The sequence below is a fragment of the Numenius arquata genome, chromosome Z, assembly GCF_964106895.1.
Source record: "Numenius arquata chromosome Z, bNumArq3.hap1.1, whole genome shotgun sequence".
Taxonomy (NCBI): Eukaryota; Metazoa; Chordata; class Aves; order Charadriiformes; family Scolopacidae; genus Numenius; species Numenius arquata.
Window position 1 is genome coordinate 13,457,012 of NC_133616.1, and position 111,186 is coordinate 13,568,197.

At 36.5% G+C, this 111,186-nt stretch overlaps 1 protein-coding gene across 1 annotated transcript; it reads left to right on the top strand.

The window, feature by feature from the left end:
* Window positions 1-5,920: 5,920 nt before the first annotated feature.
* Window positions 5,921-86,149, top strand: SPEF2 (sperm flagellar 2). Its single transcript, XM_074166110.1, has 35 exons — window positions 5,921-5,978; window positions 6,742-6,844; window positions 9,031-9,283; window positions 12,597-12,737; window positions 13,830-13,909; window positions 14,791-15,007; window positions 20,160-20,348; window positions 21,421-21,608; window positions 23,352-23,520; window positions 27,039-27,258; window positions 27,729-27,859; window positions 28,043-28,115; window positions 29,430-29,503; window positions 30,328-30,431; window positions 31,315-31,562; window positions 33,339-33,444; window positions 34,240-34,397; window positions 36,618-36,754; window positions 39,018-39,145; window positions 39,249-39,387; window positions 41,585-41,722; window positions 44,176-44,336; window positions 45,181-45,364; window positions 46,138-46,291; window positions 47,785-47,797; window positions 49,483-49,571; window positions 52,498-52,636; window positions 53,925-54,154; window positions 68,510-68,616; window positions 70,189-70,371; window positions 73,508-73,600; window positions 75,941-76,114; window positions 79,355-79,543; window positions 79,675-79,797; window positions 86,069-86,149. The coding sequence occupies exons 1-35, from the start codon at window positions 5,921-5,923 to the stop codon at window positions 86,147-86,149; spliced, it is 4,974 nt and encodes a 1,657-aa protein (XP_074022211.1).
* Window positions 86,150-111,186: the final 25,037 nt, after the last annotated feature.

The window sequence follows — 111,186 nt, forward strand, 5'->3', positions numbered from 1 at the left end:
TATTCTGTGCATGAAAGAATGACTACAAAGCGAATGTTCACAACTGTATTATGACACAGATGTGTACATGGATAAGGGTAATTATTGGGATTGTCTGAAAACATCTTTTGCCAGTGTGTTTTCCTGTGGTGGAGAAACGAGTCAGAATTTCAAGGTTCTGTTCAAGCCATAGAAATAAGGCAATTTGTATCACCTTGATCCCCTTTGTTCCATCCCTAACGGAACCCTCTTCTTGGCTAGCTATCTGTACCAGTCACATTCCTTTATGAATCTTTACTCAATTCCAGTCTCTAATCTTCAGGATTTTTTACCCTTTGCCTACTGCCTTTCCCAACTATTCCTAGCATCTTGCTAAAAGATTGGTCTGCATCCCAGAATTTCTACCTTTCTAATGGAAAAAATTTACCATACAGGGATTAAAGGAAAGAAATCGAAATCAGTAATAAAAAGGAAAATAAACTATGAAGATGAATTAGATGCTCAAAAATGGGTAACAATTCAGTGGCATCAGTGACCTCTTCAAAATAAAAACGTCCTTAATTTCCCATTCCTTTGTTTCACAATCTTGCTTAAAGTTGTATCTACATGCCAGCCTCTATTTTCCCGGTAATCTACTGTGATCTTAAGACACGTATGCACTCATTATTCAGACAGGTTCTAAAGAGCTTTCTACTGCCTTTTTTTTTGCTTATGTGAATTTTCATTCTGTCAGGCAGTTTGGCTCTTTATTTCCATCACTTGCGCTCAGCTTTTACTGTTTTGATGCTTTCTGTATAAAGTGTTCCTTTGGTCTTGAAATGATTGAGAAACACTGTCTACCTTAAAGCTACAGAATCTCTGCAAGAACTTTAAACCAAAAGCAGTAAATATATACACTTTAAAAAAAAATAAATCTAAAAATCTGCTTTAATAATTCTCTAAGTATTCTTACAAATGAAACCACACAGCATCAATATTTCAAATGTTACTCAATATTAGTCCGGGCTCTGAGCAACCTGATCTAGTTTAAGATGTCTTTGCTCATTGTAGGGGAGGTTGGACCTGATGACCTTTAAAGGCCCCTTCCAACCCAAACTATTCAATGATTCTGTCCTTATATGCCAGTGATTCCTGACAAACACATCACACTGGAGGCACTTAATTCTCATTAGAAGCTGAAAAATTCTTCAGACCTTGGCTTAAATGTGGAAGTGCCACAATTGAACTAAACAGAACCATACTGTCTTAGAACAACAAGCAAGTTACAGTTCTGTGCAATAGGTTACATTATCTTCTTCATTACTTGGTTACCAGTATGGAAAATAAAACATCAGTTAGCCATAACACTGCAGTTGTTCCTTATACTGGATGCATTTCATCCTGTTTCTTCTTCATAGTGTCAGAATTTTGCTGCAGTTCTCTTGCCTTAATCTCGTCCAGTATTACTGAGATTTATTCAAGTTGAACCTACATTCTAATAATCCATTTTGCAGGGCAGAAAACAATGCATCCAGTTACAATATTTTCCTGTACACAGTGTACCTGGAATTTTCCAGACTGCATCATAGATTCTCATCAATATTTCAACACAGGTGATATACTTGTTTAAAATATAAAAAGGATCCTTAAGCAGTAACTGCAGTTCTTTGACATATATTGTATGTAGCCACACTAGCAGTGCCAAGTGTTTGTTCTACAACTATTTAAAGCAGCGGACTTTATTTACAGTATTTGTACGGCACACTCACACCTTAGCATTCTTCATGCAGATAATAAGAAGAGTAGAACACACCATAGGAACAACAGTTTCTCTCCAGAGACACAACCCCCCAAGCCCAAAACAGGGAAGGTGAAAGAAGAAAGATAGACAGTAAATGCACATATAACATGCATCTATTAGAACACAGAGTGACTGGAAGCAAGACAGCACTTGAAACGTCAGTTCAACCTGCAAGTCAGATGCCTAATGTTCTTGTTTGAAAATAAAAGAACTACTATAGCACTGAAAGCAATGAGCAAAGAATGCCACTCGAAAATACACAAAACAATGTACTTCCTCACATAGCAAAAGGTAATACAGTTCCTTCATATAAAGCCTCCTTAAGCTATGGAACTCCTTACCGCAGACAACATTTACACAGATGCAAAACTGTCTGCATGTGTTCATGGAGGTAAAGTCAATTGTACTAGCTTTTGTGGATGCAGAAAGTCCTTCACCACAACCAATGCTGGCTGGGAGAACATTCTGTAGGCAGTTTTGGTATATGCTAACAGCTCTTAGTATGTGCTTTCCCCTAATTTCTTGCCTAGAATTTGTTACTGATCATTGTCAGAGACAGAAGGCATTAATATGGCTGTTGTCTTGAAGCAACACAGAAAACCAAGGTAGGAGTCAGGACAGGATTCCAGAGTCATGGTGTTCTAAATGTCAGCATAGACAATGGAACGGAGAGATATAGCCAGCAAACAGCTGTGGAAACATGTTTTCCTCAAGATCATGGGTTTTTTTGTTTAGGGCTTGATCCTCTTCTGTCCTCAGTACAGACACTTATAAGGATCCAGAGGTGACAGGTGGAGAGTATCCATACAGGATGAGTATAGTTGAAATTAGATTTCAAAGTGGACGTGATCATTTGATCATGCCAGAGGGAACAAATAAAGTTAAGTAAAATGAATAATCAAACTAGAGAAGGAAAAGTGGAAAAAAAAGGCTTATCAGAAGTGGATTCTATTTAGCCTCTTTGTAACTTCCCAAGAAATAGACAAAACAAGGAAATAATAAAGAACACAACATTACAAAAAAACAGACTTAAGTACATTTACAAACAGTTTTGGTGACGCAGCAACAAATTCTGTTGCAAAAAAGGAAACTCCTGAACCCATACATTGTTTAATTATTCTGTATCATTTTAGGGCTACTACTGTCTGCATGGCTTCAATACAAATTTAAATTAAGAATTCAGGCACTTCTCCATTTGACTTCTCTTAATCTTTGTTGCATTAAGATGAAATCAACTCCCCTTTGAGTTTAGAGTCTTGAACCTTTAAAAGTATTTTGATTGTCCTTTTGTGATAAAAGCTTAACTTTATTGACAATAATTTAAAAAATTGAATTTTTGCCCTTTTATTCTTCACACATACCACTATTACATCCAGGTGATTCAAAACTAATATCCACAAAAGCTCTAGGCTTGATTATGTCATAAACTCTCTTTTTGTTCTTCATACATGCAGCTCCTTTCAGGTGGGCAAAAGGAACGAAATGCAAGACAGAATCCCTGGCACTTCAATTTCTGTGCTCCACAAATTGCTTTTGATGTCTTCTATTCCTTTGAGCATTATAAATACAACCTATAGATAATTCTCTCCTCTTTCAGAGCAAGCACAGAGGAAGATGTATGAAGTTTAAAATATACCGGTCTAGGTGAAAACTTCAGATGCATTCCATAAACCAGAATTAGTGTCTAAAAGCTACATTATCCAAAGTACAGTGTCCTGTGGAAAATCAGCTTGGATTTTCCAGGACATTCCCACTGTCATTCCTAGCAGAGAAGTAAGAAATTAACAGAACAGAGAATAAATAACCATATTATCTAAAAATGCTACGTGTTTTCAGCAAGAGAAGAATCAGTGAAACAGTTACCTTACTTGTTGTCTGCAAGAATTTTCCTTTAAACACTCTCTGGACTCAGCTTTCACAGTGTTGAACATAGACATCTTTTCAAGTTCTTAAATTCAGGGAAAGAATGAAGTACAAATTGATTAATACTTTATTCCATTGCTACTCAGAATTCTGTAAGAAAGCTACACTCATTTCTTAAGAGCTAAGCCATCTTAGATGAAACAGCAAACCAGTACTGAATTTAAATATTAAATTCCACATCTCACAATTCTAGCTTATTTGACTAAGGATCTTTTATGTCCTTCTCAGCAGACAGAATAACCAATGTTACTTTTAAACAAAATTAGCTGTTTAGATAACCATTGCATATGATAATGAACTGAAGGAATATACTCCATTAAAAAATTCTTAAAGATACAGGAAGTACCGGCTTTTCAAAGTCAGAGGCGATATGGAAATAAGTTCTAAACTTCATATAAATCAGTCTGGTTTGCGTTTTTAAAATCAACATAAATTTCTGTTAATGACAGCAGCATTTAACTACATATAAATATAAATACATATACATGGATTTCTGGAGCTGAGGAAAAAAACTCCATGATGAAGCTAAAATAGATTTCTTTGCATTCTGATATATCAGAAACAGATACTAATGGTCAATACCCCCACTGCAAACATTACTGTAAAAAAAAAAGAAAAATTTTTTTCTTCCCCTAAACTCTGGATATTTTTATAAATTAACATATACACGAAATTTTAATTGTTTAAAAGGATATAAGTATTAATTTAAACATTTGTCCTGAAAGTACTTCCCCTCTCTTGAAGTTTCCTGTTGCTTGATTCATTCATGTGCCACAAATTCTATAATAACATTCTGAAAACATAAAAAAGTTACAAATTTACTCTTATAAAATTCAGTAATTTATTTTGATTTAAAGCATACCCTCGGTAAAAGCAGAGAGATTTGCATCAGAAGACTTAGAACAGAATCCATAATATTCCAAGTTCTTTATGTCAACTGTTAATCGCCGTCATTTTTGAAAATTATATTTAGTTTGTTGTCTGCCTGTCATTAACTAGATCCTCTTGCTCCTGTCGTCTCGATTAAATAATCCTTTAGGATTCTGTATTGCACTGAAAGGTACTTGAAAACTTAATTAAATCAACTACAGATCTTTTCCAGAGAAACAGCCAGTTTAAATTCCCACGGCTTATACTTTATTTTCCAGATGTAGTTTTCTTCTCCATGGTCTGCATTTTTGTCACACGCTGTTCAAAACAGGGGCACCAAGACTACGCATGATATTTCAGTGGGATTCTAAAACAAAGATGACCTAATACAAGCAATGGCAGAGCAAAAAACCCTGTCAGCGAGGCTTATTTCAAACCAAGCTCGGGTCCCCAACCTGGCTCCCTGCAGCGCCCGTAGGCTGCAGCTGTACGGGCACACGAACGCTCCCGGGACTTCCAACACTACTGCTGAAAAACATCCTTGTGAATGTGCAGCGCACATTTAAACTGGTAGAGCTTTTTCCAGCAGTTTTTGCTCTCCCTCCCCCTGTCACACGGTGCCAACAGAGTAACTTCTGCCATTCTGCTAACTGGCTTGGGAAAACCACACAGATTAAGTTTTCCTTTTTTTTTTTTTTTTTTTTTTTTTTCCCTTTTTCCTGCCGGATTGTTTTTCAGCCGAGCACAAGAGCAAATTCAGCAAGGAGCAGCCGAAGGCTGGGGTGGAATGGGGAAGTGGCGATTTAAACACTCATTAAACAAGCAGCTAGACAGGCGGCCACGCAGCCAGGAGGGGGGGCGGCTGGGGCGGGCAGGCAGCGCGGCTGAGAAGGCAGCCGCCGCGCCACTGACTGATCTGATGGAAAACAGCAGAGGACCACCCGACACTGAACGACAGCCGGCTACCGACCACCTGTGACCGGCAGAACACCAGTGCTCCGCCACCGCTCCCCTCTTCCGAAGCCGCCGGGACACCCGGCGAGGGACGCTCGCTCCGCCCGGCCGGCCCGGCCCCGCCCCGCTCCGCGCCTCACGACCCCGCCGACAGTTGGGTCGGACAACAGCCCGGCGCGAGACATCCCGCCACGCGCGCCTCCTCCTCCTCCTCCTCCCCGCGCGCTCACCTTGCTCCGCGTCTCCCCGCCCCCCGTAACCATACCCGCCGCCCCGCCCTGCGGCGCATGCGCGGCCTGCTCGTGGGTGGCATCGGGGGGTGGGTTGGCCGCCTCTCCATGCGCATGCGCGCTGCCGCCGTCGTCCTGGCAACGGGACGCTGTGCCAGGCGGGCGTGAGGGGCCGCCGCCAGTCATGTCGGAGATCTTGTGCGAGTGGCTGAACGAGGAGGTGAAGCTCTCCCGGAAAGTGGGTAAGTGGGGGGATGCCCTCTGCGCTGTGAGGGGTCGGGAGGCGGCTGGCTTGCCCGTCAGCGCAGGTGGCTGCCGCAGCTGCAGGCCTTCGTCCCGCCGAGGGATTTGGGGGGTGCCCCGGGGCCCGGCTCCTGTGATCTACTGATGAACCCTCCCGCTTCCTCCCGTCCAGATACCTACTCAGGTACATTTTCAGTCTTCATGCGCAAGGCAGTGATTTTCGAGGTGAAGTTAATTTTCCTCAAGGCGCAAGTGCTCTCAGGAGATACGAGGAGCTCAAGCTTCACCTGTTAATAAGGACTCCAGAGGAAAAATATATTTTAATATGTTTGCAAAGCAGTGCTTTGTTTTGAATGGCAGGTGTTGTGCTGGCTTTGGAGAAGCATTTGTTCTGCAAGGCGGGAGCAACTTTCCATGGATGAGAAGCACATTAGATCTAGCTTTGTTTTCTTTTGAATTTTTCAGGAAAAATTTAGTAATTATCATTATAGATATTGCTACAATCTTGATGACAATTATGAAAATGTTTACTTATTAACCCTGAAAGTAAGAATTAAATTACTACCTAAAGTTTATGTTGCAAAATACCTACACTGGAAGCAGAAGTATTTGTGACTTGGAAACTAGTTACTGCTAGATCAATCTCCTAAATTTTGTTATAAAAATTATAAAATAATAACAAGTTATATTAAGATGAAAGTGTACAATCTTTTAATTATCTTTTTTTTTTTTTTTAAACAAAAAACAAAACCCCAAACTTAGTTCCAGGATCATTTTCAGAAGAATTTTCTACTGGCTACCTCCTTGGAGAACTTCTATACAAATATGGTCTTCAGGATGACTTTAATCAATTTTCACAGAGCAGGTTAGTACTATGGATAACATGTATCTTAGAGAAATTAGACAAAATATTTATTTTTCAGTTAGGATTTGATAATGCATAGTGGAAAAGACATCGAGAACTTACCAAGATTTTATACATTTATCAGTAAATCAAAAGCTGCTTGTATTTTACGCACAGAGGAGAACAAGTTGACCATAAGCCAGCTATGTGCCCTTGCAGCAAAGGAGGCCAAACAGCATTCAGGACCACAATAAGAAGAAATGGCACTGCTGAGACCATATCTGGAGTGCTGTACCCTGTTTGGGACTCCCCAGTGCAAGAACATAGATGTGTTGGAGCAGGTCCAGAGAAAGGCCCTGACAAATATTGTTCTGGGAGTAGCTGGCATGTAAGATGGAGGAAAACTGTATGTGGTGTTCTTTACCACAGTAATCCAGAACTTTGTAAAGATAATTTGATATTTCACTTTTCATCATTATTTACTTTTGAAATAATTACTGACATTGATATTTTGAGAACTATCGAGAATTGAGGCAATGTTTTCTCGGCTCCAAAGTATTTTTTCTGCACATTAAATCAATTATTACTGTGTAACAGTCATTGTATAGCCCTGGAATCCTGCAAGAACCTATATCTATATCTATAAAGTAATACCTTTAAAATTTGGAGTGTGCTATTAAGGAAAAGCATATTATTCATGGATCATTTGGTAAACTGACGTCACTTTAGTATTTAGCACAGCCCAAGGCAAGACTATACCTGTTGGGGTGGTGGTGGGAGAAATATAGATTCCTTTATTAAGGTAGGCAATGGTAATGTAGAAGGCACTAATAAAAGAATGTAGGGTCACTGTGACTAACTAGTCAAGGTCTGCTTAGCTATATTAGCTGCTTATGCTGCATAGTTTTTGGACTTATAAGTAAGGGTGTAGGAATTGGGAAAGTGATACTACTCTTTTAAAAGGAGTACTACTGGAAAATTTTTTCTAGTTTGGCTGTCCATATTTGAAAAATAATATACTGTAGTTTTCCCTGAACTCTTACAATAACCTTGAAATCAAATTTACAACATTTTTGTATTATGATACAAGGTTAAGAAATTCCATTTTATCAGATTACAGAACAAAAACTTAACAGGTGATATCACCACAGCTTCTCAATGCATGTGAAATGATTTCTGACAATAGGACTCACCTTAACCTTGACTTAATGGCAGTAAAATGTTCAATAGTTGTAAGCTGCAGTTATATGTAATTGTGTACAAAATAAACTGTGGACTATAATAGTGAGAATAATGAGCTCCTGGACTATTTAATCTAGGAATAAGGTGAATACTGTGTTATCAGAAGGTCTTCATAAAACTGGAATTTTTTGTAGAATTATGCTGTAGCTTGGCTGACCTCAAAAGCTTGTCGGTTCATGTGAAGGAACTCAAGTGCTAGAGCAGTATAGAAATTATGATAATCTGACTCAGGTTCCAGTTAAGTGGATTTGTTGGATGAAATTTCATGTGTTAATTGTGATACACTGATAATTTATTGTTATTGGGTTTTGATCTGTATAACTATTGATCTTGAGTGCTTCCACAGGAGAATCTACATATCAAGAGCAATATTAATCTGCAATCCGCTATTTCAGTTTTGAATGTAAATTGCTCATTGAGACCATAGTTTTTGTTTTCAACACTACTCCAACCCATGTGTCCATTTATTTTTATTGGAGAAGAAATATGACAAAGTATTGTGAGGGTTAATAGATTATGTAGACTTTTTTTTATAATTTCCTATATTTTGCCTGGTTAGATCTCAAGTGGATTGATACAGTTAATATAGAAACTTTATTCTCACTCTCTGTACTTTCTGTGGCTGGTATACCATTAGCTGCAATTAGGGATTAACTTTTACTGTCAGATACACTTTGTGTGTGCATGCATGTATCAAGATTTATACAACCCAATGTGTTCTCTATTTTTTCCAAAAGTTTTGCCTAGTAGACCAATCCAGTTACATGTATTGCAGTGTAAAACCTAAGCCAAAATGTGTGTCACATTACTTTAAGGAAGTCCTCTGTGGTTTTATTACCCTTCTGTCTTAGTATGAGATAAAAGTCACAACCATGCTTATTGCAGCAAGTTGGAATTGTAAATAAGTTTATTTTCTCATTTGTTATTGTTGTTATAATTGTTATATTGTTGTTTTAATCATATAGGGTTGCAAATGCAAAACTTAACAATTTTTTTCGCCTGGAGCCTACACTTCACCTCCTTGGTGTACAGTTTAATGAGAATGTGGCCCAAGACATCATGACAGGACAGCATGGGGCTGCAACAAAGCTTTTATATGAATTGTATATTGCTTTAGAAAAAAAGAGAAAGACAAAGCTTACTGGAGTAGCCATGGAAGCAATGAGACCTGCAGCAACTGCAAAGCTTAAGTCTATTGAAAGTGCTTTGTATCGAGAGGTAACTATGCCTATTTTGTGTAAATACATAGGAAAAAAAGTTAGCATATTTACCTGTACTTCTCAAGCATGTTGCATGCTTCCCCTCCCCACTTTTTAAATCTCCTGTTCAAAACTCAAAAGGAAGGAATACTCTGCTATGGCTTATACATAGACAGTGGGATTACATAGTTTATGTGTGACTCATGAGGGTATTGATTATCTGTGGGTTTTGTTCCTGTGTTTTGGCTCATTCTCTGTTACCTGCTCTGTTTTTGAGCTTTCTCCAGACTTAAAATACATATAGCAGCAAAGGCTAGTAGTTGTTCAGCAGCTGTCATTTTATTCATTTGATGAGTACAGATTGCAGAATGCAGTGCAGCATAGGTACCAATTTATACTAATTTTCCCTCCAGAACACCTATTTATAACTGCGTTGAGCTTTGTGCCACAGTAGTTTGGTTCCTTCTGTTGCTTGTCTCTCCATATATTTATACTACACTCCAGTCTACAATAACCGTATGCTGGATAATATGAAGAGGAAAAAACAAAAGGGAAAGAAAGTATCTAAGAGAAAGTCAGTGTTGATATAGTAGATTCTGTTAAAGATGTTCGTCTTGACTTCAAAAGTAATGTTAGGCATGTGCATGAATCAAATTCAGCTGGGTGAGATTTCACATCTTTTTTCTGGCACACTTCCTAAAAAATAATCTATAAGCAGAAAGTTTACCAAAGAGTGCAAGGATAGTACCAAACAGTCGAAACATCCCTTCACCTGTAAAGGGATAGCTTAAAGAAGGTAAAGCATGTAAGAGTAGCTCCTGTCAACAGTAGGTTTGGAATGGCATTTGAATCATAGAATAGATGACATTAGAAAGGGACTCTGGAGGTCACTTAATCCACCCCCCTTGCTCTAAGCAAAGTGAACTAGAGCAGGTTGCTCAGGACTTTGTTCAGTTGGGTTTTGAATATCTCAGATGATAGAGACTTCACAACCTGTCTGGGCAAATTGTTTATGACCCTTTAATTTTTTTTTCTCATGTTTAAGTTGAATTTTCTGTATTTTGGCTTGACTAGAATAGAATAGTTCCAGTTGGAAGGGACCTACAACCACATCTAGTCCAACAGCCTGGACCAAAACTTAAAGCATGTCCAAATGACTCTTAAATACCGACAGACTCGGGGCATTATCCACCCCTCTAGGAAGCCTGTTCCAGTGTTTGACCACCCTCTTGGTAAAGAAATGCTTCCTGATGCCCTGTCTAAAGCTCTCCTGGTGCGTGCCTACGTTTCCTGCCACTGGATGCCAGGAAAGAGAGCTCAGCACCTCCCTCTCCATGTCCTCTCTTCAAGAAGGTGTAGGGAGCAATGAGGTCACCCCTCAGCCTCCTTTTCTCCAAACTAAAAAAAATCTGGCATTGTTCAAATTCAAATCTGCATGCAATGGAGCTAGTCCTGTTTTTCTGAAAAATATTCGACCTTGTTTAGATGTTGTTCTGTGTACATTAACACGGGAAAACACAGTTTGAAATTACTATTGCAAAATTATCATATTTAAATATATTTCTTACTGTTTCTGACTCTTCATTGTTTGATGTTTAAATGTAGCGTTTGAAAACTTTAACACCACGTCAGACTGATTTGCAACTACAGCAGATTTCTGAGCATTTTGAAATAAAATCTAAGGCAATAGAAGATAAAATAGCTCATATACATATTGCAGAACAACTGAAAGTTCAGAAGCTCCAAGAGGAACAAAGAGCCCAAGACACTGAAAAGGTGACTACTTACTTTTTATAGACTTCTGAAGAAGTATTTTCTCAAGGTCATGAACATAATGAGTTAGTTAAAGCCAGTGTGAATGCATGTTAATTCTGTGCTACACAGTCATGTTTTACAAAAACAAATAAAAGGAGTATGCATGGCAATATAAAGCCAATATACTGTTGTAAGACCCTTAAAACCATTAGTATTTAAAAATCACTTAATGTTAAATTGAGACTATTTGCATCTTGTCATACATGGAAAATATTTATAGGTTTGAAGACAGTGTAAATTTCTCAACTGTTTTTTTTTAAGATGTCCTTGTAAAAGGTTTTCTTAATTTGTGAAGAAAAGATTCAAAAAAAAAAAAAAAAGAAAAGAAAAAGAAAAGAAATTATTCAAAAGACACAGGGAAGAGGACCAGTAGTGGGTATGGCCTCAGAACATTGTGTAGTTCTGTGTAGCTGTTCTGATAAAGTAAAAACAAGGAACTAATTTCTTAATATATGGGAACACTCACACAAAGTACAGCCTGTAATTTATATGGAGGAACTGGCCAGCTACCTAAGGGATGTTGAACGACAATGAAAGTGAAGTTGACTAATTTGAGATGCATTTAATATTGCTAATTAAAGGGAGAGAGTCTTCCTCTAGTTATTTAGCTGTTCTATTGCCACTGCATGAACAAGAATGAAAAAAAAAAAGTCCCTTCATGTAGCTAGAAAAGAAAATACAAGCAATATCCAAAATATTCAAAATAATTTTTTAAAAGAAAAATTATTAATATCTTATTTGGTGTATTATGTATTTTTTAACTGTCTGTGTGAAACCCCCTTTTTTCCACTCAATTCCACCTTTAACTGCATGTATCTGTAGTGCACATTTAACTGGTATAATTTAAATATTTGTAGTTATTACCTAATGGTAGTCTCAGTTTCTTTACCAGAAAACTGCTATTTTCACTCTCCATGCTGAATTCTGACCTGTAACAGGTACCATACTAGAGCTAAAATTTGCTACAAGCCCTTAAATGCCTGTTAGGTACTGGCCATAAACTGATTTTTCTTTACAGATGGGCTTCTATTGCACTGCAGTATTAGTTAATGCAGACATAACATATATAGATGTACCAATTTTTGATAATGGTACTTAAAATATATATTTTCATCCTCAAATATTATGAACATATACTAGCATATTGCTGTCAAATTATTCAGAATGTAGAACTATAATTTAAAATGCATTTTGCAACATCTACTTCTTGATATAAAAATGGTGATTTATAAGTACAGTGGCCGAGAATTTTCTTAAGACAAGGTTTAACTGTGGACAAAAGATAAAGAATTTTCTGCTTTCATGGCATTTTAGTGATCCGCTTTAAAAAAAAAAAAAAAAAAGAAAGAAGAGTCTTTTGCTGAAGCCTGGAGCCTGATAAGCTCTTATACTTTCTTCCTGGAAGATTTTTTTTCCTCATGGCTTAATTACTTCATAGATATATAGGTAGTGCATTAGGGCCATATGTATATTTTGTTTCAACTCAAGTATCTGAACACAAGATCTTGAATATTCAGTATCGCATAGGAAGAAGGAGACAAAATGAAATAATGGCCAAGATTCAAGCAGCCATTATACAGATTCCAAAGCCACCACCAAGCCATACCATAAAAGCTATTGAAGCAAAAAAAATCTTAAAGAAGAAAAGAGAAGCAGAGGTAACTATCATCTGTATTATTTTAATGTTAATTGTATGAACTTGCAAAACACATGATTTCTAGGAGTATTTACACTTAAAATACTGTACTTGCACCATCCAAAAGCTGCTGATATAACTGTTAAAAGGATATACTAGATTCAACTAGTGAAAATTAGACAAAATATTAATATGATTATGATTCTGCAGTTGTTACTTGGTAAAAATTTGGTTTGATGTAAGAGAAAGTTCTTGTTGAATAAATACCATACGTAGGTACTAATTTAATTGTTGGTACTTGGTAAAAATTTGGTTTGATGTAAGAGAAAGTTCTTGTTGAATAAATACCATACGTAGGTACTAATTTAATTGCTGGCAGTATTTTAACTTCTACTGAGCAGAATACGTGAAATAAAAGCATTGTTTCCTTTTTGTTTGTGCATAATGAAGTTTTGCACCATAATGTATGAAATCTTCTGTAACACACTATAAACTGCTCTATCAAAAATGTTAGTAAGAACTGAAGTTAGCTATAGTCTTAGATGAAATCAAGAGATGGCGATGCAGGCAAAAAAATAATTTTGTATTATCTAGTAAACTTACAGTTCATGGATTGTATTGTCATCGGGAATGCAAATATTATCAATTTTTGCAGCTGCACAACTGCGACAGATGCATTTAAATGTAGAGTGTAGGAACATATTTGCTTGAGTAACTATCAAGGATAAATTCAAGCTATTAAATCTAAAGCAGATCATAGCCCAGTATATCTTGGTTCAAATCCCTGAATGGTGGGAATTATATAAACATCTGTAGTCCTATGTAAAATCAGAACTATCCTGCAGAACGAACAGCTGCAAAATCATAGGATTTTCTGGCTGTTGGACATAGGTAGAGCTAGGTAAAAGGGAGGGGGGAAGGAACTCAAAGGTAGAAGAAGAAAATGATCATGCTATTTTTTCTTGATCTAGCTGATGCTTGAAATATTTTCAGTGTAAATATTTGTTACACAAACATGACATAAAAATAATTCCCTAATACTTGGTCTGTTGAACCTTCCTTCTGATGCTTTGTGCAGAGAAAAAAAACATTAGCATTTGTGTTATTTCTTCAGGATACATACAAGGAGATTAAAAAGTTTGAGAAGTCTATGGCAGGAAATGCCTCTGCAGTATACAGCCAAGTCACTGACAGGTAATATTTGGATATTAGATTGTTACGATTAGACAGGATCCTACCTCAGGTGCCTACTATCTATGTAGACAGCTACTTGAGGAAAAGGTAATGGTTTGTTTAGTTTAAACTGTGATTGTCCTTTGAATGATTGTCCCACTAGCACTGCAAATATTCCAGCTCCTGCCCCCTTAGAGTGTTTTTACCTTGTCTTTACTTGTAGTAGGGGTGGCTCAAACTTCCTTCTCTCCTTTTTGCTATGTATGCAGCAACAAAGGACACAAAGTACATTTCTTCTCTGTTCATTTCAGTCATTGAGTCTTTAAGGTCGGTTAGACTTGCAGGGAGGTAAGAATATTGAGGATGTACATGCATGGTAACACATTTCAAAGAAAATGGAGAGAAATAACCTTTCTCCTTAGACTTACTGTATGTTGAATTTTTGTGAATAATTTTTAGTAATAGCCATCCTGTCACCTTTAGTGATATGTATATCATGCTCAGAAGAGGTGGCACTGGTGCATACTGTTGTAGATACTTGTGTGTAAACAACCTATAATTAATAACTCTGCAAAACTGCACTCAAAGTGTATGGATATATTGAGGAGTAACCCATCTTTCTTTGATATTCTGTGAGACTTCCTAATTTCCTGTTTCTGCAGAATATGGCTTCATATTAACAAATGTACTAATTGACAGTTGGCTCAGGTTATCGCTGGAGCCCTCCTCTGGAGTTAGTTTTTCTTGTGGGGCACAAGAGTGTCAAGAAGTAGTAACAGTGCTATTTGTTGTGCATTTGTCAGACTTGCACATAATTATACAGAGATCTGTATAAAAACACCTCCAAGAACCATAATTCCTATAAAGTCACTGATCTTTTTCTTTTTGATTTTTTCAATCAGTGATATACAAGAATCATTGCAAACACAGAAGTTACAAGAAACAACTCTAGAAACTACAGCACAGACAGCAACTGAGCTGTTAAATGTTTATTCAGATGATGAATATATAAGCAAAATTCAAAAACGTTTAGAGGAAGATACGTTTGCTAGAGAACAACGAGAAAAAAGACGACGAAAAATGCTAATGGAACAGTTAATATCACATGAAGCTGAAGAGGTGAGAAAACGTATGCTGAAGTATATAACCCATGCAGAATTAGTAATCTAAAAATTTCCTTACACATATAAAAGAAGAGTATTTTTGGCGGGTTGAATGGAGCTTGGAGGGGGTAAAGGGAGGTATAATACACTTAGCTCTGGTTATAACTTTTATGCCAACTGTTGTCTTTCCTTGAAAAATATGGAGGGTTGTCCATTCTTTCTTGCCACCTCTGTGTCATACTTCGTCCTTATAGATCATAAACAATCAAATGAAGGCAGCAGACCTAAGATTATTAAATACCAGTTAAAGAGTGATGCTTTCCACTCTCCCTGCCAAAGTTGAACTTTAAATAATCAAATTGTATACTTGTTCTGAAGAAGATACGTATTAAAAAACAACAAACATGGTATTCCTTGATTGAAAACCTGTATTTACAAATGTGTCATGTAAAGTTTTGGATGAATTCTGACATGGTTGTGCTGGGTGATATGAAGAAGCAAAACACTTATTTTTCAGATCAGAGCTTTGATTTTTGTTGTGTTATGGAATAGAAGATGTGTCTCTGGAGGATGTCTGTGTTGTGTCTGAAAATGGATGTTGCAGGTTATTCCATTTGAATCCCATCAGTAAAGCACAATGCTTTTCAGATTCCTCCTCAGATACACCTCATTCAAAAAGCAGCTCCTAAGATTACTGACTTCACAAATTTTCTCTTTTGTAATGATTGTATCAAAACAGAACCTTGTGACTTACTGGGTTTCTGTGATTTCTAGTTATCTTTTACCTTAGTATGGTACTGTGAGTCCTTAGCCTAGATCATATGGGTTGAACCCAGTATAGCCGAGCATGTCTCCACTGCTGTTGCATAATTATAGAAGTTCAGATGTGTGGCACCTGTGAAAAGGAAAAGCATGAAGTTTATATATGCGTATATACACACACACATATATATAAAAGCATTGACATGTAATGTTTGGAGACAGTTTTGGAGTTGTTAAGAAAAAATTAAATTTGTAAAGAAATTAGATTACTTCTCAATATCCATACCTGACCTATATTCCATGAAAAACACCTGCAGGACCTTAGGCCAAGAGTCTGTCTATCTGTGTATCTTGTCTCTGAGCTCTCATTCAAAGAGATTCTATATCATGTTCTTGTTGATATGCGTAGGCCATGAAGAAGTTTTGTAACCCAGCTGTCTGAAATCACTGTAGTCCCCAGATTTGTTCTTTACCTGCTATTAGCTGTTGTAGCCCCAGCACAACCTCAGCAGCCTGGACTAGTGGTTCCTATAGCCATGGCCATGAGTTGATGGCTACGTGGCCAGTAGCAGTCACTGGGGCATTTGTTGGATACAGCAGTTCTAAGCCAGCCAAGCCAGCCAGTGCTGTAGACGAAGCCAGACAGCTGGTTCACCTATGGCTTGTAGTACCAGCTTTCTCAGTTTGACATGGAGGAATTGTTGCAATGTCCTGCCAATCAGACTGGCTCCAGTGAGGCTCTAAAGCAAGGGAAAAGTAACAATAGTGTTCCTAACTTCCCAGGAAGAAAAATGGTATTGATATAGGAACAACAGAAATCATAGACTGCAAGAATTGGAAGGAAAGACAAGTGAGCACTTGACTAGAAGAGTAGTCTGACCAGATCAGAAAATCTATTTAGTGGTAATTTGGTTCTAAATTAGCAGAGGAAGAGGTGTCTGGTTAGAACTACGTGAGATTTGAGAAATTAGATGTTGCTTGACAGAGAAGTTTGAAGCAAACTGAGATATTATCTTGAAAAAATAAGTAAATATACAAAGTAGTTGAAAATTACATTCTCCTTCCATTAGGCATTGAACCAGAGAGGATTTGCAGACTGAAATTGTAGCTTTCATATGGACATTAGGTCAGAATTTTACCTATAGAGCATAAAACTTGAACGCAGCACATGGGATCATTTAGAGTCAAATGAATTTCATCCCTTGAGAGTGCTTTCATGTGTTTCATGTCCATACGTATCAACCTCTATTAAAAGAATCATATTCAAATTCTTGAGTTCACTTGAGCACACTACAAGTTGGACCCTTGGAGAAAAAATGCTTTACAATTATGTGATACTTCTCTATGGGGAGCACAGGGTGATGCCAGTCAGATTTTCATAGGCAGGAGTTGAAACTGTTTGACAGTAACATCACTTCATCCCAAATAAGTCTTTGATCTCCACCATTTCAACAAAGTATTTTCTCTAAGTATTCATTATTTTAAAATACTCTGTTCAGTTTTTATCTCTCTGAGTTTGAAAGGTTGTCAAGAAGAAATTACTGTCAGCAATAAATTGAGAAGATAAAAATGGGAGGGGAAATTAATTGTTAATGCATTATTGCTTGTCAACCAAATAGATTTATGTATGCTAAGCTATAAGTTTTGGTCATAAATTTTATGACTACACAATAGGACAGAATTGTTTCATTTGTATGTAAACTAAACAAGGAAACAAAAAAATAGAAAAATGTGATATAGTAATTGCATGAACACGAAACAAACCCATTGATGTTTGAGCACTTAATGCCACTGTTGTCTCAAGTAGGTGAACTGAAAAACAAGTTAGTATTATACTTTCTCAGTAGCCGGTTTTCAAACTATTACTAAGATGTCCCATTTATGATATTTATGATTTCTTCAGACACTTAACAGTACTCTGTGAAGAAGTTGATGTAAAAAGTTAGGTCAAAAAATTGTACTACCATTTTTATTTTGTCTTCTGTTAAGCCCAGAAGTTTCAATGCTTTTCAACCTTACGTTTTAGTACTTCGTCCACTCCTGTTTGTATGAAAGATAGCTACGAATGCTTCATTCCCTTATCCAATAAGCACCCTTTTTGAAATTATGAGTTTGGTGTTCTGAATCTTAATTTATCCATTGTGTAGCTCTGAATTGATTGTCTTTTCATATATTCTTGTTTGGTAAAAGTTTACTGCTTGCTCTTCTTAGGCCTACTCAGCATGTCAAAATATTGTATCACTTAGAATATGAAAGTTCTCTACCCTTCAGTTAACACAGAAAAGGTCTCTTTCAGCTGCTCAGAAGTGTTCTAAAGAAGCATCTTCCCATTTTCTTTGTAAAGAGCGCATTCACCTAGATTAGGTGCTTTGATTTCTCACTGACCCAACTGTTTGCACTATCGCGTTGATGGTTTGTATCACAAATGACCACTCTGTTAGGGTGGCTCCTTCGATCCCCTGTGAATTAAGACTGAAAGATCCTCTGGTGGAGTATTTATTGCTGTGCTAGTCCATGGTTGAGGTTAAGCAGTTGCAGCTAAAGAAAACAGTAAAGGATATTGACTTGTAATAGGAAGCAAAGTCTGTGCATCATCTACTCTTCTTTGAAATTTTAATGAAATTCAAAAAAGCAGCAGATAGAACTGAGTCAGCAAAGGACATCATGTCTCCTTTTATTGCCTGGACTTCATGAATGTAAGAGACAAATAAACAGATTAACTCTTCAGTAGGCAGTGCTATTGGAAAATTTTGTGACCTGAACTGTATCAAATGACACTGCATGAATATAAAAATATAAAGGGCATATACAGGTGTTGCTATTGCATTATTTTCCATTTCAGTTGTGTGCATGATGATAACTTGCTGTGTAGATAAATAGTGTACAAACAGTACACTACAAATAGAGTACAAAACAATTTGACTAAAATATGCAAAACATTGAGAGGTTTTTATATCAACTCAGACTTTTCAAGTCACCAGTATTTAATTGGAATGTACTTTATTCCCAGCAATTGTGAAGGGAAGGGAACTTAAAAATATGGAAAGAGTTTTGTTTGAAAAATATTGGCTTCTCCCTAACATCAACATTAAAGATCTAAATTAATTAGAAAGTTGTTCTTATTATTGCAATTCAAATAGCCATGTTTTTCACCTTTGTGTTAGAGATCTATTACAGGTATAATGGTTGCATTAGGTAGTGCAGACCTAGACCTCTTTGTAGAGTTCTTTCACAAATAGTATGATAATATGTAATAAAGTTTGATTTTTCATTTATAGGTGAATTTATGTGGTGTGTTCTGGCCTCTCTGTCACAGGCAGATAATGGAAAATAAACCAGATTCAAAGAAAATAGAAGTGATACTTTATTTTGGGTTGGTTTTCCTACTACTGCTAACAGACTTTACCTGTTCCTCTGTTCTTGGGGAAATGAATTTGAAATCTTAAGAACAGTTCCTGATTTAGGTCCTTAAATTTGAATACATTTCATAGCAGTTTTGCTGCATCTGAAACAAATGTCCAGGGAATCATAATTGGCTCTAAAATTCTGCTGTAGGAGTGATATTTGACAATGGGGCTTGACAAGCAAGATGATGCTTTTGCTTAGAATTTTCACAGTCCACAGTAGTCCTGGACTGTGAAAGCAGTGAGGCAAACCTTTAGGTTAGGTTAAGCATTAATTTTGATACCAAGAACAGTCTAGAGAAGTGTAGTAGTGAGAAGATAACTATCATGTTTTGACAAGTACTTTGAAACGTAATAGTCCACAGCCTTCAAATTGTCTGTGCACACCAACCGTGCTTCAAGCAATGGTTCAAAATTATTTTCTTATAGTACCGAATAGGGAATTCTAGTTATGTCCCCCTGAGAACGCTGAAACTCTACCTAGAAGTCTTGTATTTCCCTCTGTTCTGAATGCTTCCTTGTATTCCCAGTCTCCTGAATGCAGAAGGGAGGAGATAATTACCTAAATCCCAAGACAGAAGGAAAAAGTTCAAACCTGTAGAAGAATAGACTGATCAAGGATCCAGCAGAGTATGGCTGAGAATGGGGGCTGGTGAAGAGCAGGAATGAGTTAATGATTTGAGGAAAGGGTATATCTTTACATATAGAAGCAATTATTTGAAATATGCTACAGTTTCTTTGTGCACAGGAAATTTCCAAGTTAAAATTGAGTTAATCTGAACAAATGTATTTTTTAATTACCTTTAGAATTCCACAATTCTTATATAGTTAACAAAAGTAGTACTGATAAATAGATATATATGTTGTTCTGGATTTATATGTCAAATGAGGAGGTAAATACTGTTATATGACTCCATTCATATTTCTCATATGAGACACTGATGAGTTGTCGCTAAAACAGTTTATAAACTGTCCTTAATACTATTATTTTTTATCTTTTAGGAAGCTTACCGGGAGGAGCAACTTATTTACAGACTAATGAGACAATCTCAGCAGGAGCGAAGGATTGCTGTTCAACTCATGCACGTTCGACATGAAAAAGAGGTGTTACAACAAAACAGAATTTTCAGGGAGAAACAACTTGATGAAAGGCGACTGAAAGCGTTACAGGAAGCTCTTGATAGAGAAGCGGTAAAAAATTATTTGCTCCCTGAATAGCTGCAGGACTGTTACAGTACCTTCCTGATATAAAATGGAACTTGTATTGTCAGCTCTAAGAATTTAGGACTTTTCTAGGGACAGGGTGATTTAATGATGGATATATTCTTTTATCTATGTTCAATGTTACAGCTGAGTTAATAAGGGAAAAAGTGAGCATCTTAAAGTCTAATTTTGCTCTTTTCTTCTAAACCAATTTTAACATTGTAGGAAAACATCTCAGAACACTGAGTTTAAAAGTTTTGCAGACCCAAAATGACAAAGGACAATGACATAAGATTTCAAGAATCATATTTTTCATCTCCTTTAGATGAAATCTGTTAATGTCCATTTTTGACAAATGCTGGAGGAGTTTCACTCAGGAGTGCTAATTTCTATCTTGGAGCTTGGAGTTGATTAATACATTAAAAGGACTCATAATCCTGTGACAAAGTGCCAATTGCTACGCTCATACTAGGCCATAATGTGATGGTAGAAATCTTATTTTGCTCCTGCCAAAAATGATTAGCAGTTCCAAATCCTCCAACACACCTGGAGTCTTATGTAATCAGCAGCCAAAAAAGGAACTACTGATAATTTTCTACCATGACCAGAAGTCTTTCTCAAGGATTGAACGGCATCAATAATATCAAATTATTTGCAGATCAGAATCTTGTAAGTTAAATTACTTGTCACGTACTCTAAATGAGTATTCCATTGTGGTTTTCAGTGGAACTAGGCCTTTACCAATGCATGTGCATAGTTTTTTCCATAGGAAAACTTAACATGTTTCCCAGCCCCCTAAGCACTGAATATGTTCTTAATCATTTGTCACGAAAGAAGTAATATATTTCTCATTTATTTCATTATATTTCAAGAAAACTGGAATTTATAGAGTGAACACAAGTTTTGAGATTTGTCTATGTGTTAATCAGCTCTGGTGACAATCTAGCTATTTTCATTTCTTGACTTAAATGAGCCAGTTCATATTTGTTTCCAGGACTGTGCACTTCTGCCTTTCATTTTCTTTGCAATCTCAGATTTACTCTTTAAAAAAAAATTCTAGGCTCTTGCAAAACAAGAAAAAATTGATTATGAAGAACAAATTATCAAAGAAAAAGAACATCATGAGAAAATTGCTGTTGAAAGAGCTCAGGCACGTTATAAAAAGCATTATTCTGTATGTTGGGAAGTGATCGACCAAATCATTGATTTGGCAACAAAAGTAGGAGAATATCGTCTCTTGACAAACAAGTGAGTATGATAACAGTTAGGCAAAAGTAGCATTTGTTAGGTAGCTGTTAGGCTTCACTATTCAGACTGGTTTAAGCATCATAACATTTTATGTAAATTCTCAGGTATCTCATAGGACAGCTTCAATTAGTTTGTATGGGAAAATGTTTATATTGCTTTCATGTGAGGATTCACTCATGTGTAATACAGGGTAAACTAATGCTAAAGCTTTAGCATAATTTCTTGAAAACTCATCTAAGTTAAATCCTTAGGAGACCAAGATCCGCTAGTTCTACAGATTGTGAAACTACTGGTTTCCTTTTTTATGAATAAATTCCTTAGTTTAAAAGTTAAAAACTGAGTGGTGCTTATCTCATTCTAGATTGCTCCACTAAATGAACACTTCCTCAGTGTCATATAAACAGAATTAATTTCCTAAGATTTATCAACCTGCCTGGACTGTCCTAAGAGTACCAACTCAGTCCAAAATCTTCCAAGTCCTACATGCTGTGATTTCGTCTTCTGGCATGCCCTAATTGCACAGGGTTTCTGAGAAGGTCCTAAAAAGTAGTAACCTCCAAGAGCCTGTGCTCTAGGAGTATTTCCAAAACCAGAGAATGGGGCATTGTTGCTGTTTTTCTCTCATTAGTATTCAGTGATTAGACTATGGGGTAAGGCTTAGAGCATGAGAAAATATGTAAAAATCTTCATTGCCTTTTAGTTTAATTGTATATTAAAATAATAAGACTGTAAACATATGACATACATATGATTATATTTTATAGAAATTATATAAATTTAGGCCCAGTAAGTACCTATTCAGCCTAGACACAGTTTAGTGATGATTTGATCTACACATTTGACGATTTGATCTACACATTTAGTGATGGTTCCATTGTAAGCTAGTGTCATGTTTTCGGGTAGTGGGTGGTGCACAACATGTACAGATATTTGAAATCTTTCCAAAGTATGCATATCAAGGTTGCATCTGCATATACTGTCACTGTAGGTATGCTTTGTCTGTCCTTCTGTGTACTTTGTTGTTCAGGATGCATACAATAGATATTGAATTATTTTTCAACATTGCATGCAAAGCTTATTTAAAGCTATAACACTCATCTGCAATCATTACTAAAAAAAAAGAAAGTCCAAATTGATGAAATCTTAATAAATAGTAGAAACTTTAATTTTGACCATCTGTTAAATTTTAAGTTTATATTTATATTGTTTATTTAACAGCTATAGAATTCAAATGTGACATATGTCAGCATCCTGTTTGCATTTAGCTTACTACTATATGCCGTTTGTCTTGCTGTTTCATATGAATATTATTCCTTTCTAAAAGAAAAAAAAATAGTTTTATTACTTATATAAATCTAAATTAATTTTAGCTCTCAGGAAAAATTCTATAGATTTTTGATGAGAGGAGGCCTTACCCCATGAAAAGGAGGAATATTTTGGAGCAGGAAAAAATAGCTATAGAAAAACTGTTACTACAGTGTGCTGCCAGCACCACTGCATGGTGACACATTTGTGGAAATACTGAAGCCTAGAAGTGCCTCCAGCTGTCATATAAGCAACCAAGCACTTATAAAAAGCTGTAATAATTATAGAAAGCATTATAAACTGTATCTTGTTTAGCATATGCTTGTTTCATGATTGTGATTCTTGTAAATTGGGGTACACTGTTCTCAAATATTTAATCCCTCTCATTTTTGTTTTGGAACTCATTCTTTTTTTTTTTTTTCTTTTTTTCTTCTGCAGAAGAATTCCATTAAAACTGATGCTTGATTGGAAGGAATTTTTTTTTACTGGAAAACCAATATATGAACAAGCTTCAGTTCAACCTTTGCCAAATGAACCAAGCCAAGAACAACTTGTAGAGCTGAATAAAATGAATCTATTAGATGAAAAAGATTATGGTGAATACAAGGTACATGAAACTGATAAGACATAATGGAAGATAATACACCTTGATTTTTCATAATCATAAACATTTTATTTGTTTCGTTTTGTTCTTTCACTTGTTTGTGATGTCAGATTTTGACATGCATTTTCTTTTCATTGTCTGAGTTTCTATATGAAATACATGGCTGTATTTTATGTTAGTAGCACTGAAGAACTGGTGCAATTTTAAAACACTTACTATTTCATTCTTGTATATAACGTTGATTATATTTCTCTCTTGAATTCATAGGACCAACACATTAATTGCAAAGCAATTAATTTTTAGCTAATTGAAATTTGAAAGTGTAGTTAATGCTACCATATTTGAAAAATGCAACAGAAAGTAGCCAGGAAAAGCAAGTAAAATGAAATACTGTATCTTTTACAAAAGCTGATAGTCTTAATTTCAGCAATTTTGAGTGAAAGATTTCTAACAGGATTTTTTTGGTTTGTGTGATCCATTTACTTTAAGATTGTAACGTTTGTGGAAATTTTTAGAAATGGATGACATTTTTGTTAACCTTCTGCTAGAACACAAGTAATTATTTTTAGGGTGTCTTAAAACTTTTCTTCAACTTTAGAATACATTAATGTAATTTCACAAGTGAAATATGAAGGATTAATGTTTCCATGTTAAAATGTATTGTACACCTTTTTTTTCCAAATTGCATTAATGATGCTTTTTTTAGGAAAAAAATATCCCACTACATATTTAGTCTTTTTAAATAACCTGTTCAACAATAATATGGCAAAATTAGGCAAATACGGTCTTTGACTTGTTGGGAATTTATAACTGCAATATATACGCTTTTATCCACATCCTGAAGTAATTGCTACATTTACTTTTGCAATGAGTATAAATGTTTGTTACAAGTTTCTGTGATGAATGCCTGGCAGCTCATTTTACTGTGTTTTCAATCTTAAGATATGTTTTTCTGGTTTATCTATTTGTAAGGTCCTTGTTCAGACCATATCAACTCATGTAATGAATGTCATGATTGCTTTCTTTAGGTGAAAAAAGGCACATACACAAGACCAACAGGGAGAACACACAGGACAGACAGGCAGGAAACAGTTAGTGGGGACCGCTAATGAAAAAATAAGTTTCAGTCATATTGTTGTTTATATTACAAAGTCTCAGTAGTCTTCTCTAGATGTAAGGGCTCTGAAGGTCACAAATATCTAATGACATATTTAAAGACTCTTTTTTTGCTACCTGTCTGTTTCAGTTGCAGAGTCAGATAATTGTTTTCCAGATGTCGTTAGTCTTATGCTTTTCTGAATCACTATCCATCAAAAGCTGGTATTGTATGATATGTAAAATTGTAGGCACTAATTCATACCTATGTCTTCTAAAAACCTAAGTGAGCAGCTAATACCTTCAAAGTATTGCTTCTAGGGTATTGGCAGGGCATTCTGGCAAAGTTTATGCTTTTTTAAGATTTTCTTACCCCTTGGGAAAAAGGCCCATCACAGGCAATTTGACATCTCTCAGAAATACTAAGTTTAGATTAGGAATGATGACTAAAAGTGTCAAATATATTTGATAAAATACAAGAACAAAATACAGTGCTATCAGTCTGTTACACATTCCACATTAGATTGAGCTTGAAAATATCTGGAAACTACCACATCATCAGTTGTGACTAATCACTTAATAAATTAATGGAATCACCCAAAACAAGGATAACAGTAGGCAGTGCTCAAAATATCAAATAATCTCTGGTTTCAATTGAGAGTGTTGACCAGGAGTTATGTAACTTTCACCTGAATACCTGAAAAGTTTTTTCTGCCAGGTAAGCTACTATAGCTCAAGACAGGTACAGTCTAGCAATCTTCTTTTTAAAAATCTGGAAGGTGAATACTTGGAATGGGGAGCCCATTCAATTTGGAATTCATTTTTCCTACAGGTCTGATAGAGCTTAAAACAACTTTTCCATAACTGCTTATATATTTAAGGAAGAATGGTTCAGAAAGGACAAGGATTTTGTTTTTTTAAGCATGCCTTTTCAATTACATATTAAGAAGTGTTTTTTCTGAGACACATTAGAGAGGGGACATTGTATGACACAAAAAGATTTTTTTTTGTTTGGTTTTACTGATTAAAAATAGGTGATATTTTCATTTAGAGTCATAATGAGTTACACTGTGTTGTTCTATCTACTGCACACATGTTCAAAGTCCACACTGATCAAGTTCTGTTAGTAGGATGTATGCTATGGCAACATATTGTTCATGATAGTAAGCTCAGGAAGAGATTGCATATTCTACCTGGAACATGAATTCAAAACATCATCTTTCAGCAGAAATTTGAAACTGATTGCTTCTGTTGACAGTGATTAAATATTTAATTTATCGAATGCTACAATTGTTTAGACTGAAAGGGATGTGGAGATCATTTAGTTCAACCTGTTCGCTCAAAGCAAGTCCAATGTCTGAGTCAGATAAGATGTTCAGCACTGTGTCTGGTCAGCTTTCAAGTATTTCCAAGGATGGAGATTCCACAGATTCTCTGTGCAACTGTTCCTGTGTTTAACCACTCTTATTTTGAACATTTTTTTTGCTATTTGAAATTTCTCTTGCTGAAACATTTGAGTTTGTGTCTCAACCCTTTATTGTGCACCCTCAATGAGGTGACAAGCTAGGATCTAATTGGAGTATTGTTAGTCCATGTATCTTGCAAACAGCTGTTCAGTAGCCTGCAACCAAATAATAATTGATACAGGATTAGTATTATCCTGCATACTAAAAACTGCACATCAGGACTATCCTAGTGTTTTAAGATCCAATGCTGGTAGAGTATATATTAGAGTGGCAAAAGTGCAATTCTGTGTTCAATTCTTTTGACTATATGCTTTCATTCTCATCTTTCTTCCAATGTGATTTTGAGCAAAAGAACCTTTACTAGCAAAACCTCATTAGCCTGTATGCTGATAACTCATACCACTGGTAAACTTATATTGGTCTCAGAGTAGATGAACTGGAAGCTTCTACTCAGTATTTCCTTCCCTTAAAATTGTTTGAATTATATGGTGATTTGTTTGTTTTGGGTTGATGGTTTGTGGGGTATTTTCTCTTTATTGAATGTGCGTTAGACATAAACATTTTCATAGATTTCTGTGCAATACTGGGCAATAAAGTTGCCAGTTTTTAGAATGCTGAATATTAGGACACTGGACTTCTATTCCAAAAATCTGCTACTGATTCATTCTGGGGTATTGGTGAAATGATTTATGGAATTAAAAAAAAAATTATTTTAGGAATCTGTGAAAATGGTTGTAGGAGTACATGTCTCTCTCAACTCGGTATTAGTGAATATCAATAAATGTTTAATCATTATGACATAATTATAGCTTATAGCAAGGGTCTATTCTAAAAATATTTTATTACTTCTATTCAGATTTGGTGATTGTATGTATTATGTTTATGTATTAATACATATATCTAGGAAGATGAAAGACAAGGCACATTGACAAATTATTTGGTAATTTGTCGTTTATACAGAGTATGACAGGGGAATGGTGCCCAACTGAAGAAAACAGTGAAAACAAGCCTCCTCTTAATAATAACATATTGGGTCATGTGCTTCATAGGCTGATGGAGATTTTCTATCCTCCAAAACCCAAATCTTCACTACCTGTATTTCCTCCATTTCCTATCAAGGGATGTATTTTGGGAAAACTTTTTAGTGGAAAAACTACCTGTGTAAAGTTTATTGAAAAAGGTAGAGATTATTTTTTTTCCTAAAATTCTTAAAAAATGTTTATTAGGATTAAAATCCTGCTCTTACAATGAAATTGTTTGGGCAAATCCTTGCATTACTAATCGTCAACCTCAGATGCATCTGTATTTTGCAGGGGTTGGTTGCAAGTCATTCGTCCATTATTTTCCAAAATGAGGTTAAAAACACCTGAACTTGAATATAGTGTTAATATAGTATTACTTCTGCATAGAGAATTTGAAAAAGCTTTTGGCAATCTTCTCTGGGGATGTTTGTTGTAGAAGAGACTAGCAAGATAGCTATGCTATTGTGGATATAAATCACAAGAGCAAGTGGAAGAGCGAGTGGAAATAAATCACATCAAAAGCCCAAACAAAATCATTAATTTAATTACCAGTAATAGTCTCTCTGTAGAGAGACTCTCTGTTTGCTCAACTCAAACAATAAATTTATCCTGGTTTTTTGTGTATTAGTTTGCAATATTCAGGTACTATCTGTTGATACTCTGGTTCAGGAGGCCATCCAAGCTTTTCTTAGAAATGAAATGAAAATTGAACACTATATGATTCCACAAAAAGCAGAGAGTTCTGGGGAAAAAAATGAGGTAAGAATTTTCATAAATTTTGGTTTTGTCTCCCACAGGGAGATAAGAATGAAATATATAAAGAAAAAGCATATTGTTTCAATATTTTTACTCAATTTCGAACTTAATTCTAAGTTCTGACTTACAAGACCTCAAGAGTCAACTTGAACTTTTTAATCCTTTTCCTTTCATAATTGATACAAGGTCCAGATGAATTTGTCACCACTGGAAGTTCTAAAGAAGCTCCAAACAGAAACACCTGTCAATGGAACCCAAGGTGTGTATGTATTTTATTTATATTATATATATATTTATAAAATTAAATTTTAATTCTTATCTTATTAGATTTAAATGGCAAATCCCCTTTCTGTTGTATATTTGAGGTAGTATCCATGACATCTGAGTTTTCACGGTAGTTTCCATAATGAATTTCCTGTTTCCACACAATGCTAGTGTCTGGGAGTAGCAAGTGCAAGCTGCTCCACAAAGGAAGGTGAGCTAGTTGGCAAGGGCAACTGCCTTGGGTCTGGCAGTCAGTGAGTTTTCAGTCCACCTCAGCGTCCACTTACCCAGTCTGTGCTTCATCAGTTTGTCTATGAGGATGTTAAGGAAGACAGTATCAAAAGTCAATGTAAACGGCATATGCTGATCTCCTCTCAACCACTGAGCCCACAGCCTCACTGTAGAAGGTTGTCAGGGCAGTCAGGCATGACTTCCCCTTCATAAATCCATGCTGACAACTCCCAGCCATCTTCTTGTCCTTAATATTCTTGGAAACAGTTTCCATGCTTATTTGCTCCATCCATTCCTAGGGGCTGATGTGAGACTGACTGGCTTGTACATCCCCAATTCCTCCTTGCTTTCCTTGAAGAGAGGAGTGGCAGTTGCATTCTCCTAATCCTAGGAATCTCCCGCAGTCCCCACCCAGGACTTTTCAAAGATTATTAAGAATGACAATTAGCAATGATATTGTCCAGGTCCCTCAGCATGTGTGTGTATATGCCATGAGGTGCCAAGGACTTGTGTATTTCCAGTTTATTTAAATGTCCCTGAACCTGATCCTCCTCCACCAAGGGTAAATTTTTTTTGCTGCAGACTTTCCTACTAGTCTCAGGGGCTTCAGATACCTCAGTCTTTCGTACGTCTCTTTCAGGAGGCCCACATTTTCCCTAGCCTGCCTTTTGCTGTGGAAATACCTGTAAAAGCCCTTCTTGCTTCCCTTCTGACTAGACAAAGGACACAGTCCTTTACCCATGAGAACCATCATGCATTGAAACAAGTTGCCTGGCAAAGTAGTGTAGTCTGCATCCTTAGAGGTTTTCAAGATCACGCTGGGTAAACAACTGAGCAACCTGGTCTGACCTTTTAACTGTTGCTGCTTCAAGCAAAAGGTTGAACTTGAACTAATTGACCTCCAGAAGTTGCTCTCCAACCTGAATAAATCAATGACCCTATGATTCTAACAATTGTATATACTTTCTGCATTGATTTGTTCAAAGAACAATAAGGAGGCATATACTTTTATTATTTATCTGTAGTAATAAATTTTATAGTAATAGAATTATCAAACTTTATAATGTACCTGTTTTAGGGAATTGTCCTGTGAAAAAGGATCCATCTGGGCAAGAAGTTAAATCAGATTACAGTCAGGATGACCTATCCAAGGTTTGTAATCCAATTTGAGCTTCTACTTTATAAAATACTTTATAAAGCTGCATTAGTTAAAATGGTTAAATTACTTAAATGGTGACACTCTTTGATTGTTCTAAGTTAATTTGTCAACATCACTGCAAGCATTGTCTTTATTAAAAGAGTTTATTAGGAAAACCCATTCCTTTGTTTGTTGGTTAGGATTGCTCATATTGTTAAAGTTCTGTATCTTCTTGTTAAACCTCACATTTATGTAAGATACCATACTTTCTACGTCATCTCTGAGTTAGCAAAAAGGTATTCCTGATCTTGCTGCTGCCAAGCAGATCATTCATCCCTTGACAAGGTTTCTTTTTCTTTATATTCAGAAATACTTATTTCTACAATGATCTCTTTGATCTTAATGCCCACTGTAAAATACTTAGAACGCTAACATATAAAAGAATCTTTGTAGAACTAATGAAGTTAATGCTGCTGTAGGAACCATCAGTGGATTTATGGTAGTGAAAATCAGAGTAAGCTTAGAACCAGGACACTTAATTTTTTCTTTCTTGACCTTCATATCCTTTGTTTATCAACCTTGTTTCTTTTGGCATTTTTATATGTTTAATGATGTAAATCAGTTGGAGATTTCAATTAAAGTAGGCCTTTCGTTGAAACTCTTTCTCCTTTATAGATAAAAATAAACTTATAATAATAAGTTTATAATATATAATAAAAAATAAACATTAAATATAAATTAACTAATAATTAATATATAAAGTAGAATCATACTCTTTTTAACGCTGAATGTTGTGAACATTCTGAGCATATTAGTCTTATGCTGCCCTCTTCCACAGCTATCTGTACGTGCCCAGCTTGGCGCCGCATCACAGAAATTGTTGAAGAAAGGAAAAAGTATCCCCGATGAATTACTAATTGCCATCCTATTGGAAGCCATTAAGTATGAACTTGTATAGCTCTTTTTCCTCAGTTATTTAGAACATAATTATCCAGCTTGTAGTCCAGATTCAGCTATTTCTCTTCATTAAGGTATTTTTTGAACACTAGAGTCTTCTACTTGGAAAGTGGAGTTAGTTAGTGAAATTAGTTAATGCTCATTTTATGCTAGCAGTTGAGTGCTGGCAGTATAGTCCAGCCCTAAATTATGTAGATGATATTGTGCACTGTTGAAGGTAAGTAAAAATATACACACGACTATCACACAGTCATTAAATATAACTAATGTCTCTATTTTCTTTATTGGTTGGAATATATTCTGCACCTGCTAGTTTTTTTTCTCTTAGATTTTGTGAAATGCATAATCCAAGTATTCACACTTCAGCAGTTAGGTTACTTATTTTTGTCTACTCTTGTTGACAGAAAATTGTCTCAACTACCCTGATGTGCAATTATCACATAAGTTCCCACATGAATATCTTTTTAAGTTATATTACTCCTATTAGTATATTTTAAAGGTACAAACCAGATTTTGCTATTTTTTAGTTCAGTGCAAAAGTTTGTAGAGAAAATAGTGAAGTTACATCTCTGATCATAGTCTGTATAAAGAGTATTTTTGAGAACTTTATTCATTAAGACAGCAAAATTTGTTTTGGTTTTACCTTTCACTTTTAGTTAAGCTTGATGTTATTTTTCTGATTTAAAATCCATTGCTTACAGTTTAAGTTTTAAGTTTGGGGTTTTTTTAAGTCTGTCATATTCTGTACTCATCAGGATATTTATTACACTGAATTCAGAATGAGAGACTGCTAGGGCAAGCTCTTCTTTAGGTGTTATTATTATACTAGCAATTCGCTATATAATTCTGGTTCTTCATTTACTTTTAGCCAAACACCACCAGAGAAAGGGTGGATTGTGGATGGGTTTCCAATGACAATTAATCAGGCAAAGCTATTTGAAAAAGCCTATACAGGGATTGATCCAGAAGAAGAAAATGGAAATTTTGGAAAGCTCTCACTTGTTACAGATCCCAGAGCCCCTAACAAGACTCCTGTTACCTCACCTGCATTTGATGTTTCTGTATTATTGGATATTTCAGACACTGTGGCACTGAAACGTGTGGCTAACTTGAAGTGTAAGTTTCTAACTACTTTTAACAAAGTAAAATGACAAGCAGATTCTGATGTAAAAGGGATATAAAGATTGTTACAATACTGAAATGACTGAATTGTGAGTACTTTGCAACTTAATAGCAAGTTGCATATTTTAATTAAAAATACTAAATTATATAATATCTGTATTTTCCTCTGACAATTATGAAAATAGAAATTGTTCAGATTTCTTGACAGCTTTCTTCTCTATTTGTAAGGCCCCTTTTAACTTTAGCTGTCTAAAAGTTCGTAACTAGGTATGTTACACATTAATCCTAAACATTATTTCCAGATATATCTGTAAATTGAACTCATTGGAGCAAAATAGCATTACTGCACAATTTCTCCACATCTCACAATATCACTGTCATTAGTTGCACGTTATCATCTTGAATGCCCCCAGTTATTTCAAATACTTTTATTTGTTTCAGTCAAAGGCAGATCAAAAATGTGCAAGTGCATTTGTTATGCTTGTTTGTATTTGTAGTGAATTCTCATTGGAGCTGAGATAGCACAGTGTCTGGTGTTAGATATCATATAAAGCAGCAGCTGGAAAAAAAACACAAGTTACAACAGATGCAGAAATATGCCTCATTGCAAATGAGTATGTGTACCTAGTATTTTTTCTCCAGAAGACAAATTTGAAAAGGCATGAAGGAAATTATATACAAAGGGATGTGCCAAGGTTCATTCCCTGGGACTGCCAACACTCATTCCCTATTGATTACTGTCTTTGTCTTGCCTTCAATTAGTCAGTGAACAATCAGAAATTGTTAATTTTGGCCAAAAAAGGCAAAGGCATCAAAGGCTTTTTGAGGGCTGTTTCCCTTCCAGACCACACATTTTTAATTGCCCTTACTCACCTTGGTGAAACCTAAGTTCTTTTCATTAATATGTCCCATATTGTCCAAATTACAAGGAGATTCCTCTTCATTGTTTTCACTGCAGCACTTATATGGCAAGTGGCTTAGTTTAAAGCACCATTTACCATTAGCTTTTACGTATAGGTAGTAGTGAGGATGAGGAAAAATCATTAGAGCTTCTGCTAAAAATGTGGTGAAGACAAATGTACAGACACTTGAAATTCTTGTGTTGCCAAAACACTTCGAAATTTGATAATACATTATATAATCTCAGAAATTGAAACAAAATTTATTTCATAAGATTGTGTGGTGATAGGAGGAGTCAAAAGAACAATAAAAAATCAGAAATCTGTAAAAAAAAATGGAAAAATGGAAAAAATTACTTATTTCTAATCAATTAAAGGGTTTTTTAATTTAAAGAAGACTCGGAGAGAGAGAATGCCTTGTCTTCTGATGCAGTGGACTATCTGCCCATTGTGAAAATGAGTAGTTACTTCAAGGAAGATTGAGATCCAACTGCTAAAATACCTTGTAACTGTTAGACTAGATAAGCCTGAAATAGTCTACCCACAGCAATGCTCCCTCTGTGCAACTGAGGATTTCTATGACTGCAAAGCATCTGTCAGGATATATTAGTGCTATAATTGGCTGTGCATTTAAACAGAGGAAGAGGCAAGACTCTATCTTCAGGTCCTTTCTGGCTTAATTTTATATTTCTATGATTTTCTCTGACTTTTTCTTTCTTCTAGGAAGTTTGCTATCCAATTTTTAAATTAAGAAATTTAAGATCAAGGAACACTGAAATTTTTCCCTTAACAATTATCGTACTTCAGGTGAATAACTACCTGCATATTTGCCTTTTTCAATATATGTTCTCATTTGCTATTTCCCACGCAGCAGATAAATCAAAGTCATCTGAAACCAAACAGGAGAACAATCAAAATTCAGATGCTGAAATCCTAGAAGAGAAGATTGACTTAGCCAGGGACCAGGTGCTACATAGGTATGTCACATGAAGCACAAAAACGTTGCTTCAGCCAGATGTGTAGGCATGTAATTAATCTGAATCTCATATGTGATCCATGATAGTACTGACATGCCTAATGTTAAGTATTTACTAAGGAGTTTCTCTAATTGGTGCCTAAAGAGTACTTTTTGGCACAGTATAAATAATAGTAGGAGATAAGAATTCGTGTGTTATGCTTTTTCAAGGTATTCTTCCAAGGAGAATTTATTTTTCAGATATATATTGCATGAACCATACATATACATATACATATATATATATCTATGCAAACATATATCTGAGATGTGTCATCATGTGAAGTGAAATGCACCCGATTTACAGATTTTCTAAAATGGTATCTTCCGCTTTTACATTTATATAAAACAATTAGTTTTGTATTTTTTATCAAATCATTAGGTGTCTAACTTTACATAAAGAGAAAAATCAAGAACAATAAGGGTTTTTTCTAAATATTTGATACTATTAACTCTTTCAGATTATTATATTATTGATTATAATTTTTTTAGTTGTGATGAAAGAAAGTAGGTCTGGCTTGTGACAAGAAAGAGCAAGAAATATATAACTAGTTAAAAGTAGGATTTTCTAAATTTTCCTTTGTTGAAAATTGAGAGCTTGATGTGATGGATTATTACTTCACAAAAAGTATTGCCTGGATTTGTTATAGTATTAAATTACACAGTCTGCTTTTTCTTTTTTTTTTACTAAATTGGAAAAACATTTTATTTTCCATTAGTTTGATTTTAATTTTATACATTAATGTGAATTTTGTAGAATTTCCAGCTTTCTAGACACGTGGCCAAAATTAGAGAAATGGTTTTCAGTCCGTCAAAATATTCTAGTGAAAGTCAATGCAGAGACAGAAGAAAGTCTCGTGTGTGAAACAGTGAAGGAAATTATAATGGAAGAAATTGCCAAAAAACAGAATAGAAGTAAGTTTTCCTATTCTTACTTTTTACAGTTCAGTAAGAAAAGACTTTGTTCTTTATAATTAACACTAATACTTAATATATATAACTTTATGGAAACATACACTTTCACTGGCCCTGCAAGACTTTGGGGATATGTGAGTTAGTGCACCAGAATTCTGAACTTTTCTATTGTGTTTTTTCACATAATTGTAAAGATAATTTGAGAAAAAGTTTTAAAATATTTTTTAAAAAGTGTCAATTGGATTTTTTTTAAGTTCCGTGAAGTAAATGGTTACTAAATTCAGTCCTTTTGTCCTGGTTTCAATATTACAGCTAGCATCTTCAGCATATGGGATAGTGTAATGGTGTAAGAAAGACTAATTTGCCATTATCAACACATATTCATTTAGCAGCAACAGCTTAAAAATATGGATAACTTGGATGGTTTTGACATGTGGTTTTGGTGCATCTTTGTTCCATTTTTCTCTTCTCCCAAACGGAAAGAATCATTTAAAAATAAAAAAGGAAAAGGATGAAGCATCCAGGGGAAAAGATGTATGAAATAAATGAGGATTAGTAGACTTCTGAATAGCCAGTTTTTTTGTTCATAATTATTACAGGAAAGTCTTGATGTGTCTTCTACCACCCCCCCCCCAAAAAAAAAAAAAGTAGTATTAGCTTGAAAAGCACTCTTAACAGTAAAAGTTTAGACCACTACTCCTGCACAAGGTTTCCAGTTCATGAAAAATTCTTGTGAATATCACACCTGACAGAAAACTGGATGAAGCAGTTTCAAAGAACTACCTGGTTGGAACTGGGTTGGGGTTTTTTTGTGCTTGATATAACTCATAGCCCTGCCGGTGTCAATGGCAAAATTCCTATTGATGGAGTTGAGATTTTCTGATTAGAATCCAGCTATTTTATAGAAGTACTGCAAGGATTATTTACTCCCTATGGAGAAGTAATCCCTGTGATCAGTTAATAATGTCTAGTTCCATATTTGTGTTGAGAGACTCCAAGCTATCCTTTGGTATTAGGTTTATATAAGCACAACAGTGGTATGAGTATGTATATTAATTAATCAGACATTAGTAGCATTCTGGGAGTGACATGGTAAAGATAAATCCAGAGATTGGTTCTCAAAATATTTAGCAGAAGCTGAAGTAGTTGGAATATTTTATGTGGCCAACAGTTTTGTTTTGTTCTTTATATAAACTTAAATCAGGAGAATGAAAGCAGTTTTTCCGTTGAAGCACTCAGAAAGACACTGTTCTTCAGTAGCAGATTTGTCACACAAAGTAAAACAAAACACATCTATTATTTAAATGTTAAGCTTATTTCAAACAAAAAGACAAGATTGTTACAACAGTGGTTTAATACAAGCCTATTTATTTTCTTTGAGTATTTTCAAATCCATAGCAAAACTGGGCAGAATTCATGCACATGATTCTGAGCAGTTAATTAATGTTAATTTAAAAATATAGCTGCTGTAGGATCCTTCTGTGGTCACTGATGAGATGCTGATATCTTTCCAGAGGTCAGTTCAGATCCTAGGGTTGAGTCGTGCTCTGAAGCTGCTCTGAACTACGTTCAGTATTATTTTGCTATGCTACAGGTTAGCAGGGTTAGTTTTTCACTTATTTCTTTCTCTACTACATGATCTTTTCTGTCCCTTTTTTCCCTTCCATCATCTTTCATGCTTCTCAGCTTCTCCTCAGAGGAAGGTGTATTTTTCGTATTTGGCCAGATTTAGCTTAATTTATCTGTTTGTTTCTTCTTCAATATTTGTTTCTCTCGGTTCACTCTTTCCTGAGTCTAGCATGGAAGCTATAATTCTTTACAACTGTTCTTTAATTAAGCAGGGAGTCCTTGAAATCATGACAGTTATAATGAATCTCAGAATTGTATCAACACCACTGGTCTTGATTTACTTGGTAAAGAATTTTTTTCATGTATATGCATACATACTAATTCATTATCTTCCTGTTTCTTTTACAGTTACCATTTTAGAAAAGTATCAGTCCCACATAATATAAGCTTAAATGGCAAGTGAGTTTATAATGGTGGCATCACTGATTTAATCACTAATTAATATACTAACCAGTATATTTTTGATGAACACCTAAGTAAAGAAATATTGAATCTGTTCTGTTAATTTGAAATTTTCATAATATAGATGTCTAATTCTATTTATTGATACTTAAAATACATTTGAAGGTACTAATTGTATATATATAGAAGATTCTGTTCAAGAAATATCGGAAGAAAACGTTTTACCAGTTACACATGAAGATCTGCTTCCTCCCATTCTTGTGACACCACCACCAATTGAACCAGGATCAGATGAATGGATTTACGTAGACGAACCACTTCCCAAGGTACATCCATTCATGCTTAAAAGTCTTAGATGTCAAAGTATATATTTTTCTCAGTATTTTATGGATATTCTACCTAAAAATTATGTTTCATTGCATGTTATTTTCTTTAATAATTTTCAATGAAAGATGCACTAGTACTGTATTATAAGTATCTAAAAATACAAATAACAGCTGCTACTAAAATATATAAAATAAGGAGACACAATTTAAAATTTTTCTCTTTTTTTTTCTATATTCTTCACAATGATGATGAAGAATAGCACATGCATGCCAAAATAATAGTACTTTTTAATATTATGAAATACTAGCATAGACTTAACTAGGTCAGTTTCCTGTCTCTGACAAGGGCCAGTTACGGATCTCACAGAATCAAAGAATGGTATGGGCTGGAAGGGACCTATGGGGATCATCTAGTCCACCCCCCCTGCCAAAGCAGGTCCTCCTAGAGCAGGTTGCACAGGAACGTGTCCAGGCAGGTTTTGAACATCTCCAGACACAGAGATTCCACCACCTCTCTGGGCAGTGCTCTGCCACCCTCAAAGTGAAGAAGTTCCTCCTCATATTTAGATGGAACTTCTTATGTACAAGTTTGTGACATTTCCTCTTGTCCTGTCCCTGGGCACCAATGAAAAAAACCTGGCCCCTTCCTCTTGACACCCACCCTTTAAATATTTTTAAGTGTTGCTCAGATCCCCCCTCAGCCTTCTCTTCTCCAAACTAAAAAGATCCAACTCCCTCAGTCTTTCCTTGTAAGGAGAGATGCTCCAGGCCCCTAATCATCTTTGTGGTCCTCTGCTGTACCCTCTGCAGCAGTTCCCTGTCCTTCTTGAACTGGGGAGCCCAGAACTGGACACAGTACTCCAGATGGGGCCTCACCAGGGCAGAGTAGAGGGGCAGGATAACCTCCCTCGACAGAAAGAATGTAAGAATGGGCAGAATCTCACAGAAAGAATGTAAGAATGGGCAGAGTGTGCACTGATCTTTCTCTGAGGATACAGTTTTCTAACATGTTTTCCCTGAGGATGTCTTCCTTGCTTCCAATGATCTGAAATTTAGGGATTTCCTGAGATGTCTTTATATCTGCATCTTTGTGTCTAGCAGCTCTCAGTAGACTTTTCTTCTGTGATTATGTCTAGTTGCTTTTTTTGAAGCAATTTACTTTTTGGTGTCCGTGATACAGCCTGTATAATTACACTTACTCTGAAAAATTATTTCTGTCACTTTGCTTTAAACCTGTTGTTTGCTTGGGTTGTTTGATGACCCTAGTTCTTGTATTGCGAGGTATAATGAATAATAATTCTATAATCACTCTCTGAAGGTATTTAAGATGTGAGAGGCATCTATTACATCTTCATTTTGCTCAGTGTTGCTTTACTTCTCCAATCCAGTCATAATCTGTTTAACTCTCCTCATATGGAGCAGTTCATATGTTCACAGAATAACAGAATCACAGAATCACAGAGTGATATGGGGTTGGAAGGGACCTCTGGAGATCATCTAGTCCAACCCCCCTGCCAAAGCAGGTCCTCCTAGAGCAGGTTGCAAAGGAATGTGTCCAGGCGGGTTTTGAATGTCTCCAGAGAAGGAGACTCCACCACCTCTGGACAGCCTGTAATAGTTCAGTCATGATTCTTGCCCTTCTGTCTGTCTGTTTTAGTTTTCCTGTAAATTTTTGAGATGAGGAGCTGGGACTGCATGCAGTATTTGAGATTTAGATTTGAAGGGTGCATAATGATGCTTTGTATTTTGTTCTTTGATTCCTTTCCTAATATTTACCAGCTTTGCTTTCATGGCTGCTATTAGCTCACATGTGCTGGATTTCCTCTGGCCATGGGCTCTATTTTGAATTTTGTGTCAGTCAATCAGTCAAATGTCACTTTTGCAACACTAGGCAGGCAGCTTAGAATTTTACCAGCTTGAACAGTTGTGTCACCAAATTTCGATACTTACATACTCACTTAGGGTCTTCATTTAGTTTAGGAGTATATCCAAAACCAGAGATACTGGAGTATTCTGCTGGAGTTTCCCATTCATTTTGAGTACTGCCACCTTTTTTTCCAAAGAAATGCATAGGATAAACTATATGTTGGTACAGTGTCTATAATCAGTTGTAAATAGTTGTAAATAAAAAAAAAAACACATAGTGAAAAAAAATCAGTAATATGATTTAAGGAAATATTCTTTCTTATATTTGCTAATGCTACACTAAATAGGTTACCAAGAAATATATCAATTAATTTTTATGTCTTTAAAAAATTCACAGGAGATACCTGATTTTTTAGTACCTTACTGGGAAATGGTAGAAAATTCATATATGAATACCATCAAAACTGTACTTCGATGTCTAAGGGATGAACAGCACTCTGTAATTTATTACTTAGCAGATATTAGGTGAGTAAAAATAGTAGCTTATTGCATTAATGTTAGTATTTTGTATTTTCTCTGTGGCATTCTATATGTCTTTTAACACCATTGTTTTTACCATAACTTACAGAAAAAGGTTTCAGGATTATTTGAAGCTTCCAGACGTTAAGCAGGAGTTTGTATCTCAGTGGCAATCAGATTTTAATTCTATTGCTGATGACCTGAGAGAAGATGACGAAACAAAAGCAGAACTACACCAAAGAGTTACTGTAAGTAAATGGCAAAAGTTATAATATACCCTGTACATCAGTTTGTACAAAACATCAGCTTGTTTTGTTTGTATAGTATTGGATTTATGTGGCAAGGTTTTGTTAGCAGAGGGTCTACAGAGGTGGATTCTGTGAGAAGACATCAGGGGCTGTCCCTATGTCAAAAAGAGCCAATGCCAGCTGTCTCCAGCCATCTTGCTGATTGCTTTGCCGATGGCCACAGCTGAGCCACTCAGCGACAGTGGTGTTGCCTCTGTGACAGCATACTTAAGAAACGGTAAAACACAGTGTGGCAGCTGTGAGAGAGGAGTGAGAAAATGTGAGAGAAACAACTATACAATCACCAAGATCAGTAAAGAAGAAGGAGGAGGAGGTGTTCCGGGCACTGGAGCAGAGATTCCACTGTAGCCTGTGGAGAAAACCATGGTGATGCAGGTTGTTCTGCGGCAGCCCATGGTGGACCACAGTGAAGCAGATATCCACGCTGCATCCCATGGAGGACCCCACACTGGAGTAGGTGGCTGTGCCCTGAAGGGAGTGGCAGTCTATGGAGACCCCACAACAGAGCTGGCTCCTGGCAAGAACTGTGGCCCGTAGAGAGGAGCCCACACAGGAGCAGGTGTTCTGGCAGGACCTGTGGCCCATGGGGGACCCGCACTGGAGCAGTTCTTGAAGAACTGCAGCCCATGGGAAGGACTCATGTTGGAGAAGTTGATGAAGGACTGTATTCCATGAGAGGCACCATACTCTGAAGCAGGGGAATAGCATGAGGAGGAAGGAGCAGCAGAGACAAAGCATAATGAACTCACCACAACCCCCTATTCCCCATCCTTCCTCTGCCACTTTGGGGGCAGGACGTAGAAGACTCAGGAGTGAAGTTGAGCCTGGGAAGAAGAAGCAGTGGAGGAAAGGTGTCTCTAGTTTTGTTGTGTTTCTCACTATTCTACTCTGTTATTAATTGGCAATAAATTAAATTAGTTTCCCCAAGTAGAGTTAGTTTTGCACATGATTGTAATGGGTGAATGATCTCCCCATCATTATCTTGACCCAAAAGCTTTTCCATTATATTGTCTCTTCCTGTCCTGTGAGGAGGGTAAGTGACAGAACAGCTTGGTGGGCACCTGGCAGCCAGCCAAGATCAACTCACCACTGCAAAACAGATAAGTTGTATGCTTATATCTTTTTTTTATTCAGTAGCATATCCTTACGTGTATATCCTACAATGTGAACAACCATAAATATGTGATAGCCTTCACCTTGGCTACGTTCTATCTATGCCATCACTGATGTGTTAGGTAGTCCAAAAACTACTCATTTTTCAGCTTCCTAGTGGTTTTTGTCCAACAGAGGATGACTGGATTTGTCTGAAGTCTTTGAATGGGGGGATGGAACCAGGATCTGACATACTAGGTTGAGACCGAGACCTGGTGAATATGGAACTACTTATCATCTGAAGCTTAAGCTCCTCATTACAGGGCTGGTAGTCTGGAACACCTTTTCTTTTTATCCTGAAACAAGTCAGGTGGGGTAGAACTTCTCAGACAGTTCATCTTCGCGTATCTTAGCACCACTCTTCTCTTCCTATCACCTCATTACATAGACGTCTGTCATGCTGCTTCCATGCAGAGATGGCAATGGGGAGCAGGGAGTTTGCATGCATGTTGTATGCTTAATAGGGTTTCAGCGCTGTCATTGAGCCACACAGTGCTGCTATTAGATATAGTCACTAGTTGAAGAGCCCTTAGTTATAAAGAATGTTAAAGAAAAATTGCATGGAGCTATCCAAATTGGAAGAATACCTGAACTCTGGCATAATTTCTTCTTGCAAGCGTATTAGTTAGCAAAACATTCAAGTGGAAAGTTGTTGGGGCAGTTGGAAGCTTAACTATTCATATTCTCACATCTTTGTCCAGCTTAGATAGGCCTTCTCTGCCTGAGGAAAGCAAGGCAGCCTACATGTTCATCTCATACCTTTGTATTCCTCTCTCTGGCACATTTGTAAAGCTACTTTCTGTCAGCTTTCTGTAAGCGCATGACTTGCTGACCAGGCTTTGACTTTTATATCAGTAAAGAAAAAGCCTCAAATGGAAAGATGCCCTATGCAACAGGCAAAAAATGTAATTTTTAATAACTTATTTTCCTTTTTCATATTTATTTCCTTTCATAGTTATTTCTCATATTTGATTTTGTGTTTTAGGACCTAAGGGATCTTCTCTGGGATATTTGTGATAACAGAAGAGAAGAAGCAGAGCAGGAACGTACTGATATCATGAATGATGGCTGGTTACAAGATCATAGGGGGATTGTAATGAACCATTTCTTTTCACTTATGCAGGTATGGATCTAGTACAGAGTCTGCAGTGGAAAGAGCAGTGAATTAGATTTGGAGGACAGTAAGCCTCAGAGGAATTTTATATAGTTGGCTCCAAAATAAGTGAGGAATTAAGAATTGTATAAACAAATGTTCATGCCTCTTCTGAATTTATCTAGAAAGAGATAAAAAATAGATGACATTCCATACATTTAACTGTTTGGCAGGCAGAAAAGGTCAAGAAAAATCCATCCCCAAACATTCAACCCACAGTGTATAGTGCTACTTTTTGCAATTTTATCAGTCCAGTGAATCATCTGAATTTTGTAACAGAAATGTTAGAGTTCTTTATCCTTTTATGATCATATTGACATCTACTATTAATTTACAAATTACCTAACTCACTCTTGCTGTAGACCCACTGGCTGTTAAGGTCATGCTGTATTTGCCACTTCACAAAATTATTTCAGTTGTAACTTCACCAATGTGGCTTGAAATTTTACCTACACACTGATAAAAAAAATTGCAAGGAATGTTTTTGAGAATGTGATGTCATTTGTTGCTCTTGAGAAAATCTGTTCAAATATGACCCAGCTTTTACACACCTTACCTTTTCAAGAGACCATCTTCAATTAGTTGGCTCTCCCATTCCCCACATTAAGACTTTCCTCTCATTCAGCCTGACTATTAATTACTTCAGTTCCTGAAGTAAATTAAGATTTCCTTGTGAGTGCTCATCTACTTGCATAATTTTTGTTTAGGGCTGGACTGGACTGTAATAGACTAGTCTAAACTAGACCAGACAGGCTTTTCTGTAAACTGAGTGAGCATTCTTTGAAAGTTTTGGCAACTTTAAAGATGACAATGAAAAAAATGCTTTAAGCATGTCCCATGTTATGCTAATTTGACTGAGAAATCAGGCCTAAGAAGCTTAGGGTGGGCTTTCTGCCCCTTAATTCTCTGTGTTATTTTCATATGTTTAATAAACAAGGGAACCACTCTCTTATCTCATATGAGTGTTATGGTAATTTAAGTAAAGTTTGTGAAGTAGTCAGTTGCTATAGTAAGGAAATTATTAGGTCTGTTTTCAAAAAATCTAAATAGTGCCCTAAATAGTGACTTAAGGCCACCGCCTAAAGAGAGAGGTCTGAATATCAAGTAACTGCTGACTAACTGAGCCAGGATGACTAATTAATCCTGTAATTAGGGTATATATAGGACTGAGTATTTAAAAATTATATTCATAAGGGAGCCAAGTTAAATATTGCTCAGCTTAAATATTTTATTTTTCTCCTTTTATATTAATGTATAACTTTGCAATCCTAATTCTCTTCTAGCAGAATTTCATGGGCATGAATAATGGCAGTCCAGAGGAGAATCACTGTGAATCTAATTTATCTGTCTTGTGTGGATATGTAGAACAGTCATTTAAAATTGCAAATACATGTATTAACCATGTATAAGCTTTTATTTTCCTAAAGAAAAATGCAAAGGAAACCATTCTTATTTTCTTTACTTCGTATATACTCCCCCAGATAAATGAATTATTAATGCTAAAACTACAGAACTAAAAATATAATAACTGTATTTTTATGTTATGACTTTGAGAAGCAGACAAAAATAGGCTTCTTCGGTCTTGAGCTCTCTGTGGGTTTTTCTGTGGGAAGTTACATATATTCCCCAGGTGGCTCTGTTACTGTACGAGCACGTAGATTTCTATAAATGCCGTTTATCAGATTTCTTTCCACCTTTCTGTGTACATGCTGTTATACTAGAAGATATTTTCTCCTTAAGTTATGGATAAGTGCTGGCTTCCACCACAAAGGTTTTCTCCTTTGTTTTGTGAATGTGGTTTTGTGCTTTTTCCCATGAATATTTAGTACTGTTTTGTCAGTTAGAAACTAACACCATCCTATATCAATAAATCAAAGCATGACAGGTGTTAAATGTTTTTTGAGTCTTACTTGATTTCTTCCAAGATGACTCACACAAAAAGACCTTCAAGACACTTAGGGGTGTAAAGTCTGTTGATTTCTTTGGTCCAGAAAAGCTGTATGGCTATTAAAATTTTCTCCATCACTTAACCCTTTTTATTTTATGCTACTAAGTATTTTATTTCTTTTGGACAAAAGGACCCCTATAATTTTTTGCCACTAGTATATTTTTTATTATACAAATACGTATACATGAAAATATATTGTAATTAAATTTAATGCATCAAACTTCATTTATTGTAAATAATTTTTCCTGTTCTAACAACTAAGATTTTTATTAATCCTTAGAAATACCAGTGTGAAGACATTATAAATGGAAGTAGAAGTATGCATGGAATACATTATAAATTTTCAAAAAAATATGATTATGTTTGTTGCTCTTCCTCAAACTCTTATGATTTAGAGTTGCTTCTGCTATCATATATTTTAAAATACACCAGAAATTTGTTTTGAGTTGCAATCTTTCTGTCCTTTCTTCTTGAGGTTGAAGTGGATCGTTTCCAAGATACAAAGAGACTTCTTCATGACTATTATAGAGCAATGGAAGGAAAAATCCCAACAGAAGATGATCAAGATTTTACTAGAATCCCATTGTTAGATATTATCGATGTAGAGCAGAAAGAAGATCAAAACAAATCAAGAAGGTAGAAATGCATTATTATATAAATATCAATAAACACAATGTACTGATAGCTTTGTGGGTATATGTGGGAATATATATGTGTATATATGAAAAAGAAGTAAGAATTTTTAACTAACTATTATAGTCAAGTGATTAATCTTGAATCATTTTAAAGATTTAATTTATCCCTGCTTTTCTACTGGTTTGCCTACATAATTTTCAGTAATGCACCCCTGAATTATAAAATACAGTAAAAGCTGCCTTATAAAGAAATCTGCTATAGAAATGTTTCCTGCTTCCCTCCATGTTGCTGACTGTTCCCAGCACAATTCTCACATAAATAAGTTAAGTATTATTATGCAACATTAACAGGTTTAAAAGCTGCACAAACAGACAAAATTAAATGGGTTATGTAATGATGAATATAAATCAAAGCAGCCTACAAAGATGCACAGAACTGAATGCCATATTAAAAGGTAAAGGATGCCATCAAATAGTTTCACAATATCAAAAATGTCATCAATAATGACACCTGCTTTTTTAAAATACTTACAGTTCATTTACAAACTGAGTAATGAAGCTGTGCTTCTAGCCCATGAGGAATATATTGGCAGATCACGCAGTCATTTGACATGCCTTTATCCATCTATTATCATTCCTTGACTTCTGTAGTTAAACTAGACAGTTTTCTTGTCATCCACGCATTTCACCACTTCTGGTGATAAGGAAAGCTCATCCCTTTTCTGTTGCTGTGGCAAATTTTGAAAATAGCATTCTCATTCTCCTAACATATTCTCCAATGTAGTTATAAATTAACACTTTTTATAGAAGAGGGTTTGAGTTATGCCTTATATTTTATTTTTAAGGATTCCTCTAGTTTCTTGGAAAGCTCCTTCACCAGAAATAAGTATTACCAAGTCAAAGAGCAAGGGAACTCCACAGAAGAGTGCTAAGGATGAGAATTCTGAAGACGGAGTGGCAACTTCTAGGAAAGATGAAAATCTTATTACTGATACATGGCAAACAGCAGTAACAGCAGTATCAGATATTGTAAGGAATATTTCATTTACTTAAACATTTTTAGATTGGACAGTCAAAGCCTCCCATTCAGTAGGCAGCCTAAACACATGGCCTTCACACTGGGCATCGCAATTTCATGCCTCTTGCTCCACCACTGATATTTCCACTGAATATGTTTCTATGAAGAAAATGTTGGAATCTGTGAATTATCAGCACCTCTGTATTTATAACTGACCCTTTCATTCCATTACTGAAATATTTTGAATGTTGACTCTGTGTATCTACTTCTTCCATGATAAACTCTCCGCTTATCCCTCAATAGAAACATGAGAAGCAGGACAAGTTTTATTCTCTGATGCAATGTTTGCTCAAACCTTTCACAACTTCAAAACTTCTGTTTTATATATAGCTAAAAGTGAATTGGGTGGGCTTTTCAAATGGTTGGGTTTTAGGTTCGCTTTTTCTTTTCTCTTTGATCATTTTAAAGTAAGTACATGTCTGCACCCTTACAGTGTAACTGTAGTCTTGCTTTACATACTGTTGATTCTTACATTTCTCACTTTTTCCCAGAGCACAGGTAATGGGTTACAGGAAGTAAAACTGCTATATCTCTGTCTTGCATTTTTGCTGTGGGTTTTTATTTTTGATAAATAACAAAATGTAATGAATTTAATTAGTTAAAATATCTTCTTTGTTTTATTTATGTGCGTATGTCTCAGCAAGTACTTTCAGCAAGTGTAGGCTATTTGAAACAGTAGTTGCACAGTGCTGTTACTATGTACTTTATTATGTGTGGTGTCAAGGTAAGAGCTGAAATAGAGTCTAAAGAAATGGAGGAAGAAAAAGAACGTAAGCAGCTAGAAGAGAAAGATCGGAAATCTTCACAGACGCTGAAAGGCAAAGCTACAGGGAAAGGTGCCAAAAAGGTTTCTCCCAAACCAGCTGCTAAAAAAAAAGGTATTTGAAATGCAGACTTTGTTTTAGCAGTGCTTGAAATTGCTGAAATGTAAATATATCTGTAATACAGAAAAGAGTAAGCCATGACATTTAATTTGGATTTTTTGTCTCTTTTGAAATGTCAGATGTGACATATCAATGTGAAAATCTAGTAGTGATGAAAGACTGCAGAGGCTTTTGAATGGCAAATGCATTTATTGAATCATATGTGTTGTTATCATTAATATGTAGGAGTAAATATTCTAAATAGAACCTAGAAAGTAAATACTAATTTTTCTCCATATGCTGTTCTGGAATTGAATGGTTAGAAATAGTTTATCAAATTAAATAAAATTCCATTAAATTCTGCCTACTTTCCACTTATAAGTCAAAATATTTCAAATATTAGAATGAAAGTACAGGAATAGAATGGGTAAATTATCCAATACCCCAAGATATTTTGGAATTAATTTATCAGACATACAGTAGCGTGGATCTATCAAGGTCCATCATTTTTATGTATGACTGTAACATCATGTAAATGAAGAACATAAAATCTAATGTCATATGTAGTCCTAAAAAAGAGCAGACTCCCATTGAGGCAGATCTGGGTATCCCGGGCTGCATCAAAAGCAGCCTGGCCAGTCAGGTTGAGGAAGGTGATTCTGCCCCTCTACTCTGCTCTGGTGAGACCCCACCTAGAGTTCTGTGGTTCAGTTCTAGGGCCCCCAACATAAGAAGGACACAGATGTGTTTGAGCGGGCCCAGTGGAGGCCATGAAGTTGTTCAGAGGGCTGGAGCACCTCTCCTGTGAAGACAGGCTGAGAGAGTTGGGGTTGTTCAGCCTGGAGAAGAGAAGGCTTCAGGGAGATGTTATACCCCTTCCAGTACCTAACAGGGGCCTATAGGAAAAATAGGAAGGACTCTTTATCAGGGAGTGTAGCAATAAGATGAGGCTTAACAGTTTTAAACTGAAAGAGGGTAGATTTTAGGTTAGATATTAGGAAGAAACTCTTTACTGTGAGGGTGGTGAGACACTGTAACAGGTTGCCCAGAGAAGTTGCGAACACCCTGGAGGTGTTCAAAGCCAGGCTGAATGCGGCTTTGTAGTAACCTGGTCTAGTGGGAGGTGTCTCTGCCCATGGCGGGGAGGTTGGAACTAGATGATCTTTAAGGTCCTTTCCAACCTAAATCACTCTATGATTCTATGATCTTGCGCATAGGCCTGGCAAGAATGAATCTGTCCAACCAGATGAGAATACAAAATTTTATTTGCAAAAGGGAAACAGACCTAAAACCCACTATCTCTTGAAGCCTAGCAATTTAGGCAGTCTGCTGAATGGAATCCCGGCATGCAATGCTGTTTATACATTTTTTTTCATAAATACTTCCTTGAGCAGGTAGTGGTTTAAGTAACTTCCACTTCTTTCTGAAAATGTCATAGCTCCAGCAGGAGGCAAGACTAGTAGCCTAAAATTTGTATCTTTGGTAAAGACATTCTACATACACGAGAGGGGCTCAAGCCCTGTGGGTACTCCATTTCCAAGACAGAAATGCATAAAGCAGCTGACTTTTTTTCTTTGACAGACATTTTATTTGCACTGTAGTCAGTGCTCTCTCCGTGGTTGATTCTGCTCATAATACAGTGAATAAGTATAGCTCTGCAAATACTTAGCCACATGGATACCTAATTTTTGAGCCCCATGGAGCCTTAGGTGTGTGCTTAGCATCTCAATCTAGCCAAGAGAGTAGCAGACTTTCAGATTTCTAGAAAAGGTTTGTGATAAAAAAATCAGCAACTATCACCTGTTGCATGCTAACTGGCTAGGTTGGGGGTTGTGGATTGCTTCTTGGAACTAAATTTATGTTCAGACCGGGTACTAGATAATTTACCTGAAATCACAAAACTATAAAGTGACAAAACTGCATTAGAACTCAGCTGTGCATTCCTCATGGTAGAAGATGAAGTATCAACTGATGTTTCTGTAACTGAAGTATCAACTTTGATTTCATACTAAATTCAGTGTTACTGTAGAGTTCCTCTAACAGAAGAATTCCCTAGGATACAGCTACAGGCTAGTAACTGAGTGATACAACTTATCACATGTAATTTTATCACTTCTAGATTTGACCATTTGCTTTTTAATATATATCATGCAGATGTCATTTTTTTCTGTAACGGCTCCATCGGCTCTTCTTCTAGGACATTAGCAGTTACAAATATTTTAATATTTCTGAGTAATAGTCAAAGTGTTGTGACTGTAGAATTTCATGTGATCTTTAAAAACATGACAATACACCTTTACAATGTCTGTTCATAGATATGTAAGTTAGCAGCTAAGAGAATGGTTTAGAGTGGCATGAAATAACATACCTCTTTTTTTTCTTCTGACAGAGTACGATTTTTTTTAAATAGCTTCACTGTTCTTTTTACTGCTTGGATTGTAACCAATGATATTCACTTACATAGCATTTCTACTACAGTTTGCTAAACTTGAATTTGCTCCAGGAGGAACAGCTATCATTCAAGAGAGTTTTATTTATGTGCTGGTTGTGATAAATTGGTAAATTTTAGGGTCAAAGAGGACATTTTGACCACCTAGGATCACAGAAGAGGCACGTTCACATGATCACAACTCAATCATGATTTTCTATTCAGAAATAATTTTTCTGACATTGTTTAACTAATTTTAATACAGTTGTATATGCTAGAGTAATTTTATGCAGAGTTAATCTTAGCATGTCTTGCAGATGTAAATCACATTTGAAGAAATCTAAATATGTTATGTTGACATAAGACACCTGAGTTACCAACTTTATATTCTCATAAATAGTCACATCAAGTAAGGTGAAAAGTGCCATTTTTCGTTTTAATAAGTGTGCTGTCTTGTGAGTAGCTGTGTATGGATACAGAAACTTACTAGCAAAATCCAAAGACTGAGAAAGGTCTATTTTTACTGTGAGGGTGGTGAGACACTGGCACAGGTTGCCAGAGAAGTTGTGGATGCCCCATCCCTGGAAGTGTTCAAGGCCAGGCTGGATGGGGCTTTGAGCAACCTGGTCTAGTGGGAGGTGTCCCTTCCCATGGCAGGGGGCTTGGAACTAGATGATCTTTAAGGTCCCTTCCAACTCTAACCATTCTATAATTTTATGATTCTATGATTCTATTTTCCTGCAGGATCACCTTCTACTGCATCTGGGGTTGAAGTCAGTCCAGTTCCTATGACCCCAGAAGAAATAAAGAAACAAGAACTGACACTTAAAATAAAGCAAGAATATTTCAGTGCCTTGAAACATGAGGGTATGTTACTATTTGGTTACTTATATTGGGGGGTGGTTGTTACTCCCAATTTGGGTATTGTAATACTCAAAACTAGCTAGAAACTCTAGGGAAAATGGATGGATAAGTAAAAAAAAGGAGGGGAGAGAAAGGATTATCTGGAGAAATCAGGAAGTTTTTTAGGGTGGTAATCATCAATGATTTTGTGGTAAATATATTTAAAATAGAAATGTGTTTTTCATTCTTCTTTTTGTTCTCTTCTGTTTCATTTCATTTAATTTCATTTTCCATGACTAAGCAAGTATTCATCATGAGAGAATAAGTTTCACATTGGTGGTTAGCCACTCTTCAGTATTCAATTGAATTGAATTCAATATTTGAAATGTTTTGATCTGGGAAAGAATTTCTTGGCAATTATATAGTTCATTGATGCTCTTCTCTCTGTTTCCCTCTTCCTGAAGCCACATGGGATTCAAGCAGCAAGACACAGATTTTATTTATTCTTGCAAACTCCTTTCCAGACAGACCCTTCCAAAAAACTATGTATTGTTCAGTTGTTCTTTCTCTTTGTCTGTCTTACCCAATAACGTCCAATTGCGGCCAAAAGTAGATGTCTGAAAAAGAGAAGTCCCAAATCGAAAATGGGTTGAAATTTTTTTTGAAGATGGGTTTAGACTAGAAGAAAAAGACCTCTTTCTCATTAAAAAGAAGATAGAACCTAGCTGTTAGAGATTCTGTTGAGCAACACTTGGCAAGCCCATCATCATGTATGCTACCTCCTTGCCGGACTTTTTGCTAACTTTCCATTTGTTATGGAAAGTAGAGGACAAACAGCAGTTAATTAATGAGGTTTCTTTAGGTCCACGCCAGACCAAATGCTTGTACACCTACCACTTTCAACATGGTTTAATCCAAAAGCAGTTTAGGAATAAATATTCTAAGATTTTGGGATAATGAGTAGAGGAATGGTAGTAGCTTTGAAGATCTTAATAGTGTGAAGATGAATTTTAGTGATTCCTTGATGTGTTTTGTTTTCTTGAGGTTGCTTCATTTTCATCTTATACTTAACAAAAAAGCCAATATAAGAATCTAAAGAAGACTAAATATGTTGAGCTATATTTCATAATTGCACAGGCACATAGCTGGTACATTTGAGGATTGTAGTTTCACTTGCAGTTATGGTAACTGGATGCTTGTGCTTTTGGTTATACATAGAGACCAGTAAAGTCAGTAGTTGTGGACAGTTGCTAAGTTTTGATATTCATATTGATTTCATATTCTGTTTCTCTGTTGCATCAATGTGCCTTGCCTTTTATTCTGCTACTGTTAAGAGAGCAGCTTTATCAGTGGACTGTGCAGTACCTGCTTCTGAAAATGCAGGGAGACAAAAAAAAAAATCATACCCTTATCTTTGTAACAAACTGATAGCAGTTGATCAAAGAAAATGTAGAGAAGTCACAAATAAGGCAGCCTTAAACTTTATTAAAGAAAGGTGACCAACTTTCAGTTGCTTAGAATCTTTACTCTTACATCTTTGCCATCAAATAAAATAACCCTTTGTGAGACCCAAATCCATTCTGTGTTTAAAATTTTGAACACTAACTCTTTATTTCTCAAAACAGAAAGTGTGCAGAGTTGCATACTACTGTGACTGAGAAATAACATTAAAATAACATATCTTATATTGGTTGCCTAAAGAAAGTTTCAGCCCCAAACCTAAGCATTTTGAAAACTTAGCATATAGAATAAGGATTACAATGTAAATAATTTTACAGTTTTAAACTTTGAGGTTACTATACCAATTATTATATGATATTAATTGTTTAAAAGATTCTGCAGTATAGAATGTGAAAGATGAGAAAAGATCAAATTGAATACTGAATTTGCCTTCAGGATTGAAAATAACCTTAGCTACTCTTTTCTTACCCTTCTTTTGTAAGGCTTTGAATGTCTTTCAATGCCTGTTCCGTTTGTCTCTCAATACATTACCTTAGCTGTCTTTTCATTGAGTTGGCATCCTTTTCACTTTGGACATTTCTGACTTCTTCCCATTTATAGTCCTTTTGTCTCCTTTTTTTTAAGTATTAGCCTCTCTGGGAGAGACTGATTATTTTTTTTCCTCAGTTCTTCCAATTCTGAAAACGAAAAATCATTCAATTCTCAATGTTTTTAAAAGTTTCATATAAATACTCTAGCATAATTTTGGTAGAGGTGAATTGTTTTCTTAGTGCTCACTAACCAAACTCTTTAATGCAACCCGAGTTTTAGGGTATAAAATAGTCTTATGGTGGAAGCTTGGAGCAAAACCAGTAGGGTAAATTTTAAAGGGCTGGAGGGTAGAAACAGAAGAGCTAACCTTTATTGTGATTAATGTACATAATGATTTAGATGTTCTTTCTTTAAAATTTATTCATAACAGGGTACTCACATTTGCATCATTAAGCTTCTAGCTCTGTTGCTGGTTAGTGTTAATTGAGTTCAGGGGAGATTTAGGTCAGATATTAGGAAGTTGTTTACTGTGAGGGTAGTGAAGCACTGGAACAGGTTGCCCAGAGAAGTTGTGGAGGCCCCATCCCTGGAAGTGTCCAAGACCAGGCTGGATGGGGCTTTGAGCAACCTGCTCTAGTGGGAGGAGTCCCTGCCCATGGCACGGGGGTTGGAACTAGATGATCTTTAAGGTCTATTCCAACCCAAACCATTCTATGATTTTATGATTCTATGTCACTGTCTACTTACACATCCCCTGCACCTCAATATTAGTTTTATTAAGATATTTGTTACCTGGTGAATTCTGATGCTTAAAGAAGACAAGGTGCAATAGGGGTGATTCTGAAAAATAATTTGTTCAAGAATACAAGAAATTAAATAAATATTTTACTGCCTAAAACCAGGTTAACATGTTAAACTAGATGCTTATGACTGAGGAATGACATTTCTATTTAAACAGAGGTAGCCGCAAAATCTCGACTAGATCTTATAAAAGAAAAAGCTTTAGCGTGTGTTGAAGAGCTAACGATGAAAACAGAAGAGGCTTACAAAGATATGGAAAAGTGGCTTGGATCCAGGTTCTTAGCAGAAATGTCCAGGTAACGTATATCAAATTTTAAACAGGAATTTTCAAACTAGACTATGCTAGTAAAGATAGATGTTTATATAGAAGTGAATACTTGGGGGACAAAATGTAGAAAATCATTTCATTTCATAAACTGGAATTTAATTTTATCTTAAATACCTGAACGGTAATCACTCGTTTCTTCAATGATTAGAAGGTTCTGCTGGCAGCGGTAGAGGTAATTATGCGTTCTGCTGTTTTTCTAGACTACAGATTTAGCAGATTTACAAGCATCAGCAGACAACCAGTTATTTCATTTAGTAGAAGCCTCTATATCATTTCAGTGGCTTTTTTCACTTTGGATTGTGGGGTTATTTTCTTCCCTGTGTTTTACACAGAAACGTATAACATTTCTCAAAATTATTTCAAGAAAAAATTCTTCTTAGCAGTTTTTCTGTGCTGGTAAATAAAATGTGCTTGGGATCACTCTATGACACTTAGGCCATCTGGAACAGAATGGCCTATGTCCATATCATTAAAGGATTTTACTCTCCAAAAAGAAAGGGGTTGCTTTGCTTTTGGAAAATATTTCTGGCCTGTACTAACCTTTGAAGCATACCCGGGACAGTGCTAGTTGAACCATGTCACAGCAAGCCCAAGACAAGGGATGTGAATGTAGGATGTGAAGGCTCAAACAGGCAATAATTCAAAGAGGCTGAGCCTCTGCGTTCAAGCCAATTTTATTTGCTTTCCTGACAACAAGCACTACCAAAGACACAATATTTGCATAACATCATGTCCTTCGACCTGACACAACCCAGGCCAAACCTATATCTAGTGGAAGGTTATAGACAGCTGACATCTTTCCTTGTATAAATTGTACTCATTACACTTGAAACGGGAGTTCATATGCCCCTCCGCAACGCTACTCTAGAAAGTGCTTTGTACATCAAGGAATTATGGGCAGAGCAGAAGACAAGGCATTGAAATAGGCTAAAGGATAATCACAGATGGAACACGTATGGTCCACCACTAAAAACGTTATGGAACAAAGTCTCATCCTTTCATATTTTTCCATTACGTCTCTTTGTGTGGCTTAGATCTGCCTTTATATAAGTTTCTTACCACAGTCAAAAGATTTCTTGCTGCCAGAGAAGAAGTACGCTTCATAACGATTTTTCTGAGTACACAATTCACAGAGAGGATTTGTAATTCTTTCTTCAGGAAAGCTATCAAAGTACAAACACATTAAAATTTGAACCTAAGTTATTAATACTGTGTAGTAAAAGTACTCATTGTTTTCTGCCTTTACACTTTCACAGTATTGAAGAGCTGATTGAGGTTGCACGACATCATATTGAGAGTTCTAGCAAAATCCAATATGAAATTACTTTAGAAGAAACAGATTTCTTCATCAGCAGTGATGTAAAAGTCATTCCTGACCCTGTTCCTCCACCACGTGTTCCACACATAGAGACCTCTGAAAGTGGTACTCTAACTATTTCACAACTTACTACGCTTCATAAGCAGTTTCTACAGGTCGCACCTAAAGGTAAGAAAATGTTTTTCCCCTTCACTCCTAAAGGGCTGTTAGTTACCTACTTAAAATTTAAAGTAACTGCTGGGAGCTAATAAACACTAATTACCTATATTGTTAAAGATCATACTACAATTAAAGATCCTGCTACATATAAAAGTAAAGTCATAGTGCAGAATATTGAAAATGTGAAACACCAGACCACTTAAAAGCTTTTAATGTCTTTGCTATGGGCTCTGTAAACAGACAGCGTCTCTGTAATATGTTTTCAAGACTGCTACATGTCATGCTTGCTTTGCTTAAAGATGCAAGTCTGTAACTTGTTTCCAAATTCATAGCTTAGTGAACACTGAAGCTATATTATTTTAAAACACATTTTAAAAGAAAGCAATATTTTCAAGAAACTATTCTATAGTCTATTATAACCATCAACCATTATATTCTTCAATTCAATGTCTGCCAATGTTGCTTTGGGTGATTTGCAAGTGTAAACTCATATATGTTTATTCTTTTCCTTTGCACATGCATTTAGTGTGTACTTACCCTCAAATTATGGGAACGTTAGGCTTAGGATGCTTGAAAAGACTTTCCTACGTAACTTCCTACTGCTGTATAAATGTTACAAAATAATTTAGGTAAGGCAGTTTTAAACTGAGATGGAAAGTTGGTAAACACATATTTGCAGAGTGTTTTATTACTACCAGTGTTCCATATTATAATTATAATTTTAGTATAATTGCCACTAAGATAATGAAATACAATGTGTAAACATATACTTAGAATTTTAGATCCAACTCTTCTAATGTAATAAGACCACAAAGGCCCATGAAGTTGAATTTAAGTCTTTATTCAGAAATGCTTTTCACGTACATTTATGGAGAAATTCCCATTGCCTTTTGAGTATGAACCCATTTTAGGCAGAAAGATGTTTACAGTTTTCCTTTAGAGATGGTTATCATCTTATCTATAGTGTACGAGCATGGGGATATATGTAAGCATTCCAAACTCTTCCACAGAGATTAATTTAGCAGATAGTATTGCATATATAATGCCATGTGAAACTAGAAATCTGTGCATTTGTAATTGTTAGGTAGTGCCATAGAGGTGAAACACAGATACCAGTATGACTGGTCATTCCACTTAAAAGGTTTTCTTTTGTTTTTAAATCATGTCTTCATTAAGATAAACAAAAAAAAAATTTGTCTAACACAAACTCGGATATTCTTGGCATGTTTAACACAGAACAACTATTTTTCTTGTATATTAGTAACAATTAGCAAGAAGACAAATGAAATATTTATCTTTCTACAATATTGTCCTTTTGATGAAAATATATTCACTACAATGACCCAAGAAGACTTGCATGAATATCCAAAAATGTAAATATATTGACTTAATACTCACCAGACAGTAAAAGAATGCTGTTGCATGTTCTGTGGGACAACGGTAAGGAATTATTGTTTAAAATAAGGTCCCAAAGCACGTGCAACAGTATTCTTCTACTGTCTTGTGACTAAGTCAAGATGTTCAAATGTTTTGATAGCTGAATTAGCATGGGAAGCACAAGCTGTGCAAGTCACTATTAAAATACTTCCATTCTCTCACACACTTTAAGACCACATAAATCACATCCCAGATTTCCTAAGGCAACCACTGCACTTTATTATAGAGACACCAGGGAAAGAGTTATATCCTTCCTCTCTGAAAACTTCAGGAAAATTTCACATCCTTCTGTCTCCCCTTGTTCAACAGAACACTCAACAGAAAATACATACCTCCTTAGTAGTTAGTCTCTTACTGAGTAAAAAAGGGAAAAACACTAAAGCACCCAGCAGCTGGCGGTAGAACTGTTGGACCGCAGCTCTAAAGAAGATACAAAAAAGTAACAAACTAATTCCTGTCTTGGAGAACCTCTAAAGGGATCTAGATTTTCTGTCAAACATCTTAGTCTTCTAATTCTTACTCGCCTGAGCAGTCCTCTGCGCATTCATAATGGAAATCCACACAAACAAGCACAGGAGGCATAGACAACAGGGCAAGTCTAAACAGAATAAACCTACCAATCTTCTGTACTATGGAAATAGCAAAATTCCTGATGGTGTTCTGAAGATGGAATATTAGTCTTATTTTCTAGAGCATTATGGAGATTACATGAGGAAGAATTTTACCTAGAAATCCAAGTGAAACAAAGAATAACAAAGGAGAAATTACCGTGTTGGAAGAAATAAACATGTAAACAGTTTTCTCACAGGCTATTTGGTGAATGTCAGAAGGATGTCTTTTCAAGATACATTTAACAAATTGCCAAAATGAAAGCAAAAGGTGGGAGTGCCAATATACTTAAAAATTATTTGGTATTTGCGAAAAAAATCTTATAAACATTGTAAACAGTTTTGTGTTTCCTAGGAATTTAAAGTATTTAAAGAACTGCCGATTCATCACAGACAACTTTGTTCTAACCTGCACACTTGGTCTCCATGGAAGCACATTACTCACCATTCTAAGCAGCGATGGACAAAAATACAGCCTATGCTGGACCTTCCTACCTACTGACACAGTCTTTCATTTGATAAGGAAATACTTAAATTATTATTTTTTTATTATTCCAAGTGTCATTGCCCAAACTTAATGTGGTTCTGCAGTATTAGTTTCACTAACTCCTTTGATAAATTTGTTAACAGTGCTTCAGTATATTGCCTTGAGACTGTGCTGCTTTTTTATAGGAATAACTGTGGCAGGTCTTATGGAGCTACTAACACTTTTTTTCTTTTCTCTTCTACAGTCTCTTTGGATGTATTCTGTTCTTACCAAGAAAATTAAACTAACCCTCTATTAGATCTCATCCTCTTTGATTCCCTTTTGCACTATATTCTTCCTATGACAACAGCTATTTTTAATGCAATTAGCATACATATGGAATGTCTCAATTTCTACTAAAGGTGCTTCAGAGAATGAAATTTTGGTAATGTTTTGCATTAGCAAATAGATCAAAACAGATTCTATCCCAGACTTTCTTTTCTCTGTCTTATGACTGAATTGCACAATGGAATTTTAAATTTTATTCATTTTTTCCCAGTCATGATCCTCATGAACTATTCCAGGTTAAATTATAGAACTGAGAAATAAACTTCAATCAGATTTAAAAAACCTTCTATATCCAATATACAGAAATGTTTAAAGTGCTTATTTATAAACTATAAAATATTCTGCAAAGATATGAACACGCAAAACAGAACATAACCTATGACCAAGTTGTATCGCTATTTCTTTTCAAATTGTAGGCTTGTCAATTGGGTTTTACTGTGTTGCTAGATTTGGAACAGATAGGCATATGAAAGTGTGCACCTAGTTCAGCTGAAATTTTACCTTTTTAATAGAATATTTTGTTGAGTGGAAAACTCAGAATTACATGCTGACACTGAATAACGTCTATAGATTATGCTTTCTCTTCCCAAGCACTTTTGTAGAAACAACTCAAGAATTTACAATAGTAATCCTGACTTTGATATTAATAGAGAGTGAAGTCCATACATAAGCATAGGAATAAGTTTGTCATCTCTAACTTATCTTTTTTAAGACTATATTTTTTTTCTAAGTGCTTCTTTCAAAACTTGAAAATAACAAAGGTTAAGTTTGTACACAGAGGAAGTAACTTTTACTAGACAAATAACATAGATAGAAAATGCCTAAACTTTTGGGATATAAACCCCTTAATCAGAGATCCAGAATAGATACAACACCTCTCCCTACAGATAATGGAAAATTTGGTAATTCTACTGCCTCACTTATACCTTCTTTTATGTCTCTTACTACATCGTGTATGTTATTTAATTTCAGAATTCTGTGACTGTTTGCCTATGGTATTTAAAAATCTATGTATCCAATTACTTTTATGAAATATATTTACGTATATATATTTGAATATATATATACAAGTATTAAGATTTCAATCAGCATGACAGAGGAACTCTCCTTTCCCTTCATTGCATCTTGCATGTATACCTTACTTTGTGTGATTCTAAATTTAAAATCTCGATTCTTGCTTATTAGGGAAGATTGGACATATAGCAGAATCAGTAATAATTAGTGAATGAATGAAGTAAATTTACAGTAAATTTACAGTAAAAATAATCTGCAGGGGGTGATGAGTATCTCAATATCTTGGGGAGAATTAGTCATATTATTGAGACTCCTGTCTTTTTCATCTAAGGACAGAAGTATCCCATATTATTAAAATTTAGACTACTAAAGTTAGATTAATATAATTCAACCTCAGGGTTTATTTAACTCATTCATCCCTTATAGCATTGCATAGATCATTGTCTGAACTTCTAGTCAGAAATTGCTATGGAAACATTTTTCTCAGTGAAAATGAAAGGGAATTGAAAGCTGTTTAAATGTTCTGATAAAATTTGATGAAAAAGGAATAAAATGCTAACATAATTCTCATCTCTAGTATAGGTTTACAATCTCTTCATATTTTGTGTAAATTTATAATCTGAATCTTTACTACAGTTCCTCAGTTTAGGGAAATATTTTCATACAGTACCTGTATGAAAATATTCTGCTGACTAGTGTATCATTAAAAAATAGTCTCTTTTGTATATCTGTGCCTTATAACTGAGGCATGGCCATGGTAATTGATGTTTATTTCGTATGTGCCTTTAAAATATCACAGTCTTGGTTCACAGGGTACACATCTAGTGTACACTTACACTGCTGTCATTCTTAATGCTCCTTTTTGAATGTTTATTATTTTTGTTTTCAGTTTCACTTGTGGTCATAATCTTAATTTCTTCACTAATTAACTTTTTGCATTCATTTATTATGTTTCTGCACTGCTTTTTGAAACATATATAAATGCTTGTCAATGCCACCTTGTATATCAGTGAATGATACTCACTTTGAAAAAAAGATTTTAATGAAAACCAATTCTACCTTGTGTAGCTTTTTCTACATTAGTTTTTCTTGATTTCATTAATGACATTTTTATGTGAAAAAGAGGTTGATTCGTAAGTAGTACAGGCTGGCTTCCTTTTGTATTCTATGTTCTTTCCATATACCACTGCAACAAATCCCGCCTTTTCCCATGTTCCCAGTTTCCTCTCACTAGTCCATTTCCTGTTCCTTTCCATGCCTGTTAGCCTCATTTAAAAAAACAAACAAACAAACAAACAAACAAAATGAAAAAAACCCAAACCAATCAAAAACCCAAACAAACAACAAAAAAAACCAAACCAAAACAAAAAACAACCCCCAACAATTGTCTTTCTTTAATGTCATCTTACCTACGTGTTTTGCTTGAACAGATATGGCCAGGACACACTGTGTGTGGTCTGGAACTGAGTTTAGGCTGACTTATACCTCTTGGCCACAGAATGGATAAGAGCTGGTCATCTCCCTGCTTTTTCCTGAGTGGGAGTGTTATGAAGATCTTTTTCCTGTACCTGGGAACAGATCTGAAAGAAATTTATAGGACCTTCATAACCCCACAGTACTGACAAACTTGGTTCAAATTGGCCATTCTAAAATTATCTGTGAGGGAGAACTGACAGACAGACATATTGATGTAGAGATATATAGGCAACACAACTGCAAAAGGTTCATTTCCTTAGGGAAGCATGGTAAGAATATCCTAGAGGGAGAATTTATAATGAGTATAATCATAGTTTAGATGGATTATAGAGCTGATCTGATGATTTATGCTTCTTTTAATTACATATTTACTGTTCTCACACACTGTAGAATATGCTGTCTTTTTAAAGACACATACAACAGATCATTTCTAAACACATGATGTCCCAAATATATTTTTCTAAGAGTTTTAACCCCTGTGTTTTGAAATAAAAAAATTAAAAACTTGAAAAAAGTTGGTAACATTGAAGGTCTGTCTTGCAAGGAATCTTATCCCTGACAGTGGCTCACAGAAACTACTCTCATTCCCATTTGTCTAATTAACAGCAAATTTCTTCAGGTGCCCATACACCTAAGAAGCAGTAGGCACTATAGAGATGTTATGACTATTTTGGCCCTTCCACCCTCTGACTTCTGCAATTGCAGATCCATTAATGCTTCCCCCCCATCTCTTTTTCACCTTTTCTTGTGGTTTTGTGGCTGTCTGATGTGAGGGAAGGTTTTTAATCATTATGGTATGTTAAAAATGCTTCCCTTCCTCTCTTTTTGGTCCTGGGTATGGTACTTGGGCATGTAGAAGAAGTTTCTATGGTCTAGTTGTTTTTGCTGTCCATGTGGACCACAACTGCTACCTCAGATTAAAAGTTCTTTAAAAGAATTGTTCATAATGGAAATGTATTTAAACTGCATGTTCCTAACATTTTTTAATATTATGGCCTTTCAGGATGCTCAGAATAGAATGGAGCAGACAAACTATCATTTTTATGAGAACAGGAACAAACAATTCTCAAAATTGCATCATGCATATATGAAAATTTGCCCTTTCTTGTAAAATAGAAAAGAGTGGGGTACAAGAACTCTTTTTCTTAAGATTTTTTGAAGCACCAGAAATGGCATTTCTTTCTATAATTAACTTAATGTAATAATTAATTTTTCCTGTTGAAGTACACATCACAATAAGGATGAGGAGTCAGACTCTTCTTAGGTCATTTCCTCAATGCTTTACTTCTGCTATTTCCCAGTGAATAGATTTCTAGTTTCATTGCCCCAGTTCTGCATGGAATTTATCTTCGTTATTTGACTGCTTTCTTTTCAAAGTCATGACCTTATGGCAACAGTGTACTAAGAGAATCATTAAATTACTTGCCAAAAGTAGGAGATCCATGAGCTCTAGTGATAGAATTTTCAAAAATGTCAGCTTATGGCATTTGCTCCCACAAAATTAATTACCATTTTGAGAACAATTTGGGAAAATAATATCAAGAACAATCTCAGTGCTTTAAGAAGGTTTCCATTTTGAGACAAAAATGTGAAGCTTACACAGTTCCTCTTTCTCAAAGCAGTAATAAAAATAATTCTGCAGATAAATATATTTTAAGAAGATCAAGTCAGCTACATATGCTATAGAACATCTTATGCATTCTGTGACAGGTATTTGATCATATATCTATGGGCTTGGTCCAAGTTAACTTTTCTGTTAATGTCAGGTGTAGTGGGGATCATAATAGGTTTGTGGCTTCAGTAGTATTTTCTGGAGACATTTTACTTGAAATACCATTCTGAATTCCACTCCCTAACTCTGGTTTTCTCTGTTTTAAAAATTATATTGATGCTGATGCACTTTACTGGTTGCATATTCTGACAAAATTCTGGTAGTCAAAAGGAAATTGGAGTCAAAGCTGACCACTTTTTACAAGGGTCCTGGGTAGCCTCCAAGTAATTTAAGAGTAGATCTCAGTTTTCCTTGTTCTTTTTTATGGCTATTTCAAGTCACAGTCTAGTCCCAAATTAACAGAATAAATGTGAATGAAAAAAAGAAAAAAACACATTTGATAATTTATGAAAGAAAAACTATTTTATATTTAGTTGTTTCTTTTTAAATTTTAGCCATAAGAGCACTGAAGCAATTTAAAAGCAAGAGTAATTCTTCTAGCAAGAGAGAAGTTGGTGACAGAGGGAAAGAGAAGAAAGATTTGGAATATCAGAGAACAAAGAAGAATCGCCAGTTTCCAAAAATATGGTTAACAAAATACTCCTGGTTAAAATATGATGATGAAAGGGGAATAATGTTTTGTGCACCATGTCGTAAGCACAATGTGGATTTGGGGGAAAACATTCATAATTTTTGTTCTGGCACTGATGATTTCAAACTTGAATATATAAATACACACCAGAGTAGTGAAGCTCATGCCTGGGCTACCTGCATGGAAGCTGCCAGTACTGCTTCACCAGATACAGCTTCTGCTGAGCAGATGTTGAAGAGCATGAACTCAGTAACATTGGGTAGAGTAGAAAATATTTTTAGAACATGCCATGCTATTGCTAAATCTGGTCGTCCCTTTACAGACCTTGACTGGATGTGCAAACTGGATGATATGAAAGGAGTGGATATTGGTTCTGTGTTTAGAAATGACAAGTCGGCAAGAATGTTTATACATTTTATTGCTGAAGTAGAAAGAAGAGCTTTGAAAGAGAAACTGGAGAAATGTAATTTTTTCTCTGTTATTAGTGATGGAATCACAGACAGTATGCTCAAAGCAGCTGTAGTTGTCTACGTACGCTTTGCAAATAAAGGGATAGTCTATTGCCAGATTGTTGGGGTTCGACCTGTTCACAAAACGGATGCTTCCACTGTAAAGAATGCAATTGAGGAAACATTACAAATAAATCTTCAGCTCAGTCTGGCAAGCCAGGACTGGTCAAAAAAATTAGTTGGATTTGGAAGTGATGGGACAGATGTCATGGTCGGGCGAAACAGTGGGGTAGCTAAACTTCTGAGGGAAATTCAGCCCTGTGTACAGTCTGTGCATTGTTTTGCTCACCGCCTAAAGCTGGCTTACAAAGGAACACTGAAAAATATTCAGCTATACAACATCTTAATGAATGTCTTGAGAAATATGTATTACTTTTATCATAACTCACCTCTAAATAAGAATAATCTCAAAGCCACATATGAAGCCATTAAGTTACGTCCAGCTATTCCTTCTCGCATTGGAGGCTCCCAGTGGCTTCCTCGTCTACAAACAGCTCTACAAATTCTCCTTAAAGGTTATCCTGCAATTGTTCTACATCTGAGTAAGGTAAATGATCTAAAATTTGGGTGTAACTTCAGGAAAAATTAAGTCTAATTTTGGTCCACATACCTGAGGCTTTCTTTTTCTATATTGATTTCCAGATTGAAAGAGATTCAAGAGTCTCGAACTTGCAAAAAGTCAAAGGCCTTCTACAGCTCCTTCTGAGAATGGAGATAGTCAAGTTTTCTCACTTCTTGTTGGATGTCGTCAATGTCCTCAGCATTCTGTCACGTGTTACTCTAGATCACAACTCCTCCATTGCAGACATATTTGCAACCGTGCAGTCAACGCTGGAAACACTCCACATGTATCAAAGAAGGTCTGGCATTTCTAACAACTGAACCATGATCTCTTGGGCTATAATAAAAGAGTATTATATATCTTTTTTGTATTCTTTTATCTTTCAGAGCTGGTCCAAAGGAACGCCTGGTGGAGGCCATTCAGCACTTTCATGGTTACCAGCTTGCTGGAAATGGAAATATTTCAGCAATACGGACCAAAGTACTAAGTAGTCTGGTGAAGAGGCTATGTGATTGCTTTTGCGATGCAAGTCAAGATGTTTTGCGAGCAACTACTATTGGAAGTTTTAAACTATGGCCTGACAAAATGAAACAAGGTATAGAACTGTGATAGTGGCTATTTGAAGTGCACCTTCTAAATTTTTTGAAAGCATAATAATATTTTTGTTTTGCCTTTGTTATAGAATTTGGTGAAAAGGAAGTATCTGTCTTGACTAAACATTATGAAGTCATACTAGAAGCTGCTAGTGTGAAAATAGGTGAAGTAGAAACTGAATGGAGCATGTTGAAATTAGAGCTGTATAACAGGTAATAAGATAACTGCATTTCTGTCTGTTTATTGATTTACTCAAAAGGATTATGGAAATACACGTATTGATGGTTATAATTATACTTCTTATAATGCTTTTTAGATTTCAGAACATCCAGACCTTGACATGGGATACAGTGAACTCAGATTATTCAAAGAAGTATCCCAACATCCTGACATTGGTAGATTTGATCCTAACTCTGCCAGCAAGCTCAGCTGAAACAGAGCGAGGCTTCAGTCAAATGAAACTCACCATGATGCACTTGCACTCTAACCTAAGGTCTGAAAGTGTGACGGATTTTATGATAATTCAGATGAACTCTCCAGATATCAAAAAATTTGACCCCCAGAAAGCTATTCATTTGTGGAATGCTACTTGGCAAAGAAATAGAAGACTACAGGAATGTGATACGATGACAAATGAAAGACCAAATTATTCCCCTGAGTTTGATTTGGAGAGTCTCTGTGGAAGTGACTAGATGAAAATTGTTAGTTTTTATTTCACAATCTTTGTGTAACATACATGGACACTTTAACAGACTATCTTGCAGGATTAATGAGTGTAAAATTTGTATTTTTTTCAAAATGTACTATGATGTTAAAATATGGCTTTATGTTCACTGCTGAATCTCCAGTAGATATTTAAATTTGCCCTTCTATACCTGGCTTCTGTAAATCTCAAGACAATGAACAAAAATAACGGAGTACATTTTCACCTTGGTGACATGTGGATGGGGAATGACTTATAACTTCTATGTGATTGTTTATTGCATTTAGCTGAGTCATAATACATTATACCACTGGAGTTAACTATCATTGTACTATCAGTCTTTAATAGTTCAAGAAGTTTCATTGATTCTGGGAACCCTGATTTTCTTTTGATAAATGTGTGGAAAATCAATGCATCATTTCTGTCAAATGATTGCTTGATCGCTGTAGCCTATGAATTTTGGTCATACCTTCCCTCCATATCTGTATGTGTTGCTACTTTTTATTCTCTTTTGGTTAAGATTTAAAATGACCTGTCACAGATTTTTGTCAGACTTGTCCTTCAAAAGACGTTCCTACAGAGGCAGAGTGGATCCATTTTCCATTACTGATTATTAATTGCACAAATCAGTCTTCGCATAGCAAATATTTTTACAACCAGGATATGACTAATATACTTCACAGCTTGAACCACTTTTTTTCCTTGTAAAAATGTCTGTGTGGGTTGCAGTAAGAATGCAGTATCATGATTTTTAATCTAGGACCTGATAATGAGAATTGTTCAGAGTATTTGATTTCATGATTTCATAATTTTACATGTTTCAAATGCAGCTTTCTACTTGATAATTCCTAACTAAGGTAAAGCATACCAGCAGAATATATTTCTACCTTCAAGAAAAAAGCAATGATTTATATAAAAAAATAGCTAAAGTGAAGTCACTAATGATCCCAGCAGTGATGAAGATGAATTAGAAACAATATGGGAGAAATGAGTGTGAGGTCATTCATCTTAAATCAAATCTTTTCTAAATCAAGATCGTCTACTTTCAATGCAAAACATGTAATTGCAGCAGATATGCTAGACACATGTACACACACAAACACACGTATGTAGTCCTTTTCTGTGTATATTGCATGAATATTCATGCCATTTCCAGCTGTAAATAGTGTGTCAGAAATAGAGTAGGTTTTGAATACACGCCTCATTAAGGAACGTTAGTCCACTCAAGTAGAGTTAATCTGTAGGCATCAGAAGAAGAGATCAGTACTGTGCATTATATGGTTGATTATAAAAGATCCAGCATTGAAATATGTTCATTTGTGATTTCTCAGATAACCAAAATGTTTAGTCATAGTTTACCTAAGAAGCAACAGGATACATATTATACAGGGTGTCTTATTAGATATGTGGCATTGCTAATTCTAAGGATTTTCTCTTAAGTCATGTAATACCATTTTTCCCCTCAAGTTTTCAAATTGAAAGATTTTAATTATGATGAGATTAGAAAAAGTTTGAAAATGTGTCCCCTGAATGTCCAACAGCAGAATGGAATAACTGCAACAGCAATGTAGTAACTGTCTTAATTTGTGCAATGTGTTTCCTCAAAGAACTTTGATCTGTTTTTTACTTACTTTCTTATCTTTTTTACTTACTGATCTTGACCATCTCTCCAGTTTTTCAAAATCTTTTTGAATTCTGATTCTTTTCCAAAATGCTTGTTAGCCTTTATAATTAAAAGTGTTTCTACACACCAGTATTCTTTTCTCAGCACCATCTGTGTAGCTGCCCACTCATAGCATTTCTCCACGATTTTAAAGCATTGGCAACCTCTGAATTAAATTGAAAGAACCATAGAATTGGCTAGGTTGGAAGGGACCTTTAAGATCATCTAGTTCAACCATCAACTCTGATAAAAACCATCACTAAACCATGTCTCTAAGCTCTATGTCAACCTGTCTTTTAAATACCTCCAGGGATGGTGCCTCAACCACTTTCCTGCACAGCCCATTCCAATACTTAATAACCCTTTCAGTGTAAAAGTTTTTCCTAATATCCAATCTGGACCTCCCCTGGTGCAACTTGAGGCCATTTCCTCTTGTCCTACTGCCTGTGACTTGGGAGAAGAGACTGACCCCCGCCTCTCTACAACCTCCTTTCAGGTAGTTGTAGAGAGCAATAAGGTCTCCCATCAGCCTCCTGTTCTCCAGGCTGAACAATCCCAGCTCCCTCAGCCTCTCCTCAAGACTTATTCTCCAGACCTCTCACCAGCTTCGTTGCCCTTCTCTGGACCCGCTCCAGCACCTCAGTGTCTTTTTTTGTGGTAAGGGGCCCAAAACCGGACACAGTACTCGAGGTGGGGCCTCACCAGTGCCGAGTACAGGGGACGATCACCTCCCGAGTCCTACTGAATCACCTTTTCTCTTGTAATATAAGTAGATATTCAAAACCAGCTCTATAATATAAAACCAAATACATTAAATCTAGACAAAATATCTACAAATGCATTGAGGAAAGTTATTTGGTGTCTTATATATATGCTTATGAGGGATTTCCTCTCTCTGAGACTTCCTCATTCCTCCTAGGTATGAGGAGGAATTAGGTCACACTCTATTTGAAGTTTTTGAACTATTATAACTTTTTTGAAGATACTTTGGAATTCTCCCACATCAGATGCTTCAGGAGTAGGTAGTAAAGTAAAAGAAATTACCCTAGAGCACATCAGCAATTCTGTATTAATAGATAGAAAGTAGCTTAGCTCTGAGTGAAAAAGAGGGTTGTTTCTTCACATTTACCACAGAGGAAGAAAAGTGGGTAGACACTGCAGATCACCTGACAGTGCTTAAATATCTTTCAATATTTCATGTTTGCCATAAGCTTACATCAATTAATATAAAATTTACCAAAAAACTATGTTCCAGCATATTCTACAATCAAATCAAAGCTCTAAAAATTGCAATTAATGTTTTAGACTCCATTTCAGATATTATATCTTGATTCAAGTTCTTTGATTTCCTTGCCCCTCAAATACTTTTTAAGTATGCTTCTGAAGTCATCTAGCCTCACAAAAAGTAACATGAGGGTATTTTAGAATTTTGTGCAGAAAAAAACCCAAAATTCAAATTCATTTTAGGAAGGAAATGCAGCTTCTCTCCAAACATATATATGTATAAAATTTCTCTTCTGTAGTAAGACATGATGAGGGCATTACTCCTTGTTTTCCTAATTGGAGGAAAAAACAAGTCTACAGAGATTCTAGACTATTAATTCAAATTGGTGACTTGATTTTGAATACTGACATTATGAAATTAATATTCAAACACATTCTTAATATTTCTACCACTTAAATCTTTCTTCATAAAACTTAACAAATTTCACTTCACTGTTCCACTTCAAAGAGTAAAGTTTGTTAGCCATAGAATGTGAACAGCTATGCCTTTCCAAAAGGACAATAAGTTTGTCTGTATAAAGGAAGAAATGTAAGTAAATCCTTCTGGTATTTCACGGATTATGTTTGCTTTTAAAGGTAATCTGAAAACTTACTGTTTTGACACTATGGAATTGATCATAACCTGACCAAATCTGCTTTGTTTCTCAAAATATAGATAATTTGAAACTTATTTTATGTTTTTTGTTGTTACTGCAGAGTTTTTGCAGTGATTCCTCACTGAGCCAGCAAAATCCATTTCTGAATGAACCTTTAAGTTTCTATTTGCTTATAAGCAAATCCATGCCTATTTTAAAAACAAAGAGGTTTTGTTGCACTTACTTATTTTTATCTTATATTTTCTTTAAAATAAAATTGACGGAGCTATTTATAACTCCCACAAGCCAATTCTGAGAAGCTTTTTAAGCAATTCAATTTTGTTTCAAAGTTTAACAAACAATGGTCTGTGTTTTCCCTCCCATTCTCTAACACACACTTGCTTTCAAGAGCAGAGATATATTTATGATTTAATAAAACAGCGCACAGTGAAAGAAAAGGTTGGTAGGTATTCAATACATAGAACATGTGTGTGATTGGTATTTGTGAACTGCTCATTAACTGCCAGTGTAGACTGTGTGAGGATGGGTTAGTGATCACGATGCAGATCAAGTATCAAAATAATTAGAGTGTATTGGAATATTTGACATTTTGCTGTTACACAGGCCACATGTGATTTGTTTTAAATGAGAAAATGTTATGTTTGGCTTGAAAGAACTTACCACTGTCAATAGTACCTAATAGCAAAATAAATAATTTTCCTGTATGGCCAGTAAAATAAAAAAATATATTTCCTTTAACAAAAAAAGTCTATTTAAAATGGTAAATATATTTTTTTATATATATTGACTTTCTTTTATTAGGTTTTATACAAAAGAAAGTATTTATTGACATTTTTCTTGACTTGATTAATTTGAATCTTGGAACAAATTGCCTTCCTGATGCATGGACGAACTTAACACTTCCAGATGTAAGTTAACCGCTATTTTCATTTCAACTGAAGTATCGGTTTGTATAGAAGATGCAACGTTGTCATAAAATCATAGAATTATAGAATGGTTAGAGTTGGAAGGGACCTTAAAGATCGTCGAGTTCCAACCCCCCTGCCATGGGCAGGGACACCTCCCTCTAGACTAGGTTGCAAGCATTGTCCTTGCTATGATAAAGTCAAAAGTATAACTCTTACAGGGCATTATCAGTTTTTCCTTTAAAATCTTCTGTTTCACTTGAGAAAGATTCTGGAAGCCAGTGTGCCAGAAATAAAACGCTTTTGTCAGCACTATATTTCAAATTTACAATTTTCAAATTATATCAGTTCCTTAGACACCATTGCAAATTCATGTAAAGGAGTTAAAATAGGACTGTTTAGGTTCTTCCTTGCAAAACAGGAGAATAAAATCTGGAGCTGTCTGACCTTAAACTTATTTATCCAAGATTTTCAGATTTAGGAACATCAAAAATTATTATTTAGTCTTTCCAAATCTTCCAGCACTGGATTCTGTGATTAATTTTACTTTCAGATGTTGCTGGTAAACCTATGGGATGAGAAGGTTACTTGTTTTAGCATACTTTTGATAATTATTTCTGACAGCAAGCCATGATTCACATTAATATTTTACTTGGATTTTACATGAGGGTAACTGCTTTATTCAAAGGTTCTTCACACAGATGAACTGCATGATTAAACCACTTTAAAGCTTCTGAGTGATGGATTTCCACTGAGTTCAGTGAAAACTAGGCACAGCTGTCATCATTAGTATACAAAAATCTAATCTTAGCACAGGAAATTAATTATGTGGGGAAAACTATGAGTCAAACATTGTTTATTAATAGACCATATGTGCATGTACCCCATGCTTTTTATTCTTTGAGAACTTTTAGTGCTTTAAAGTATTGTTTTTATTTTAATAACAGAATAACTATGATACAGCCTTCACAATGCTGTGTCAGGAGATTTTACATGTATTCTCCTATTCGTGTTCTGTACTTTTCTCTGCTATCAACATACAATGTTTTCAGTGGTAAAAAGATACGTATGGCAAGCTGCAAAGCAGCTTTTCTACTACTACTTTTTTCTAACTGAAGATAATGCTAGAGCAGAGAAAAGCCACGTCGTAGACAACTGTAAGAGTAGGCAAAAGGACCAAGGCATAGGCCCAAGCATTTATTACATTTTATACTCGTTCTGCTGAATTGTCAGTTCTATTCTTACTGCTCTTCCAGATGGAGCATGGTTCAGGGGTTAGCATGTACTAAGTTCTCTCTTAGGCAGTTTAGATATAGACTCCTATTTAGGGAGTGAGAGTATTTATTTAGAGGGATATCAACTGCACATGCCAATCGGCCTCAGTGACAGACAGTGATCTGTAGTCTGTTTTGTTTAGTGCTGCATGTCTTATATACGTCTTTCAAATCTCACTGCAGAACCTTGTACGTCCTAACCATCCATCCACGTAGGAAAAAGACCTAAGGATACATACTATACAGAAAGTGTATATTTATGCACGTATATTTGACAACATTTATTATTTTGTTTTCATAGTTACAAAATCTGGCATCTGCATTCACAGTGAACTCAGAACTTACTGACTGGCGCAGATTCTTGCTAGCAGCAGCACAGCCTTGGCCAGTGCCATCTGTGACACAACTTCTCAAAACGCTACATAGCTTCAAGTCTCTTGATGTAGCTGGATCAGGCTTTGTTACACGGGACCACTACATGCAGGTTATAATTCTTTTCTCTTTTGAATGATATTACTTTGTTAAACTCTCTGAATTGAATTATATATTGTTTTGTTTATTCACATTCAGATATTCAGCCTGAATTTTAAATGTTTTGGGTTTTGAGGGTGCTTTCTTGTAAAAAATATCTTCAGGAAACTGAAGACATATCTTATCCATAGTTTCACAAATCAGACTAATGAAGCTTACTTTTTTACTTCCATTTCCTACTTTCCCCATAAATTAATTTCAATTGAAAATCCTTCCTGTTCTAAAGAAACTGTTCTGTGAGTACTTTTACTATTCTTAACTTGTTTGACACTGTAACTATAAGATGCAAAAAATCTGTCTAAACAGAAATAAATATTTTACTTTGGGCTCACCAGCTCTACTTTAATTAAGTCTTTCTAGAATTTTTCCAAAAAGGAATTTTTACAAAAGAAGATTGTTTCCCAGACCTTGAATACATGGACAATTATAAAATTCTTTGACCTGTTCTTTTCTCTAAAGACAACTTCGGTTTGAAGTGTCACATAGTTCAGCAAGGTTTTTCATGAAGCAAGTTTCATGAGAGTATTAATAACATTTTTCTTCTTTTAGCAAAATTCTGCTCATTAAATTGTCACTTTTACTTTGGATTCTTAATCATACTTAGGATGAGTGCTGGTTCACTCTTTTAATGCATACTAGCCATATATATGTCATATATATGTGTGTATATGTACATAGCTATACTCTTATGTTTAGATACGTATATATGCCTACATGCATATATTGGTATCTAAATATATATGTAGATATATATACGTGCATGTATACACAAAAGTTCTACAGTTCTCTCAGTTTGTATTTGTTTGGTGATACTAAAATAATTTTCAAACTGTTTTAAATAAATTTCATAGACCCTTTATTGCAGTTTATTTTTGAATCAACTAGTATTAGCATCCTGCAAAAATTAGAGGCTATCTTATTGCAGAAGCCTGTCAGTTTCAGAACAACTTTGATTAATTTAAAACTTCCAGGAGTGCCTGCCAACCCACTCCTTGCCCTCCCTCCTTACCCCCTCTTTAACCCCCACCCTTCACTCCAACTTGCAAAGAAACAAATTCTTCAAAGCCAGAAAAAACACAAAATATGCAGGTCTATCTGCATCTATTTGTCTATTGTTGTGGTAATTTTTACAGAAGTGTGAGAGTTTAATAATAAGGTAACAGTTACAAGACATGCAGACTGTGAATGTACATTTTTAATACAGGATCCTAGTTCAAATGTCATTTTAACTGAGCAATTCATTTACTCACTTCAGGATCAGAATTAGTTCACATTCAGTTAATGATAGTATGAGATAATGCTCGTTTCATTTCTTTGTTATTCATTTTTTTCTTAAAAAAATAATGGTTAGTGTTCTGTAGAACATTGTGCAATAGAGTATTAATGACTCATAGAATCATAGAATGGTTTGGGTTGGAAGGGACCTTAAAGATCATTGAGCTCCAACCCCCCTGCCATGGGCAGGGACACCTCCCACTAGACCAGGTTGCTCAAAGCTGCATCCAGCCTGGCCTTGAGTACTTCCAAGGATGGGACATCCACAGCTTCACTGGACAACCTCTTCCAGTGCCTCACCACCCTCACAGTATAGAATTTCTTCCTAATATCAAATCTGAATTTCCCCTCTTTCAATTTAAAACTGTTACCCCTCATCCTATCACCACAGTGAAGTCTGTGAAATTAAGGACAGAACAATAGCAGAGAGTTAGTAAACTAATTGTTCATCAGTTGTTATCATTGATATTATATCATTTACAGCAAACTATCAGATATATTTCTGGTAAAGATCTGAAAGACAACATGAAGTCTATTTTTCTGTTATTAATTTGCTCAGTTTTCCCAGCTAGCTCACATGGGGAAAAAAGCAGAAAATTAACCTTACAAGTTTATTTTCCTTTCTGAAAAATCTCTTGGAACTTCCTGTTTTTTCTTATTTCATTGTATTGCTTTGTAAAGAAAACACATAATAATAATAATGCAATATTTTATATAATCAAGAATGTAGTAATTCATGTGACGTGGAAAAGGATGTTGCTACGGAAATTCATAACTTTGTTAAAATATTTTAACTTAATGCCTACACTGAAGGACTATTGCATCTCTCATTAACATCTGTGATTCATGAAGATTTCCAACTATATGAAATCTTCAATTTGTCTATTAATCTAATAGGGAATATACTGATTTTTTTTCAAATGTTAAAATCTTTCAATAAAAATGGAAACAAACTTTATTCTCTACTTAATATTGAGACTTACATACATTAAAAATATCATAAAACTTCATTTTATTTTACTGTCTTAACAAGAAACAGTCAAGCAAAGAACCTTCCATTGGGAATCTGAGGTGCCCCAGCTGGCCCCTCTATTTATACCTGCACTAGTTAACTACACAAGTGGTAGAGAACATCCCCAGGTAACAGTGCTCAATTGTCCATAGTGTGATGTTGTTTGCACAACCTGTCATGGTTTATCGTGGGCCACTTCCAAGCAAGTAAGTTTTTCTGTAGGCAGTGTGCTCATGGCCATTCTATTCTAGAAGGGAAGCTCTAGCTGATATTTCCTGTGTGGTGAGTCTAGTATTGGAGATTTGGTTCCGGGCACTTTTAATTTACAGCTCTGTAGGCGTTATAGGACACTTAGTCTTGTTGTTGAAAGCAGGCAAACATGGGAAGAGCCATGCCTCTGTCCTTCATTATACTGAAATGTGTGGACAGTTTCTTCCAAAAGTACAGCTAGGACAAAAGCTATGGGGTGGCAAAGGATACCCAAAAAGGGAAAAAACAGAACACACAGAGAAACTCTGCATCATATTCTACTTCTTGGGTTTACAGCTACCTAGTTAATTCTCACTTTTTTCAAGTGCATAGAGTCACTTCTATCCTACTCCATTTTCAGTAATTCCCAAAGTATCTGTTACAAAGTACAAACAGCTACTTATTTATTCTGATGTCATTGCATATTAATAGCAAATTCAGCTTGATTAAGTCAAGGAATTAAGCTCTTAGTAATTTGATGAAGTTATAGAGCATAAGGACCACTTTATTTTAATGTGTGAAAATAAAAAACTTTTTTTTTTTTTTTACTCAGGTTGGCTTATGGTTTAATAGAGATGAAGATCTAAGCATAACGGAAAGTTGCACAGAACCTTTGCCTTTAGATAGGCTAAGAAATCTCCTAAAGGTAACTTAAAAAACATAGATATTTTGAAGAGACCACTCACTATGCTAACCTGAGAGGTCTCATTCAGAAGTTTCTTGGCTTTCTTTGCTGCAATGTTTTAGTGGTTTTTGAGGTCAGGTGGTGCTTTAGAATATGATTCCATGTATAAAAACCTCAAAGTTAGAAATAATGTAGAAAGGAATCTAGGAATTGTCCTTCAGTATTCTAAATCATAGTCTACTCAGGAAGACTTAATTATTCCTGTTCTCCTTTGAACCTCATTAATTTTGTTACACAGTAATCAGCTTTGTAAAGAATGGGAGACAAATGATCCCTGTATCTAAGCTCATGGAAGTCTCCATGGAAGAGGGAGGTAATAGTGTGATCTAAATACAGGAAAATATTTTGGACCTATTGTTGTGATACAAGATTTTATGATTTTCTTCTTGTTCTGTGAAAGTCCTCAATCTAGAAAAGAAAATACTACAATTTCTGTTTCCTTGAATGACTCAGACACACTTCTGAGTCACTGACAATGCTGAAAAGGCTGAGGTTCTCAACACTTCCTTTACTTCTGTCTGTAACAGCACTGTTGGGCCCCAGTCTTTGGGAACAAAAATCCAGGTTGATGCGAACACAGACCCGCTGTCAGTGAAGGAAGAGCTGGCATGTGAACTATTACAGGAGCTCAACCCCTACAAATCGATGGGCCCTTACAATATCCACCCAAGGGTGTTAAGAGAGCTGGCTGACATTGTTGTGAGGCCACTCTCCATAATTTTTGAGAAGTCATGGAGATCAGGGGATGTCCCAGAAGACCGGAAGAAGGCTCATGTCACCCCCATCTACAAGAAGGTCTTAAAGGAGGATCCAAGAAATTATAGGCTTACGTCTTACTTCAATCCCTGGGAAAGTTATGGAACAAATCCTCCTGGGGGCTATCAAAAGTCCAATGATGCATGTGATTGGGACAGGCCACCGTGTAGTCACCAAGGGCAAATCTGATCGCCTTCTATGACAAAGTAACGTGCTCAGCTAATGAGGGGTGAGTGGTGGACATTGTCTACCTGGATTTCTCTGAGGCTTTTGACATGATTCCCCACAGCCTCCTTCTAGAGAAACTGATGTGTTATAGACTAGACAAGTGGTCTGTGGGGTGGGTGGGGAACTGGCTGGCAGTCTGCACCTAGACAGTGGTGGTAAATAGCTCCTTTTGAATCTGGCAACCTGTCACAAGTGGGTTCCCCAGGACTGATACTGGGCCCAATGCTGTTTAATATCTTCATAAATGATCTGGAGGATGGGATAAAACGTGCCCTGACGAAGTTTGCTTATGACACCAAACTGAGTGGGGAAGTGGACACTTCAGAAGAGAGGGACACCCTGCAGGAAGACTTGGATAGGCTGGAAGAATGGGCTAACAAGAACCTTATCAAGTTCAACAAGGATCAGTGTAATGTCTTGCACGTGGGAAAACATAATCCAGGAGTGCAGCACAGGCTAGGATGTACCTGGCTGGGCAGCAACTCTGTGGAAAGGGTCTTGAGGGTCTTTGAATGACAAGCTCAGTATGAGTGAACAGCGTTGTGCTGCTGTGGCAAAGCAAGCCAACGGGATGCTGGATTGCATCAACAAGGATGTCACCAGCAGAGATAAAGAAGTCATCCCATTCAGCACTTGTCAGGCCACACCTGGAATACCATGTTCAGTTCTAATCCCTGGTATACAAAAAAGGTGTGGACAGGCTGGAGAGGCTCCAGAGAAGGGCCACCAAGATGATCAAAGAACTGGGAAGCCTGTACTATGAGGAAAGGCTAAGAGAACTGGGTTTGTTTGGCCCTGAGAAAAGAAGGCTTAAGGGAGACCTTATCACCATGTTCCAGTATTTAAAGGGTGCTACAGAGAAGATGGAGTCTTCCTTTTTACAAGTAGTCACATCGAAAAGAGAAGGGGTAATGGTTACAAGTTACGCCAGGGGAGATTCCAATTGGCTACAAGAGGAAAAATTTTCCCAATAAGCACAATAAACCACTGGAATAATCTCTTCAGGGAAGTGGTGGATTCCCCAACATTGGGCAGTTTTAAGATTCAGCTGGACAAGGTGCTGGGCCATCTTGTCTAGACCATGCTTTTGCCAAGAGTGTTTGGACTAGACGATCCTTTAGGTCCCTTCCAGTCTGGTATTCTATGATGCTATGATTCTATGATTTATATTGATTTACACAGCCTCAACACATTTTTAAAGGTAATATCACTTATCAGCAGTCATTACTTTATTTCATCCTTTTCTCTAGTCTTTGATTTCTATTTGATTAAATTCCACTTGTAGAAATTAATTTACATGTTTTTGTCCTTTTATAGTTTTTCTTCAGTTTATTTGCTGATACCAGAAAAGATCCTGCTCTGCTCAATTATACTGAGATGCTACTTTATTTTGCCTCCCACTCTGATCCAGTTGAAGGTGTTTACAGAGCACTTAGCATTGCTACTGGAACCTATATTCACAGAAAAGAAGCAGCTTCTCTTCCATGTGTGGTAAAATATTACAGTAAAATATTAGAGAATAGTAGTGGTGCTTGCAAATTACAAATTAGCTAGATTTCTGTATATTTTCTTATCCTGGGTAGCTCCAGTCCTTACAAGTAGTTCCACTGACTTTGGTAATAATACTCTTCCATAAGTCTGGAAATTTGCTTGCCAAATAATAATGAAATTTTAAGATATTTACTGGTATCTACTTCTTGCACAGATGAACTGAGGACATTCTTTGGTCTAATCTTAGGCAATTAAATCCAGCTATCAATCCCCAGGAATTAGATTGTAGTGTGATTTATGATATCGTTATCTAAAGATATAAAACCTGATGTTACTGCTGGTCTTGCTTTCTTTTCCACTATGTTTCTTTTGGGGTATTTAGAAGTATATACACTTTGGTTGTTATTTTCAAGTGTTTTGGTTTACCCGTATATCAGAAGGATTAATAGTTTCATATGAAATTTTTTTAAAAATTATTTTTAGAGCCATGATGAACATATTGTCACATCATATGAAGCTGGGCTTTTGAACATTGCTAGTATTTCTGGAATGTGTTGTTATTTTTAAAGTCTCAAAACTCCCATTAGTGCACTGCATTCATCAGTTACTTATTATTGAAGTGTAAGTTATTTTTGAGACATAAAATATATACCTGTACACACCTTGGAAAGAGCTCGTTCTTCTAGATAATAAAATGTTTCACTATGTTTTCACAACCACGGTTACTCTAGCATTTGCCTAATATTTAAAATACAGTTGTGCTCTCCAGAAACAGTATGGAAAGGGCCTAATTTTACCACACAGTGTAATCCTATACATATTCATAATTACATATTATCACTTCAGATGGCAACATATATTATTTACTCCCCTGTGTCTGCTTTTATTTGGCACAACAGAGTTTTTGTCCATAGGAGAGACTGAATAAAACAATTTCCTTTTTACATTTCATAGAAAGAAGGAGAGCACAGAATGCTCCCAATTAGACATAGTAGATCTGACCTTAGTTTCCTATATTTCAGTGAAAATTTCTAACTCTCATGCCATTGGATATAAAAGAACACAACCTGTTCTCCTCCTTACTGTTTTCTCCTTGGTTTGATCTATTTGGTTGGGACTTCTGTAAGATTTTAAGTAACTGCACTGACAATATCACCTATGTGTCAGAGATTTCTTAAGGCTGTGAGTCACAGGTGAAGGGAAAAATTTCCCTTCAATCTAGAAGTAACAAAGTACCTTTGAGGAGGAAGAGTTATACCCGTCCAACCTGAGAATTTCCTCATGCTTAGTTTCCCACTCAATGTATCGGCTCTGCGAACCTGTGCTCTGTCTGATGTATGTCTCACAGTGTCTCCTAATACAGAGAGTTTGTGTGCCTAATTCGTCTTGGGGATTCCCTTAGAAATGTAGAAATATCTAAGAATTAGATGCTAAATGAACCTCTTGCATGTCTGGATTCTCTTTGTCTTCATAGTCATCTTTTATAGGTTGGTGCTCAGAATTGCAGAGTTGATAGAACATCATTTTAATCTTTTCTTTCATATGTTCCATATGTGTACACTTTAACAACAATGTTGAATCGAGAAAAAAAGAGAACAAATAGAAACCTCTTCCACTGAAGTGCATGGGTTTTCACCATTGGCTTCAGTAGGGCCAGAATTTCATGCACGATATTCAACAACCACAAGGGGGCCAATAGTGAATTATGTGTTAGTACCCTGTGATGTTTGAGTCAAGCTCCACCAGATAGAAAAATATAGATCCCTGAAGATATCCAAAGTAGTTTTCAGCACAAAATTAAGATCCCAAACCTTTGTCTACCTGTGGCTGTTTACATGTGATCTAAATATCCCAGTTCTCACTACAGGTACTGGAAATCTGGTAAATATTATCAAGTTGGATATTCACCAGTGGAATACAAAACTCATCTCAAAAAAGTTTTGTAACACAGCTTAGATAGCCATCTTATAAGAAGGCGCTTACACAGCAGCACCTAATTTAAGTCATCTCTTCTCTTTTTCTTTTTCTTTCCTGTTAACTGTAATGACCTCTCATTGGTAGTTGCCTACAGAAGTACGTCTGAAATTTTAGTGATGTTAATGGAAAAAGATCAGACAAACTTTCTAGAGACTTTTGTTACTTTCACTGACTTCATAGCAAAGACCCTTTCACTTAAAATGCGTAGCTTTTAAGTCTCAATAATTTTGTTATTGGTTGTGTAGGTCTTATAGCTAAATGTAAATAGTAGTGGGAGATAGAAAAACCTAAGTGCTGATATTTGTGTAATATCTCCACTGTTGAGTGATAAAAGACTGTATCAATGATTTTGGTCCTCCTGTGTTGAAAAATACATGTATTACAGTCTAAGACATGTAGTACAAGTGTGACTGTATCTCAGCAGTCTCTCCTTCCTAATGAGGAAAGAAATGGTATGTTCAATTAAATGCAATTTCCTGTTGTTGTTAGTGGTTAGTCTACACAGTGGCCTAATCAATTAAATGCAATTTCCTGTTGTTGTTAGTGGTTAGTCTACACAGTGGCCTCATCTAGTCAAAGCATCATTCACCTTTATGAGGTCCTTTCTAATCTTTGTGCTCACAAATCTTTACAGCAGTTTTTTTGAGTTTCTTTTGTTTGTTTGTTTGGTTTGGTTTTTTTTCTCTTTGGCTATCTGTAATATTACCACAAAGATACCTCATTGCTTGTTTATAGTAAACTTCTAATTTTTCTGCACGTAGCTTTTCTCATCTTTTTCTGTGGAGACCTAGCGGCCCTATGTTGACTGTTAGCCAAAATAAAGTTCTTGCAGTGAGTACTTGATTTGTACTAGAAAAGTCATGCTGCTTTTTTCATGTGAATATCCTGAATTACCAAGTTTACTCCTTATACAAGCATAAAGTTCTTGGTAGAGTATTGTAATTTGTAACTATTCAGTATTTTCATGTTTTGTTTCCCTGGAAAGTATTAATTTCTCAGGGGAATGTTGGCCACATTCCTGGAAAAAGCTGTTTATTAAATTTCTCCTAAAGCCAACATTATGGATATTTCTGGACTCTGAGGATCTATTCCTTCATCCTATAGTTCAGTAGGTAATTTTATGTGAACTGATGATTTTTGTTTTGTAAGAACAGAAGTTTGGAAGTATAATCCACTGATACTTAATGAATGTCTAACCAAACAGATGACCTACTGACAGACCTATTGATCATCAAGTATTATACCGATGCTTTATTTTCTTAGACCTTTCATTACACCAATATATTACCGAATGAGAAAACTTTAATAGAAGATGAAAAAGATGTTTTCAGCTACACGGGTGAAGGAGTAATTTCACTGGCAACTCTACTCAAAGTGTTTCATACTGGAGGAAGTGAAGATGAAGATAATTGTAGATTTGGTAATCTGGAGAAGGAAGGCAGTTATGATAAGGTATGCTGGTTGACTCAAAGAAGGTTTTGTACCTTGCATTTTATGTTAAATAAATACCTGCTGCAATATTTGCTTTTCTCCAATTTATTTAAATACTTAATAAATTGACCACATATTATTTTTTCTTACAGGTTTTCATCAAAATATACAAAGAATTAGGCTCTGAAGATCTGACACCCATTCCAGTTGTACTCCTTTTGAAACATCCTTTCATTCAAGACTTGATCAACAGTTATCAAGAATACAACCTTCCTGTAAGTATTGCTTCCTGTGACCAAGACATTTGTAAGTACACATATTGAGATTTGCATTATCCCAGAAGTGTAAATGTAATTAAGTTAGATACTGCCAGTTTGCAGTGTAGACCAGACATACAGCACAGCATGTGGTAGATTAGATCGGTTGTCTTGTTTTCCATGAAAAACCTGACCATCAAAGACTGCTCTGCTTTCTGATCTACTTTTTTACACCTGCCTTGCTGGCCTATAGCTGCCTACAGGTTTTCTACTGCCTTGTCACACGTGGAATTGCCTTTCCCCCTACCCATAGGAAGGAGCCCGGTTGAATTATCTTCCCAACAGGATGCTACTGCAAGACACTATGGGATATGTGATAGAACACACTCCATCCCAAGCCAACCAGGCTGCAGAAGAGGGCATGCAGAGGTACTACAGGTTCAAGTGTCCTTCCTTGCCATACTCTAGAGCTTCCCTGTTACCTGCACCTATATTTAAATGTGCATTTAAACAGTTGCACATAAGGCAACTTTGGGCCAGAGTATCAACCTATTAAATGGGTTGAACTATTGCAAAAATATGTTATATACAGGGTATAAGAAAATAGTGTGAAACGAGAAAAGGATGCTTGCATTCGCATGCCCAAATATCAAACCAACAGTCTTCACAAGTTTGAGATGATCATCACCAGGGGCACGTAGTGTCCCACAAACTGTCAATCTGAATAAGATACATGATACACAAGCAGTCTGACTAAGCATAGTACAGGGGTGCTGCATCACCCTATAGAAGTAGGGATCAAATTCAATCTTTTTCAGGCTGCAATGGTGCCAGTTTTTGCAGGACCTATAAGCCCCAGTTGCACAGCCTGGAGAATAGAAGACTGCGGGGAGACCTTAGAGCCCCTTCCAGCCCTGAAAGAAGGCTACAGGAAAGATGGGGAGGGACTCTTGATCAGGGATTGTAGTGATAGGATGAGGGGTAGTGTTTTAAACTAAAAGAGGGGAGATTTAAATAAGATATTAGGAAGAAATTCTTTCCTGTGAGGGTGGTGAGACACTGGAACAGGTTGCCCAGAGAAGCTGTGGATGCCCCATCCCTGGAGGTGTTCAAGACCAGACTGAATGGGGCTTTGAGCAACCTGGTGTAGTGGGAGGTGTCCCTGACCATAGCAGGGGGCTGGAACTTGATGATCTTTGAGGTCCCTTCCAACCCAAGCCATTCTATGCTCCAAGAATAACTTACTATTTCTTAATTATATTCATCACTTGTAAGAAGTGAGATACCCGGTATTTGTTATATGACTCATAATTGTTGTTAATAAAAGACAAGAAACAAGAGAATATATTTACTCTGTCAAAGTAAGCGTTAAAATTTTATTTGCTATAGTAGGAAGAGATACAAAAAGAAAATATAAGACAAAGACAACACAAGATTGTAACTATCAATGAGTATCTATCCTGCCTATATTAGTATTTAAGCCAATTTGGGAAGATAGCCAAAATCACAGAATCACAGAATGGTAGGGGCTGGAAGGGACCTTAGGAGATCATCTAGTCCAACCCGCCTGCCAAAGCAGGTCCACCTAGAGCGGGTTGCACAGCAACACATCCAGGTGGGTTTTGAATGTCTCCAGAGACAGAGACTCCACAACCTCTCTGGGCAGCCTGTTCCAGTGCTCTGGTACCCTCAAAGTAAAGTTTTTCCCCATGTTGAGATAGAACTTCCTGTCTTCCAACTTGTGACTGTTATCCCTTTACAACCTTTAACATAATGCAAACTCCCCATGAAGACAAAATATGCTGCAACCTAAACTAACACTGAACTAGGGTGTAAACTGAGTAATGCCATATGCATATATTCTATTTGTAAATAGCAGAGGGCGACTTCTTTTTAAAACCTTTTCAAATTAACCGATTGCTGAATATGAAGAGCACAGTGCCTATTCTTTATCAAAATTTCTAATATTTCTGGACCGCTTTCAGGAGGAGCTATGTTATATAGCTTAAAGAACAGATTGTAGTATATGTTAAAAATGTATTAGCTACCATCAATGACCTATGTTATTTGTGCCTGATAAGATATGTTCAGGGCAGTACAGTTATAAAAATTGTCAGTCAATGAGAAAAGATTTACAAACTGTTGTATATGGATCTTGGCAGTAGCTGAGGGTTTCAGTGCATGTGCTCTAGTCCAAAGGAGTTTCTATGGCTTGTCTACCAAAGCCATATTGGTCTAATTGCATTTAAATAATATATTTTTCTACTTACTTGGCAGATTCATTCGATGCCTGTATCTCCTGACTTGACAGATAATGCAGAGCTTCAGTTCTTGTTTGCAATACTTAGAATTCCCTCTTGCAAGGGTTTATACTGACTGTATCTCAAATATAGTGCTCTATGGTTTCTGTAGTTAAAAAGAGAAGATTATATTACTTGACTGTAGTGGTAAATACAGGCTTCTCTTTTGTGCATGAAATCAACACTTCAGTCTTACTTTCAAATTCTGACTAACTGGGGAAGAGCTAAGACCACAAGTTCTTACTCAACTTTACATCAAATTATTATATTCAGCAGCAAACAGGCATAGAGACCCAGTGGCCATTGCTTTATGTAGGTTAGGATTTCGGTCAAAAGCATATGTACACCAGGAATGGTTTTTCTGTGACAGTTCTTCAAAGAGCTATATTTGGTGAAGAGGTGAACTTTTTTCTTCCTAAACGTTTCCAAAGTAAGTAAACAGTATTTTTAGCATCAACTATTTTTTTCAGAAATTGTCCTAAGACTATAAAAATCTCTATAAAAATGAAATTCAACCACAGTGCTGTTATTTTGAGATCTTTTACAAGATAAATATAGCAAGTTAGGGTGTGGTTTCTAAGGTTAAAATGTTTCTACTACTGCAGTCATAAACAGTGGAAAATAAAATGTTTTGCTCAAAACTACAAATGGAATATCTGGCTAGAATTTTTTAAATTTGAGCTAGGACACCTGATTCCTTTGGCCTCTTGATGATCTGCTCAATTTTAACCAATACTATCCATGAAAAAAATATTTCCTCCTGGTGAGATATATTCTTGTCTTTTGAAGTGAGTTTGTTTTCTCAGTTCATATACCAGTGGCTGACAACATCTTACATTTCTGTTAGCCTCAGTACAAATGCTAACAAATGAATAAGCTTGGAAATTCTATTACTTTTTTATCTGTTCTTTTCTGTCCTGATTAGGAGTCTTTCTGGTCCTGTCTAGAACTTTCAAGTGGTTTGCCATTATCAACACATTATTTTCACTTGTCAGATGAAATTTATTACTTTAGAATAGTTAGACCACACCTATATATGAGTGTGTGTTTATGAATGCACTTTATTATATTCTGAATAAAATAATAACAAATGAGAGAATATTTTTATTAGACCAACAGATTTCAGATGGAAGAAGCAAGCAATTCTGCTTTTTCCACTGCATAGGTATTTCTATTAAGCTTGGTATTCTCCAGAGCTGGTATTATTTCTTGCTACAAATTTTGCCTTCTATCCCCAAACTGTCACAGTAACACAGAAACAATCACACATTTTAGTAACTCTCTACTTTGATTGTGACAAATTTAAATAAAGAGTCTGGGCTATATTCTCCTTCTATAATTCTTCATGATTGCATTAATTTGTTATTTTGAGTGGACTACATTCTTATGATTACCCAGGATAACAAGGTAATTTGATAATTAGCATTCAGCATATCAAAACTATTATGCATTTGACAATGTTATGTTACTTTTTTTATCCTGCTTTCGACTGCTGAATAGTCCTTTTTTTAAAACTCTAGTTTTGAAGATAGGGGTATCATGTTTTGAATCCATTTAACATAGGCCCTTGCATCAAGCTTATTCCTTCTAAATTAATTGTCATATTATTACTGCTGCTACTTTGGTTGGGTTTATTAATCATTTCAGTGACATTACTCAAATTTCCATTCAAATAGGAGTCTTACCAAGATAGGATTTCTAATAAAGTATAGTTAACATGTCTTTATAAAAAAAAATTATTAGCATGTTGAACAATTATTACAAAACCTGTTTATACTCACAGCAGCCATTTAATATTGCACAACTCAGCAAACATTCAGAACTCCACCTATCATTTAACAAAGTAAAAATACTTTCTGTCTAGGGAGAGTTCATAGAGATTATATTCAGTAAGGCCTAAGAGGCGGACCATATAGTTCATAGTCAATGGTTTTGCAGAAAAAAGCACTGCTGAATCACTGTCTATGCATAGGCAGTACTTGTAATACTTATGAAACTTCAGAAGCCTTTTTCATGTGGTGTTTTAAATGTCCCAGTGTGCAAGAGAAGGAAAATTTAACTCGGTGTTTAAATACCTAGTTTTAAAAAAAAAAAAGATCTATGTTTTGCTTCTCTTAATCATATATTCCATCAGAAAAACCTTAGAAAATACAAATATACGTGAAAAATATTTTTTTTACATTAAAAAATGATAAAAATATCTATTCGTGTAACAGAAACATTGTTTTCTTCATTAAACACAGACATAGCAAATCTTTGGAGTACTATTTCTCCCGTGTTTTGAGGTTATTTAGTTTTGTTTTCCTCTGCAAAAGCGTTAGTTACATAAATAAAATCTCTCCAGAGGCAACTTTTTTCATTCTTAACACATACTTAAATACTGTTCTGTCACTCTCTTTTCTGCATTAGATTATAATTTTCAATCATACCTTTCTTACTTTTAGACTGATATTTAACATGTATTTCTATGGAAATTGCTAGAGCATAAAGTTTCCACTTCCCACACACATGAACACAGTGGTAGTATTGGATGTGTCTCTATGTATCATTTGATCCACAATGATCAGAAGTAGCTTTCTCAAACTTATTTTTTACAGGAACATAGATTTGTACTTTATATTTAGAACACTCATAATAAAATTCACATTCTACCACGCCAGAAACGCTTCAGTTTACTGAGATCCTCATCTGCTTCGTGTGGTAATGATAAGTGCTGATAATGAACTTGCTGAAGGTTCCATTTGCTAACATTTACTTTTGTCGAACCGGAACTGAAACTCCTTTTTGTGACTCAATATGCTGAAAAAGGCCTCCTTAAACCGAAATCTTTCTTAGTGTCAAAGATAAATGTTAGTAATACCTTCTAAAACAAAGGACTCAAAAAATTACCTTTTAACATGATTACTCTGTATTCACTGAAATGCTCCTGATATTTTTGCAAGGCATATGAGGCATCATTGCATACAGGCAGTTTCTGTTTTTGAAAAAAGGCTGTATCTTCAAAATATGCACAAAATACAGATTGGAATATGTATTTGAATTTTAAACTAATATATTTTATAAAAACTCTGACTGTTAATTATTCTGCTAAAGGAAAAATGTGTTTACTGACAATACCAGAAAATGCTAGGACGTTAAATTACTATTTATCTTTGTATAAACATTCAGCACATTATTTTTTAAAATCAAAAATTCTTTGTTCGTCCTACTTAGACAATGGATAGTATAGCTGAAATAGGAAACAGGGAAGATTGTGCTGGTACAAAATTGTTGAAAATTAACAACTCAAACAATTTTTTATTAAGAATGCAGGACAGTGCAAAAAATTAACTAATCCACATATGTATTATTCCCAATGTTAGCTACTTATTTTCTTTCATTTCCATTTCCTTGAAGTGTTGTTTAAGTTCAGCCTGAAATATGACATATAAAGAAAAGGAACCTTTCTTGAAGAATTTGTCTCTGTGTGTTCTGAATATTTGCTGGTTTAAACAACACTCTTAGCACCTCTCTTTACTGATAAGTTTACTGATGCTTAAGATCTCTGCTTACTTTAAGAATTGCATTTTAGCATACTGTATTTTTGTAAAATCACTGAAGGCAATGATATTGTGTGGATAACATGAAAACATCATCTCAGTAATATTAGTGATACATCAGGAACTCCTTTGGAATTTGCCATGAAGGATGTTCTTTCCACATTTCTCACTGTATGTTTATGTTTTCATTAGTGCATTAAACAGAGTGCTTAAGCTGAATGACAGCATTGGTTTTAGTTCCCTTCTGGAAGACATCTTATGTCACCTATGGAAAGTGTTACCATGCAGAAGTAATGTATCTCCACTGAAGTTAGTTCTTTATTCATAATCTTCTAGTCATTAGTTACAAAGCTCACCCCATAGAAAGACAGTCATTATTATGGGAAGTTTTAAGGTAGATCAGGCTGCGACATGAAATGACCTTTTAACTTTTTATTTTCCTTGTCATAGGATATTGCAACTTTTCTCCAAAGATCCGAACAAGCACAGTCAACTGTTGGAAAGAACACCACATGTAAAGACAACGTATGAAAAATTGTTGTTCATGAACATTAAGAAATGGGGTTTTTCAAGTTTGTAAGAAATGTGTCTTAGCTCTCCAGTCCTCCCATGAGAAAGGATTGTTTGTTTATTGTTGCAAGAGCAAAATCCCATTGCAATTACACATTTGCTGTTACTTTAAATTAAAAAAAAAAAAAAAAAAGAAAAGAAAAAAAAATAAAACAAACCAAAACCAAACAACAAAACAGAACAGGGAAAGTTATGGTTAGTTCATATTAGATAATCTGATGATACTTTTAAATAAAAATAAACCAGCTTCTGAACTCAAATAGAGCTGGTAGTGTGTTCATTAGTAATTGATATAAGAACAGAGTATATTCAATTCTTGTAAGTGAGCTAAGATATCTGGTCACCTTTTGTTATGTGTATAGTTTATTAATTCAGTAATTTTTAGTGAATTAAATGTTGTAATCAATTAATGTTTAAAAACATGTTACAATTCATAGCTAATAAAACAAGTAAATAAAAACACTCTTTTCTCTGAGATTGGGATAAACTACCAAAAGGACATCATGTGCATGAAAATGGAGTGCTTGTTGGCAGCAGACATGATGAACCTTTGTTATACAACGTTTCTATTTCTAACCTTCCATTAGACCTAAACTCTGCTACCACCCACTAAAAGTCTGGGCAGCACGACAGACGTCGCAAGGGTGTTAGTGGTGGAGGGTGCTGGTCCCCATTAACCTCCCCTCCCATCATGGTGCACTGAGCAAGCCCCAGATAAAGCAGTAAGGTAGGTGCTACACCAGTTGTGGTTCTACTGCTAATCCTGCACATAGTATTGGTCGTCACTAGAATTTACATTGGGGTTCTGCACAAAAGTTTTCAGTAAGGGACTAAACGTTCTTTTTTAGTCAGCACAGTGTATTCAAGGGCATCCTATACTTCAGACACATGTTCAAATTTTCACGTATGATAGGTGTTTATCAAAAAATGTCTATGGCACACGATGACACCTAGCGGATGTTGCTTTCTGTGGCAGATTAACCAGAGTCTTGGTGAAACACTTTCCTTACTTACCGGTGAAGTGGTTGTTTCTTTTTCTATACCCAGTATGATTCTTACTGGCTTTCCTGGAAGTTGTTCTGGAATACTTTTTACAGAAATTTTCTTGTTAATATGATCTTTGTGTTTCCTTGCAGTTTTATTCAACTTTTCCGTTCTCTTAGTGATGCTAACTATAAGATGACAGGAATTATTTTTTCACGGAACTTTTAAACATACATTTTAGAAGTCTTTATAATTAATTCCTCTGAAATTCAAGATTTAGATGGCTAATAAATCCTGTTTTCAGTGGTATTCTAAGCTACTGTTTCAAGTTTTCTGAAGCCTGAACATAGCAGGTATGTAAATGTGATTATCTGAATTCAGTACACCTTCCAATTTGCAATCTGTCAGCAGCCCAGCCTTCTGCATTCTACATTGTCTTACTAGCTTAGAAACTTAATTAATAAGCAAATACTTCCAAGATGCCTACTCATAGTTGAACACTGCTCCGTCATTCTGGGGTATTTTTTTCTGCACTGGGCAAGTACCCTGGTAACAAATACACAAAACATTTAAAGCTTCCTTTCCCTGGTTTGATTCAGCAAAGTACTCAAACATATGATGCTCTCTAAGAATACAAATAGTCTGATTGAAGTCAGCAAACTCATAGGGAACCACAAAGCTTTGCCCTTTGTTGAGAAGTGCTATCTGCACAGAATATTTTTATATTTTTAATGTATGTTTACTAATTTTAGCCAAGTATACATAATATAGTAGTACTTGCATAACATTTGCTTATGTTCTCAACAAGATTTCTGAATTGCCTGCTTGAGATATAAAACAGTTACGTGTCAAAAAAGAAATCGCAGCATACAAAAAAGAGAAACTGGCATATTTATAGTTAGACAATGACTAGCAGATCTACCTGTAAAATACATTCTGTTTTCTGTCGTGATAAAAAAATAAGCATTTTGTCAGACTTTTAGAACTTGCTGATGTCAATAATGGCAGGTTTCTTTCTTTGTTGATTAAAGACAGTCAAATTTTGAAAGGAAAGTTGGTAGTCTGGCGGTAGCAGATCAAAGCATCTATATGTGATATACAAAGCTCAGAATAGAACTCAGTAAACTTATCACTTCAGGCAAATAATGTTGCGTCTCTTCACTCTATATATTTTGTGCTAAACCACACTGGCACATTGTAGCTAAGTACTATCTTAGAAACAGATGTAACTTTGTTGTGCCCCCGCAAACCATGCTAAAACCTCAACATCCTCGTTTTACTTATGACAACAGACTTTATGTGCATACAAATTTATCTGCTTTGTTACCAGAATAATTTCTTCACATAGGATGGACAACTTGGTCAGAATTTCATCCCAAATATTGTTGAAACATTACATATACATATATATATATATCCAGACAAGACTTCAGCTTTTTTCTTCTCATGTGAAAATATTACTTTTGCATGTTTAGGAATCTTTAAATTTTTGCTTTTGTTCCATATTTAGTTTCTTCAGTAAAAGCCAGCTTTAATAAGTAGATGTTCAATTCTGGTTTTGCATACTGGAGTTCTCCATGTGAAAATAAAAAGGTATTATTTTCTGAAATGCTTGCCTGTAGTCCGTAAACCTGAGTGAGGTAAAAGGCAACTTCAGCTACTGGAAATCATAAATTGCTATTTAGGTAAGGTTCTGCAAGTCTTACTCCTTTGTCATACACTATTTATATAATTTGCCTATGGCTTACAATGGAACCATTACTGATAAAGTTTGAAAATAAGTGCAAATTACAGAGCAATTTCAAATAAGAAAACGTGAATTGGATTGCATGATGAAGTGTCAAATAGTACATATTCTTTATGGTAAAAGTAAAGGCATAATTCAAAAAGCAAAGAATGTATCCCCTGACAACATCAACTTATTTTTGTTAACAGTTACTACTTGAGTATGATTGAATATCACAGTAGTTATTCAATACACTTGGAGTTTCCAGCCTAATGCTGGGGGCCAGACATGAAGGAAGTCCTTGTATTTATGAAGGGGGAATGCTGAGTAGATTTGCATTCAGATTTGGCAGTGGAGTTGCAGTCATGTAATGTTCAGTTTTCATACCTACACTTCAAGCAGGATGCTGAAAACTGGAAAGTGTTCAGAGAAGAACCACAAGAATGATGGGAAATCATGCCTTGTACCAGAAAATTCAAGGAAGTCAGTCTTCTTACTTCATCAAAGGAAAACTTAACAGGGGTTCAGGTATGGATTTACAAGAATACATGTAGGCCATCTTCATTCTGGTAGACAAAGACAAGCAAGATTTGATGGCTGGAATTTGAGGCTTCAAAGTCACAAATTTTTAACGGAAAGTCACAGATTTTTAATGGAAAGTAAATTAACCATTAAAGCAATTTACTAAATATTGCAGCTATTTCCTCATCACAGAGTTCTAAAATCAAGATGGATAATTCTTTTCAATCCAGTTCGTGATGGGAACTGAAAGAACAAATAACTGCACTTTTGATATTAAAATACGTAATTAAAAACAAAACCTGAAAAATAAATTTGGCTTTCAGTTAATTGGATGCAACATTTGATCCTGTTTTCACAGTATGCCTTTAATGTTATATTTCCTCTATTCCTTAATTTCACTTATTTCAGGTATTCTTGTGTATGCTGCATAGAAAAAGCCTTGGGTAGTTTGCCTTAGAAAAGATGCAAGGGAGTTTATATCAGCAATATTCTTATAATAACTAAAATTTCTTGTATTCCATCCCTGCAAAAATGTTCTTTCAAAAAACCCAACAACCCAAAAAGTACTTCTGAATTAGGATGTCTTCTACACTTTTATTGACTTGCATAAAATCTCTCTCCCTAAATCAAGCTCAATATTTCTTTCTGTAAAGAATTTGGGCTCCATACTAGTCTGTTTCAGGGGTGAGATCCATTCCTTTACATAAGTAGAATTCCTGCAGGCACACCCTTGAGGAAGCAGGATCTGATACAGGAAGATTCAAAAATTTTCAAGTAACCGGAACACTTTTAAAGACAGTATTTCATTTTCTTTTTGCTTTAAAATGTGGCTATGTGATGTCACATTGTCGCCATTATAGCAAGAAAAGTTCCTCAATCTGCTCTGTGGTCCATACCTCAAAATTTCCACTGAGCATGAGGTTCAGCCATGGTTACTTTTTTTGTATTCTTCATAAGTGAAGCAAGCTGTTCTGTGAAAAGCCCCTTAGCTATGCTGAATTTTCTTAATGCTTGAAGACTGCTAAAGAGAAGTTCTCCAAACATTGAAAAAGCACAGAATGGTAGATACAAGCTGAAAATCAAGTATACCGCACAAACTAATTTGCAATATTATAGTTACGAAATTAAAACACAAGCAATCAGAAAATTTAAAAAGATGCAATATTGTTCACTTCATCAGTACAAATTCCTTGCTTTGGTACAGCTTTTGTTACTTCTGGCAGATGCTATAATAAATATGCTCATTTGTAAGTAGAAAAGCTATTTTATTTCATTCCCAATTTTACAAAATATCCTTGACAGTGGGAAATAATTTCCTTTAACAATTTTAAGTATTATGTGTAATGAAAATTCTGGAGTTTTACATTTCATCGTAGGACATCCCTGCAAATTCAAGATGGACAGATGCAAAAGGCTGCCCCTTTGGAAAGACTAACCTGTCACAATGATAAACACTGAGGTTTTCCAGCTGGGAGCAGCTCTGCTGAAAAGGACCTGGAGATCTTGGTGGACAGCAAGCTGAACATGATCCAGCAGTGTGCCCTGGCAGAAAAGACCATCAGCATCTCGGCATGTATTAACAGGAACATAGCTAGTAGATTGAGACACCTCGTTATCCTCCAGCAATCAGCACTTGGTATGTCTACAATATATGTTCGGTTTTGGCCTCACAATACCAGAAAGACATCAACAAATGGCAGTAGGTTCAGTGAAGGGCTACCAAGAGGGTTGGAGCCTTGAGCACCTGCCAGGAGACAAGACACTGAATGAACTGTGCTTGTTTAGCCTGGAGAAGAGCAGGCTTTGGGGGAATCTAACAGTAGTTTTACAATACCTGTGACAGAATTATCAAGAAGATGGAGTCTGATTCTTTACTGTGGCACACAGAAGGACGACAAGAGACAATGGGCACCATTTGAAACATGACTGTTTCTGAGCAGATGTAAGAGGAACCATTTTCCCCATGAGAACCATCCAGCAGTGGAACAGGTTACCCAAAGAGGCTGTGCAGTCTGTGTCCTTGGAGGTTTTCAAGACCTGACTGCATAAATCCCTGAGCAAACTGTTCTGACCTCATGCTGATGCTGCTTGAGCAAGAGGTTGAAATGGATGACCTCTGGAGATTACTCCCTGAATTATTCTATGATCTTAAATGTATTATTTTCAGTTTTACCATAACTTAATTGATGCGACACAAGCGTAACTAAATGGCTTTTAACAGCTAGTTCTCCTGAAGATGAAAATGGATGAGAATGGTATCCAGTGTCTTTGCTTATCTTATGAGCACCATGAGGAGAGGAATCAAAAAGTGAACATCCTTTCATTACTCAGATCAAAAGATATCTCCAGGTTGCACTGTTGTTAAGCAGAAATTACATCTTCCACTGTCACTTTTAAATGTATGCTAGATTTCACCCTTAGCATACATATGCATTATGCATATGTATGCATTATGCACTTTATCATTAATTTATATACAGGAATTGATTCAATAGAGTTATAACAAAGATAATAGAAATAAAATTTCACTACCTTCATTTAGTTTGGAAGCATTCATATTGTAAAGGTAAATGTAGGGGGAATTTCCTGACCTTTAAATATTCTATTCTTCATTTAAAGATTCTCTGAAATGTTTTGAATTTCATTTCCTTTATCTTTTGTAGTCACTTTACATTCAAAATTTCTCACTGTCATGGCTTCAGTAGCAACACGTTTAGACATCCTTACTCTTCAGAGTAGCAGAACTTTGACTTAGCAGCACAGGGCTTGACAAGCTTCTACCTTACCTTAACACAAGTGGTTGTCTGCACTTTGACAAAAACCTGTACTTATCTCACACAATGAATATCATACCTGTTAATTAAAAAGTAGCAGCACTACCCTTCCATAACAAAGAATGTGTTCATGCCCACTTCATAGTTCAACTTAGGCAAAGACTTTTTTTTCCTTCTCTTCTTTTTCTCATAGCAGTGGTTCGTCTTTTCTTTTTTTTTTTTTTCCAGTACGTGTATATATATGTATATTTATATATATACACCTATATACATACAGAAAGCTAAAACTTTTCTTACCTCATTATAGATAGGAGCACATTTTTATCTGAAGAAGTTTAGTTACATCCTGGTTAACCGTGAATTGCTGCTTTTCCAGCAAATGACATTCCATGCTCAATCTGATTTTTTTGTTACAGGATTATAACTGTTGAACTCATAATCTGAGCCACTGCAGAACTTCACAGATATTATAGCTATCATAAAGTAGGAGTAGTAGGTTTAGGAGCAAGTCTTGATCATAGTTAGTCCTTTGGAAATGTTGCCACTTCTAGAGAAATAACATTTAATTATGTCACTGTAGGATTTTTCTTCACCATTTTTAATTTGTTAACAGAAATAACAGTACGTACAAAAATCCAATCATTGTTGCCAGTATTTTAAAAATTGGATGTGCTGAAGTCACCTGGAAATCAACGTCCTGTGTACCCAGGGCTAGATTAAACACACAACAAAACTTTGCAGTACCATGACAGCTGAATTTCGGATAGTACATGTTGCAATTGGTTTAGCACCATGTTTTCCTTTTTAGCCTTAAAAAGATTAATAGTGACACAATGAAACCAATGTTTTTTTAAACTGGGCATGTCATTCACATTGTTTCTGGGAGGAAGCCTAAAAGGGAAGAAGGATGGTCTTGTGGTTAGTGTTCTAAAATAAGGATATGTCCCTTTGTCAAGTGAAATGTAATATAAAGGTGTTGAAGCTGGCTGGAAGTAAGTTAATTAGCTAGTTCAGGCATTGGAGTCTTCTTAAAACAAACAGAGGCTGCTAATTGTAGTGCCATGGCTAAACTTAGAGCACCTGAACGTCATAGTACCCTTTGCAGCATGCATACATCCTTAGGAGATAAAAAAAAAAAACCCAACCAGTTTTCTGAAAAATGCATCTTGTCTTTTCTATTGTTCCATTGACAAAGGGAGCAGGAAATCGAAGGTTTTAGCTTTGTTCCGTGTTAAAGGAATCTCAAAGAATCTATAGAAGCTTTTTTTGCTTATTTTTTGAGATGAACATTAATCTCTTCAGGTTTTTTGCTTAACACTTTTAGCAACAATTAGCTTGTACTTTAAAATGAATATGGTTTCAGTACCTAAGCCTATTTGGCTTTTTTTCTCCCTCACCACTTCCTTTAAAATTTGTTGAATTAGATGAGCCCTCTGAAGCTTAGCCCATGGCATATTTTCAACTCTCATTATCTAAATACATAGGCTACTCGATAATCAGCACAGATTTATCTTTTCCTCAAGCAAATTATCCTAGTTAGAATTGATCTTTCTTCAATCTGGTGGTAAGGACAAAGAGAAACATCTCTCTGTTATTTTATTCTTCTCATGCTCAATTGTAAGCCTGAATGGTTAAAATGCGAGACTCCTTAAAAGATCCAAAGCTGAGCAAAGGAAGGGCTAGGGTGGCTTCTCAGAAACAGATGAATTAGAAGTAAGAAACAGATTTCCTCTTCTCTACCACTACCCACATCTGAACATACAAACAACAAAAACAATGGTAAGGTAAGGAACAAAATGAGGACAAACTCAAAAAAAAAGAAAAAAAGAGCTGGTACTCAGATAAAATCAAAGATTGTTTCCTACCATCAGTTTGTTTTGGAGCATTTATATTCATAGGGTGAATTTTTGTCTCTGCTAAAATCAGTGGACTGTTGTTACTGATTTCAAACTAAACCAAGTTTTCATCTGGAAATTTTACCTTTGAACGCAAGAAACTTCAACCTAAAGTTCCCCAAAAAAGTCTAGTAATTCTTTTTGATAGTTTTTAGAAAAGTGACCGTTTATGATTGCAAAAGATTAGGTGAAAGTGAGTCCAGAACATCAGACACCAATTTATTCTAATCATTACTCTAATTTTTAAAAATAGGCATCTCTTGCTCAGATTGAATTCTAACTTCATGGTCCAGTGCCTGGACTTTTTTATGCTTTGGGTTCTAAACTGAAAAGCCGCCCTTCTTTTGGAAGCTAGATACAATGACCAAATGTTTCCTTAAACTTTCATTTATAGAGAAAAAATAAAGTTCTGATGTCTTTCCTCATATGTCTGTATGGACTTCTCTCTATATTACTGAGTTCGTGTTCTGGAATCAAGCATCCCAGGTATTTAGTCAGACTTTACAGTTTAATTTATGTTAAGCCTATCTAGAAATCAGATATTATTTTAATATTCACAATTCTCCCACCTTCTATCTCCTCAATAAACTGCTAGCCAAGATTTCTGGTATATTTTTGAAGTAGAAAAGGCCAAATATAAACAAGTGTGTTACAAAGGTTTAAAACTTAACACCCTCTTAGAAAATTAGTGAGCCCCATGTTACTGCAGACTATGGATGCACTTTCTTCAAACTGTGCTATTGACAGCCACTGTGCTCTTCTTGGACTTGAGAGGGAACTGTGGGATGTGCTGTCTTGGGTATTTATGTTATACCATCTGTTCCTTTATTAACATCTCCCTAATAGTACAATCCTAGTAGAATAAGATTGATTAACTAATCCCTATACAGACTTTTGAGGCTGACACATAAAAGTCTTTTAGCTTATAAATACACGAATGCACTATGAGGTCAGTATTCTTAGCACTTCACTACAGAAAACATGGCATTCCTTACACAAAGGTACATTATTTAATGTACAAAAGCAGTTTAATTCATTGCTGGTGAGTATTACAGCTGATCTTGATCACATCAGTGCTCTTGGAGGCTTACTTACGAAACACTGAGCTCACCCCTGCATCAGTTTTATATATGCATATAAGTGGTCTAAGCACTCTCAGAATTGGAGAAGAGGCTAAGCTGTTAAATGGACTTAGGCATTGTAAATCAGGTTTTCGGATTTGCATTAGTCACTTGTCCTTTTTAATCTGCAGACAAGTGTTGATACCAGAACTGAACAAAGTTACTTACCTGCTCTATATTTAGAAATGCAAACTCAATCTCACATAACATGGGTTTTCAAATTTTTACATTAAATCAAATTGAATTAGATTTGTTTGACGTGAGTTGCACAGTATTTTGAAAAATATTTTTCCAGAGATTTTCAAGATAACATTGTTATGATGTTGTATTAATGGAGCTGGCTGTGTCAAAACTATTGCTCTTGAAAAGGCTTTTAGCCCAGATGAGTGTAGGCATACAGAAAACAGAAGCCAGGCAGGTTTTTTGTAAGGCTGGCTAAAAGTTTTGTTAGTTTCTATTACAGCTATAAAAGTTTTTGCACATTAAATAATGTGCCTTTGTGTAAGGAATGCCATGTTTTCTCTAGTGAAGTGCTAAGAATACTGGTCTCATAATGCATTCGTGTATCTATAAGCTAAAAGACTTGTATGTGTCAGCCTCAAAAGTCTGTATGGGGATTAGTAAATCAATCATATTGAATTGAATTATTACAGAGATCTTAATCAATAAAGGAACATATGGTATAACATAAGCATAACAATAAGCATAGCTTACACACAGACAGTTTAGGGAAACAAAAGCATCATCTTTAAGAGATTAGTGAGGCTGTATACCTAAGCTGTATACCCAAAAAGAAAGTGACAATATATGATATCATATTTCTTCTCCTTAGCTAAAGAATGCATGAGCATGAAAAATCAACACTTAGGAAGAGTGAAATACTTTTGTAAAATTAAAGTTTAATAAAGTGCCAGATTTATATTGCTGTTTTTTCTGTACAAGCAGAGAATATATTGTAGAATTCTCATGATGATATTCATCTGGCTGATTAAGCAATTATATTCAGCCAGACAAACAACGGAAATAAACAGGTAAATGGTATTGGAGGAAGATATACATAATCACACTGTCTAAGGAAAGGTATGTTGCCGGTGTGTTTTCTCACTTCCATGTATAAGGGTCAAATGTAGGTACACCGATCTGAAACAGAAGATAGTGTTCTCCCAAGTTGTCTTGTCTTTCTCAGTTCGTGTTTCAACAGATTGTGTATGTCCTCTTCTAGAGGCATATTTCAATAAGCAGGACACTGTGAGCTGACCTAATTTGATCTGAGTAGGTTACACTTCTAGCACACTCACAAATACAAGCTGACCTAATTTAGATCATCATGCCTTACTGTGGTTAAAGGTCCTTACATTAAATTGATTGTCATGCTTATGCAAAAGTGAAGGGATTTGGAAACTTTTCAGACAACCAAAACAAATGAAACTAATGTCTCCGTAATTGCTGTAGCGGCAGTGACTCAGACATAATAATTTACATATTTGAGTTTAACCCATGTTTTAAACATTTTAAATATCCTCAGGAAATTCCATATCAGGTCAGGTTTTTTTTCCTACTCTCTGAAAAGATGGCAAAGACATCCTTTGTCAGACAACTGCAGTGCTAAGGGACATCTTCAGCCTCTTTTACATAATGTTGTGTCATTTTCAAATGCAGAGTCAATAACATTAATTAGGAACTTATTTTTTTTTCTGCATAGATTCTTGCAGGGAAGAAGGGAAGGGAAGGGAAGGGAAGGGAAGGGAAGGGAAGGGAAGGGAACAAGAAGGTGGGACTTTGCATCTTGGCAAGCATTAGGTTTTTTCCATTTTCACCTGTGAGCAGTGAAACTTCTTCAAAAGACAGAGATTTCTCTTATGCAATTAAGTAACTGCAGAGTGCTGATCTATGAGAAACATGCAGACCACAACCATTCATTCCCAATGCATACAACCAGCAGCAGGTTGCCTGCATGCTAGTGGCTCACTAGATAAAACAGTGCTAGCACATAAACCACAGGCAAAAGTGTCACGTCGCACCCACACCTAAATGAACCACTCGTACATCTTTAGGGTAAATTAAAAATCTACATTTGTCAACATTTTTTCAGAAGTACCTTTGTTTATTTTTACACAACAAAACAGTCTATTTGGCAATGAGTTTAAAAGAAGACATGGAACAAAACATGGTAACATGAATTTGTGTATCTCTTTGAAGATGGGAAACCCAGTATAAGAGCTGAGTTTTAATTAAGATAATAAACTGGAGCTTGTCATCTGAAATAACTCTTGTAGACTGTCCTTTCAGATGTAGTAAATTCTTGCAGCTGATTTGAAGGCACTAGATTTTTGTTGGTTTGCAGCAGATTAAAGGTTTTCAGAGTAAATTGCATCATTAACAGAGCTGTCAAATCCATCACTATATGTAGTTATTGAAATTATTATTTCAAATAATTTTTAAAAAAAACTTTTCCTCTTTCATCATTGCCAGGGATTCATAAATTGATCCAAAGATGTAGCAAGCTATTTGTGATTCATTCTGGATTAAGAATTTTCAGTTTGTACCTATCAGTCCTATGCATTTTTAGTAATTTGCATGGGTAATGCAAATTACTATAACATTCCTGTTTACATGAGGCGATAAAATGGGAGCGAAATGAGCAGGAGGTATTCTGGTTCATACATTAATAATAATGGTCCCTTTCACACCCTAGTACAGAAGTTTGTAGCAACTAAACTAAAAAGCAATTTTCAAATGGTGATATAAAACTAATATTACTCCTACAACTATCTGCTAACAATATATGGAGGCAGGTAGAAAACTGAAAGGAACAGCTGCTGGGAGCTATCTTTGCCTCACTGATGCCTATGACAAAATCCTGGTGTTGCAGGAAGTCCTTCTCCCCCTGCAGAGCTGGATTCACCGCCTCTGAGCATAGGAAGCAACTTTTATGGACCTTGATCACCAACAACAAATCATTTATCAAATCTGCTTCTCTTTCCAAAAATCTCTGTTCTGAGGCTTTCTAGCCCAGCTAAATAACCAGTTCAAAACAGTTAAAGTGGTTTAATTCTCCACAGTTACCAATGCTGGCATCTTCTCTGTTACTAGCTATTGTTGAAACCCATTTCATCAGCTTTGTATTCTTACCTTGGAACAGAAAATTTCAGGTGTTCGGTGCACATGAAGTGTTGGTAATTTTTATATTAGTATGAACATTTTAATAATATTCAGGACTATAATAAACTTTCAAGCTATACATATTGGCTCTGCTATGTAAACAGGAAAACATGGGTTTTTGATAGCTTCCTATCTGAACACCATTTTCTCGTTTGTATGTGTATACGAGGCAATTGTCAGGAAACTTCAAGATTCTGCGTGTGTTTGTTAAAATACCACTTCTGTGACAGTGTAAACCACTGGTAGATAGCAAAGGTGCCTGGGACAGATTCAGCATACCTATAGGATCCAAAGCTGCCTATTTGGGGCAGAGACAGAACGTGCCTGTGTGCTGTTCTGATTCACAGAGCATTTCCCACCCTACATCCCTTGCTGCTCTGCACAGCTACTTAGTCAAATCCAGAGCTCACATCATGGTCTTACATGAGTGAACAATTTTAGAGAAAATAGAGTGAAGCTGACATAAAAGTGCAAATTAAAATTTCTCAAGATTAAGAAGTCACTTTTTTTGGTACAGCCTTTCTGTGGTTTCAGAAAGGAGCAGAAATGAAAGATTTTGTTACTGTTATTACTTTCTAAGTAATGCTAAATCTGGTTCATGATGTAACATTGTGGTCGGTTAAAATCCTGACTTTCCCAAACTCAGTTTGGCAGCTACGATGACTTCACTGGAAATGCACAGTCATTCAATTAGTGCCTTCAGCTTCTAATTACTGCTAATAAGGCTGCTTTCATTAAGCCTCCAGCAGGACAGAAGCACAAAGTCCTCCAAACCATACAGTTCTGTTAAAATGCTGTTGCTCTTTCCAGTCTGCTCTCCTAACCAACAGTGTTTAATTCCTCTTCCAAATTCCTGATCCTTTTCAGGTATTTGAATTTGGTGGACAAAAAAGGCTGCTAAAGGATTGGGATGCTGGCAGGATTCATAGTTCACGTTGCAGAGTGGGTTTCCCCTCTGTGAAATGAAGCTAATATTTACTATCTTAAAAATTTAAGGTTTTGTGGCTTTTGTTATCAATAGCCCCAAATCAGTGCGCTGTAAATAGCTTGATTCCACTTTGCTTTTACAAAGTATGTTTGTGATGTTGTCTGCATCCTCTTTGCTGTGGGGTTGAAGGTAACTGCAACAGATACAGGGAACCTGTGCAGCCAACCTGCCCTGGGTAGGAGGGATGGCTGCAACCTCTGATGTCTTTAAAATTGTACATAGCAATGCTAGCACTTTAAACCAATGTCCACTTCTATCTATTGCCAAACCTTTCCTAACTTCTTCATAGAAGTAAACCAGTACTCCTCGTACGTAGTCTAAGTCCTGAATGAGTCAACATAAACCCACTCTGGGCATTTTTTCAAAATGTTCTACCTACATTTTCCCATAACTGCTGAACGACAATCCACAGTAATCAATAATACTGCCCCATGTAGCCCTGTAGTTAGGCAAACGGGCTCTAAAATGGAAGGAAAATTGTCTGGAGCAACTGCCTTGTAATACTGCTCTGCGGAAGAAACTATGGACAGTCCTTTCCAAAATAGTTCAGTATAGTCAGCAATCCATTTTTACTTACGCAACTACATAGTCAAATATTTAGAGGAAATGACCAATTTCTAACAGATCAATGGAGGGTGTTGAGCAGCTGTGAAAATCAAGACAAATATTAGGTAATAAAAGGCTTATCATGGGATTTTTCAAAAGCTTTCCAGTGACTGAGAAGCACAAATCCCACTGAAAGGATTTTTTTCCCTCTCTTTTACTTTATTACTTTGAAAATCTTTTCTAGAGTGGGAGGTAAACTGGAAGATTCCACTTTGAAATTTTTTTTTCTGTAATAATCAGAAAGCTGAGAAATGTAAATGTCACAGCTGAGGAAGTGAGAAGCTATAATTCCACTACCATTTGCAATGCAACTCCCTTGTTCCTGCAAAGTTCACTTCACATGAGCATATACAAATGCTGAGTGTTTTAGCATGCAAAAAAAAGGTGTTGGTGGGAGAAGCAAATAAGCAAAGGATTGGCAAGCACTAAAAAGATTCATTGATGTTATAAGGGTGATGAAGTTTGCATAGGAAATTATAACGTTACACAGTACACATTAACATAATGATCTTGAACCACTAAGTGGTGTACCTGTCTATCTCTGGTGTGGAGGATCTCACCATACACTCCTGTTTCTCAGTAGTTACAGCATCCAGCAGTTTAAACTTCTGACTTTCCTTCAAGTGTGGCTGAGTCTGTGGAGGAAAGTTTAGTAAAATCTACAGGATCTGAGGCTTGAAGGGAAACTAAACATTCGGGGATGGAAACATTCAAGGAAGGAAATGCAAATGCTGAAGATGACCTCAGTTTGCCCAAGTGAAGGTGTGGCCATACAGCACGGTTTCTGGGATAGCCTATGTCATGACATGGGAATGTGCGAATGCTGATGTTGCACTCCAGTGAGTTTAGCATATCATTTATAGCAATATATTAGTAACCTTACTAGGAGAAGGTTGCAAGCAGCTTGCAAGCAGGGACTCAGACACACATGCCTTCTGGCTCACCTTGTGCCAGGCAGCAGTGCTAGCTGGGTGGAAGGCCCCTTGTCTCGGTGTTCCTGTGTCCCACTTCGGTCTCTGGCCTTTCCTGCTCCTCGCAGGGGCAGGAGCCTGTTCTCCTTCTGATGCCCAGATTTGAATGTTTTCCCTCACGAGCCGGCTCGGCTCCCCCAGGCAGTTGTGCTGTGGCAAATGGAGAGGAGGGGTCCCAGACCATCAGCTCTCCCCTGGTTTTCACTGCTGCCTGCTTGTGAAAAGAAGTAGGCGCTTCATTAATTCCCTTTCTATTTGATCACAGGGAGAAGCAGCGGACACTAACAGTACCACCGCACCACCCAGAAGTCCATGGTTAGAGCCATCCCTTTGTTTTCTGCCATACTTGCACTTAGAATCTTACTGATCACTTTCCTAGCTGAATCTCAGGCTGCAACAAACCTGCATTTCAGCAGCTGGTGTCTGTTGTGGTTTTTTTTTTTTTTTCTCTTTGGCTGCTCGGTATTCAAATTTTTGTTTCCCTCCCTGTTTTTTTGGTTTTTTGTTTTCTTTTTTTTTTTTTTTTTCTTTATTCTTTTTTCTTTTCCAAGGCGAGCTGATTTGGTGCAGGTTTGCAGAACATTCTGGTTGCAAACACAAACACCTCGGCGCCGGTGGCTCCCCCGGCAGTCACCCTCGGGCTGGGCTGGGGCTGGGCTTGCAGTGTTTGCCTTGGAAAGTGAAACTAGGGGAGGTATGCCTGTTTTCATGTTTTGCTACAAACTCCACCTCAGGCCAAGGTCACTGAAAGGTTGGGCGGCCTTTGAGCAACAAGGCCTTTACAGCCTTGAGCTTAACCGGTAGGCAATCTGTGTTTGCTGGTTTTCACCGGCAATTGCTGCGCGTTCGCACAGGGCCTTGGCACAGGTTCATAGGACTGCGAGCAACTTCTGACTCGGCTTTGACATTTCCCTTGACTTTTAAGGCAACGCCCCTTGCATATGACCCACCATGAGGTGAAAACTAAGATAAAAATTGTGTCTTATGTACAAAACTCAGTGCCATCCCCACAAGCCCAGACAGCAGTACGTGATGCTAATCCATACACAGGGTTGGCAACAAGAGCCTGGACATACTGACCCTTCCTGTATGCATTTTAGTGGAGAGGAACCAGCTTTGTGTGGTGGTAGGAAAGGCTGGCTGATGCTGTGCAAGACAGACTACAAGAAGGGAGGTGCTGTGGGAGCTGGGGTGGAAGGGGAATGTCTGCTGGTGGCTGGCTCCCCTGGCAGCGCGTGGACCTCTGCCGACTGCAAAGAGCTCTTGCCAGAGGAGCTTAAATTGTTCAGTGAGGTGAATAGAAAACAGAAAGCTCCTTCTCGGTCTGCGCCAAACCCACAGTAAGGGAAAAGCCCTGTAATACTGTAGGTGCAGTCACCCCCTAAATTACAAGGAGGCATAACCTCATGGCAGTATGTTCGGCACCATGCCTATGTGCAGAGCCCAAAAACCAGTCAGGCCTTTTACCTTCCTTCTCTCTGGGACACTGGCTCCCATTCTTGTGATGCTGATTCTGGCAAACTCTCCACAAGCACCATGCTGGTCACTCACGAGAGCATAAGATGGGTAAGCCTTCCCACTGCAGGTCACCTTGTCCTGCTTGTGCTGCCCCTGCAGGCACCGAGAGCTGTCTTTCCACCTCTGCCCATGCACTATGATTTCCACCCCTCCTTTCATTTTGGTTCTTTCACTGCCTCCATGTAGGCAACATCTCTTTTAAACCATAGTGCTGAAACCGGAAAGAATAATGACGCTTGCTTTGTTCATCGGGACCACTTTGGGGAATGTATTCGCTAATAAGACTTATCTCTTCTTAGCTGTGATGACATCTGCTCAGCCCATGGTGGGACGCCCAGTAGGCTGACCAAGCAGCTGGGGCTGGGAGGTTTGACTGCAGCTTGTAGGGAAGGCATGTAACAACCCCTTGAAATTAAGCAATTTCAAGTCCCAAGTGCACCTGAGCACAATAAATGGGCTCAACGGCAGCCTCACATTCCCAGAAGTCTGCTTTTGTTTATCATCTGGTCAATGTTTGCACACTGTCATTGCTTTTATTCGTCAAAGATCTTAGTGCAGGGAAATAACAGCTCCAAAATGAAGTTAGGTAAGACTGTGGCCATGTAATTCACCAGGTGATGCCAGTAGATGCAGCAGTTAAAACAACCGTGGTGATCCAGAGTGTACAAGCACAAGGATGTGGCAAAATGCAATGACGATAATATCCTTGTACACAGGGATTAGTGAGGCTCTTATGAGAGTATTGTGTCTGATTCTGAGCACTTCAGGAAAAAGCTGAAGGAAAATTTGGTGTCAGGAAGACCTGCCTTACTGAGTGAGAAGTTTAAAGCCCTAGATTTAGTTTACTTGTTCAAAAACATGATAAAGTGATAATTTCATGGTTGACTACAATTATCTGCATGGGAAAGGATTTCTGATAATTCATTTTCGTAAACAAAAGCAGACAAGATCTGTTCACTTGAAGTTGAATTTAGACAAATTTACATGTACAACTTGACCGATAAGGACAGCTAATTTCAGGGGTGCAGTAGTTCCCCCTCTGCTTCAAGTCTTAAGAAGACCAAATGTAATAACTCGGGCATCACAAATAAAACTGATAAAGAGATGAGCAAGTGATATTCTTCGGACAGTGTGGTGCTACAGAGCAGACCACATCATGATGACAGTCTGTTCTGCCTTATAAAAACCTCAGGTTATGTTCACAGTGCACAGTGCAGCATGGGCTGGAGGTACCTTGTCTGGATCTAGGTGTGAACCACACTGGTGATATGGTTGGGCTGATACACAGTTCATCTAAGCTCTCCAGCTATTACATCAAATTAGGTGAATCAGAACTGTACATTAATTGTGGTATATAGTATCCAGCTTTTGTATCTACAGCTTTATGGCATTTGAGGTGCTGCCTGAACCTCTAATCTTCATTGGACTGTGAACTGAGAATATTGCAGGGCCAGAGGGTTCAGCTTCCGTATTACACTGAAAGGACAGCATATTTGGTAGCAATTTCTTTGTCTGCACCCTTCACTCAGCACTCAGCACTGAGCTCTGCTTCAGCGAGGATGAAATTCTTACTGACTCAGATTGTCTTCTTTCTTACATTTTCTACATATTGCTATGATGAAATTCCTCTTTTCTTTGGTCTTTTTGCTGATATGCCTCATTGTAAAGCAAAGGAGAGCTGGAAAGACTTATTAGTCCCATACGGCTACACATTAGACACTACACTGACACAGCAATTCCTCAAAAAAAAATTGCCATGTAGAAAATAGTAATAATAATAATAATAAAAAATAATAATAATGTCAAACAGTCTTCTGCTGTGATCTGTAGACCTGCTGGACCCCACACCTGAAGTTTTCTATTGAGCATACATGTGCTCTAGATTTCAGTCCTATGTCACTGTTCTTTTTTTTACATTATTGACACAGACCAATTTAATCCTCTAGAGAAAGAAAGGACAATTGTACTCAGTTTGGGTTTTTAGTCTGCTTTGATCGTCATGGATAAGGAGCCATTTAAAAATTAAACAAAATATGAAGCAGTTAAGAACCTTTCCCTGGGGGTGAAGGAGGTGGCCAGCAGGTCTGTGTTATCTCGGTAGCTCATCTCCAGTATTTTGGTGGCTGAAGAGCGTTCTTTGTGCTCTGCCCTGGCAGGAGCAGGGCGAAGCATTGCCTTTTTGCCTTGTGATGATGGCTGTGGCACCCTGCTTTGGGGAGCCATCAGGGAAGAGCAGCTCAGCCCCTGAGCTACGCCTGGCCAAAGGGAAAGGCGGACGGTGAGGAACAGGGAGAGGTGGCAGGAATGGGAGCGAGGCAGCACATGGAGACTTTGCAGCAGGCATGTAGACAGTGAAAGCAGAGAGCAGGAGGCCTTCACAGAGATAGAAAGAAAGAGGCTTTCTGAAGGACTTGGAGGGAGGAGTGGAACCTGTTGCCAGTAGCCAGGCTGAGAGCAAGCCTGAAGAATGGGTCCTGTGTTATGCTGGACAGTATTTGAAATCTGATGGGGTTTCTCTGTTTCCAAATGTGAAAAATGTGAAACCATCTCTGGATGGTTTCTAAGTGCTCACTGTAATGACAGGATGATGACATACCTGCATGCCAGCTCTGCCACTGGGGTCCCATCGCAGCTCGCATATGTCCCTTTGCAATTAGTGCCTTATCTGCATATTTGTTTTCCTCCTGGCTAATCAGGCATGATGAACAGGGAGAAAATGTGTAATTATTTTTTGCCGTTACAGAGATTTCTCCACCCCTACATTCATATTTAAAACGGAGGATAATCTTTCAGGTTGATGGCATATATTTTCCTGTGGTGTTCTGGCATGAAGCGTCTCAGTTTAATGATTTCTCAAACATTACTCCTATTTAATTGGTGTGACATAGATGAAATTAGTTTTGGACAGTTAAACATCTCAGTGCACAAAATTTATACCAAGCCAAATCACATGAATTATATATCTCTTTGTTACCTTTAATAATGTCTACTTGCAGTATGCTTTTTTCAGTTGCAATTTCATTTTCTTGTGTGCTTTTCTCAGTTCCTCTGCTTCTATGTAGGTTTCCTACCAGGAGAGAGATTTTAAAATATATTGTAAGTATATTATACGTACATATACATATACAATATAAATATATTTAAATGACTCTCTTTTGTGACTGTTTGTTATCTCATGTTTATCTAATTCTCATTCACTTAAACATTCTAAACGTTTTTTTAAAAGCAGTCTTTAAGAATATTTTAATGAGTTCAGCCTTACTGATGAAGCTACATTCAACCAATTTTAACCAGTAAATTCCATTATCCCTATGGCTAACAGTTGGTATGGCTGTAGCTGGCTTTTCAATGCTGCTCATTAAGCACTGGAATACCAATAAGTACTGAGGTAAGTACTTAATAAGTACTGCAAGAAGAAGCAAAGGGAACCTACTCTGATATTCAAGGTTGCATTCAGCAGCCTAATGCACCCAAGCTGCCATCCAAGTCCACTTTGTATACATCTGAACAGCACAGACCCTGGTTTAGAAAACCATAATTCTCCTAAAAGCCTATCTCTGGAGGATCTGCCTCTCCCTGACAGCTCCTCCTTCTCTCCAAGTGCAGGACCCAGCCACCATGGGATTGGCATTCAAGGGCTGCAGCACAAAACCCATGGAGATGGCGTGAGGGGACAAACATTGGTAGGGTCGGTTCCCTGGCAGGGCATTCAGCACAGCAGCTATGTTCCTTTCCATCCCACCTTACCACAGCTCCCCTGGGGCCACGGGCACCCCAGCTTTTTCCCACCACCTGCACTTGATACTGGCTCTTTCCCCTGAAGTTTCAGCTTCCACTTTTGTCCACCTTCATAATTGCAGCAGTTATTACCAGAAGTTCTGGCAGTACTTGCAAACTGTAGTGTGCCCAGGCAGATGGGGGTCTTGTGCCTGCCTGAGTGGGAGGGGAGAAATAAGGGGGTGCTGCCCCCGCACACCAGCACTGCTTGCTGGGTGGCACACCTGCCCTCCCTCCCTCCCTCTTGCCTGGTGGTGGTGAAGCCCCACATCCAGAGGATCTTAAACATAAATATTACAAATGCTATTTCAGGTCTGCGCCCTCTTTCACACATGCCACCAGCCTCAACTCCCTCAAGATCGTTTCTGTCCATCTGTTCCATTTTACAGGGACGTGTCATCATGTTGCTTCTGTTCACTCCTTCCCGTTGTCCTGTTTGCTAACATCTATGCTTGCTTTTCATCTGGGGCTTACAAAAGAGTCCAGGTCTATGTCATGGACTATTCATACATAGGAATGGAGACTCCTACCTCCCGTTGGCTTTTATTTCTGGAATGGCATTCGCATGCAGGAACACTATGGCTAAATATTAAATATCCTAAAGCAGCCACAGCTGTCATGAACAGATTCTTAAAGAATGTATTCAGCTGAAACCTAATCAGTTTTTAGTAATTCAAAATTTTAAACAAAGGAAACGCTAAACCAAATTCATTAAAAAGAAAGAAAATTGGAACATATTTAATTTAAAAGTTGCAGGGGCCAGATTAAAATACATTCACAAAATGCTTCATTGACACCAAAATGGCAGGGTTTTGGCCTAGCATTGTGCTTGAAAAATGTTGTTGAGCATGTACAGTGGTCTTATGGCAGGTGCTCTCCTGCCAGATCTCATAACTGAGTCTTGCAGAAGTTTATTTTTCTATAAGACCTAAAAATATAATGTGAAGACAACCCAAGCTTTTGTTTAACTATGCTCTGACTCAAGTTGTTGTGGAGAATAGCTGAAAATATTATCCTGAGCATCCTAAAGACTTAGAAACTAGCAAGCAAACAAAAGAAACCCAGAAGTATTAATATGACTGTTCTTGTTACTGCTGTTGCTGTATTTGTTATTTGGGAAAAAAAATTAATCACCTTTTTTAGCCTGTCCTGTAGTTTTGTGGTCTGATCTCATAATACTTTGAATGACCAACCAAAGTGCACACCAGTCCCTCCTTCTAACTTTTCTATATTCTTCCCTCAGTGCAAGAGGTCTTCTTGCTAATATGGTGCCAATTAATGAGTTTTGGGGGAGGAATTTCAAAGCAGTAATTTTAAGTGTCAAAACACCAAGGACAAAGACAGTTTGAAGAAACAGTCAAAACTTTTTGCTCTCTCTTACACCAGGCTCCTTTCTTCAGGACAATGTGGTGACAAACTATGTTTCTTCCAGCCTGTGTTGCTCTCATACTCTGCAGACCAATGTGATTTGGTGATGAGGGAAGCACAGTATTTTCCACAGTAAATCCATTTAATCTCAGGGTTTCATTCTTTCCAACACTCTTACCAGATCTGGTTTCTTAGCTGAGTAGCAGCATTGTCTACTCTCTCTCTCTCTGCCCCCCACCCAAGGCTTCAAGTTTTGTCCATGGCAACGTTGCCGTAAGCAATACTGACTCCCACACGCTCCTGCTTTTGGGCCAGCAAAACACTTCTTAGAGCATCCTGAGGGTAACGTGAACTCATTCAGCTGAGGCGATGTCAGGAGATGTCTCCACCAGGGAGAAGATATGTAGAACCAAGTTTTCAAAGCAGGTCAGAGTGAGAAATGTCAGAAAGCAACAAAAAAGAAGATTCTGAATCCCTTTTTTCTGTAAAAGTCCTCCTCTTCACAGCTGAAGCTGGCCAGAAGATTTCTGCTTCCCAGCAGATCTGGTTAAAAAAATAAAAATCTAAGTATCTAAATCTGTTTGAGTATATACGTTAAACATGTTCTAATGAGATTCTAGTTTATTACTTGCCTTAACTTTACCAAACTCTTTGCTAACAACAACAATAAAAAGTAATAATAACCATGCTAATAACCACATTTTTTAGTCTTAGGCACCGATCTGTAACTTACAAACATGGGTATTAACTTCTAAATTTCAAGTGTTAATTGAATTTCATAAATTCTGTTTCAGATCTGCATGAATCCCCCAGTTTGTCTTTCTGTCAATAATCTAAAGAAATTCTGTGGCAGATTTTTTTAAAGGGTGTTTAGGGTATTTTTTTCTTGAAGCTTTAATTTAATAAGATTCAGAACCATGTTAAAGTTATGCACAAATCAAATATTGTATTGAAGGAGGATGGACCTAAACAGGTGTTAAAAAGTCATCTTGAATCAGCAGCCATGGCCCATAGAAGGGAAGGAAATTGCACCATTCTCTCCTCCAGCTCCCCATGTCTTTGAGGAGCAGTGCAAGGTGGGTCAGGTCAGGTCAGGTCAGAGAGAGGGATTAGCACCCTTGTTCTGTGATATGAGGTAATTTATTAATAGCCCAAGCACCAGAGGAACCCCCAAGTCATAGAGAGAGCCAAGAAGCCCAGCAGCTCCTGCCAAATTTGGTCAACATGAGAAAAGTTCCCTCCCAGTCCCAAGCTGGACCATGGGTTTACCCATGGATATCTGACCAGGACACACTAACTGAGCTCCTCAAATTCAAGGATGCCTAGATCCTCCAACCATCAGTGTCTGCATGACCTGGCTCCAGTGCTGCACACTGGGATGTGTCTAGAGGACTCACTTCACTTGGCTCCCACAGATGTTCTGGGATCTCCCAGAACTGGAATGTTTGAAATGTGTAGCTGGTAGAACGATGGGGTCTACTAACTTCATCTTTCTAAGCAGGTACTGATAGCAGACTTAAATCTAGCAAAATTTTTTTTGTGCAGAAGCCTTTTGCATTTTTGGAGCCAAAACAGAATCAAAACAGACTTTTGTGTCCTCAGGAAAAGAGAAAACAAGTGAACAAACAGTGTAAGAAACAAACAGAAATGTTAACTTTTAGTTGACTTGCTCGGTCAGTCATTTTCAACAGCTGCAACACAAGTGATAATCCAAGAAGGCACTGGATCATGTGGAGTGGTCAGCGGGAAATGCTGAGGAGCTGATACAGTGTATGGACAACACACACGTGAACCACAGAGCACTGAAAAAAACCTGCTTTCCCCAGTCAGAGGGGCTGTAACTTGGACTTTGTTGATGACCAAAAATATAAGACGGTCTAGGGTGACTCAGAACCTCCAAAGCAGAGTGTTGAGACCCAGAGAAGGCTGACAGACCAATGAAGCACAGGTGTGTTTTTGCTGGACCATCAAACTGTTTAAACTGATTTTTCTTGTGTGTGTGTGTGTAACCCAGAATTAGGAGGCAAAACCAGTGTAAATTTACTGCAAATGAAAAGTAATTCAGTATTCTGTCAGTTTGCCTAGTTACTAATGCTTCAGCTGCCCTAAGATTTAGACTCTTACAGATTTGCTTTCCTGTCTCCCGGGCATTAGAGGAAGGCAATAAGGTGAGACTGATGGTCTCAAATATCTCTTAGAAATCAAACAACTTTTGAAGCAGAGACACAGAGGTAAAACAAAATGTACTTTTCGTTCAGGGTTTTTCTCTATACTAGGTTTTTTTCTCTTCATTGTGGTCCCTCGTTTCCCCACCCAGACAAAATGCAGCTATGACAACATGGAAATCCCCTGAGCAGCACAGCTCTGATAATAAGATTGTTCAGGTTCAACCAAAATATTATGTCTGAAAAGTCTTTTTCTTTTAGTTTGCTACAGCTGAAACAGGAAAAAAGAAAAAAAAAGATCAAAGTGATAGCCCACTCAATTATAAACAAGACAAATTTAAAGTGAGAAGGTGTCATTTCCGGATAGTGATTGGTTTGCACAGGAGAGCCCTCCTTTATTGATATTTCTGGCTGAAAATTAGGTGGAAATTAGCCTGAGGGTTTCTTGAATAATATGATACTGAATATTACTAAGCCAGGTCCTTAAATACTTACATAAACTCTACTAAAGCAAGCCAGGGGTAAGCCTTAGGGATGTGAAGTCACCAGGACCCAGTCTCATTGATTCAAGTTTGTCTGCAGTGAGTTTGAGTCACACATAGGAAACGCAGGAGGGAGAGACGGTGACTAACTACTCCTAAAGTCCCATCAGCTGACTCCAGCCTCTGAAAGAGGGTATTTCTTGAAGGAATATCATGTGAATGGGGCAGTGACCCCCTTCTTGGCAGTGTTGGTAGATGAGAAGCTCAACATGAGCCAACAATGTGTGCTTACAGCCCAGAAAGTCTACTGCATCCTGGGCTGCATCAAAAGAAGCATCACTAGCAGGTCGAGGGAGGTGATTCTACCCATCTACTCCACTCTCATGAGACCCCACCTGGAGTACTGTGTCCAGCTCTGGAGTCCTCAGCACAGGAAGGACACGGACCTGTTGGAACAGGTCCAGAGGAAGATGCTCAGAGGGCTGGAGCACCTCTCCTATGAAGACAGACTAACAGAGTTGGGGTTGTTCAGCCTGGAGAAGAGGAGGCTCCAGGGAGACCTTATTGTGGTCTTTCAGCATCTGAAGGGGGCCTACAAGAAAGTTAGAGAGGGACATTTTACAAGGACATGTATTGATAGGAGGAGGGGTAATGGCTTCAAACTAGAAGAGGATAGATTTAGATTGGATATTAGGAAGAAATTTTCCACTATGAGGGTGGTGAGACACTGGGAGATGTTGCCCAAAGAAGTTGTTGAGGCCCCATCCCTGGAAATGTTCAAGACCAGGCTGGAGGGGGCTTTGAGCAAACCTAAACCATTCTATGATTCCCTGATGAAATAATTCTATATGTGAATTCAAGCTCTTGAATGAGGGTCAGTCAGGCCATGGTGCTGCCATCTTTAGTGGCTCTTGGCCCTGGCACCATGTCCAGCACATT

Bases quoted from the DNA above. Each gene is read 5' to 3' on its own strand.
- SPEF2 (XM_074166110.1), top strand. From the start codon at position 5,921: ATGTCGGAGATCTTGTGCGAGTGGCTGAACGAGGAGGTGAAGCTCTCC. The intron at 79,544-79,674 runs GTATGCTGGTTG...TTTTTCTTACAG, and splicing joins AGGAAGGCAGTTATGATAAG to GTTTTCATCAAAATATACAA. The intron at 79,798-86,068 runs GTAAGTATTGCT...TCCTTGTCATAG, and splicing joins ATCAAGAATACAACCTTCCT to GATATTGCAACTTTTCTCCA.